This window comes from Buteo buteo, chromosome 1, assembly GCF_964188355.1.
Source record: "Buteo buteo chromosome 1, bButBut1.hap1.1, whole genome shotgun sequence".
In the NCBI taxonomy this organism is placed as follows: domain Eukaryota; kingdom Metazoa; phylum Chordata; class Aves; order Accipitriformes; family Accipitridae; genus Buteo; species Buteo buteo.
In genome coordinates, this window is record NC_134171.1 from 28,146,725 (window position 1) to 28,290,903 (window position 144,179).

Genomic DNA, 144,179 nt, shown 5'->3' on the forward strand with positions numbered 1-144,179 from the left:
TTCTGACTGCTTCTTCCATGCAGATTCTGGTATGTTCTGCGACTCCTCACCGCAAACTACAGCTGCTTGATCTGCATTTTGCCCCCAAAAGGGAGGATGTGCTTACTGCTAAGTTAAAAAGCATTAAATATGCTACTAGTATTTTTCCATGTTGGCAGTTACAGTAGTTGCCATGGGAATGCCACGTCACATAAATGGGTGAAGAGGCAGCTCACAAAACAGTATGGATTAGAGATGTGGCCCACAGTATTAAAAAAATGTACAAACCGTCTCCTGTACATAACCACACCAACTTCTGTCACTAAGAGGCTTCAGGGAAATAAATTGATACTTCTCCAGGCCTGTTTTATAAATGAGCATCTTAAATAAATAAAGCATTTAACTGTGATGAGTAATCCCAGTTCTTTAATAAAGGATGGAGTTATGCTAATTGAACACCAAAGTTGTTTGTCAGGGCTGACAGATATCTGCATACTTCATTTGTTCCATTAATTCATTTTCTGCAGCATATAATTATGATCCCTTGCACAAGTGACAGAAGCACAGATAGAATATCAGTGCAGGGCTATATATCTATTTTGCTATGATCAGTGGAGTATAGCAGTTATATCATTTTTATCAGGAGCATGCTGAGAACAACCAAAGGAGAGTTCTAATGATGATGGACTTGTAAATCTTGCATTTATTCATTAAGCACCTCATGGACAGACATAGAATTTATTTTAAATGAATGTGTGTTTTCTTCTTTTGCTGGTTCTCAGGAATTAAAAGTTAGAGAGAGACTGGCACTAGGAACTGTTAAAGGCATTAAACTGAATAATCCTTAAGCAGTAAGAGAGAAAGAAAGAACATCATTGTAAAGAATATAATTATGGATAAGGGAATAGCTGATATTTCAGCTTGTACCATGGCAAAAATAAATTAAATTCCATCCACGTTGACTAGCCTTTTTAGTTGTTTCTTTTTTCTCTCTAAAAAGTTGATTATTTCATACTGAAACTGTTCCCTTATGTATGAATCATCTAAATTAGAGCAGCTGGATAGATGTCCCACCTCTCTGGTGAAATGCCCTAATCACCAAATGTTCTTTTTCTCCCATTCTGTAAATAAACTCTGTCTTTCAATATTTTTCATCATTTAGTATAAAATGGAACTTTGTTCCAGGTAGGACTGAATTTGTTCCTTACCATAGTATCCGAACATGATCTCTAGGTTTCTTTCTAGTAAATCTGCATGCAAGTCCACTCTGAAAGAAGAAAGAATTTAAAAATGGACCTTTCGGTTTATATCCGTTAATTGATTGGTAAAAGGAGGCTATCATCTCCTTTACCTATGCATTTTGTTTTCAGTTAAAGTGTTCCGTGAATTTAGCCTGAATTTGCATGTGTTGTTGGTATGATCAGAACCATATAGGTATATTACATGTAAAATTCATCAGCCTCAGGGGTAAGCCCTTCTAATAATTAGAATCAGTTATTGTGTCCTGGTTAACATAAAAATCTAATTTTCACCAGATAAATATTTACTAGAATTGCTCAACAGAACAACTCAGTTCAGACCGAAAAATCCATTGAATTCTGAATATAATCATAATTGGCACCAATTTTTACTAGGTGTCTAAAAATCTGTAGTTAAATTGAAGTGATACCTTCAGGTTAAAATATACTTTTAAAAAAACAAATATGTTTTCTTATGATACAAACCACACACTGTGTTATGACTGCCCAATCATTTCCTCGATATGAACCACTTATAAATGTCAGAGAAAAATGTGTACCATATTTTCTACATATTTAATATGATAATAAGTGACTTCATTGGTGTATTTGGATAAGAATGCTAGTGCAGCCAAGTAAGCATCTTTGGTCTGCATAGAAAATATCCTCTGTGTCAAGACTTAGATTAGTTTTACTTTAGAACCAGTGCAGGAATTTCCAATACCAGGTTACAAAAGTGGCTTATATTTTTGGTGACCTCTCACGAAGAATGTCAAACTGCTTCTGAACTCATATATGGTATGAGCTGGCCTCTTCTGGGTCAGATTATAAGACAGGAAAGGTGTTCCTTGCTGGTTGTTCTCCTCAGAGTATCAGTAAAGTGACTTTCAGATTCTGCATGTGGAGGTCAAAGGCTGAACTGTGGATGGTTTTTTAATACAAACTGGCCAAATGTACTGCATTGCTGAAGCAGTTCTGCTTTTTTTCATATTTTGGAGATATTTTTGTACAAAATTTTAATTTGTGAGCAGCATTTAAATTGCGAGTAGGTGCTCAAGTGCTGCCAACGCTTCCATCTTAAACATGACAGTCTTAAAGGTAAAAGGCAAAAAATTCCAACCAACTGAACACGCTCAAACAATCCCCCAAAATGTCCTACCAAGTGAGCTACCAGAATTTAAAGATTTCCTTTCTGAATCACAACTAGAAAAAATCTGTATCAAATGCAGATATCCTGACTGTCTCTTATAACTGAAGAAAAACCAGAGCTGTGTACTAAATTCATCATCATCTGGTTAATGAAATGTGCATCAATCCTGTCAAATTCACATACGTGTGATGCCTTAGATTACCTTTGAATATATGAAGTCTTTTATGATGGAGCATGAACTAAAGAACAGAAAATTGGAGGTTATGACCACTGACTCTGTTTTATGACCATGAGTAAATCACTTACTTTCTTTGTGGTTTAGTTTATTGAACAATAAAATGAATACATAACACTGAGCTGTAGCATATTATGAAGTTTATATAGCATATTATGAAGTATTACGAAGATTTACAAGGATTCCAGAACTTTTTCCAGCACTTAATGATCCTTGGAAAAAGTTACTGAGGTGGGGCAGGTCTTTTCTCATTTTGTAATGAAGTAAATAAGGAAACCTCAGTGTTTATCATGACACATGGTATTATCAATCATTAGGAAATGAAGAATCATACAATATTGCAGCTTGTGCTATCAGCCTCCTACAAGGTCATTTTACTCTTTCAATCTGAGTGACTTACAAGAGGCTGTTGTGGGTACTCTTCAGCAGAAATAGTCTAATGGTTTGCTGCCCTGCATGGTACACAGGTGTGAAATAAATTCTCAGCCATATCTTTCTGGGTTGTGCCTTAACGTGGGAAAGAATACCTTCTGAGGAAACCTTCACAGATGAATAGCTCGACAGAACCTTCTACTTTCTTTGAAACAATGCAATTATGATTAGAAAATCCTCCTTGATAAATTATCAAATGAAAAAATATATGACTTGGAGATTGCTCTGGCAGACTTAATTTTTGTGTATTTTTTGTGTCTTATAAGTAGTGTTGATCTGATATAGCAATAACGTGTCTTGAGTTAACACTATTTCAAATGCTATGAATAGCACACGAAAAACCTTGCCAAGTTCATTATATTTAGTTATGTACATATTACATTATGTACTGACTAAAAATGCAATAAATGGCATCAATAAACATTTTGCACTTTGCACAGATGTTCTTGTCATTATAAAAGTTGTGTTACTAATTACATTTACACTTGGGTACCAATTCAATGAACTTTGTTCTAGAATAAGAGTTCTCAATTATACAGGCAAAATAACATTCATGCTTCAGTGGAACTGAAAGGCTGGGGAGAAATGTAAAATATACACAGGATAAACAGCAAAAATTATTTTGCATAGTTAAATTAAATTGATTTTACTGTAATATATTAGGCTATTTTCTGGTGGCTAATATCAAAGGGAATAGATAACCACAATGACAAGCAATGGGACCTTAGTTACTGCTTTTTTTTCATACTAGCATGTGGCACAGATGCCTTGAGGAGCACCAGTTGTTCATAAACACTGTAATTTTTTAATTTTTCTTTTTTTTTTTTAATTTACTAAAGAAATAGGAAGCTTCTGAAATTTGCAGATAATGAGCAAGCTATATTCTTTTTAGTGACCCTCTCTGGATACATTTTGGGTGAGACTAAGAAGCAAAGCGCTTTTGAAATTTTAAGCATGTGTGCAGCTTCCTCTGTTGTGATATGATAATTCATAAAATTAGACATGTGCTTAAATTCTCTAGTGACTTGGGCCTGCATGTTGCGATCTTCTCTGGTGAAAAGCTTAAGGCTACAGAAAATCATCAAAGAAATTACAAAATGAGCAGAATTTCTATTACTTTGATCAGGGAATAATAGGAGAAACCAGAAAGAGAGCTGTAACGTTTATTTGGAGTATTGGGAAGACAACTGTAGATAATGTGTATTACATATTTATCACTCATGTTTTTCTCAGCTATATCTATTTGCATCTTCATTTTACATTAATTTTTGTTATTCACAGGAACTGCAGGAAAAAAGATTTGTGTGACACAATATATCCTCAGATTTAAATGTCATGTATTTTAAAAAGTTACATTTTCAACTGCATTTCTGAATTAAGCCTTTGTATGTAACTTTATATCATAGAAAACACATTCACTATGTGTTTGAAACTTTTTAAAACAGACAAATTCCTTGCTTATATTTATCATATTTGGTGAATTGTTAGCTTTCAATATTGATTAAATATTTAATAAGAACATTTAAACATTGATTAGAAAAAATGAGACCAGATGGTCAGGAGGGAAGGGGAGTGGACGGGACCCTTCAACAGCACCCTCCACTCACATTGGCATAGATCAGTTAAACTGATGAAACTGCTTCCTCCCTGCCTGCCCGCACAGGCACAGCTGCCCGATCCAGCAGAAAGCTCATCAGATCTTCTGTAGGGCTGATGCCAGCTGGACCAAGTGACACCTCTCCGCCCCCAGTGACGCCTAGGCCCAGACCAAGGAAAGGGGCAGGAATACACAGCGAGGCAGTGAATCTGATGGCAACCTGCCCTTTAGACCAGCTAGAGCTGATCTGGAAGCAGCAGCCTCAGCTATTACCATGGGTGCTGTGGTGGCCCCAGCTGGCAGCCAAACTCCCACCCAGCCGCTCACTCACTCTCCCCCTCCCAGGGGAGTGGGAGAGGGAAGGGAGAAAATAGGAAGATCAGGAGCAAGAAAACTCATGCGAAACCCCAATCCTTCACTACAGACCCCTCTCCTTGCCCTTTGCTGTCACTACAGGTTACACTTTGTCCTTTCAACGAGGCCACGACTGACACAGGGGGGTGGTGGTGGTGGGGTTGCCAAGAGGACACAGAGGTTCCTCTCTGCCACTCCTTCCTCATGCTTTTCCTCTGCTCCAGCATGGGCTCTCCACAGGCTGCAGAGAGCACCCGCTCTGCCATGGAGCACCTTCTTCTCCTCCCAGATGTGCCACCAGCTTGGCTGAGGGGCTCAACCGTGCCCTGCAGTAGGTCCCTTGGAGCAGGCTGGAACAGCTGTGTCTGGCACAGGGCAGCCCTGTCCTCTCCTCACAGAGGCCACCCCTGCAGCCCATATTCTGCTGCTGCTGTCTTGAAATAAGCCTCAGGTATTACAGGTGCAAGCCGAATAGTCAGGATCTCAGTAGCTTTTAATCACAAAAAAGGCTAAAATGCTTCGCAGAAGTAAATTCTTGATTCATTTGCTGACTCAAATCCTGTGGCATTAATCATGATATCCACCTCTCAAAACAGATTAGGTGTTTGGTGTGTTGTAGATTATACATTGCATGTGGATAAGATTTTCATGGTTTCTTAACGGTGACTCATACCAGGAGGCTTTTTCCCCCTCCCTTCTTCATGCAGCTTCATCACACAGTGTGTCTGACTGGTAAGGCTTCCCTGCCCATGCCCCTTGTCTTCTCTTGGACTTTGGCTGTCACAGAGCAGTGAGGAATCAGAGGCACAGCTGCAGGAGGTTTAGGAAAGGTTGATTTACAACCACCATTGTTGCAGTTCTTTCAGGGAGCCCGAACATATTCCAGGACATTACATAAATGTGATTTTTGACATTCGAAGCATCAAAAACTACTGAAGAATTTAGATGCATTAATAACTGGTGTACTACCAGCTCTACCATTGCTTATTAATCTGTGCTATAACATGTAGTCTTTGAACATAATCTGATAAAAAGTGGTGAATAGGAGACCTGGGAGAGGTGGTGCCATTTTGCAGGTGCTTTTGATGACAATGAGTACTGCGCAATTTTTGTCACTTACGAAAGTGAATCCTACAACTGTAAATATATACCCATGAAAAGAGTAACATTGAAAAATAGAGGTTCATTTAAGTGCAATAGTGAGTTGCTGGCTGTAAGTTAATAGTGAGTTGTTTACTAAGTCTTGAGGCACAGCCATTTAATCCATACAGTACCTATCCTGTCTGATTTTGAGCTGTTCGAACACTGACCCTGTAAACATCTTGCCTGGGCTGGGATATTTGCTGATCCCACTGAAGTTGCTAAGGGGCACCAAAGTCTCCTTTGATAAAGGAGTTTCGAAGATTTGACTTTGGGAATTAAGGAACAGCTGTTTAGTACTACTGCAGGGAAAAGCTGACTTGTCTTCATAAACATCAGAATGCGAGTAATAAACCAACATATAGATTAATGGATGTCACAGGCATGAGAAGAGCAGCTAATTTCATGCCCTATGTATTAGCATAATTAGTTATGATTTATTACAGGAGTCAAGCCCTAAGCTCCTTCACTGTGCAGTAAAATAGTGTTCAGTGTCTAAAAGAGAGTTTGCCTAAGGTGCTGATGTTAAATATCCACAGTAGCAGTAGGTGCTCTCTTCGTTGGTTGTGTAGTGTTGATTGGTTTGTAACCTTAGGCTTTGGCCTCAGTGTTTAAGATAATGTAAAATGCAGTGGAAAGTGATGCAGGCTTTTGAAAATATAAGAAAACCATAACTGCCTGGTTTTTTCCTTGAAATCATTTAGGCTAAGGAAATAGAAAGAAACTTCTAGTAAACAAAAAAATAAGACAAAAGTGAGAAAAAAACAAAAGGGAAAGGTGAACTGGGACTTCCAAGGGGCACAGCTGGGGAAGTAAGTTTGACTGCAGGTAACACAATAAGCCTATCTATTTTCTCTTTCACAATTACAGGTTCACATCAACCAATAAGGTACAAAATGAGTAGTTCTGCTCTGAGGTGGGGTCCTTTTCTTCTTCTGAACTGGTGTGCATTTGGAGCTTCCTATTTGCAGATGCTCTGAAATCTTGACTGCTTCTGGAAAAGGTAACTAAGGCTGGATTTCTTCCCTAGTGGGCTGGCCATCTGTTAGTGATTCCTAGTGTAGAATTATCTTGCGATTACTTATTTTCGGGTATGAACAAAATATGTATTTGTTTCATAGATAAATTCTTTATGCCTTATTTGTAACACATTATTCTTTATTACTTCATTGTGTCATGCATTTACAATTTTACATGAGGTACCTTTTGATCTGCTACTGTAAAGTCTGTTTTCTCTGAAGCTCTCCTTAAAATCTCTTGGTTCTGAGCTCACGTCTGGGTACCAACAATGAAGAGTCAGTTTTTGGCAGTTCTAGATGATGCCTTGTCTGAACCACTCAACCACCACCTACACAGGTGACCTAGTAGTCATGCTGACTAAATAGAGCATCAAACTGTGGGTGTTGTCAGCGTGGCTCAGAATAACTGTTGATATCTGGGTGTAGTTCAGCCTATTGTGTTTTAATCTTGAATTATTCATACACTTGATCTGTAGCAAGACTCAGAAATGTCTGCAGCTCACAAAGCAGAAGCAACAATCTCAAACTCCCGAACACAAAGACTTGTGCCTTTTTTCATTTCTAGGTTTTTGGGCGACTGTTTGTATTAAATCAGAACTAGCCTGATGTAAGTTCTTTTTTTGGGGAAGCACATGTCATTTTTTGTAAATTTCTAAAGGCAAAAATGCCAAGAAATGTACTCAAAACCTTGTCACAAACTAAATGGCATTTTCAGAAACAACTGTTACTGAAAATTCAGGGGTAAGATGGTAAGTCTGCTGTCAGCTCTTTACTATTTAGAAATTTGTACAAAAGGATATCTTGCCTGATGGAATGAAAGCAGCAAGGCTAAGAGTGAAGGAATAGCACAGATGATATATGTGTAGTAGTATTTTTCAGTAGAAAGGTTTTACCTGCTTTGTTGTTCAAAAAGTCGTTGGGTTTATGTTAGGAAGATTGCTTCTTACTGCAGAGGAGCCCAGTCTTCACATTACGGAAAGCCTCCTGGATTGCCTCTAATCCATATGCTGGCATTCTTCAGGTTTTTGACCAAATCCTCAGACACACACACTGCACATGGGATGGACACTGCTCTGAAAATCATAAAGCACTACCTAGCAGAGCTCTTGAAGACAACACAGAGGTAGCCATTGCCTACCTTCCTGAACTCAACCATATGCACATGTGGAGTATTGCCAGTCTGTACATATGCAGTTAATCCACTGCCAAGTGTCTAACATAGATATCACAACTACTTCTTCCTAAAGACTGTATAAGAAGCCAGAACCTGGCAGACTGCATAGCAGCTGGTTCAAATCATGCAAGCTGCCTTCAACTTCATTGCTGAAATGGTTGTAATGCCTAACTTACCTATAATAGACCGCCCATTCAAAGAGTGTTGTCTGCCTCTGTAAGCAGTGAGAATGTTTTAGTCAAAATACAGCTCAGTATAAAAGCATTAATTCCCTCAGCAGCAGCCTGCATTGCAAACTTGTTGAATGCATAGAAGTTCTTGTAGCTGCTCACCTGCCACCATACAGCATTTGTGGTTAGCTCTTGATTTAGCGCTGAGCTGTTTTGTGAGCACTGCTTCACTTGCACCAGTCACTGAAATAACTGGGAGAATAATTCATTGTGTCATGCATTCAGCGAGGAGTCTTTTTTCTGTTTTCCTGTTTGTCAATTTTTCTAAGCTGGCAATTTTTCTAAGCTTTGTGACACTATTTGCCCATAACTCCTACAAATGATGCCTAGTTTGTTATATCTTTGTTATTTATGCATTTTTTGTGTACCAAATTCATGCTGTTTTACTTGGTGGTATATTATATGCTAAACCAGATGAGCATAACTAGTAGAATGACGTTTCGCATACAAATATGCTGCAGTTCAGTTGATCTGAAAGCATTCCTGACAACAAGCTCATTTCCTAGAACAAGTATAGAGAACGAACACAATGAGAAAAAGTAGTTAAAATGTTTTTTTTCCCTAAATGTTAAATATTAGTAGAAAATGTGTTTCAGAAGAAAACTTCCAGCCCACCACTCCACCACTTCATTTTTCTGGTTTTCATTTCCTCTCCAGTCCCTCTTCTAGGCTTTGTCTCTCTCTAAACCCTAACCCTGAAGCTAACCGTAAGTATCAAGTGAGCATCATCTGTGGCCCGCTAAAAACGATGAGATGCTTCTCAGGGGACAAATCCTTTTTCAGATAATCCTTCCTTTTGGCGGTGCCTTTCAAACTCTGCTGAAGTTTAAACTCCAGGCTTTGCTTCTCTCAGCCCTAACCCTCACCCAGATCCTAAGCCTTCAGCTGAGCTTTAACCTGAGACATTGTACCACCCAACCACATGAAAAAGTTCTCAAGGCAGAAAACATTTTGCAACTCACTCCTTCCCCTGGCAGCTCCTCTACAATCCCACTCCTGCTAAAGCTCTAGGCTTTGGCTCCCTCCTAACTTTATCCCTAATCCTAACCCTAGGCGCTCGGCTAAGCCTTAGCCAAGAGCCCCAGCCTTGGTCCAGGTGACAAAGTTTTCAGGGGAGAAAACCCTATCCAGCGCACCACTTCATTTGGCAGCCCCTGCCCAGCGGAGCCCTACATCTTGTGGGTTTCTGAACCCTAACCCTAAAATGAGGCCTCTGCTGAGTCCTAAACTAAGATCCAGAACTCTTGCCCAAATGACAAAATCGTCAGGGGAGAAATTTTTACAGCTCACCCCTCCCTCTGGTATCCCCTATCCAGCCCCACTTCAACTGCAGCTCTAACCTTTCTGTCTCTCCTAACCCTAGGTCTAAGCTTAACCTTATCCCTAACCTTAAGCTTCAGCTCACTTTTTACCCAACACCTCCAGTGATGGCCCACTTAAAAAATTTCTCACAGTAGACATGTCCCAGCATTCACAAGAGCTCCTCAAGCTGATTTGTTTGTACGGTGTTAGGTCCAGCCATCTCTGCTCCGACAATCACCTCTGAGACACTGGCCATCTGCTAGAGGAACTGTATAGTGACCTCCGGTAACTCACAGCCTATTTGAAGCAAAGAGAATACATGCAACTTTTAATTAATATCTGATCAAAACTTCGATAATTGGGGAAGGTTGAGAAGGACCAAGAGGAGCTGGAGGAGTTGAAAAAGTCAAGCCCTCAAGAGCTATAAACACCTTAGTTTGACCATAAAGTATCTATCTGACCAGTTATGAGGAAAACCCACAAAGAGTTAAAATAATACAATCTAATCTAAAATAAGAAAAAGTTGAGGAGATAATATTATCTTTCACTATAATCTCTGTAAGCCTTTCTTGAACTAATTGGACTTGGACTATAGGGACATAACAAATATACCAACATTTTATAAAGATCCGGATTAGATTTTCTGTTATTTTATTCCAGTTTTGTTTTCTTCCCAAGGATAACTGAAGCAAAAAGGAGAACTTGTTTACTAGAGGCATGACAAGGCTTGAGGCAGAGCCCCTGTGGCTCCTGAGTGATCAGGGAAAGATTTCAATTGCTGATGCTCTTTTTAGGCATATAAAGGATGTTTCTTCTTACTAACAGAGCACTCCTTACTCAGAGAACTGCCCTTTTTCTTTTTTAGCCCAGAAACAAGCTATAAAAAATTAGTTTGGAAATTAACAATAGTTCTTAAAATTTAAGGGCAAGATGAATTTCCTTTTGCTCATGCCCATCTACTAGTTTACTGATATATCTTACAAAAATATGGTGTCCTGCAGTGACTGTCAAAAGCTCTTAGATATACCTAGTCACATGCAAGACAGAGATAAAATCAGTTCAATTTCCTAAATGTGAGTAACATTTCTCTAAGAATGGGTCACGCATGTATTAACCAATGTATTGCTGGGTTCCATAATGGGGTGTGTGTGTGTGTGTGTGTGCTATTCTGTGTTATCTCACTGCTTGTATCTTTTCGTGCTGAAAGTTGAGAGCCTGCATGGAAGATTTTTACCCTCCTCCCTGAAATGAATCAGTTGACATTTGGTAATGACATATATTTCTAATGACCAGGCCTGTTCCCCAGACTTCCAGATTTCCTTTTGTTGCCAGAGTAGCAATGTATCTGCTCACTTTTGAAAAGTATTTTTTAAATATAGATGAGGAGGTTAAATAGCTATTTTTAATAAATACATATTAAAATGAAATTAGCAGATCACGGGGAAAAAAAGACAATGGATGATCCTAATTTGCAATTTCCTTTATCTGTACGAAGTGCCTACAGAAGACATTTTGTCTCAAAAAGAAGTGCATTGACACTATTTTCATGGAAATGCCCTTTTTTTTTTTTTAAATTACTGCTTTTTTTACAGAACAGTTTTTGATGATTACACCCTCACTGACTTATGCAATCATTTTGCTAGTTATGATGAGGGATACTCATCATATCTATCTCAGAGATAATTCTCAACATATTTTTTGTCTTAAGTTACAAAAAATCAAATTAATATTTCCTGTTTTAACTTAATTAGTTTCTGTCATTGTTATATTTTTGGAAATTAATATAAGCACTAAGAAAGCAGCTATGGAGTTTTAAGTTTAAGACCACATTAGAGATCTGATGGAAACCTGCTTGAAAGAATGTGTATTGGTTTTATGTGGCAAGGTTTTGGTAGCGGGGGAGGGTTACAGGGGTGGCTTCTGTAAGAAGCTGCTGGAAGCTTCCCCTGTGTTCGAGAGAGAGCGAGCCCATACCAGTCGGCTCTGAGACGGACCCGCCGCCGGCCAAGGCCGAGCCAATCAGTGATAGTGGTAACGCCTCTGTGATAACATTTTTAAGAAGTTAAAAAAGTTGGGAGAGTGAGAAACAGCCGCGGGAGAGAGGAGTGAGAACATGTAAGAGAAACAAGCCTGCGAACACCAAGGTCAGTGAAGAAGGAGGGGGAGGAGATGCTCCAGGCGCCGGAGCGAAGATTCCCCTGCAGCCCATGGTGAAGACCCTGGTGAGGCAGGCTGTCCCCCTGCAGTCCAGGGAGGTCCACGGTGGAGCAGATATCCACCTGCAGCCCGTGGAGGACCCCACACCGGAGCAGGTGGGTTCCTGAAGGAGGCTGTGACCCCGTGGGAACCCCGCGCTGGAGCAGGTTCCTGGCAGGACCTGCGGATCTGCGGAGAGAGGAGCCCGTGGAGCAGGTTTTCTGGCAGGACTTGTGACCCCGTGGGGGACCCGCACTGGAGCAGTCTGCTCCTGAAGGACTGCACACCGTGGAAAGGACCCATGATGGAGCAGTTCGTGAAGAGCTGCAGCCCGTGGGAATGGCCCACGTTGGAGAAGTTCGTGGAGGACTGACCCCGTGGGTGGGACCCCATGCTGGAGCGGGGGAAGAGTGTGATCAGCCCTCACCCTGAGGAGGTGAAGCAGCAGAAAATAACGTGTGATGACCGTAAACCCCATCCCTGTCCCCCTTGTGCCGCTGGGGGGGCTTGGTGGAGAAATCCGGGAGTGAAGTTGTGCCCGGGAAGAAGGGAGGGGTGGTGGGAAGGTGTTCTGAGATTTCGTTTTATTTCTCATTACCTTACTCTGGCTGATTTGTAATAAATTGAGTTAATTGTCCCTAAGCTGAGTCTGTTTTGCCCGTGACGGTAATTAGTGAATGATCTCTCCTGTCCTTATCTAGACCCACAAGTTTTTGTTATATTTTTCTCTCCCCTGTCCAGCTGAGGATGGGGGAGTGATAGAACGGCTTTGGTGGGCACCTGGCGTCCAGCCAGAGTCAACCCATCACAGAATGTTGTTATCTTGTTGAAAATGAAGGTGTAACAATACATATCTTCACCTGTTCATTAACATATTTTCTTTAGACGATTAACCTGAAGTTTCTTTTCTTCTTTTCTACTACAAACTTTTACTGAATCTGTCTCTTCTTTTTCTAAGATTTTGACTGTAACCTCAAATATCAATATGCATGACTAATGCCAGGTGATTAGTTAGGTGATTGAATTTTAGACTTGTGGCTTTACAACTGAGAAGATCCTGCCTCCAAACCCATGATGCTCCATGTAAGGCATTTAAGTGCCTCTATTATTCTCATCTACAGTAGCAGAACTGCCAAAACACAAGATTTAGAAACTATAGCAAACTTCCTGAAATGTTTCAGAGGCTGTAAGGAAGCCAGTGTTAGTGCTGGATCTTACATTGCCTGTGTATTAGTAACTGACAGTATTATATTGTTATTACTGCATACTGGTGCCACTCAGTCTTGCTAACTTTGCAGTTTCTTGCATGAACTGTAAGGATAACATCTTCAGTTTATAGCCTGAAGGTCTCCCAGTACCTAGCAGCCTCAGAGAAAAACATTTGCTGGTATCTATCCAAAGCTGGTGCTGTTCATGTCCTACTTACTATTGTTCTGAGCATGATTCCATATATTCTGCATTCTAGTTTTCACTGCCTCAACTTATTTCTCATAGGGAATTGGGTTATATGTTTAAGAGATGAGTTATGTGAACAGCAAATAAGCATATTTTTTGGCAGACATAATATGGATGAATATACTGTAATATTAATATCCTGCCCAAACTTTATTAGAGTAGACCAACCATGGCAGAATAATGCTTTCTCCACAAAGTACTGAATTCCACAGAAGAAAAAAATCAATGGGAAAAAAAAAGCAAACTGATTTTTGGCATACAAAGAAGTTATGCACTGTAGTTGCAAACTTAGCCCATTTCCTTCAGTAGCACATTCTTTAATAAAAAGGACAAACTGTTTCTTTTTGGTTAAGAACTGAGGCAGTTATTAGCACATTCTTGTTACTGCCTAGAAAGGCATTATATTCTGCTATAAAATGCCCAAAGGACTTCATCATTTGTAAAATTAGTCACAGGTGAAGAGGTCCTCTTGGACAACGGTTACAAATCGATACCCTGATAACAGATCAAGTTTATGAACTATGGGAAATCCCCAAGGAAAAGGCTGACACCGAACAGAATAGCAAGGAGAGTTTGGGAATGTAAAGATGCACATATACTCAAATCACAATAACTTTTGATGCAATGAAGTGCCAATGATTAGGGTTTTGCCTAAAGACTGATTGCCAGTTTCTGAGTGGGGTGTGTGTGTGTTCTAGTGCCTTTGGACTGCTGGAAACATAGACAACCTCATAGAATAAATAGATCTGAAGCATAGGTAGATATCAGCTTTGGGGTTTATTTTATTACTATTTTAAAATACCTTCCTCTAAACCTATAAACCCCAGGTGTTACCAATAATCGATACATGATTTCCTTTACTTTTACCTTACCAGTAGTTTAGTGTTAAGGATGATGCAGAGTAGCTAGCAAACCAAATACATCCCTGTTAGCATGGTAATTCTTAAAACAGGGTGACAGGTCCATTCTTGCAATGCCTCAAACTTCAGAGGTTCAGAGGTGCCAAGATACCAATATATTGTTTGTCTACAAATGGTATGGGAAGGCATGGTCACATAGGATGCCAGTTGGGAAAAGCCATCTTCCAGTACTTTCTGTTAGCCAGAAATACTAATTCTAGCTTGGGAGCATATCTAAATCACAATGATTTTGAGTGTGCTTGCAAGAGATACTGGTTTTAATGTGATTTTCCTGATTTTCTTCAATTTAATCAGTGAACAGAAAAAACAATTTTGTTAGAGTGAGAATAGACAGTTTTAATTAAGTGCAAAGATAATAAGTCTAGTTTCACCTATAGAAATGCAACTTTACTTGGTACTTTAAAGATCCCTTAGATGTATTTGTTATTGGAAAAAAATAATCCTCATTGTAATTGAAAATAAAATCCATCCTTGCATTATAATTTTTTTTATTTCAGTTTATAAATTCTCAAAAAGCACCCTCTTAAAAAACTGCTATTGCTCCCTTCTGGGGATTCACAGCTATTTAAATTTTTTTTCTTTCTAGCTTCCCACTAATATGCTAATAGTAAATCTGAACCATCTGCCATGTAAACAGAGAAGTGGGTAATATGAAAAACCTTGACAGCATAGTCTCTCATTTAACCAATTTACATAAGTTATTATTCATATAAATAAAAGTGTCCTTGAGTTACTTACAAATTTTGTGGTCATTACAGTTTTTTCCCTAATCATCTACTAATTGCAATAAGGAGACAAAACTGCAGTAGAACAGAGTGTGTTTGTTATGAATAGCAGAATGATATTTACAATTTCAGTACAATGAGTAAATAGGTTACTTGCATGACGCTGGGGATACTAATTTCTTAGGATATGGAATGTACATATGGCTAGCCTGTAAATTCTGTTTATCTATCTGGACTACTGTGTATCTTCTGTATGACTCACTAGCCAAATGATGGGCATCCATTAAGCAATGGACCTTCTGGACTCATACAAAATCTGTGCACCTTTAAGAGAACAACCTCACTGTTATCTTTAGAGTAGCAAACAAAATACTTGTAAAATGCAGCAAGACAAAATTAATAGCAAGCAACATTTTTCTTCAGCCTTGAAGTGAATTGCAATAAAAGTAAAACCATAATTTCTGTGTAGATTCACTACATGCTCATTATACTTGGCTAATATTAAGCTTGTTCTGTTTCAGATTTGCTCTACAGTTATGTTTATAAGAACAAACCTTTGCAACATTGTGACCTATGATCTGTAATAGTGGCAATAAGATGGGTCAAAATCTTTCTAGAATGAAGGAAAATAATGAAGATTGATTTTAAAATGAAAGAGAACTCCCTGTGCAAATATAAGAGGAGCAATACAGTGTAACTGATTATTTTGAACTAACCAATAGTGTCTGGCTGTCTACAGGGACCTCTCGTTGTCAGTTTTTATACTGACAGCTAAAATCACATTACATTCTTAAAATACTGACATGTTTTATGTGCTGTTAGTCTCTTTTCAGTCACAAGAGTGAAAAAGAGTGGGCTAGAATATTTTGAATGGAAGTAAGAATTAGAAAGTCCTTATGAAGAAAAAACTGAAAAAAATGCTGAACCACAATATTTTAAAGCAATATTGGAGATGAGGGAAAGAAGAAGTGCCATTTTTGTATGAAACTAATGACTTCGTAAAATATACTCTATTTGAAGCCAACTGATTTACCTAATGCTATTTCTTCTTAAAATTACAAAGAAGTTATATACTAGGGAGTTCAGAGAATAGCTTTCCCAGTCACAGATTAGTGTTTCTATTCATTTCACATTTTACTGACACCCCTGTCATCTTCTTCAGTTTATATATGTATCTGTCTCTCAGAGTCTTTTTTTTCTTGTACACCAACCCTATAGTGGACTGTTAATTATATTTCTAGCCTTCTTTTGCTTCTCAATAGTCTCACAAATAGATCCTTTACAGGATCAGGTAAACTGAGACAAGTGTTGCACATCTAAGGTCTCCAATTTGAAAATATTTGATTGTTAATTACACTTAACTGAACAAAGTGTCTTGGTTATATTCCCTTGCAAAGGAAGTACATGAGGACAGAATTTCCATGTGTGCCAGGTACTGACATAGGTATGTGTTGTGAAGGCTGCAGGTAGAGGATGCTTAAGGAGGATGTTGAGCTGTGTGGAGGTGATTGGCCACAGTCCTGTGATCACAGGGTGTGATGAGGAGCAGCTTCAAGGTCAGCTACTATCAACGCAAAAGAATGGATAAAATACAGTCTTTTCTCCAATAGCTAAGGGTTTACTTATTCACTCAAATAATCCCAATGATTATCCTGAAAAATCTTCATTTTAAAACTGAGAAATGTCCACTTTTATGAAGCATTTGTTTTGCATTTTCACTGTGATGGAGGAATGTGATTTGCGATCAATAATTTTATAGAGCTTAGAACAGAATGCTGTGAAGTAGCTTGATTTCTTCAAGTTCAGAAAATATCTTGAATGGATCTTCAACTTGTTTCATTCTGAGAAGCACACTTAGAGTGATCAGAATATAAGGTATTTTCAAATATCTTTAGAAGTGGATGAAGATGTTGTAAGTGTGATTCCCCTCTTGTGCTGATTCTCTATTAGTCACCTCTTTCTGTTTAAGTTTTCTTCACCCTGTTTCTCAACCTTTAGAACAACATTTCAGACCTTCTACTACAGTTATTTTGCATGTATATAGCTTTGTTAAACAAGTAAAACATAACTGTTGACAATCACAGATGAAAGGATGTGGAATCTCTGTGAAAAAACTTAGTGAAAATGTTAAGTGATTGTCAGGAGGGTGGCTGTGCTGTGATTTCCTCGCTCCCTCCCCCCTTTAATTTTCTGTTCCTAATTGTTTTGTAAATTGTCCATTAAACTGCCCAAATAAGTTACAGTATATGTCCTCCTACTGGTGAGCACAGAAACAATACGCTGTTCCACAGCTAATCACATTTACTTGCATATAAATCTATTTAATCAGTCCATTAAAAATCACACAGGCTTTTTGGTCCTCCTCTGCCAGATGTAAATACTTAAAATTCATACAGGGCCAGGATCCAGAAACGTGTTGCTCAGCACAAAATGCAAAGTGCTAACCTCAGTGTTGGAGCTAAAACTCTAACAGATGCATTCATTAGCCAGCTGAAGTACATCGCTATGTTTGATTTTTTTTTTTTCTCTATGCAGTACAAGAAGGAAACATACCCCAGGGTCTGTATATGAGATTTAAATAAGACTCCAGCACAGTCAGGATGCCTTGCCTAATATTGAATACTTCTAGCTGAAATCACTAGCTGCATAATGGGCTACCACCCATTAGTCTTCCTGACAAAGATGGAGAGAATCAGCACCCTGGCCCACCCGTGCTGTGTGTATTCCTACTATCTCACTCAGAAAATGGGCAAAGGACAAAAGACTTTATTGAAAAAAAAAGAGAGAATCGTAGCAATACACACAGCTGGGCTGGGCTAGGGGGCTGACTTCGTAATTCTATGAATCAAATGTTCAAAGAACACAATTCTGAAAAAAACGTGAGTAGTGCCGAGCCTTCCTGTTATTTCTAGCAGTCATGGAGCAGCTGCTAGAGGTTACTCCGAGATTATGTTCTCACTGAAATTATTACCAGAACATACCCTTTTTTTTCTCTGTAACTCCACAAACTCGTGTACTCTGTGAGTTAATGATTTCCGTTTATTTCATGCATATTCTTTAAAATTTATCTCACTTTTCCTTTTTTTTTTTGTGGGTTTTTGAGACTAAGATATAGCAGTATTTCATTTGCTGGTCTCCTTCTGCCAATGCCATAGTGCAGCTTTGACCGGTCTCTAGAAATCCATCTTTAAGAGTAGTGTCTTGTTGTCCAGCAGTACCTTTTCCTATCTCTACATCTTCACATTCACATCAACTGCCCAGTAACTGCAAACATTTGTAACAACCTTATGATATTTTTAAAAGAATTTTGTCAACAGCACATTCCACCCTGCTCTCTTGTCAGATCAGTTTTTAAAGACCATTCCGGAGAAGTGATTTCAGTTCAATTCTGTGCTGGTTAAGATTCAATTTCACAGAATGAACCGCACCGTTGTAACCAGTCTGGGCAGTGTGAGGAGGACAAGGTGTGAGCTCCTCCCCATTCAATCAGCAGGATCCTCAAAGGCAGGGTAATCTTAGGAAAAAAGGAACTGTTGTCAGCACCACACTCACTTGTGAGCCAATTGAATGATATTCTGGAACCTTTAGAAGAGAAGGTCATTGATTAAACACATACTAAAGTATGCAGGTATGCTTTTCATTTGATGTGTCATTAAATTAAATTAGGAGGAAGGAAGATCAAGACAAACAAAAGGAGGTTGCTTTTGATATAGCATATAAATAAGTTGTGTAGCTTCTTGCTGCAGGATGTATAAATTAAAAGTGACTCTACAAGTTCATAGAAGAAAATCTATTAAAAATGCATGCAATTACACAATCTTGAGAAGTCCCTGAGTCACTTACTGATGGAAACAGGAATAGTGTTTAAGGAAGTTTCAGCATGTCCTTCTACTCTTGTGCTATTCCCTAGGGAAGTGCTACTTGACATGTTTTGGAGGCATGTATTGGATGATAGACCTTTGGTCTGACCTAATACAGCTGTTTTTTCAGTCTTAAGATCTTAGAAGACCTGAAAGAATAGTTGCTTAAATCAAGATAATACTTTAATTCATTAATTTAGCTCAACGTTATTAAATAATTGGCACTAAGATTTTATTGTTATAGAGTTTCTCTCTGAGAATATTAAAAAAAGCTATAAAAAATTTTGGAAAAAAATTCTTAGTCAAGAATTTGAAAATTAATTCAAGTATGTGCACTTACTAGAATTAGTGTCTCCAAGTCAAAGTAATTTGTCATTAATTTGCAAATATATTTTATGGAGGGATTTGCATACAATTCAGATACTGAATAAAAATCTAGGTATTTGCTATTTCAATGGAATATGTCTGGGACAACTCTCTTTTTTTGTATGTTCAGTCCCCCACCCATTTCCTGAGAAACAATTACCGCTCAGTAACATTTAAGATGTACATATGAATGAAAAACCCCAGTTAAATTAGTCAGTAAACCAAGGAGAAGCAGGTTTTGGTTTTTTTTTCTTAGAATGATCTTAATCTGTTCACATATTGATTAAAAAAAAGTTTACTGAAGGAATGCCGGATTTTTCATCATCAACTGAGCAGAGAGAAAGTGAACATGGAAACTGCCAAGTGTAGTAAGCCAACAGCACTGTGCTTTTCCTATAGACTAAAAGTGTCTCCATCAAGCTGGTTCAAGACATATTTCATGTTATCTCATAGACAACCTTATATTCCTCTTCCCTGTGGACCTCAAGAACTGAATGCATTTTTCCGTAGTTGCTCAGTATCCTGGAGGCTCGTACCTGAAACGTTTGTGCACTTTCCCTGCTCGCAGATTGTAGTGCCTGTGTTAAGGTGAAAAGATCAGTTTTGGGGGTCCTAAACTGAGCAGGCAGCTTGGGCAGTAGTTTGGGGTATGTCAGCATGTGTTGAAGGTTTTGTCTCATGCAGGTGGAGAAAGGGAGCTTGTGAAACCCTGGGTTCCCTGTGGATTTGTTAGAAAGCCTGAGGATGTGGAAGGAACCTGTCTTCCTCAGTCTTGGGCTTTGAATGCACCATGGCTATTCAAAGCTGCTGAAGGCCACGGCAGGATACACTGGAGTTTAAGCAGATATCATCACCAGGGCAGTAATTGTTAATTGCAGACAGAGACTCTGTGTTTAGCCATATTCTGGAACCTTTCTGTGTCTTTGTTCACATCAGTCATACCTGTCTCTTCTAGAAGAAACTTGTTTCAGTTTTGCATCAAAATGACATGAAACCAGAGGGAGACTCTTTTCAGTTAACAGGGTTGAAAAGCTGTAGCACTCTAAAATAAGTGGTATTTGGAAGCCAAAACGCAACGTGAACTCCCTACCGGTCTATTAAATTTTTATGTTACACAGGCACAGTCATAACCCAAAGTGGGTGTGAGTCTTAGTGACACTGGTATATTACTTAATCCCTTCATTATTACATAATTACATATTGTCACATGTACTTATTATACGCAAACCAAAATGAATGTGCTGGAACTGTTCTGTCACACATCTGGGTGTTCGACATGGTTGTTACTTGGGGTAGTTCATTCTGCACAGGGGTGAGTAAAGCTTCTCTCTCTAACTGAAAGGGAATGTTTGTTTGCTTTTGCCTTGTGGCCCTATAAGTGTCTTTCGGCAGTGCAATCAAACCAGTTAGCCATTAAAATGTTGTCAGATACAGTAACTGAAATTATTCTTTTAAACTGACTGAGGAGAGGTTTAGCTTTATTATGACTATAGACAAAGACTCACCTCATCCGTCTTTGTCTGTAAAGCATATGACACCTCGAAAAGGATCTAACTGCAATCTTCCTACCCGTTCATTCAAAACAGTTTCTGGCTTGCTTAATGCTTTAGGGGTTATTTTGACAGCAGGTTGTATGAACCTTATACTGTGGTTTCTTTTGTGTTGTGTTGCTTCCCCACTGATCCAAACACTTACCTCTGTCTGTCTGCCAGTGCCATCAAATGCCTGTTGCAAATGAAACAATTGCCCAGGAGCCAGTGAATTTTCAGACCTGTGAAGGAACAGTAAGAGCTTGATATGGCATCTAATGGGAATGCAATAGGAAAGGAAAATTACGCCTTCAGAGCGAGCTCTGCAGTTCCCAGAATAGAACAAAAGCACTGTTCCCTGCTACCCAGTCAGATATCACAGCTTTACAGAGAGCAGACTCTCTAGGAGAGTTTTTCTGTAGGCTCAGCAGGCAACCCCTAAACCAAACAAAAACTTTATTGAGATGTCAAGAGGTACATATGCATACCCAGAATTGATCCATTCCTTCTTTTCTGCCTCCTAAATTTTAAGGACTGCTTCTGCCACTGTGAGGTACTTTCCCTGTTGTTTCTGAAATAACCGCAATCTGAGACACCACAAAATGTAAAAGTTAAAAACGGTAACTATCTTCAAACAGTATGACAAATATAGATGTATTCTATATTGGCGTCCTTTCTGGAGGCAAAACAAAGTCCTAAAGCATTTGATTTTTTCTCCATCTTTTCTCAAGCAGGAGTCACTGTAATTTAATCTTGCTTGGGGCACTGACTTAGCTGTGTCCTTCCCCAGATGTTAGCTATTAATAAAAATACTTTCTCCAGAGCTACTATGCTACCTTTCAGCCGTGGCAATGTATTTGCTATGTCTTCGCAAGCTCTGTTGATTTCTAGTGATTTCTTTCCTTGGCAGTGCTTTATGGCAGGATCATGAAGAATGGGCCTGAGGTGTCTGACAGATCTGAATGTCGTACCTTAGGAGTCGAGAGACTGTCCTGAGGCCATCAGGGCTGTGTACAAATGGGTCAGGACCGTACCTTCTGCCCTCATACCTCGGTGAAGAAACTGAAACAACAAAAGCTAGTGGTAACAAAACAACAGAAAAACAGACAACTGGACCGAGAAAGCCATTCACTGCACATCTCATGCTTGCTATTGCTCACGGGTTAGGGAAAAGAATAGAACTGTGAAAAAAAGGCTCTAGACTGTATCCCAGCTATTTAATTCTATTTCTGTATGCCACAAGTTGTTAAATTCCTCTTTTTAAATAACACTAGCAAAAGGCACAGTAATAAGTGTACTTACCTTTACAGATATCTGCACAGATGACAAAACCACGCCTAGCAATCAGAGGGAAAACCTGCGGTGGAGAAATATTTTTTTCTTCAACTTAGATCAGGGGAAGTAAGACCATATTATTAAAGCAGCCTCATAGACATTATTCTCAGAACAGAGCATAAATAATGGATAATACAGGAGTTAATGCAGCTGCAGAGCAGGCCAGGAACCACAGATTCAGCCCAGGTACTGCATACAGCACTCCCTCTGTGGTATGTGCTCGTTTTGTCATGTGAAGAGGTTACTGAAGAGGCAGGCTATTGAAGTCCCTCTCCAATGCGCCCCCTCACCTGGCCATCTCATGGTGGTGAGACCTTACTGCCTGTGTGTCACAGAGGTCTGCCAGTGGACTTGAAGAGAAGATAAACACTTCTCACTGCCTTTTTCTGTCAACGGGACCTGAGGATTTAATTCCCTGAGAGTCATATAAGCTATGTTCTCCCCAACCCTTTTTCTCTTCGTTAATACGGTCAAATATTGCAGGTTGCTGTGGCTATCCAAAGCCCAAGAGATCATTGACTCTGCTAAATTAGTAAATACAGGACTTGTTAATGCTGACCTAAAGCAGCATGTTATTAGCTTGTAGCTGGAAAAAAACAGGGTTTAGTCTGAAGCAAGCACTAAATTTGCCCTCCTGCTCCTGTTTCCAGAGTGGCAGGTCAGGGTTTTCCATATCACACCTATAGCCATATGTCGACTTGTGCACAGGGTTTCATATGTTCAAAACACGGGTAAAATGTTTCCAATTAAATAGCAACTACATAGGAAGTGGCTACACAAATATTGGAGTATAATTATGCCATAAACATAAAAATTGAATAAAAAAGATTCAGTTGCAGTCCAGTCTACATTGTTTTATCTAAGTATAAAAAAAGAGCCATAATATTCAGATATACGGTCAATATTTACAGAAGAAACAAAAGAAGAAAAGAACCTTTTTTTTCCCCTTTGATGATACTGAATGTAAATGCATTTTCAAACAACAGTTCTGCAGTCCTTGCTAAAATTCAACACATCTGGAGTTTAGACCGAGTCATATATTGTTGTGTAAGAACATATAAAGAGTAAGTCAGAACAGCAATATGTAATGTACTAGTGAAATAATATTAATAAACCAAAAAGGTTAGGATCAACATCATTAAAAAGTAACGTAGAACACTATAGGACTGGTGGAGTAATGTCTTTGTTTATTATGCTGTCAGAGAGACATCCATCTGGCAAAGTACAGCTAAAATATTCCCCAAAGTATCAAAACAATATATGGTCAAAAGGGCATCAGGAGACGTGTGTGTGGGGGCATAAACAGGCCTTCTCATTGACAAAGCTGCTCTCTTCTGGGTAGTTGTTTGTAGTGGATGGATCACAAACTCTCCTTCCCTGAAGAATAATGAGTCTGTCACAGCATGTGAAACTTCTTTTCTAGTGGGAACAAAACAGTTATCTCTCTTCATACCTAAACCCTGTCTTAGAACGAGATAAAAATATATGTTTTTCTTTTTGTAGGAGTAGTTTTCTCAAAACAATTTTGTCCTAATTCTGAACACCAAAAATATTTTCTGCATGTTCTGTCTAATTTAATATATGCTATATTTTCAAAGAAGATTAATTTTTTCTTGTACATTGTAGGATTCATGCGTATCTCCCACACAAATGTAGGGATTTAGTCTTCTCTTTTGTAGAGTCTGAACGTATACTTTTGTAAATATTTTGTTCAATCTACGGTTTTCTGAAATAGAACCTGCTCTATTAATGAAGCTCAGTGATGCATGAGTGCAAGCTACCCACAAGACATCATGTATCAATAATTATTGTGACAGAAATGTTTAAATGAAGTGCAACTTTCAGCATACTTCACTCAGAGTGTATTTCAGATTTTCAAATAGAAACCTTGATGGATCAAACCACCACATAGCTGGAGAGCAGTTCACAAGTCCCATGTGTAAAAGCATTGTTCATATTACTATAGATACAGGTCACGGTTGCAGCTAGCAAATTGTTTATGTTTCATTGTATCTAGCTATTTTCTGGGGGAAACCTGTTCTTTCCTGAGGGTCTTGCAATAGATGTCAATAAAACTTAGAAAAGTACACTGAGTTAAAAAAAGAAGTGTAAGCTAAGCATAGGGGTGTACAGTAATAATAACTTAAGCATGTTGCCACACATAAGCTTTTCTACCCATTGCAGCATGACAAAAATGCACGTTGGGGGGGACTAAAAATATTTGACCATTAAATGCTCTAGCTTATTTTCCTATGAAAAAATCTGAGTGTGGTGTACTTCTCCCCTATATGTATATATCTGTGTATGTATAGTTTATGTAGCGATACTTTTCCATTAAATAAGATGTTTGGTCTTCAGACATTTAGATTTAATTGTCTATGTAATACTCACATCTCAGCAGGAATCAGAAAAAAGGCAGAGATTTAACACTGAAGTCAAGGAGATATTGAACACTTGCGAGTATCATGAAATTCAGTCAAGTAGAAAATCCAAATGACTATGAATTGGGTCATCTCTGTGATCATAATGAAATATCATTGTTAAAGAAAAGAGGCATCAGATTATTCTTGCAACTTCATTTCTGATGGCTTTTTAAAGCACTCTTTTGAGATACGGTTAGCTTGAAATGTCTTTTTGAGAAAAAAAGATAATTAGCATAGAAAAAGGCTTACAGAGGCTTATGCTTCAACTGTTGAGACTGATGAAACAAACGTTTAGTCATTTTATAAGTTGGCCCAACAGAATATGAAGTATTGGATTGAAAATTTGGAGTAGATCTGAAAGATAATCAACAGTGTTTTGATTACTCAGTAATTCTCTCAAAGAAATAATGGCAATAGAAACAATCATTCATACATGGTAATTCCCTTGAATGGCCCTTGTGCTGTTTTCAGCTCCTCACTTTCTTTTCAGAGTTGTGATATATGATGTCCACATTTATTTTTAGTTTTCCCTAAGCATTTTCTAGTGCTTAGAGTGTTGGCAAAACACCGCGATTCTGACCAGTTTGGCTGCAGTCTGTAATCTCAGCTCAGACCAGATGGTGAGCCTCAGATGCTGTGTGAAACAGGTAAAAGAAAAAAAAAACCCCAAACCTATGAACACTTAAAATATTGTTGGCCGTTTTACCAAAGATACTTTCCAGACAACAGGTGTTCTTTTTTTTTTTAATATTTATGAAACTGCATATCATTTAGAGCTAGAGGAATTTGATTGCTGAGTGATCAATGTTGTTATCCTTTTAGTCTTCTATGGATTTTTCTTCCTTTTTTTTTGTAATATAGCCACTGCAGCATTACTCCATCAGGCATACTGTACAATGCATACATACCTTTTTGTAACTTGGAGGAGTACAGGGGAGGACTGGAGTTTGATTTTATAAATAGATTAACAGATTAAATTTACATGTCCTATTGTGCTTTGTTACTATATGGTGCTTGCAAGACTGCAACCAATGCAAGGCACAGGTAAGGTGAAGGGTTACCCAGAGCAGCAGATATAGGTTTACGAGGTTTGTAAGTGAAACATGGGTGTTGGGTGAGTGACATGTTTACCCTTGGGTGCAATAGAAGCTCTTGGCTGTGTTGTTTGAAGGAAAGCAGATTTATTGTTTTCCAGTCAGTGTTAATGAGATTAAGTTGCTATATTTTTTGTTCCTTGGTGATGTGGAAAAGAAATTCAAACCTCAATTGCTCTGATACTAGTTAGATAGCTGAAGGAGGTATGACTAATTATAAAGGAGTAGAATATCTGCAGTGGGTGCACAGACAGCTGCAGTTGGAGGTTTTTCACCCCTCCTAGGTATTACAGCATGGGCACTGCCTCTGGACCTTCTATTTTGTTCTTCTTTCTGCATGGTCTTGTTTTTGCTTCCCATGCCCTTCCTTCTGCTCCTTCCACAAAGCTTCAGAACCTAGAAGGCAGATAAAAAAATGCCCAAATGGACTATCACAGATAACTCCCTATTTTTTTTTTTTAAAGGTAGCCTTAGGACTTTGAATCCTGTTAATTCTGAAAGTGTAGAGCTAGAAAAACTTGACTGTAAGCAGTCAACTAGGATATATTTCATATCTGTCTTTTTTTTTTTCTTTATGCCAGAAAGGGGTGTTACCTTTAAATATACCATCATGTATGAAAGCTTTTAGCTGGTTCATTTAATGGAGGCCCCTCAGGAAAATTTGCATCATGTTTGGGAGCACAGGATGAGAAAAGTGTGAATATGTATTAACAGTTCCAAAGCAGAAGCTTTGTCCAGAAGCTGAAGTGGAGACAAGTGAAGCAGAAAGCTCAGGGTTAACCCTGAGGTTAACAGGAGATGCAAACAGTTACAGTTTCAATAGGCCCTTTAAAAGAGGGAATGAAATCTTCTCAGCAAAACTGTGTTACCAAATAAATCACTGAAGTTCGAAAATAGAATTATTCTGGTTTTCTGTCCAAACTTTCTATAAGGTTCTTTGTTGACAGTCTTAAAATGTAACTGAAGGGCTAAGAATTCTGTTAATGAAAACAAATTTTCACTAAATTTATGACTGTAGTAGAGCAACTGCACCTGCTTTTTGGGACTGAAGCAGCACTATGCAGTCTAAAAGCAAATAATGTTGAGTTAGTTAAAAAAAACCAAACAACAAAAAAGACTTTGGTCCTCTTCCATGAAAAGGCTGCTAACTGGTAACAGTTGCATCAATCATTCCCTTGTGGGTAGCGATGAGTGGATGGTGTTATATTCCTTGCTGAAAGCAAATTCTAGATAATAATATGTTCCTTAGAAACATACCCAACCTGTCTCACTGAAAACATGGTAATGCCAAGCAGTGGATATTTGGATAGGTCCTTCATTAGTGTCCTGGTTTCAGCTGGGATAGAGTTAATTTTCCTCCTAGTAGCTGGTACAGTGCTGTGTTTTGGATTTAGGATGAGAATAAGGTTGATAACACACTGATGTTTTAGTTGTTGCTGAGCAGTGCTTCCACTAAGTCAAAGAGTTTTCAGCTTCTCATGCTGCCCTGCCAGTGAGTAGGCTGGGGGTGCACAAGAATTTGGGAGGGGGCACAGCCAGGACAGCTGACTCCAACAAACCAAAGGGATATTCCATACCATGTGACATCATGCTCAGTATATAAACCAGGGGGAAAGCTGGCTGGAGGCTACTGCTCAGGAACAGGCTGGGCATTGGTCAGTTGGTGGTGAGCAATTTTGTTTTAATTTGCATCACTTGTTTTTCTTGGGTTTTATTTCTCTCTTTTTGTTATTTTCCTTTTCATTACAATTCTTATTTTATTTCATTTTATTTTATTTCAATTATTAATCTGTTCTTACCTCAACCCATGAGTTTTCTTACTTTTAACCTTCCAATTCTCTCCCCCGCCCCACTGGAGGGGAGTGAGCAAGTGGCTGGGTGGTGCTTAGTTGCTGGCTGGGGTTAAACCATGACAGTTAGCTTCCTAACGGTTTTCATTTCAATGACTGTAATCATAATTTAGTAAAATGATACTTAAACCAACCTGAATAGCAAAAGAACATACCAAATAAAATCACCATTCTACAACTGGCAGGGGGTGTGACTTATACAAATGCTGAGCTCAAAAGAGTGTCAGACTGACCAAAGCTCATAAAGCTAGTTCTGCTTTGACCAATGTCTGCATGCACAGGCCAGGGGCATATCCATCTGGCTAGGCAATTCTGTGTCACAAGAACCAACAGCTGTATGCATTGAAAGTCATACACAGAAGTACCTGCTGTTGGCATGGCTATACCTAACTCAGCAGCTTCTACATAACATGACACGACGTGACATGACATGACATGACATAGCCATGAACATACACACCAGTTGTTATTGAAACCATTCCCTGCTGTTGTTTGTAAGTGGGGCAACATCATCTTGCTCTGCTATAATCACTATTGCAGTTGTTGTGTAGGGTTTTTGTAACAGCACTATGGAAAAAAGACCAGCTACTGCCATTTTATTGGAATATAATGAAACAGAGTGAACAGACCAAGTCTAGAATGAACTAACACACTCACAGTGAATCTATTTCTGATGCAGAAGGATCTGAAAGTGAATGTAGCCTTTAGGAACTACATAAAATATTTATAGTATCTTGTTCTTTATTTATCAATGCCACCAGCAACACTGCTTCATTTTACAGAGGCTCCATTTATATAGCACTGCATAAGAGAACCAAGTAAAAGTAAATGGACAGAGAAATAACCCTGCCTTTTTAAATGGAATTTAAATTAAAAGGTAGACAAATACAGCCCTGAAAAAAATCCCAATCTTTGAGCTCTAATTACCTTTACATTACATATGTATAAGTATGCATATGCCACATATATCATGCTCTCAGCTGTTAGACTCAAATCTGTGTGTGGTACTCTTCATTTGATCCCTTCTGACTGCTTGTGTCAAATGGATGACTTCAGTTTGGATAAATTATTTCTGTATAAATGCTTTATATAAAAAAAGAAAATACTTAGAGTTTCTATTGGATCATGGTGGCCATCTGCAATTGCACATATCCAATCCCTATGGCTGGCAATAATTAACTCATTTAAAAGCATGAGGAGAAGGAAAAATGCTCACTGCCTTTTTTTGCCTTTTGTGACAAATTCAGCGTTCAGAGGTTTGTGCACGTGAGCAACTTTATACATAACCTTTGCATTTCAGTTTATTCATTTAAGTGAACAACACACAAAATTAAGGAAAATGAGAACACTTTTTGTGCACCACTTATGTCTTTGTCATTTTGGCCTGTCAAAATCCTTGTCCAACAGAGTGGTCACAGCACTTTGCTTTTTCTCAATAATCTTCTGTTCATTTGTCTGCAGATTCGTGCTGGCTGAATGTAAGCCAAATTGTGATTCACAGTCACTTGAAAAAGTGAAGTTCCTGTGACCAGTCTCCTCATTTCCCTTACTTTAATGCTTGCTTTAACTATTTAAAAAGCAAGATAAGACTGCAAGTGAAATGAAGTTCAACTACCGAATAACTGTTGTGGATGGCCTTTCACGTTCTTGCTCCGCAGAGAAAGGATTCCCTTTCGATTCCTTTGTAGCTTTGCAGCACTGACCACACCAGTCGCAGGCAGGCAGAGCGCCCATTACCATCTATCGTGCATCTTTACCGTGCATCATTTATAAGATGGAGCACTGAGAGGAAATAGTGTTCTGAATGTGACATCATAAAACTGAAATGTGGGTATGACATCAGCCTCTCACATCAGTGCCGTGTTTTGCAAGCTGGCTGGTCAAGCCAGAGCTTGTGGAGACTATTTGCATTGCACATTTTTTGAAAGTTTACTCATGGGGTGAGGAGTGTGGTGTTAGGAGGCGATGAGGAGCATACTGGCATGAAGAGCCTTTCTGTTTCCCTGGACGGCATGCTAGATCAGCTGTCAAACATTAAACCTAAGTGAAGTGGTCTTACAAATATGCTCCATACTTGAACACTATAGCACCCCTGAAGTCAAGGACAGGAATGGTAGAGGTCTCACAGAACGTTAACATGTACCTTTTTGCCTGGGTGTTACTCTTTCTGAGGTGGACAGGAAGTAACATTTCATATCAGACTGGACTCTGTTAGATTGTACAGGACAGCCAACATTTCTTCAGCTATTTATTTTACTTCAAAAGGACAACAGACAGGTTTACAAAAGGAAAGGGAAGCAAAATCTCTTTATATTGTCATTTATGAATGTTTCAAAATGCCTAGCAGTATCTTAAATCTTTGTGTATATCTGTTTTTGTCTGGCTAAACAACATTAATTTCCTGTTTTGGTGGAAAATTATTGATCAGTTAGAGATACAAGTGCATTAATGGATAAGAAAACTTTCTGGGGACTCCTCCCATGATGAAGAATTGAAGGATTAAGCTGCTGACTACTGTTTTGTAGAATGGCTTATTTAAAATAGAGCAAAAATCCTGACATAGCTAAAACTTTACTCAGTTCCCTGAGCTGCCTTTATGCAGTCAGTGTCTTTGAAATACTGTTATATAAGTTAGCTCTCATCCTATTTTAATAGTTAAAGCTTTTGAAACAAGCTCTTTTGACAGTGCAAGAAACGTTACAAAAAGTCAGATCTTAGGAGGGAGTTTCTGCTAGCAGGATATGTGTGTTCAGTGGTCCTTTTTTTCTTTATGACCCACTATCTTTCACCAATGTTATTAGTCCCAGAGAGGAAACCTAAGTTATTCATATTCTGCAGTGAGTAACAATGATTTTATTCTTTTGTAGATTATATGTTCATCCGGCCTTTTCTAAGGTAGGAAAAAAAGCTGCAGAAGAGAAATGAAAGGGACTCTTGCTCCAGTTATGAAGGAGAAAACAACAACAACAAAAAACCTCAAGAGAAAATGAAAAGAAGGCAAAGGCTTACATTATCGTGTGGGGGGTTTTTTTGGTGGGTTTTTTTGGGTTTTTTTGTTTGTTTGTTTGTTTTTGTGGGGGGTGTGTGTGTGTCTTTTTTTGTCTGGAAAGAGCTTGTGGTCTTCCCCTCCTATCATCATGAGGAGAGATGAGAGGAAGAGGTTCCTCATCTCTTTTGAGAACAGTAGTGATACAGTTTAAACTTAGCAGCTCTCTAGGTAACACTGTCAATTCTGCTTTGACAATTAGTGATGAAGGAAAGTGTCCTGAAGCAAGTGATTAATATTTTAGTAGGTGGCATCCTCTCTGCTAAGTCAGTATTGCTAGAGGGCATTTTGATGATGGTGTTTTAAAATGTAAAGCTGACATCCTGCTCCCTTGCAGCTGTTGAGACACAATTCAGTGATATTTTTACAAAGATGTATAATAATAGGGAAATCTCCTTGTGATTTTCTTCATTTTTACTTAATGTAAAATGAGCCAAACTCATGCTCCTAAAGACCTTTACTCTTTCAAATACATTTGAATGTGATCTATGCACTGACAGTGCATAACTACACTTAGTTAATGTTAATATTGGATTTATACACTTAGGCTAATGGAGAACAATTCATATGAATCAGGAATTTTATTGAGATTTAAGTAAACAAAGTTATAGACTGCAAAGACAGTTCTTTGGGAAGAAAAACAGTCTGCACAAATGGATGTTACTCAGCTCTTACAAGACTTCCTTCTCAAAACCTTTAAACAGATCTCTCCTTCTGTAACTCCTGCACTCTGAACTTCTTTATCTGATGAGCAGTTCGGCTCCTGAGCAGTTTGTCAGTCTGAGTTGAGATAATAGGCATTACCTTTACATTTACCCTCTCTTGCGAAAATTGATTTGTATGTTCTGTGTTTTGGGGGAAAAAGTCACACTCAGATTGTCATTCTGCAAATGCAGCCTGAGTTTTTAAAAATCCCATCTATTCCCGTGTACAAAGCAGCAACTGACTGTACTGTAACCATGGAGACCTGCCACAGATTCAGGAGTTGATTTTAACTCTCATGCTTCAGACCAGAAAATGTTAGATACTCTGCATCAGAGAGGTGACAGAGTCAGCATCAGGGAAAGGCCACTGGAGATGCAGCACACGGGAGGCCCTCCAGAATCACCAGGTCTGGGTCTGTTCTCTGAGAAGACTTTCACTGGGTCAACCTCACTGCATCTCAGGCAAAAACTGGGAACACCCGTAGAGTTTGGAGAGTGAAAAATCTCTTATGCTGTTATTTGATTTTCGAAAATACTTAGAATCATGGCTGTGATCTGGAAATCCATGGTATTTTAGCTTCCCTTACAAGAGACCTACTCCTTCCCAGCCTTTCTAGTGAATATAAAGCTTATAGTAAAACTATAGAATTATATCTCAAAGTTATGTTGCCATGAAAACTTTCCTTATTAATAGCATTTGTCAGGAGTGAATTCATCAGTTGGTGTGAACTACTGATTTCAGTGTTGCATTACAGGTATATTTGATCCTATGTAAATATTTTTTACATTATGGCTCCATATCTTTTCCTCCACAATTTTTATCAGAGAAACCCTACTTAGATCAGATCATAAATAGCAGCTTTAAGTAATAGCTCCATTAGGATCTCTAAACTGTGTTACATTGCGATGGAAATAGCTTCTGGATGTTCCTTGCTGGTTATGATCAGAGATAGGGATCAAACAGCTTTAAACATTGATTTAGCATGAGAAGCTATGCAAAATCAAGGCTATTTAAACAGCAGGACATCAGAGAAGCAAGTTGGGGATTGAAAAAAGAATAATGACTAACGGGGGAGAATAAAATAAAAGTATTTTGGTAAGGGAAATAGAGGGGATGGAACATTATAGGATCTTTTCTTTGCCAAAACTGACCCACAGTACATATCAATCTTATTTTTCAATTAAGACAGCAGGGCTTTCAGCATTTGGCTTGGCTTAGTCAGTATCATCAGCTCTGATATTCCAGTAAGTGATGTATGGCTGTGTCCCTCAGAATAAAGGAGATATATTGATACTTGTGGCTAATATTTCTTCTGGATATAAGATAGCTGTATTAATGAACAGGGCAAAAGATTCTTTAGAACATCATTGCCTAATTGAGTACAGAACAACCGATGTCAGGAAGAAAAGGTTAGACTTGAAGAGTCTTTTCTATGCAGCCACATTTAAGGTTTTATTCCGTGAACTATAAGACTACTCAGAGGGTGTACAATATCTTATTTTGCCCTTCCTCTTTCATGTTTAGATCATTCTCAAGCGGTGTCCTATCAAACATTTACTTGCTCTGTACTCCTGTCTATGCACAGGGAATTCTGTCTTTTGTTTTGTGTGGGTGGGCAAAAGCGTCTGCGGGGTGAATTCTGCACCCACTATTTTTCCCTGATTCTGCTCGTTGCAATACATTGTGCATGGAGGGAAGGGAGTGTTACTGTTCTTGTTTAACAGAAGAGAGTGATATTGAGCATTAAATGCTTTCTTTAGTAATGGGCTGTGGGCATTTTTGAGTACAACAAATAAGTAGGAATCTGAACGGAGGCTATTGTGGCCTTCACTGAAGTAACAGCTTCTCCCTGCTTACAGCCAGCCCACCTCTTAAGATGCGTGTCCAGGATGTTGATGCAACAGTTGTCCTCTCTGAGGATGAGGCACTCTCAGACATTGTTCCTGCCCTGTGATACATAATGGCCAGAGACTTTGTCCTGGCCATGGGTCCTATACACACTAGATCCTTTTCTGAAAAACCACTTTCTCTCTAATAATCCTCTGGCATCAGTTGTTGCACGGGATTCTTACATCCCAGGTGCAAAACTTTGGGGTTTGCCCTTGTTGAACTTCAGCAGAAGTGTCAGAGTGGACATTCAGAGGAAGATGAGAAAAAAAATGTGCAAAAATCAAAGCTGGAGAAAGAATAAAAAGAAGAGATAAAAGAAAATATTTTGGAAGGCAAAAGTCAAGGAAGATAATAAAAATATGGATGAAAAGGAAATGAAAAAACCCATACATTTTTGTGGCTGTTGTGCTTTTATATTGCATTTTCATTTTAGGAACATATCAGATCTAGGCAACAGGGAAAAAAAGCAGTTTCCATGTTATATTTCAACTCCCACATTTTTTTCATGCAATGGTTGGATAAAACAATGTGGAAAGGTTCGTATGATGCCACAGGAGTCTGAAGCTACTGCAAGTTCTCTGATGGAATCTGTCAAATGTAAAAGCATATTCATTAAGGTCATGCACTTTTCTGCTTCCAGCTCTGTGCAGCTGTGGCATTTTTCCATCTGTATTTCTTGTTAAAGATCTGAATGACTCATCCCTGAATTTGCCTTTGAGGTAGGCAGTTTTCCTATGGCAAAGAAATCCAGCTGGTACACGAAAAATGTGTCTCTGTCAAGGAAGGATCATTCTTAAAAGAGTTCAACTCAGTCTTAAAGTTGGAATTTTATCATTCATTTTTCAGTCAGATTTTATTGCTTTGCAGGCTTTTTTGTATAATACCATTTTAAAGTAACAGACCAGATATTAAAAAACCCTCTATATTATTAAACTCTTCCTAGGGATTTTCAAGTAAGCATTAGAAAGAAGAACCTATATCTTACTGAATCTCCATTTTCATCTCTGAAAATTTTAGTATTTTCTAATCATGACTAGTTCTTATAAACAAATCAAACAAAATTCAAAGTTTTGGAATACTTTTAATGTCATTATTTAGCAATTAAAAGGAAAAATCATTTATGCACAACTTTAGTTGACTAATTGCACTTCACAGACTCCCACATACTCTTTTCCATTAGGAAATGCTTTTATTTTAGCTAAGTTTTTTAAAGTTTGATGTTTATTCATGCCTTCCTAAATGTCTGTGGATTATTAAGCTCTTTTATCTCAGTTTTCTTAGGCTCACCAGTTAACTGATTTCTTTGCAAATGAAGAAGAGACCTTGAAACATTCAGCTGTTGTAAAACAGAAAACTTCAATACTGTTAAAATACAGATAGTACTCATAAACAATAGCAAAACAGGAAAAATGTTTGCTGTTTCTATTGCAACTTCAGCATTACAACCTCAAAGCACTTGAAGTGCATTTATGAATTAAGACTTATGAAATTATAGCATACTAATGAAATATATCCTCAATATAAATAAGCATCTAAGGAAATTGCAAGTTTTCTCTGATTTTGAATTTTTTTTTTGCATTAAGAAGATAAAGTACGTCACTGCTTGGAGGCATTTTGAAAATATTTGAAGTCAAGAATGACATGTAGTTCATGGAGTCTTCTTTAATTGATTCACATATGCTAAAGAAATAGACTGTCTTGGGACAAGTTTGAAAATCCTAACTACAGAGTTCACAACTTGATAGTTAATAAAGCTACACCATTTGAAATTGTTTGAGTGATACAATAAATGTCCCAAACTGTGTTGGGTCTTTTTTTCTTGCAAACTCTATCTGGACAGGTGAGGCATCATAAAACTAGTTTCATTGAGTGCTTGGCTGGTGCATGCTAGGTTCATGTTTGCAAAGCATAATATAGGCTTCCTCTGAGAATCAGGCCTGAAGCGTCTGAAAAACCATAGGAGAACATGAACAAGTAGACTCTACACACTGAATTGTCTGTCTGTGCAATTCCGGATCTAATCCATGGTACAATGATTATCTATGGAAGCTGCCAGTGAACCAGGAACCACCTGTCTGTCTCCTGATATGTTTACATCTTGCTGTGTCATTTTGGTAGCTAGCTGCAGTGGGTTTATTGACTTTTTCTGGGGAGCAATTTCAAGGTAAAAGCATCACCACTGAGTCTAGGATTATTACTGATAGTCTGATGAAAAATTAGTACCATATTTAGAATGTGCTGTGAAGCTGTTCAAGAGATCTTATTGTCTAGCAGGTATTTGATAACTAAATAGAATGTTTAAAAAATTTCATTTGCCCACAAATTTTACAATACTGGCATTAAAATGTGAGTGTGTGCCACTAGCCATCACACAATGGTTTGTTTCTGAATGTAATTGCAAAGGAACCCTGTGCTACTCCATATGGTACTACGGAGTGATGTTTTCAACAGCAATACAACCATATGTATAAATAGCCTGTATTCAGATCAGAAGCAGAAGATTTAAAAGGAGTAACTGAATTGATTCACAGGGGAACTGACAGAGTATGCAACATGGCACTGACTGTTATGCGAATTCTGGAAGACTTAATCACAGTGAGGACTGTAATATATATTATACTGCATTTAAGCAGTTTGAGAAATTCGTTCTATTCACAATAGGAAAACTGGGTGTCTTGGTCTGGTCATTAATGTTTTACAAAGATAAAGCTAGTATAGAAATTCTATGCATCTCTCCTAATAAAGAATCACAAGACAGTGCGCACCACACTTCTGCACTCAGTATCATTGTTTATCCAAATATGTCATGGAGGTGTTCAGACAGAATGAAAGCAGAATCTGCTGAGAAAAGGTTAGGGCACAATGCCTTTACTCAAAACAAGATACTACTACATTTATCACAAACATAGCATACCTGACGAAAGATTCCTTCTGATAGCAACTACAATAATCACAAATACCCAGAAGAAAATAATTGCAAGATGATCAAACTGAACACATGGGCAAACATACTGACCAGTGTGAAACATACACAAAGCATGCAAACAAAACATATAGTTGTATTTGAATATTGAAAGGAAAAGCTACAAATCAATATCTTGCATTTTAACATAATAGAAAAATCAATGCTTCAGGACACAAACTCACTGTCAACTCCATTTTTCTAGGATATTTCTGCCAGTTAGTACAAAAAGACATGCATATTCACTTGAAGTGGGTTTAACAAAAAATAGTTTAGAAAGTGAATTTAATATTAGAATTAATACTTAAACACTTGGGACTATCTCTAATAATAAACCTAGTAGAATTATCCCTCATGGCTGTCCTGGCACTTGAGTGAGTTCCTCTGATCTATGATACGAATTTCTGCAGCTGCTGTCACCTCGTAGTCAGCCCTGATCCTCCTGAACTGTGACAATTACTAACAAAATGCTGAAGCTAATGCTACAAACAATAATTACACAGATGAGACTAAATCCACACTGTTATCACCTGTTCAGTGATCTTATGTAGTGCATTTAGATGAGGCATTGGTGAAATATGCTGAGTTACCAGAATAACGTAGGTAGCTTTGCATGCTGTTTCTACATAAAAGAGATATTTCCCTACATATCTAAGAGTTACAGAGCAATTATCCCTAAAGGCCTTTTGTTGTGTCTTTCAAACAATGAAAAAATAGTCTAAATTAAGTAACGTATGTAGTTTGCTGTGCTAGGTAGAAATGAAAATGGGGCTCAACTTAAGACATGAATATTTACAAAATGTATGTATGCGTGTAGGTGTATATTAAAGCAATTTTTTAAAGTGTACACCTGCAGCAGATGGTATATGTTGTTGTTACTTTGTTACAAGTGTGTTAAGTCCCAGATGTCTGACTATAAGCATTGACCGTGAATGTTAAAACACACGTTTACCATTGCCAATAGCATAGACATTCTTCCCATAGTATAGTCTTGTGGCAAGAAGGAAGACTGAGCTTAACCCTTTGCCCTCTTTTATTTAAAAAATGTCATCACTAGTCAGAAAACATGATATACTTTCCAGAACATCTGTTATTAACAGAGTCACTGGTGTGCCTAGAATTTTTCATGGATTCGGCAGATTTTTGTACAAGCCACAGGCAGGAACAATGCAAAACAACCTAATTTTCATTCAAACTTCTTTGTGCTTTTGTTTTCTTGTTTACCTTTAGGCTTGATTTATAATATATGTTGATGGTATGAAGTATGAATTAAAATGCACTTTGTACACGCAGTAAACCATGAAATTGTAGCTGCACCCAAGTAAGAGACTCTGGGAGATACTGCAACTCTGTTACTGGATACGTTCTTTCTTGCCTCTCAACAGCTTTCACAAAAATTTGCAAAAAGTGTGATAAATGCAGGTCTTCCGATGAACTGAGGCAGGTTTCTCCTGAATGCAGACCTATCCTCAAAATGGCACCTGCTTTGTGCCAGTTTACTCATTAGCTTCTGATGTTGTGGCCCATGTGTGATTTTGCTGATGAGACAGGGGCAACAGAACAACTCATCATCCTCTCTCTGAATCTGTGGGATCTTCAATAACACAGAAATATAGCAAAACTTTTTTGTTTGTTTCTTTGTTTGCTTATTTGTTTCCCAATTACACTTGGAACGCATAAGGAGGATGGGCCAGCAAAAGCAGCAGTAATCAAGATGATCCTGCAAGATGCAACACAACATCTACAGCCCAGGAGGAGGTGCAGACAAAGCAGTTTTCTTCCACTTTGAGACACCTGAATTTCTGGTAGTAACAGGACAAAAGCAAGCCTGTTTTTTTTTTTCATTCAGACAGAATGAAAGCAGAATCTGCTGAGAAAAGGTTAGGGCAAAGGAAACGGGAGTAAGGTTACTTTATGATATGGTAATACAAGCATCATTCTCAAAGGTGGTGAAAACCAGCATATTTGTACTTAATTCAAGATGTCATTTACATTTACATAAACTTTATTTTTCGGCAAGTGACCCTTGTTTGAAAACTTTATAATATAATGAGTCTAAAAATATTCTTCTTGGTATTGTTCACAGAGGTGAATAATAGTAGTAATAAAGATTAGTCAGGAATTATTTGATGACTTTTTATTGCTGGGAAGTTGTAATTCACTTTTACCATGTTTAGAGCCATGGATGACCTTTATGTCTTTATTGAACATGGGTTTGAAATGTTCACTTTGACCATGATTAAAAACAAAATGTGGCAAATCCTTTAAACTACCACATAGTTCCTCAGTTTGCCACCTTTATGAAGAGGTGGGTGAAAGGAACTAGGAAAAAACCATGCAAGTATGTATATTTGCCAAATCCTCTTAGAGCTATAATAATAAAGTTGAGCCATATATTACATAACTGTACAAAAGCTGTAATAATAAAGTTGAGCCATATATTACATAACTGCACAAAGTATTGTATGCATGCAGAAATTGTTTAGTTTATCCTCGCAACACAAATACAAGAGAACATTACCCTCATTACCATAAACTACTGGCTACATAAGGTAGTGTAACAAGTCTTGATATTTAACAGTTCCCTTTAACAGAAAAAATTAATTAGACCTGATCTCACATTTTACCAAGACTGTGTGTCCTATACTTACTTTAAACTCATTAGAGAATATTTAGAGAACATGAGAATTAAAATGAGATTGAATTGCAAAGTTGAGATTCTAATTTTAATTTATATGTAATTGAGGTTTAGTTTTATCCTAGTAAGTGCTGGAGTTCTTAAGTGGAATGGGCTAGACTCATCAAACTTTTAAATATATATTTTCTTTTTAAATGTGTTAAAACCTTAGAGAGTTTTGCTTTTAGAGTGATTTTTGGTGGTGGAGAAGTGAAAACTACATTTCCGTAATGCTTTTATTAGAAGACTCATGTAAAAACTTGAAGGAAAATTTGTTTACCAGAATGTATGTTATTTAGATACATTAAAATGCCTGTTTCATTCTGATGATCATTTTGTTACCTTAATGCATATTTTCATTGCATATGCTTTGCATATTGTTTGAAAAGAAAAGAACTAGGGGAGAGAGAGAGAATGTTATTGATCTGCCATAGTACTGTGGGAAGAAACATTCTAGCCTGCTCAGGAAAATTTTACTTTTCTGAATTTTTTCAGAAGTGAGCTTGATGGAGTTAATGTCTTCAACAGGCAGAAAATTATACCAACCCAGGGGCTTTCCTTCCTTGGTTTCATATTGTAATACAAGGAATATTTATTTGTCAATGCACATGGCTAATAATGACCACCTTGATACAAGAGGCAATGATTACAACCAACTCCATGGAAATCTGATTGACTTATCATCTGTCTCTGCATTGAAAAGAGGAATTAAATATTCTTTTCCATGCCCCTCCTTAATTTCAGAGAAGCAAGAGGTCTAATTAAGGTGTTCTGAATCACCTCCAACTTCATATATTTATTACTGAGACAGTCTGAGGATTGGCTTTCTGGTGTCTGATATTTGTGTGGCTCCTAGCCTTGAAATGCTTTCAACACCAAGCAGATTTTCATGGGCTGGAGGTGGGAAATAAGATTTCATTTGGAAATATGATTAATTTTTGTATAACAATGGTTAATTTACTATGTGTGCATTATTGTGTGTATAAAAAAATCTTTCATTTTCCTTGTGTATAAGTCCAGTAAGTCATTACATTACTCAAATATGGAAATATAGAACAAAAATGTGGGATGCAAAACTTGAGAAAGATCTTAAAAAGACATTGAGAATTTAGTTAAAAGATCCTAATTCTGCATAAAAGTTAAAGCTGCTTTTGCACACCTCCAGTGACCTGGTGCAGTAGTCCCTCACCAGTGCAATAAAATCTGAAGTTCTGTAACAACATATGCATCATGTCAACCACCAAAAAAGCCCAGATATCAATACACTTAGGAAACACAGTTGCTTGTGGCTTAGTTTATGTATGTACTGTTTATGAGAGGCCAGTGTTTGCTGATACTGACTCATAACCTCTTGTGACCATTGCTAAAAGTCTCATGGGAAATGCAAAATACAGCGACTATTACTTTTTTTGGTTACAAAAAATGATGCTTTGCAGACCAGAATAATTATTGGATAGACTCTTTAAAACACTTGTGAGAAGCATAAAGGATTGAAGTCCATAATGAAATATGAAAGGCAAAGAAAAAAAAGTCTAAAAGCACATAGAACATGAAGCATGAGAGTATTAATAACCTCAAAAGAAGTGTTATGTAACTTAAAGTTCTTGGTTTGGCTGGTGGCACATTCTTGACCTCAGTTGTTAATTCATAATTAGTTTTTAACCCATCATGGAATCCTCTTCAAAAGACTGCAATATTGTGATCTGCATGACACTAATTGCTCAACTAATATCTGAGAAGTAGGTTTTCTCTCATTTTAGAAACATGATAGTCCTGCAGTTTTGTGGAGTACAATGAGACATATAAGTCTTTAAAAATGTGAATTGGGGTCCTGAGAGCTGCGATCAGGTCAAGAATAGACACAGTATGCATTTGTGATGAAAATCAGTAGTTGCAAATATGAATGATGACAAATGAAAGTATATTATAGTCACAGCAGTTTGTCACCCTGGGTGGGCATCCACTGTGAGAGAACAGGCAATCTTTTCTTCAGTTTCCAGAGGGGATGAAATATAAAAGATTTTAATGTTTTTCCCTGAGCTTTCTTTCAGTGAGGAACCATAAAAATATGACAGAATTCTGAGACACAATAGTGCTGGAATAAATGGACATTCAGCCCAGCCCATGGAGCACCAATATTTCATAGAAGACCTGCAAGCCCAGTTGGCAGTACCTCAGAGGTGATTGAAAATAGTTGATTATATCTCAGTTCTTGGTATTTGTCATTGTGTATAGTATCAATATTTCCTGTGACGATGGAAGACATGGTAATAGGAAATGTATTTTTTGGTGATTGAGCTTGACACAGAGAAAGTTTGAGTTGCAGCTGCAAATTTTTGCACTCTGTCATGCAGTTAGAACTGGCCACCAAATAAAGAGTATCTCTTTCAAGTATGTTGTCCTCAAAGTGTATGCTGAATTCTACAATGGCAGGCCAAAGTGGTCTTCAGGGAGGACAAGGAGCCTATTAAGATCATAGTAGAAATGGTAGACAGCAATTTCTCTGCAGTTCCTTCCTTGCTATTGCCACAATGCCTAGTATCCATAAGGTAAGCTCTGTTAAGAGACTGAGTGTGATGCTTACCAATGCAATGAGTCAAGTGTCTGCCGAAGGGAGTCACAAAGCTGCAGATGGCTCGAGGAAGCAGTAGAGCTCTTGCCAAAGAAGTCTTTTGAAAGAGGAAGATCATTCAGATGAAAATGTATGAAGTCTGTATGTTGTCAAGTATGCCAAACTGATTAGGATCATTCAGTAACTCTTATGCAGGTGATAAGTACCTAAGACCCTTCCTTGATGATGTAAATGTGTCATTTATTTAAATGAGTATTACATTCTCTCTGTTTCTCTCATAGACAAACACTGTAGACTGCATATGCCTTACAATATTGCAAGTAATATTTCATTTTTAAATTAATTATATCTAACTTTCCTCTTTAGCATCAGAACATAGTCAGATCAGTCCAGACTCTGCTTCCCATTGAATGTTTACCCTAGAAGAGTTCTGCTTTTGAAATAACACGTTCTGCTAAGAACACGTCAGTGAGTGTATCCTCATGGCTTCTGCATATACCTTTAAATGTTTGTCTCAGAAATTGCGCATCAATACAAAAAGATCTTTTGACGACAGCTATGTAAAATAAATCGTGGTTCTTGTTACTTCATTGAAGGAAAGAAAACGTGATGGAATTGTTCACAACTGGAGTCAGGGTTGCCTGGAGACCCACTTGAATGCATTTTTCTCTGTGCTGTTTCATCTCCTCTGTTCTCTGTCTGCCTTTAAACTACTTTGTTGTTACATGTAACTTTTCAACACAGGTCTTTTGTAAAGAAGGTTAGAAGGTAAGTATTATTGTACTTATTTTTATATGAGGAAACAGTACCATGAATTACAAAAAATAACTTGGCACCCAACGGTACAGCTATCAAGCTTTTAATGGTATCCTGGCTCTTTGGAATCTTATCCTGGGCCTTATCCATCATGACACACTAAATTTGAAAGTGTAGAAATACAGATACTTGTTATTCTCTTGTTGTACATGATTCTGGCACTCAACTAATATATGTAAATATATAACTATAAATATCAAATTAGGAATACATATTCAAATTCCCTTAGGACATGCTGTTGTGATGTATATAAGACTTGCACCATCAATAACAAGCATCTCTGGTAGAGCTGAGATGTTTTTTCTGATCCATGTAAAACGAGTAGTTTTGCCTACTGAATCTAGTGTACTTGTTTTAATTGGGGGGAGGGAATGTTTTAGTTAATGGTTTTAAAGTACATTTATAGAATATTAGTTATTACTTAAAAAATGCGTAAAGCCAGAAACTGTAGTTTTAATTTCTTGACTTTTTCCTGACATGATTGACTTTTCTTCTGACATGTTTGTATAGTTGTCTAAATTCTTGTCAGAATATAATGGTGTCATTGACATTGTTATGAAATTTTCACAAATTTCATATGTAGCTAGCTGCCCCTTTCCCCGAAGAAGTGTTAGATGTTGATGGTGTCATTGCCAACCATGACTTCAGGAGCAAATATGGCATTCCCAAAGATTTTTTTGAAATTTCAAAATTACATTCTACATCCCCATTGCATAAATCTAGAAATCTCTAAGTAATGCTGCAGATTAAAATAATGATGGGTATTCATTTAGGATATAACTATCATGAGGTGATCATCACATCAGTTATAGTCTTAACAAAGAAATGCTATTTGCTAGCAGAGAAATCAAGGTACTCAGTGTTACTCTTAATCTTAACTATGGAATTAGCTGGAATATGAAATGTACTGCAATTAACTGGACTGTGTTGTGTGCATTTGTCTGCTCCTGTATGTTTATGACACACTTGAAAATAATGGTAAAATTGTCTAAAAACCCATGCCCCAACTATTTGCAGACAAATAAAGCAAAATTATCCCCACACGATTGTGCAAATACCCTGATGGCATAAGATGCCGGGGTCTGTCTCCTTTATCACACTTCAACTGAGAGACTGCAGGGCCACCTTGGTCTGAACATAATCACTGATCTCTTCTTGGTATCCAGTGACAGGACACATGGGAATGGTTCAAAGCTGCTCCAGGGGAGGTTTAGACTTGACATTAGGAAGCATTTCTTTACAGAGAGGGTGGTCAAGCACTGGAACAGGTTTCCTAGAGAGGTGGTCGATGCCCCAAGCCTATCAGTGTTTAAGAGGCATTTGGACAATGCCCTTAATAATATAATTAACTTTTGCTCAGCCCTGAAGTGGTTAGGCAGTTGGACTAGATGATCATTGTAGGTCCCTTCCAACTGAAATATTCTGTGCTATGCTGTGCTATGCTATAGTTACTGGTCCTGAGGTACCATTCAAACACCCCAAAGTGCTTTAGGGGAATCTCCAGCCTTTGATTAGCTGCATTCCCATAAAATGCATGGGCATAATTACTCACATGATGAAGGGGTTATCAAAATGATTGAATAGGAACCTTGTGCTGATGATTCCCCAAATAGGGATTACTGCTAGCAGTTTTGAAAAAAATAACACTAATTTAAAAAAATCTAAAGTGTCCAAGGGCAGTGGCCCACTGATAGAGATAAGAATCTCTTTTAGCTTGTGGTCCTGTGGAAAGAAACTTCTCATACAATTAGATGTTTAATTCTGTATCTGAATAAAAATAAAAAAAGAAAGCCTCTCTTCTCCTAGAAATGCATTATCTTAGTAATTAGCGCATTGGCTTGAATTCAAATCCCCGTTCTGCTGAATTCAGTTCAGGAACTGCTATCTATATCCTCCAGGAATACCCATCATTAAATGATTGAGCATTTTAGATTGAGCACCTGTTTTCTCTCCTATTGGAACTCTTCGACTTTATATAAATAATTAATCAAGCATTGAAAGAGTGATGTGAACCTGCAGCTCTTATATCCCAGTTGAACCTCTACCCACTGGCCTGTCAGCTGCAGGCAACTCATGCCTCTTTGCATTAGGTATTCTCTATATGGAGAAAAATGTACTTATGAAACAATTTTCACCTGAGTGAAACAGGGCAGTGGAGAAGAGGTCTATTTTAAGAATCCGATCACCCACTGTATCTAGTGATTCAAATAGGATCAAAACCCTTGGCAAGATAGGTGACAGCCCCAGGGCTTTGCACTCAGTAAGTAAGTAGTTGAATCTGAGTTACTTAAGAAACTATAACACCAGCAGTGTTGGATAGCAACAAAGCATCATTGACTGAGGAGTGTAGTGCCCATCTCAGTCTAAGGGAGAAAGCTTGCCTTCACTAGATAAACTTGGCTGGACAGGTAATGTTAATGATATAATTCAGATGATTTTATAAAAGGAGTAACTGCCTGGTTAGTAGGCAGGGATTTTTGGCAAGCGAAGCTGATGGGTAGAAACCAGATTAATATTCCAAATTTAATGTATATCATTGACTGATCAAAAAGCAATCCCAGAAGTTAGAATATGGTTGAGAACTTTAAAATCCTATATTGGTAACTGGAGTCATTATAACAGATGAGTACATTCGAGATTCTAGAATTGGCTCAAATGAGTAGTCTATATGACCTAGACTGTAAATTCAAATTTGTAAGGTTGTTTGGGTTTTTTTTTTTCATTTGTTTTAAACATCCTGAGAAGCTTTTTTTCTACAAAGCTCTGCCTTTCCTCTTGTGATATGTTATGTGTCTTACAGCATTGTCAGACTTCAGTCTGAAAACCATTGAGTAAATCAAAACAAAAAGATTTTAGTTGCTCATTTTAGCTGTCATTGATTTGTTGGTACTGTCTTCAACATACAGCTTTTAGAAATTTCTTATTTCCCTTTTACTTTTGTGACACTTCCAAGGTAATTTGGAGTTCATGTTTGACACTTGTTTTGTAGTCAATGGATGCAAGTCACATTATTTTGAAGGACTGAATTTTAAAGAAAAGCTGGTAAAGAAAGGAACCAATATAATTTTAAAAATCTCATCTTGTCAGGCACCTTAGCTATAAATAAATGCTGTGGAAACACATACACACAAATGTTTTCTTGGCTACAAGATCTCAGAGGTTAAACATGCTTCATTTAGATTACTATTCTGTTTTCTTTCCTTTTTTATTTCAAAGTCTATGGATCTCTGTTTCAAACAGAAGTGTAAAGATATTATTTGACTGAGGTAATCTCAAAAAAACTTCATGTTAAATATGTGGTGTTGTATGGTTATGTCCAGCAGAGCACTCCATAGTAAAGTGGTAAATGCAGTTGAAATTTGCATTTGCTGGGGATGCTTTACAAGACTGTTATTCTCAGTGTGACTCTACTCAGGAAGAGATGAAGCACTAGTGATTACTGAAGATCCCTGAAATAAGTCCTTTTTCATCTGCCTGGTTTAGGTTGTACCCATGTTCTCTTCACTCTTCTGTCTAGTTTAATCTACTTCTTTGTGTATGTGATGGAAGTCTGCCAAAACAGAGGCATTTTAACAGTCAGGAATACCAAAATGTCCTCTTTTTATACAGCTAAATCTTAAAATACCATTACAGCAATATTTGAGTAGTCTAATGTCTTTAAAAGCTGAAACATACAGAGCATGAGGAGCCAAGTAAGAAGGTATCATCAGTGGGAAGGAGTAGAAAGCAATAAAGAGAAAATAAAAAAGCTACAAGTTATGGAGGAAAATTATTAAAAATACCTGTAGAGAGCTGCTCTAAACAGAAATCAGGCATCAACATTACTATGTCAAGAAATATTTAGCATGCAAAAACCTCTTAACATCTTTATGCTACCATTTTTAAAGGGCATCAGCTGAGAAAAACTGTCACAGAAGCTGAGGTTCACCACAGAGTTTCACTTAGCAGTCGCTCCTAAGTGCAGTTGCCTAGGAAGTGGCAAAATGCATGTTTCAGATTGTATTTGTATAACAAAGAAGATGGTGTTGCTTCTTTCTGCAAGGACCAGCTGGGGCTGATTCTCATGTCAGACCAGTAGAAGTCAAAATTTTCTTAGCTGGAATCTCCATGGTGGCACTGCTGTGAGGGGAAATCAGGCCTCTTGTTTACTTAATGTATTAGAATAGTGGTGGTTTTTTTTTTTTCTTTTATCTCTAAATATGATAGTTTTTCTTCATTTGCATTAGCTATAGTGAAGTATATTCAAGTTGAAGTATGCAGACCTCTCATACAAGTCAGCATATATTCATTATTCTGAATATCTCACCAAGCACATAAACTGTGTTTGCTTGAAGCGCACAGTGATTTTTCACTGCTCTCTTTTGTTGGAATATCATCAAATTATTTTAATTTAATTTTTTCAGAATTCCTTGCTTTATGTAGAGCTAATATTGAACTGTTTCCTTCTTCAACAAGATTTAAAGAAAGAAGAAATTTAAATATCTATAATTATAGAACTTAGGACTGTTAAGCAGGTAAAGTAAATTTACTGTTGATGCATATTTACTCTCTGTGGGGATATTGACTGTATCATTTAATGGTTTAGTCCTGCAGTTATTAAAACATTAACTGTTTTCCCAATAGCCATTATAACAACTGCTTTTGCATTTGAATGCTAAATAAATCTGATGTGGTTCAGCCTGAAGTGACAGCTTTATACTGAAACTCTGTTCTAGCTCACTCTTCTCCTGACTGCCCCTTCTTTTCTATTTCATTTTATGCCATTGTTACTGCTCCTTGATCTTATTCTTCTTTCCTCTACAATTTCTCAGAAACAGCCCACAGAAATCATGGGAAAAGAGAGCTGGAAGAGACCTCGAGAGGCCACGTTATGTGTCTTCCTTTTCCTATTCTTTTCATCATGTGGATTCTACAGAAAGGACACAGGTATGAGGAACTTAAATTACATGCTTAGTTCACTTGGATATTCATGATTAAGAAAGCTCTGCTTTCCTCCTTTTCACTCCAGGAGTTTCACTGTGAATACTCTAAGACAAAACTCCTCTGTTTCTTCCAAGGAAGAAAAACACACAGCCAAATAAAGACAACTGTGCAGTCTTCATCCTGAGGCAGATAAAAGAATTGTCAGGATGAACTAATTTCTAATAATCAATTTACACCTGTTGAGATATATTACGTACTTTAAGGTTGATTTGCCAGAGTGGTTTTCATTATTTGTCAATTATCTGTAGACATGAAAAGACATCATTTTTCCCCTCTGGAATCTACAAGCACCTGATTTTGAGCCCAGCCAGATCTTCTTGTCCTCGTCCAGCCATCTGGATTACTCAGCACTCATTTTTCTCTGTTGAGGTTCATGCCATTTTTTTTGTATTTTTTGTGGTTTTGTATAACGCAATGGAGAATGGTTCCCTTAGAAACATCAAATGAGGTGTTGTTTCAAATTAGTGGCAAACTGTAATTTTACTACCAAGTATTGAGATAGTATTAACACATTCAGGCAAAGGGTCAGGTGATGCTGAGATGTTGTGAATGGGCATAGGAATGTGTGGGTGTCTCCTCCCTTCCATCCTCCTAATCCCTCTACACTGATCTGTATCTCCAAGAGCTTGGACTAAACTCCTGGATAAGGAGCGAGAAGGCAAGACAAGGACTGAAACTCCTCCTTCCTCATCATAGGGGAGTGGGGCTGGAAAGAAGTACAAAAGACAGTCCAGTGCGGCACAAAATAAGCGTTGCGAACACCATGATGCAGTGGTAACATCAGTACCAATAATTTTGGTAGCAGTTGATATGCCATTTATTGAAAAGCGTGGTGCTATTGTGACATGGATATATTATGCCTCTACTTCAAATCAATATGCAATGAGCAAATAAACTAGAAAATATATTAAAACTCACATATATTCTGGATTCTAAGATTAAAATTCAGGTTTGACAATAGTACAACAGATTTGAGGAAAGCAGATTGGTACTTTGGAAGTCATGCAGGCCTGGTTATGTGTTGTAAAGCCAAAATACTGGTATGAATACTATTGGTATGAACAGAAGCAAGAGTTACAAGAAAGTTTATTCTTTAGCGGATTTTTGGTCCGTATTTAATTTGCTAAAATACTTCATAATGACCATAGTCTAAACAACAATTTTTCCGTGGACTAAGTTCTGAAATCCTGTTTCCTATTGGGTAGTCATCCCCCTGATGCCATTGGGACTACTCATCAAATTACAATGCATCTGGAGCAAATGTGACAGAACTATATGAAAGCCAAGAGAAAAAAAAAAAAAGAAAGTAACTCTGCATGATTGATGCAAAAGAGTGGAAAATTATATCAGACTTTTAATGAGCCTTGACCTAGCGACGATAATCAAGTACTGGAGGTGGTCATGACATCCATCAGTCATGGCCCTCTCTCTATGAAGGAATATTTTCAAATCAGTCAAATATGATTATATTTTATGAGTATATAAGTGCAGTAAAATGTCATAATTCAAAACCAGTATCTTTCTCATTAACGCTGTTATTCTGACTAATATCAGATGTGACTGCTGTGATTTGACCATTTCTGGTCAATAATTTTAACAACTTTTCCAAATTTACATCTGAATATAACCACAGTAGTTCCTCATTATTTATGCTCTTGCTGTGATTAATTTGCCAAGGCTTTTCAAATATGAAGTAACCTTCATTTGCTAGACTAGGTTTGCATTTCTTAAATTTATTTGAAGATTTAAACGTACTAGTATCTGTTTAAATAAAATATTAGAGTGTTAATTTATACTTAAGGAACCATGCATTTGTTTTCATCTGACACTAATGTAATAGCACTGAGCTAAACTTGAGAAAAGTTTCTTTTTGGGATATGTATTGTAGGCTTTTTTATATTATAGAACCATACAGCATACTGTGAGTGTAATCTCCTAAAAAATCCTATTAAAGTCAGCTAAAAAGCTGTAAGAATAACACCTGTGTTATTTGGGATGAGATTAGAAACGATGCAGTATGAATAACCCTAAGGAGGGTGTTTAACTTGAAACTGGCCACTGCCAGCTGCAGATGCTGAAAAGCACTATATAAGACGTAGACTAGAGAAGGAAAGTCTGGTGGCCAGCGGAACGTGCAGAAGGATGATGCAGAAAGACGACGGCTTTAGGCCCGGAGGCATAGGATCAAGCAATGCAGCAGGCTAAATGGCAGAAGTTGGACACTTGTTGGGAGAAAAAGGCATGAACAAAAGCAAGGTATTTGAGGAGAACTGAGGGGTGGAGTCCAGATAAGCAAAGCTAGACTGTTCCTAGGAGGTACTGGCCCTTACAACACTTTGTGACCCCGCCTGCAAGGGCTGTAGTACAGACAAAATGTACTTGTACTGTCCTTTAGATATCTGGAAGCTATGTGGACTTTCTGTAATCACTCACTGCCACGGTGACTTCACATAGCTGCCTAATACCTCCCAGCCTGCACAGATATATATTATTGAATAATATTTATGCCTTCTAATAAGCTTTTAGCCTAGGGTGCCACACCATAAACCGTGATATTATCGCATAATGGTGATATGTCACAAAATGAAAGAGAGAACTGCTCTGCACAGGTGTTGGGGGTGGTGAGAAGATTCTTTATGGATCTCTATGAGAAAGGCCCAGCAACAAATGGCTTAATAAAATAGCTGTTTTAATAAAACAGAATAAAAAGAGGAATACAGATAGAGTGTAAATCTTCCATCTCTTCAGATGGTAGGAACCTTGCTTTCATGCAGCATCAGACAGGTCCTGGATGGATTTTCCCACAGCACGCTGCTCAGGTGCCAACCATGGAGGGGTTCCTTCTCCCTCCCATGCTGTGTTGCCTTTTATCTTGTGTAAAAATCAGACCCATATATCTTCTCCTGACAGACTGGATGTTCTCTCTCCCATAACACCTGCTAGCACGCAGCATGGGCTGACACGGGGCATTCCAGCAGGTTCCCTTACAGTGGCTACTCATGCTAACACATGGGCTTCTTAAACCCTAAGTACAAGGCCCAATAGAGCAGACGTGGCTTGTCTAAGATCACTAACTCCTCAAACACGTCATCTTCCACAAGGCTCCCAATAGAATAACCAATTGCCCAGCCATCAAGAGTGCAATCCTTTGCAATGGATTTTTGTGTGTATTTAAGCCTTAGTTATTTCCTGTGATGTCACTTTCTGCAACACTCAGCAAACAAGCTATCCCAAAGAGTGCAAGAATGGGTCATACATATTGTAGGGGTTTGTTGGTATTGAACTGACTTTTACTAATTTAGTGTGAGCCACTAAAGAGTAATTTGAATGTAATCCAAGCTGCTTCACTAAAACTTGCTGTGAAACATTTAATGCTTCTGTGATGATGGCATTGCATTTGGTAGGAAATGAAGTGCCACAGAAATTAAGAGTGAAGCTTTCTATCTTCAGCTGATGATGCAACATAAAAGCAAGATACTTGCTGCTCCATTTTCATTTAAAGACATCAGTAAGACCACATCATCGTTGTGTTCAGATATTTCAATAATAGTTTGGTTCACACAAATACCTCGAATGCAACATATTAAGGGTATAAATACTAGACTTGTTTGAAAATTAGTAAGAGTTAGAACCTTATCCTCACTGAATCAAAGTTTAAAGAAAAAATAAACAAAGCAAAATATTTTGCTTCCAAACAAACATCCTGTTTCCCAACTAACTGATGACTTCAGCCAGAAACTGAACAACCTTCTTTACTGTCAGTAGTTGATCTGTGAGTGTGTCCTCCCACTTCTAGGACCACATATGTTTAAGAACTGTCTCTGCATCTTGAATGTGTGCAGATTGGGGCTTTGTAAATTCCAAATACTTGTACTCAGTAATTTTCCTGAAAACCAGGCTTGAGGATTTATTGCTTTCTTATCTACTGCCTTTATTATAACATTGTGAATAATTCTTTCTGAGCAAGAAGATTCCATGTTTTTTAGCTCAAAATATAATGTTTTGTTTCATTATTCTTAATTAAAAAGATAAAGTTGAATTCAATGGCAAATGAAAATATCATTCTCAATGGAAAAATCAAGGAATTTAATTTTGAAAATATTGGAACATATTGTTCTCATGGTTTTCAGCCATATGTTTTCTTATTGAAAAATGTATGGTTTTAATTTTTTTAAAATCTTAGTAATATACATTTTTTTAATTGCATCTAGTTTCAGAAAGGTCCACAGATTAACAATTACATATGTCAGAACAAATATGTTCTCTTCTGTAATTTCAGAATTTTCCTATGTTTCAGGAAAGGATAAGGACCTATTTAACTTGATCTTATCTTAAATCACAGCTAAATAAATATAGACTTTATTGTTATTATTAAAAATTCTATGCTGTCCAAAGTTTTCTTGAAATTAATAATCAGGCTTATGTGCCCCAAATAGGAATTTTTCCTACAAATGCATTTCACGGTGCATGAAAAAAGAATTTGTGCAACATTGATTTTTGTAAAAATAAACTACACAAAAAATAGTGCACACACTCCCCCGCCCCCCGCCCTCCCCCCTTACAAAGTTCTTCATAGCAGCTATTTAGGAATACTTAGTGATAAAACTTCCCTGCAATCTTTTTTCCTTTCACAAATTGTATTTTTTTCTTTCCCCATTTCTCAAACAATTTTTGTGTGATAGCTTCCTTATGAGGCAGATTGGTACTGATTAAATGATTAAGTCAAGGAGCTGAGGTTATAATAATAAATAATCCATTGCACATAAATGGAGCTTTTAATCTTCCAAGTGGTTTCCAAACATTAACTAATTAATGAAGGAAAGAAGAAATTAATTTGAGGCGACCATAGACCTCTTGGTTAGCAGACATACTTAGGAATAGGACATTCCAGGCTCCCACCTAGCACTTAAGTTGTTTAGCAGAATAGTAGGCAAAGCTCACAAGGCCTGGGTTTATCAATATCTCTGGTTTTTTATACTGGTTACCCATAAAGTCTTTCAATCAGTGATCATTTCTGCATTCATGGATGTAAGGGTTAATTGACCTCTGCAAATGAGTCTTCTGGAGTAACCGGTGGGATAGTTCACCTCCAGTCACTAGGGGGCATATGTAGCTGTCCTATGGGGTTTATCCTGATCTTGCATCAAGTGGCTTATCCATATTGTTTTTGCATTTGTCTCAATTGGCTTCTCAAAGGAAAATATTAGCCGAGCACCTCTGAGAAGAAAGCTGGGCATGGATTTGTCCTTGTTCCTACATTCTGTCCCTGTGCATGCCTCTTGGCTTGAGAGCTACTGAAAACAACATTGTGAGTGAGCGGCTGCATGGTGCTTAGTTGCTGGCTGGGGTTAAACCACGACAATCATAGAATCACAGAATGGTTTGGGTTGGAAGGGACCTTAAAGATCATCTAGTTCCAACCCCCCCCCTGCCATGGGCAGGGACACCTTCCACTAGACCAGGTTGCTCAGACCCCCATCCAACCTGGCCTTGAACACTTCCAGGGATGGGGCATCCACAACTTCTCTGGGCAACCTGTGCCAGTGCCTCACTACCCCCACAGTGAAAAACTTCTTCCTTATATCTAATCTAAATCTACTTTCTTGCAGTTTAAAGCCACTACCCCTTGTCCTATCACTAAACGCCCTTGTAAAAAGCCCCCCTCCACCTTTTTTGGAGGCCCCTTTGGGTACTGGAAGGCTGCTATAATGTCTCCCAGGAGCCTTCTCTTCTCCATGCTGAACAACCCCAACTGTCTCAGCCTGCCCTCATAGGAGAAGGTGCTCCAGACCTCTATCAGCTTTGTGGCCCTCCTCTGGACTCACTCCAACAGGTCCATGTCCTTCTTATGTTGGGGGCTCCAGAGCTGAACGCAGTACTCCAGGTGGGGTCTCAAGAGAGCAGAGTAGAGGGGCAGAATCACCTCCCTTGACCTACTGGTCATGCTTCTTTTGATGTAGCCCAGGATATGGTTGGCTTTCTGGGCTGCAAGGGCACATTGCTGGGTCATGTTGAGCTGCTCGTCAACCAACACCCCCAAGTCCTTCTCCTCAGGGCTGCTCTCAACCCACTCATTGCCCAGCCTGTATTTGTGCTTGGGATTGCCCCGACCCATGTGCAGGACCTTGCACTTGGCCTTGTTGAACTTCATGAGGTTCACCCAGGCCCACCTCTCAAGCCTGTCAAGGTCCCTCTGGATGGCATCTCTTCCCTCCAGCGTGTAGACTGCACCACACAGCTTAGTGTCGTCAGCAAACTTGCTGAGGGTGCACTCAATGACACTGTCCATGTTGCTGACAAAGATGTTAAACACACAAAGATGTTAAACAGATGTCCATAAAGATGTTAAAGATGTCCATACATAGACAACAGTGGAATTTTTAAATAATGCTGTGTGCTTATTACAAACAACTAAACACCACTCTGTCAAAATTGCACCTGTACCTTCTTTGTGTGGCTGCAATGATGCAGTTTTTTTCATGAGGAGAAGTATCTGTGATTTTGTACTAATGGGGTCCACATGGTCTTCAAAGATCTCTTTATCTATGAAATTTTATAGCTGACATCAAAGGAATCAATCAGACTGGGGTGTGATGTTCTCTTGATTTTGTCTTCTTATTCCGCTATTGTAAGAAGACCATGAGGTGGTCTGGATGCTCCTTCTTTTGAGTGTGAGGGATCAGAAAAAGCACTTTCGGAGGTGAGATCTGCTATTTCCTTTTTTAAATGGTTTCCTTAGTGTGTTTCAATTGTTGTTCTTATAATCGAAATCTAATCTGTAACCTTTTCCTGAACATCTCCAATGGAATGTCAGAGAAGTAGCTATTATTATTGATAGTGTAGATATCATGGAATTTACATAAGCAGAAAGAAAAAGATCTTCATCTTGTCTTTGCAGGGAGGCAGAGAAATTACAAGCATCGTTCTGTTTATCCAGAATGTTGGAATCCTGATGACAACATAATCTCTGGATGGATAAGAGGCAATTTAAGTATAATTTGACAGGACAAAAACATTCCTGGTGGCCCTCACAAAATCTGATGATGAAATACAGAAGCATGGTGGCATCACTTGTATAGTAGCTCTTAGTTATATTCCGCTGCACTTTTTGCTCCTTCTATGTAAGAGTATACTAAGACATATATTAAGCTGTTTGAGATTTGATGTAACCAAGACTTTAATGGCATATGATTTTCTTTATTCTTAAGTCTGATGGACCTAAGGAGTTCTTAGATGATGTTCTTGCCTACCTGACATGCAATCTATCATGCACGCCTTGGGGGACAGTGAGGAGCTGTAGTGATGAAATATCATGGGGGTTTTGCAAGTGAGCAGGTATTGATGCCTAAGGTAAGTTGCAGAAGGTGATTATGTTTCCAAATATTGCAGGGGAAAGATGGGGTTATGAGGACATCATTGTCTCTTTCATCTCAGATGGGCAGGAGAGAAAGGAAGAGGGGAGAGACAGTGGAATTATTAATTTAATGACAAAATTATGGTTTTCATAATTTCATTATTTGTTCACACAGCAGCCTGACCTTTGGTGACACCTTTAATAAGATAAATAACATCCAAAACCACTGAAAAGGGTTTCAGGATCTCAAAAGTCTTTGAGCTAAGTTCTCTGTTTCACAAAGCACTTTATTTCACTAGAAAACATCAGGGGGAGACTTAATAAGAGGAATAGCAGCACATTGGTTGGAGAATGATTTCAGAAGCATACCCAGTAATGGAGGTGGAGGGTGAGTAATCTAAAAGGAGTTGATAAATCCTATAACTGGGTTTGGATTTATTTGTTGTTTTTCTCTCCTAATTCCACTCTTCATCAATACATGACTATTTCATAGGATAACAAGGAATGGAGATATGGGAAGGAGAGAAGATATAAGGAGTACAAGCCTGACTTTTTCATTCTTAAATACCAGATTTGACCATCTCAGCAGCTGGCATTTTTCATTAACAGAATGGACAATTATCACTACAGTTTAGCTGGGCTTTTTATCTGTTTATTTTCAGATTTTTTTTAGAAACATATTTAACACAGAAGAGTATATAGTATTTGATTACTTTTCTGGATACTGCCCAGTGAATGCACTTTTCAGCACATTGCCTCTGACCACTGCTGCTTCACAAAGTGCTCTGTTACTTCTATAGAGATTTTCCTTTTTCTTCTCAGGGGCTGAAAGAGACCTCATATATCCAGAAGATAGCAAAATATATGGCATTCGACTCTGTTGAAATGAGGGTATTTTTTGTCCTGTGCACAGTTAAGGCCAGAAAGCCCATTCTTTTACTGGGTTGTTTAGTCCTATTTTTTATTTGACCTTTCTTCATTTTCGTTCTTTCTCCTATTGCTTTGTTTTTTACCTCTCAGAAATCCCTGAAGGACTCTGTTCTCTGTTAGTTATAACATAATGTCATTGGCCAGGTTGAAAAGATTATTTCTTATATAACATGATATATTGTTGGTTTTCAAATAGATTTCTCACCACCACTTTTCAATGAACCCTCCATAAATCCAGCTGAGGGCAGGCAAGATCCATGTAGCTCTGAGAAAAAGAGTAAACCTAATTTACTAAAGATTCATGAGTGGTTTCCTCACACCCTGCCAGCTATTATACCCAAGTATAGTATATTTGATGGAATTACACTGAACACGAAACAGTGTTTCTGCAGCAACTGAATTTGTGAAAGATCACCACTAGTCTCAAAAGAAATAGAAACTCTTTCTCTTAATTTAGCATAAAATATAAATTCATTTTAGTGTATGAGTTTAAAATTAACTTAATGACAGTTTAATTTCTTCAAAGACCACATTGTACTCCTGCCTTGCATGATCTGTGTGAGTTTACATACAGCATAATGCATTCCCTGCATACTCAAAATACAGAGTGTGTGCAAAGCAGGTAGGATTCGAATAAACTTGGAACAACTGATACTGTTCCAGCGATTTTAGTCATTTAAATTTGCAAGTGTTTGCGTCTGTGTATCCAAGACTTGCTTGCCTTTTTTTTTTCTCCCCCCCCCCCCCCCCCCGCCCCGAATTGCCTTGGCTTTTAGGCCCCAGCAGAACAGCTACACAGGAGCAGCAGCAGCCATATTCACATGCATTAGGCATCTGGCTCTTGTTGCTCTCTTCATCCCTGCAGGGCAAAGCATGTCCATGTCCATACTCCTGTCAGTGGTAACCAGGTGCTTAAGAGGCACGCCTGTGCCCTCTTCCTTGCTCGGACCTATCCTGCTTGACAGTCATTGCATTAAGAACCATGTATAACAGACCATCCAGCCAGGAAAAGCTGCAGCATCCCTGGCAGTCAGGCAAGCAGGGGTAATTTCTTTCTCTTCCTGTACTATTGCAAATAGTGATAGAGGCAGGAGACACTTTGCTGAAGTTTCGTCCTCCCATGTTCTGCTATTTAGCCTGCTGCATTGCTCCAGTACTGAGGAACAAAGAAATTTTCCACACCTAGTCATTTGAAAATTAATAGTAAACTGTATTTAAAACTGAGGAGTAGAATTTCTTGTGTTGTAGTATGTTTGTTAGTTATACTACTGGAAATAATTTAAAACCTTTATATATGCATTTCAGAGGGTTGCCTCATGTATAATCTTAAAATGCCTGTTCTAAAAATCAAGTATGTAAATGCAGTTTATGCCTAGGGCAACTCTTCCTTGCCTACCCCCTGCCTCAGCAGGAAAGCTCAAACATACCATGTTTTCTAAAACTGAGAAGGGATTTAACTATCAGAAGTCTATTTTTCCATCTATAGTTGGGTTGGTCAGGCTGCTCAGAGAGGAAAAGCAGAGATACCTCTTCATATCTCCTCACTGTGCCATGAATACATCAAAGCAAGGGGATGCCCCACTCCTAAGTGATTTTAACAGTAGAAATACCCTGTGGATGATAAATACATTGAACACTGTATTAGAAAGTTGATCTCAAAGCTATTTATAAAGTAAAACTGAATCATTCATCCTGTTTTTACTTCTGAGTTTAGTACACCAAATATGTGTCTTCCCACTGTTTCTTACCATTACACTTCCCTTGGAATGTGCATTTCAAGGGAATCAGTTTTCAAGAAAATAGATGTTGAGAAATTACATTAAAACACATCAGTCTGGAAGAAAGATGGAGAAGCCTTGATGAGAACATAATTATGGATTTAAAACTGCATTACTTATGTGGGGGTTTGGACCAGGAACAGTGTTCTAAGAAATTGTGATCTCAGCATAACATAAAGCAAACAAGCCTTTTCAAGTGGATTAAGAGTACTCAAGTGGTCTGAGCAGAGAGCTATAACAAATATTGACTACCAAGCTGAAGAGAGGGACGTAGTGAGCTACATCAGAGGGGTTCATCCCTGTCTATATTTATTTTATGTATCCCTGGCAATTGAAAATGATGAAAGAAATGTGGCTTTATAAATAGGCCTCTTTGGAAACAGGAATATTAGCCTTGTAAATGGCTACCGAACAGCTCTGCTGTTACTTTATATCCTAGAATGGGAAAAGATTTCTCTTTTGTCCCCTGAGGAACCCTCTGCCCTGCTTTCTTATTCCAGTGCACAGCCCTGTGACTCAGGCTGTGCTGCAAGATAACTCCTTCACCCCACAAGGCTAGATAATGTTCCTTATATATGCTGCACTGTTTCAGTCCTCCTAACATGGAGTGATACCTCCTAAGGGGATAAAGGGTGTTGTTATCAAGTTAAGTTTCTTTAACAAGCCAATGGTCGAATCCAATATAAAAATCAATTTTTCAGAGCTTCACAATGAAGAAGCATAATGTATTTTTATTGGATCTAGCCCTGAACTATCTTGTCAAAAGTTAGCAAAATATTGTTCAAAACCTCTTATCAAATCAGGGGCTTCTGAGCTTTGCATGGTTTCCCAAACACAGAGGAACCTGAAGCATCATAAATCAGTGAAAGAATGAAAACAGTGAGTTGTGCTAGGAGACAGAAATTGGTTATGCATTTTCTAAGTTGGCAGCTTTCTGGAAGGGATAACTTAATAAGTTTTGTTTTGGTTAGTTTGTTTCTTTTTTTTTTTTAAAAGCTCCGTTGAAAATCCAGGTTCACTGACAGAGATGGACACAAATGAAACTAGAAACTAATAATATCAAGTAAATGACCTTATGCTTTCCACAAATCAGGACAGTTTCCCCAGTCAGCAGAGTTCTAGGTCACTAATTAATATAGAGCAGCACCATTTACTTTCTTTCTCTTCAGAAAACCGCACAAGAGAAACTTCTGAATTTTAATCAAGATTTACGCTGGAAGGAAGGAGGGAAAGATTTTTGAGTGTTTTAGCTTGGAGATAGTTTAATCATATTTATTATAATACATTATATTCATCACCCATTGTATGATTTTAACATCATCCTAATCAGGAGGGGAAAAAAAGGCTAACGTCACACTACCAAACCTCCTTCTCTCATTGTTATTTGTAAATTAGTCATTTGATCATGATCAATGCTTTAAACTTTCACCTATTTAAATTAAGATAAAATAACAAAGTTAATTGCTATCCAAAGCACAGGGCTTTTTTAGTGTGTTCTCTCAATTATGCTTACACGCATTCTTTTGCAAGAATGTGCATTAAATGAACATCACTGAAATGCAGATGAAGACCGGTGCTGGAGCCCTAGGACTCTTGTATCTCCTGAGTTTCCTGTGCTTGTCTTCCTATAACAGTGCAGTCTTATTTCCAGTTTGACACTTCCTTTTAATCGGCTGATTGGTCATTGAAATATTGACATAATTTAAAAGTGGGGAGTTTAATGGGATAACCTGAGATGATTGTCCTTGGAGAACACAGACATATTCTGGAGAACAGAGATATTCTGGACAGAATTAGATATGCACAAAGACATTCAGTCAGAGAACTAGCCAAAACCCAGGTGGAAATTCATTTCAAACCATTATTTTTTTCTCAAGCCAGAGAGGAGCTGAAATCATCACTCTGATCTTCTGTTGAACTCAAAGAGAAAGAGTTGAAACAACTTAAGTGGTGCCTAAACGTGACCAACTACTGGAACAAGAGATTTGCTGATTTGGATGCTACAGATATCCAGAAGAAACACTAAAGGAAAATCATACACAGACCTTTCTTCCCTAGTAGGATTTTTAAAACTGTTATAGCTTTGTTTAGATTAGTTTTTTACACACACAGTTTTTGTCTTCATCAGTTGGGAAAAAATAATATGTTATTTGGTGGATATTTTCTATCAAGTCTGACTTAGTAGTTCAAGACTGGCTTCTCATTGAGGTATTTTCCATACTCCTTATTCATTAGGACACAGTATCCTAAGATTTTCTGTCAATTAATTATTTTTAGCAGTTTGGGCATAGCTGTAGCTGTGAGGCACTCCATTGTCACTTTAGCCATTTAAGAAAACCTGACATGCCATCCAGTAAATATACTGGGTAATCAGAGCTGCAGAAGCAAATCTGCACCATTTTAGTTGCAAATCTATTACGAATTTTACAATGGTGCTGGTTTTGGCTAAATAACATCTTTTAAAGTTTTGTATAAATACATCTTGTCTTTATTTCCATTTTAGAGCAGCAAATATTGCATCTGAATCCCCAATTCATTTTTTTCCCAAATGTATCTTGGGTTTCAGAAATTATGCCTTTTTGCATATTTTTTTGAAAAAACTATGCAGTTTTAGGGTCTGGTTCCATGACCTGTCATTCAAACATGAAATCTGATTACCTTCAGTGAGATTCCTTATGTAAGCTGACAATATGGGGCAAGATGTGCTTAAATGTTTGAGGAGTATTTCCCCTTACAGATGTCTGTTTGTGAAGATACAGAAAACACAAATGTTTAACTGAAGGCTTTTCAGCGCTTGCTCCTAATATCTGTTAAACATATATATTCTTTGAGTCTAAACTCTTACTCTAAACTCTTCCTTCTTCATGATAGAAGAAATCAACAATGTATTAATGACATTTTTGTAACATTCAGACCTAATGGCCTACATAATGGTATCCCAAATGCAAATACATCCAATATCACAAGTTTCACAAATGATTTTGAAATGTATAAAAATACTTGAATTTGAGAATGTTAGTACCTGTGCCCATACTTTTTGCTGTGGAGATTACCACTTGTAATTTTTGTAGTGGATATTTCTTTTTTTTTTTTTTTTTTTTAAACAAGTAACATCTGAATATCTGCTTCACAGTATTTCCTGAGCCAAATAGGAATTGCAAGTACAAGCTGTATTTGGATTTTCCAGACTGCCTTAGAATGACAAAATCAAGGAATTTCTAGTTACCAGTAAAATAAACCTGTTCCAAAACTGAAGGAACAAAAAGTATTGCTTATTATGATAGGTTGCAAACACTAACTACCTGGCTACATGACATTTAAAATGCTCAGGTGTCAACTGAATTCAGTAAAGATTTTTAAAATACAGACATTTGTGTGGTTATCTCTTGGCTTCCACCTGCATTTTGAATTTGATATTAAATTCCCATCTTCTACTTTCAGAATCTGCTTTCCCATTTTATTATATGTTTTCTCAAAACATATTATTAATTCCTTGATTGACTGATAATGACTAAATCTTTTTTAAAAAAGTCATTAGTTGCACTTAAACACTTCAAGAGCATGTTAGGTATTTGAAATTATTATTTTTTTTTTTTTAAATATTTCTGCACTTGCAGAAATGTCAACAGTTTGGAATCTTCATATGGATTGCCTGAGTTTTAGGTCTCCATACATTTCTACTTTTAAAAATCAGGATTAATTGCTCAGCTTTTCAGGATTATTAGCTTTTCATGGTTATATATTCTCTCATTTATATGCAATACTGAAATGCAGTGTTTTTCCCAAGCTCTGCAGATTACTGATGAATGAACTTTTGTAGTGTCATACCAAGCTTATTAAAATAGCTAGGAGTTGTTGTAAGCAATGTCAAAGGTAAAATGCAAGTCACATACTTTCATGAATAACATTAGAAAATATCTTCTGCAGTCTGGGGAGATAGGTATGCGCATTTGGATATCTTTAAAATTATTAACTGGTCAAAATGAGAAAAAATGGTTTCAGGAACAAAGGACAATATAAAGAAGAAATTCTGCCTGGATTTCAGATACTCCTTACAACTATGTGCTGGCAATCATAAATACATAATAATTTGCCTCAGTCTGGCCTGGGTCCTCCGCCCAAATGCCATTCTTCAGCAGGTGAAGAGGCATGATGAAATGTTAGATTTTTTAACTTCTCATCTTGAGTATATGTATGAAGATTTTAGGATTAGCACCACTGCCTGCTTAATTATCAAACAGAGAACTGGTTTCACATGTAGTAATCAATCTCAAAGCAGTGATTTCCCAGTTTCTCTTGAGTAAGATAGTCTACCATTTCTGATATGATTTACCTTCTTAAAAAACAGACCATCCAGGAAAAAAGATTTTCTCACATACATGATTTTTCAGGGGTTTAAGAAATCTGTAGCTTTACCCGTTAGTCCTGTCTCTTAACAGGATATGGCAACATTTATTCAACCATAAACCTCTTTCTCTTTCTGGTCTTATTATTCCAACCTGAATACATTTCTTTTCTAGAACTTCTACTGTTTGATTCATTTCAGGTGTTGTGTTGATGTGATAAAGCTCAGTCAGACTAGAGCCCCACTGTGCTCTCCCTTCCCAGACTAGGACACACAGGGTGGTCAGTTGCCCCAGGAGACAGAGATCTGCAGCCCTGAAACTACATCGTGATCTTCACAGGCTGACTGCTGCCTTTGGATTCAGTCTCTCACCGTCAGGATGTTTCTGTGTAGGGACAGCAGATCTCTCTTCTGAGCTCAGTGAAGAGCTGTTGACCAGGAAGATATGGAAGAGATCTAGGCAAAGAGGGAGATGGAGAGGAAAAAACCTGGAGAGAAAGTACCTGGAGAGCAAGAAATGTACAGTCATTTTATTTTTACTTTCTTTTAGAGTTATTTGGTCACCCTTTGGCAACAGACTCTATTACTTAAGAAACAGAATTTCTTTGGGCTTTGTGAATCTAGATTTTTTAACTGTATAAAATATAATGCCAACATTTTCAATAACCTACCACTGAGTAAATTGAAGTACAGTTTTGATTAACTCTAGAAAGCATAATATTATCTTGTCTATTTTCATGTTCTGTAAAAGGCTGTAAAATGGCAGGATCAATTAGTTTTGATTTCCATACCAATCAGTCCAGATGGTTCCCATTATCTGCTGAAGATAGCTGCAAATTGAATTTTTGAACCCATAATTCACGTTTCATAAAAGGTGATACTGAACTATCTTTTTGCAGAATAATCAGAGCTAAAGCCTGCCTAAGCTTACCTTTCTCCAGACTTGGAAGCAAGTTTGAAAAGTACGATGTACTATTTCAGGAAAAGGGAAAACTAGGCAATGTTGCATTCTTTTCAGGAAATGGAAAAATGTTTGCTTAGATAATTTCTTAAGTGATTTACATTCTATCTTATTCCAAGGTATTAGAAATGATGATGGATTTTACAAAGTGTCTGTAACTTACTGTAACAATGATTTCTGGGCATAAGCCATTGCTAGCACTTCAAATATGTCTATAGCTGAACACAATCTACAGTCTGATTACTGTTATTTTATATCACAGCAAGACACTCAGAAAAAATGTTTATGGACAATGTTTACTTAGCAGTCAGTGCAAGCATCTTGCAAAGGGTCCCCCACAATCCACAATCATATAATTCATCTGAACAGCATTTAATAATACTCCGTCACACTTATAAATGAGAATTTAAGCAGTTCTGGTTCCGTAATACTTAGAGCATCTGAGTCCTAAATCCCTTTCTTATACCGTGTAATGTATCTTGGGTCCATAAATAATACAGATTTCAGCCCGCATATGATGCATAAGCCTGTATGCATCAGTTTGATCCAGGACTACCATTGCAATGTTGATTGCACATTCTACCATTGCCCTTGGGTAATAGGAATTGCAAAAAGATATATAAGTATGTAGACATGCAGACAAACTATATATAGATGCATATTATATCTTTTTATATATTATCTTTATATACATCTTTTATATATATGTATATACAATATCTTTAAAGGTACTGTTATATTAATCTCTTAAAAAGCCACCTGAAGTTTCTATCTTTAGCTATGTATGAACCGTCTGGAAGTTTTGATTTAAAATACCTGGAGGAATTGTGAAGTTTTTCATGATCAAATAGTCAAAGCAATCAACAATCTAAGAACATGACCTGTTATAGCTAAATTATTGTTAAATAACAGGATAATACCCACATGGAGACAGGTATCAGTCATTATTACCTGTATCTTTTTTTATCTATTTTATAAACTATTGGAGCATTAATCATATCATTTGCATAACTCAGGAGTGAGTTTGAAGCATCCTCAGCTGTCTTGCAGTAGACGAAAGGAATGGGAATTTCAAAGGCTAGGAATGCAGTTAGCACTGGGCTTTGTAGTATTTGGCTTCTGATAACAAATTCACCTTTGCATGCCAATTAACTATCAGGCACTTATTCCACTTTAACTAACACGTGCCTTTCCAGTTCCATGATTTTTCTTTAAGGTTTCTAACCTGATTGCCAATGAAAAAAAATGTTGCGTAATTACATTGTCAGCCTCTTTTTCTTACCCTTTGATAACATCTGAATTCACTGACAGATTGTGATTCAAATCTGAGAGGTGGACAGAGCTTTCAAAAATAATTAAATTCCTACAAGCTTTGTAAAAGTAAGCAGCCAAGGAGAGGAGGGACTATCTGTGAACACCTGCATGAAGGGAATGGCAACTGTAAGTGTGTAGCTAATTAGACACTGGCAAACCCACAGCAGTGACAAATATAAATGTCTCCACTGCTGGAAAAGCTTCAGCAGGATCTTTTACCTTCCCATACACCAAAATAATTGCAACCCTGCAAGTAGGGAATGAAGCTTCTTGTTTTCTTGGTACTTGGAAAAGGAGGCTGAACTGTCTAGCTATTATCAATAGAAGTGTTTGGGAACCAGATGCTGTTCTCATAGTTGATTTTTATATTTTTTTTCTGAAAAATCAACCCTACTACTTATTATGCCCTGAGAAGTTTTACATTTGGATGCTCCTGCTTAGAGAAGCTGTGAAGTAAATGAGATTGAGTAGAATGACTAATTGAGCCCTTCAGAGACTGTCAGACCTGAGGCCTAATAAGCACCTTGCAATGTCAGTAGAGGTAATTGGCCTGCAGCTGCTAAAGATGCAGGCTGAGTTTTAGGGGGCAAGAAAAAAAGAAGGAAAAAAAAAAGGTCAAAATGTCTTGAGCATGAACTACTGGGTCCAGGTCATGCCATCAAGTACCTGTGCTTGGAGAATAATTGATGACAGAGAACTTGCTAGCAGATGAAAAATGAAGGCTTATATGGAAACAATATATAATATGAAAAATGCATAGCTGTGTGTAGGGCACATAGAAATAACCTTGTTTTGCAAAACTTTACTTGTCTCTAATTGTTACCTGATAATCACAGTAGCAATGAGCTAGAGAACAGTTTTATTCTGATACTGTAGAATTAGGGTCATCCTTACAATAGCAACTCATTTTAAGCAACATATCCTGGAAAAATACCAGGGAACTGTGAAACAAAAAGCATTAAAAATTCCTGTCTCTCATGATAACTCTGCAGTAGCTGACACCTGCAGAGCTTCATGGCTCAGAGGTCACCAGGAGTAGAGCAGCCTGCAACCACCAGTGGCCATTAATTTATGCAGCACAGTGTGAAGAATCGCTCCAGACCCCAGCTGAACCAGACAGAGTCATCCTTAAAGGACTTTCATTCTCCAAGGTAACCTCTTTCTCACATTTTTGGGAGGATTCCTCTTTGATGCATATCATTTAAAGCACAAAGATATGAAGTGTCCTGTAACTTTAAGAGTGCCCATATATTTTTATTTAGTTCCTAAAGGTTGTTTTCCCTCTTTTGCATTAGGAAACAACACTTTACTTGAAAGTGAACGCATATTCAGGGTAATGAATTTTCTTCATACTTTACATATGTAAACCACAGCCAGGAGAATGTTTACAATAAATCAACTGCCTTTGCAGCAGACAGTCCAGCATGAACAGGACTTGCATGCCAGCACATCTCTGGTTTAAAATCAGTCAAGCTGTGCCCTGGAGCTGCAGAGGTTTCTCGAGCTGAGCTGTGCGGAGTGCAGCCTTACTTACATCAGAGCTGATGTTCCTGAGTGCGAGCACGCTCCTACAGCAGCTGAAGCGCAATCACAGCTTGTGGACCACTTCTTTAAATAGGGTCTTTGGAGAACCACTGCAATCATGGTCAATGTACTAGAGTGCCTGCTTTTAGGTGATATGTCACAGGGCTTTGAGTTGGTTTAAAAAGAGGTGAATCAATGTGTTTAGATACACACTTATGGCACAGTGAATTACAGAACACCTTCTATCTGCCGTAAATTTATTTTCTGGTACTCTGGGATAGACTTCCAGGTCATAGGCTGGTGCAGAGGACACACTATCTCCTGCTTTTTATGATATGATTCCCTTTTACAACTTCATAGCCAGCTGTGGGAGAGAGGACTGGGCTGAGGGTTTCTGGAGAGGGGAGAAGTCAGAGGTTCTTCCTGTGTGATGTTTGGGGTGACCAGTGTTTCCCACCATCCCCAGTCCCCTTTCTCCATGCACAGCCAGGCTTTTCCACCCTCACTAGGACAGATAGGAGAGGAACACGCTCTTTCCAAGATCCTCTCCGTTGATACTCTTTCATTAGGTATCTACCTTTTGTTTGTTTCTTCAAAGCCTCTGGGAGGACTGTGCCTTGCATCGGTAAGATAAATGTTTATTATGGCATAGTATGGTCAGGGCCTCTTTACAGCCCCTTACTGAGCAACTGGTTGAGCTTTTCACAGGTTGTCACAGCTAATCGCGTAAAGCTGCAAATGTCTGAAGGATCCCTACCTGTACATGTGTGTGTGTGTATGTGTGTGTGTGTGTGTGTGTGTGTGATAGACAGAGAGAGGAAGAGGAAGAAGCTGATGGGTCTGGAGGGGAAGATACAGAAGGAGACCAAAATCCTTAGCTGTTTTCTGGGGGTTGTACAGGTCAAAAAAAAAAAAAAAGCCAGTGAATTATAAAAGTAAGTGACATGATTAATCTGTCTTTATTGCCAATGTGCCTCATTGTCTCTTCAACATCATTTTGAAGTGAAGTTACTTCTCACAGAGCAATGTGAGGGTTGCTCTCTGGGAAGTAGTCCTATGTTTCACTGCACTGAGGCATCCTGTCCCCCAGTATGTGTTTCTGTGTGTTCTTCTTTCTGTATGCTCTTTCCATATCACCAATACCAACATTTCATATTTCATTATTTAAAAGAGCTAATAGCCATATGTGTGTATATAAGTACATATACATACATGCAAACAGAAATATATATATATATGGTATAATACCTTGTTTCCATTTTGTCAGTTTAATTATTTGGTAGGCCTGTGGTTTAATGAAGGTGGATCTTTAGCATAGAAACTAAATTTATTCCAACACAGTTGAGATTATATCTTCTCTACCCAGAGCTCATGTCTTAAAACATGGAGAGAAAATTTGAGACAAACTTTAAATTGGTCTTAGAAGTCCAATAAAATGTTAGAGATATAACTTTATCATAAATATTTTACAGCAGAGTCATATGAGCTCACAGTATTCCCATTTTAGCTTATAATTTATTCACTTTCTGTATGAGGCACTCCTATACATGATCCATCTTTATTGTGAGTTCACAGATGAATGGAATTCATTTTATCCTCACATATTGCAGTTTTATCATAAATATTTGTTCCCATTTGTACAACCTGTCCTTGAATACTGCTGAGGAAGAGAATATTTGAAAGTGTAACTTTCATCTCTACTTTATCAGGATGTTATAAGTGAATATAAACATGCACATTAGTGCATGATCTGTAATAAGTTCATTTTCATAAACCACAATGTTATGGTTTAGGTTAGTGAAACCTGTAAAAATGACAACCTATTCCCAGTTTTGCATTGTAAAAATTACCTTTAATATAAAAGCTCTTCATGATGTTTTTGACCTGATCACTTTCAAAGAAACACAAATGCACAAATCTTTGGTGTTGTATAGACAATAGTACAGATCTGAGTCACTAGAATAAGAAATTAAGAAAGAAGAAAACACTGCTGTGTTCTAAATCATAGAATCATAGAATCTTAGAATCTTAGAATAGTTTGGGTTGGAAGGGACCTTTGAAGGTCATGTAGTCCAACCCCCCTGCAATGAGCAGGGACATCTTCAACGAGATCAGGTTGCTCAGAGCCCCATCCAACCTGACCTTGAATGTTTCCAGCAATGGGGCATCTACCACCTCTCTGAGCAGCCTGTTCCAGTGTTTCAACACCATCATCATAAAAAAAATCTTCCTTATATCTAGCCTAAATCTACTCTCTTTTAGTTACCCCTTCTCCAGTCATTACAGGCCCTACTAAAAAGTCTGTCCCCATCTTTCGTATAAGGGCCCTTTAAGTATTGAAAGGCCAATAGAAGAACTCAAAATAATGCACACATGAATAGTAAATGAAAGGTACAATAGCACTCTTAAACTGTATTATATATTTTATAGTCTTTTACAAGCTATTCCATAGAATTTTGGCATGAATAGGTATTAAACAAATGTTTAACTGCCTCACCAAAGCAGCAATAAAATTATGCTACATTGCAAGCATAATTCACTATGCATTTTCTGAAAAGAGGCATCAACTGGCCCAGCAAACTGAATGTGCCAACTGGTTTAGCAGATACACATCCCTGTGGCCAAGGCAATAAATGCAATATGGAATGAATGTCTAATAGACAAATATAGTCAGTTTTTCAGTCCACAGATTTTACTTTTTTTTCCCCCCAATAAGCTTACAGGAGGAAAAGGATTTTATATTCTGATGAACTGTTTTATAATACCATTTTCAAAAAACGGAGTTATCACAATGTACACAGTGGTACTACAACTGATAGGCACCTGGAGGATTTACTCATGAATTTTTTGTTCAAAATTGATGAGTTCATGTTATTCTGTAAGTGGGATGGGGTCAAGTACAATACCCTCTGCTTAAAATAGGTGAAACTCACACCTCTCCCTACAGGCTGCAAATAAAACTGAGATCAGCTGTGGTACTTGAACAGCTCACAGATTCAAAGGTCAGGAAATTGGGAGCATTCTCTGCAAACTTTGAAATTTGTGTTCTCCACTGTCAGACTGAATTTGACCTTTAAAGGACTGAAAAAGCCCTGTTTCTCAAAAATAGTAAGACTCCTGATGCCCAAGCACTTCTAATCCTTACCAGAGTTAATGGAGCAAATATTTGCTCATGGATGTAATCTACCACTGATTTAGGATTGCTTCTGGTATATACCCTCAGATGAAAGTTAATCACATTATGGTAAATGCATATGGGTAGAATAAGAGTGAGTAGGTTTTAAAGGGTATAGGGGAGTGTCAGAAAGTCAGAGAAGGAGGAATACAAACTTGCTGCAAAGATGCCTGGTATGGCCCTTCACTGAATTTACCCCATAAGTGGTATTTGCCCCATAACGAGCGATATCGATATTTTGCCCAGAACTGTTTGAAAAGCTATACTTACTTTGCTTATAATACATATACTCATATTACAAAATGTAACCTCTTTAGCTGTTTGGGTAAATCCTATGGAGAACTTAACCCTGCATTATATAGAATTCAGTAAAATGATTTTGACCACCGAAAGCTTTGTAGGAGTTGCTTTGCCATCAGAACGTATATATTTCAACCCTGGCAGAGGCAAAGCCTGTCAGAATCGCCTCTTTCTCTTTGGAGTTTTCAGCTGCCCAGACTCTTCAAGTGCTCTTTGAATAGGGTCAATGCCATGCTCGGTGCAGGCTGTGAAAGGGTGACTTGGTGCCCGATTGCTGACTCTCATCACAATTTTGACTGAAGTTCATTATATGTGTTTAGGAAAAAACACAAGCTCCATTATTACTGTTTATCCTCCTTGTAGAGCTCCTATGTAGTAATTCTGTAAGAAGGACAAACTCCACATACAGATAAAGCACAAGTACTTGTGTACATAATAAGGTGTACTGAAGAATTTAATTTGATCAATACAAACACCAGTAGAGAAAATCATCATCTCTGACTTCACTGTTCAGTGAGAAAGTGTAAGATAATGCTAAGAAAACATTATCACTGGCTGGTCTTATTTAAAAAAATCACCTTGCTTGTTGGAATTCTCAATAGATAAAGGCCAGTTTATTTGGTTAGGAATGTTGCTTTAGAAGTAAGGAGTAATATTACATTATTTGCATTCAAACAGCTGAGCAATTTCATTTCATATTAGCATACTTTTTTTATGCAGACAACTACAACACTTCATTACTGAACTACAGCAGCTTAAGGAATTATGACTTCCACTGTATTGTGTACAATAAGTGGTTAGGGTTGGTTATTTTTTCAGAAATTAATTTACTTCCTTGATTTTTATTGGTGTTCTGAAACTAGAATATAGCTTTCTTCAGCATATGATTTCATTTTTGTTTGTGATCTCTGATCCTCTGAGCAGCAACAATCTTTATTTTTTCTAGACAAAAATCATGACTACCCTATCCAATTTAATTTTTCCCTATTTCTGTGAAAGGCTTAGAATTTGTAAAATGCATTTTTCTCACTGAAAACAATTACTTCGTAAAAGTGGTTTCAAATGGGGACTCAGGTAGCTGATAAAACAAAATGGATTAGTAAATCAAAGGAAAATATGACTTGAAGTGAAGAGGATAGCAATTTTCTTCCTATTTAGCTCAGGAGGTACTGTAAAGGGACCATTGCAGCTTGGTGCAACATTTTGAATATGAGAGTAGTGCTGTGATGGTATCTTTAAAGTAAAATGGAAATAATTACATTTTAAGTATTGAAGACCTGAACTGAAGTACGCAAACCTTACTCTGGGGAAGGACAAAGGGACTGAAAAGAGAAAACCGTTTTATATTATTACGTACTGTCACCGCAACCATTCTGACCGGAAAGCAATATAGCCTAACAAATTGGGACTGAGGCAGGGAATGAGAAAACCTGGTTTCTATTCTTGGCACTGCTGATGACTAATGGAGTGACCCTAGTGATTCCTTTCAAGTCACTGTTTTTCTTTTTTCAGGACTGGATTGGAAGTGCTTCTGGGGAGGGATTGCCTTTTTTTCTAAGGTTTGTACAGTGCCAAAACAGATCTGGGTCCTCTAAAACTGTGATAATATGAATATTCTTAGAGAAATCCTTTGCTGAAACTTGAGGTGACCCCGAAACAGATATTTTTGGAGCATTAAAAATAGTATGAAGAAATCTCTTTCCTTGTTCCATTGTGGTTTCTTATAACTTGTTATTCCTGCCTCCGTATATAGGAGCAGATAATCAGTCTTTAAAATACCTCAGTAAAGGCTGTCTTCCAGTGTTTCTCTGCAAATTTGCACCCCAGAGTATTTCAATCATCCAGACTTTTGGGTCTTTAATTACACATTGTCACTGAGGTGAACTTTTGAACCTTTTTATTTCAGGCTGAGAGAGAGGTTTTAAAAAAATTGAAGTAACTTTTATGTACAATGTTCCTGTGCTGAATTCACAGCATTTTCATGATTTTTTTCAGATTATTAAACACTGACTTCAAAAACCTGTTTCTTCAAAGGCTTGTCTGTCTTCAGAAATGATGAGAAGCATTTCTCACTTTAGAAACTTTCCCTCTCCAAATGTAAGATATTACACTATAAGCACACATAAAATTTAACTTTAAACAGTGTAAGGGTTTGACTGCCTTAAGTTTGCAAGAGATATAAATATGACAGGAAAAAAAGTGATGCTTATCTCATTTGATAACATTGCTACTGCTCTGTTAGTAGCTGGCACAGTCTTTTATAGTTAAATCCCTCACCAGAGGAGAGGGAGAAAATAAAAGCCTTTAATCACCTCAAAGTTAAAGTCAGTCACACATAGCAGTGAATTCAGGACAAGAACACTACCATTAGCAAAACCAGTCATTCTTAAAACCCCAAAAAGTTAAATTTATTTGAAATCCATATATTCGTGGCTTGCTAATTTGGGGGGGAAAAAGGAAAGCTGCTACAGCCCTTTTTCCATAGATCTTAACAGTTACACAAGGCTATAAAATGTATACTCCCCAGCAGCATGTTGGAGATCTCCTCAATCCTTGCAAAACTCAGGAGACTTACTAAGCTTCTCCCTGAAACCCTATGTGCTTGCTCAGGAATCTGATGGCCCACAACCCTTACACAACCTTTACAAGGCTGCTTGGGAACTTCTGAAACATCCACCCCCTCCTGCAATCCTTTGGAGGAGGTGGCTCATGATCTCATTCCACTGCTGGGTCAGGAGTTCTGTCAATGCATCTTTTCTGCATCTTTAAAAGCCTTCCTAGTTTTACCACGTTCCATCTCCAACTGTGGTAAGTTGCTGGGGATGCTCATGCACTCTTTGATTAAACTCACTATTTTTAAGCAAACAACACCTCCTCTTTGTACAACTCAAAATGGTCATATGAGAAACTAAAATAAATGGATTGTACTTAGGTCTTTTAGCATCTGTCAAACCTTAAGACCATGGTGATCATGATGCCAGGCTTATCTAAATCGATGAAACTGTGACTATGTCTTTCCAGAAACTCTTGTTGCCAGAAATTAGTGTTTTGGCTGGACTCACAATATGTATCATTAGGTTTTACCTATTATCAGGTGATTATAATTTCAATTTCTGACGGAGCTAGTTATCCAAGGCTTCATTTGTAATCAGTGCGAATATATGCAGAAGAGTCAGTGAATTTTAAACTGTGATTTATCTTACCAGATGTTTAATTTTCTTTATGGTAAGAAGAACTGTGTTTTTGGACTCTTAAATCTGCATTGATTTTGGCAGGAATCCAGGTGATCCAATGAAGTGCAGGTGTTTTTAAATGGAGTCCAAAATTCTTGTGTCATTCCCAGCTTACCCTGCAGTGGTAGAAGCCTATTGGGAAGTGCCTAATTTTGGGACTGCCTGCTGTTTCTTCAGTAGCAGTCTGGGATGTTCTGGCACTACTAGGACATTCAGGGAGATCCACATAAATCTTGCAGACAAATAAGACATTTCCAGAAGAGCTGATACATATCCATTACCCAGTTGAGTGAATTGAAGTTGTGTTTTCTATCAGTAAACCTAAGAACCATCTTATACTTGGAATTTGCCTGAGAAAAGGTATCAAGACTTTTGTGTCTTAATGATATATCAAATATCAAGGATTTCATGCAAATATTTTGGATTCAAAGTAATTTTAAGAGTATTATCAAAGGTATTAATTTAACAACTTTTACTCAAGTGTTAATCATTACCACATGCACTGCAGCTTGGCTCTATCAGTGCTGCAAATTAAAACTTATTCCACCCTGTCATGTTTTGCTTCAGATTAAAAATAAATCTTTTTCATCTTTAGTAAACATCTCTATATTTAGGTTGCCATGATCTCAGAATCGCTTTTTAAATGCAGTCAAATCAAGTACAAAAGTCCTAATACAAATCATGCTTTACTTTGTTTCTTATAACAATAAAGCACAAACACATGCATTCTTATTTTCTCTTTTTCCCTCTCACATACTCACTCAGCCATGTATAAGGCTGACTAGCTATTCTGATTCTATGCTCTTTAGCTCATTTCTATCATTACTTAGCCCCTTCTTTTCGAGAAGAACAGCTGTAGAGAGTAAGAAAATTTAGCAGTTTAGTCCGCCAAACAAAATAAAACAGATTTCTTCATGCAGAGGTATAGAATATATGACATTGCATGTTTTCCCATCTGGTGACTTACAAAGAAAAGTCTTTCTGCTTTATAATCAAGAATTGATTAACTCATTTATCTTGATTTTTAAATGCATCCGAATTACAGAGATCCGAAACAAAAGTGAATGTTAAGTAATTGGCATTTGATGGTTTCTAAAATAGTCCTGAATTTCTTGTTTATTTGCAATGTTTGCCCAGGTGTTTATTCTCTGTTTTTGTCACTGCATTTCAGTCATGAACTTTCAGATACAGTTTTTACAGACATACCAGTACACTGGCAACACAGCTATATGACTTCCAGTTTTTCAAAATAGGTTTTTCAAATTGAATTGTCTTTTTTCTCTTGAAAATTCTGTCTTCAGTAAATAAATAGTGTGTCATTAGAAAGAAGAATATGTTGTGTTTTCGTTTAGAGTTTTGTTTTTGGTTTAGTCTTTGTCATACAATGCCCAAGACATTCATTTTTGCTTAACTATGTTCTACTTATATTTTCACAGGAAGACTTTTGACAGCACCATTTATAAGAACAGGAGAAGAACTAAACATATAGGGTAACCCTCTGCAGGTCTGTGAACACCACTTATGTTTCTCTAGTACATCCACCATCTTAGAGAGATTGAAACAGAGAAAAAGTTCTTTCTAAGACAAATGTTTCCATTTTGCAAGTTGTTTTTTCACTGAGAGCTCTGTATCATCAGCACTTTAGGGCTACATGGCACAGGAAAATTTTTTTTCTTTTTTTCCAAATGTAATTTAGTACCTCTAGCTATGTGCTTCAAAAACTCTGAAGATAAGTAGGTTCATGAAGAACTGATGGAGCTGAAAAGTACGTAGAATCACCTGACTGGAGTGTGGGTATCCTTTCAGAGTTTAGATCTCAAAGTAGCAAAGCAATCTATGGAGAAGCTGAGAGAAACAGCAATTATGTGTTTTCAGGGTGGTGATTTAGTGTACCTAATTCCAGAAAAGCCCTGTGTCTCCATACTTTTCTGAGTGTACGCCTACCTGCTATGGGCACTCTGACCCTGCAGAGATGGTTTCTGTGTTTTGTGTTGATATTTCTCCCACCTCCGCTGTAGATTTTATTTTTACTCTCACTTGTATCCATATTATCCTACAAACTCCTTCTTAAAAATTGTTCCTTTCTAGGTCTTCACTGGAGATTTCTGCTTCTTTTTGTCTTGCTGTAAATTGGTTTCATTTTTTAACACAATATTTGCTAGGAACTCCACAATAGAAACTTATATTAGCTCTGTTTCCCCCTTTTTGCTAACTTTGACTTAGTTTCCTTGTTGCCTCATGTATTCTACTTATTTTGGATTAGATATTGCTCTTTTTATGTTTCCTGTTAGCCATGGCCCTTTACTAGTACTATTCCTTCAAAACTATCTTACAATTCGAGCAGAAGAACCATGGATTTGCATTAGCATGATATGTACAGCTTCCAGTCACTGAAATGATGCTGGAAGGGGGCTGGCCATAAATACAGGTAACTTACATGCAGCCATTGCCAAAAACCTTATAAAGTCTCCCAAAATTCCTGGAGTCCATGTTCCTCTATCATTTTGCTCTTTTATTTGTATATAAAAGCCAAGAAACAAACAAAGAGGAAAAACACTCTCCAAGAACTCCATACTGCTATCACTGATCTGGAAGCGAGAATTTGTTTTTAAATGAAGAATGTTTCCCACCATATAAGCCTTGCCTAGTCTCTTATGGGTCAACAAACTCATTTTAGTCCCCCACTTATCCTTTCTCTGATGAATTATAATAATTAAACCTGTCTAAAAGACTGTGCTTTCTGCATTTTGGGAATAATTTATTTATACCTTGAAGCTATTTTACACAGTTTGATATTCACCATTGAGAACTTGTTGTTCTGAATGTTCATAATTGGTTACTCAGTCCTGCTATTAGTATGGCCTATCACTCTGCTGCAATTATCTTTATTTAATTCATTTTATTTTGAAATATTTTTAAAGGTTGAGATTTATTTTGCCTTCTTTTCGGTCTTGCTTCCAAGAGATTATTGTGTTATCCCAGAAGGAGGACAAGATTTAACGGAGACAGTTAAACTTGGCCATAGCTTTTCTGGGCACTAGCTGGGACTACAGCACCTGGGACAAGTTATCACTCCTTCTTGAGCTGTGTCTGCCTCGGGACATCTCCCTGCCTGGTCATGGCAGGTCTCCAGCCCTGCTCTTCCATTTGGGGCCGAGGGTCTTAAGGGAAAACGAGAGGGCCTCTTTGCTGTGCTAGGTACTAAATTTACTCTGCCCCTAAGTGCTTTGGAAAACTTGCAGTTAGTTTGTTTACTAACTACAGACTCATCTATAGGATTATTTATATTACTTTAAGTGGGCCCATCTATATGGCGTTTGTTTGACTTTGTGGTTACATGCCAGAGAGTCCAGCAGCGCCTGTGACTCTGTTGGTCCAGGTGACACTGCTGGTGGGGTGGGAAGAAGTGTGAGAGGAGTGGGTGAGTCCTTCTGCCCTGCTGAGCTCTGCCCTGCAAGGACCATGGGGAGCAGAGTGAGCTGGGAAGGGGATTACCCCCCGTCTCACCCAGACCTGCAGTCAGGGCAAGGCCACAGGACATACAGAGCTTCAATGTATGAAGGAATGATCTGGTGATTAACTATGAATAAAAGCTATAAGAAATCTAACAGGGATTTCGCCACAATAAATTTGTCCCAAAGTTGCTTTTCAGGAATTGCTTGCAAGAGATGTTTATTTACAAACAATAAATGCTTGTGTGTTTGGACTTGATACGTGAAACCATACACCAGTTTACTCCTTGGTAAATTAATAATACTGCTTTTTTGTTATTATCAATAACAAAGTGTTCTGATCCAAGATATTGTTCCTCAGGTAAAGCTAGAAGCTAGTGATAAAATGAGTAAGATAACATTCCGTGTGTTCAATAAAACATTATATTCCACCCAAACAGAGCATTAATCAAACTAGTAATTTTATTTTGCTAGTTTGCAGTTAAAAAATTAACTAAAAAACAGCCTGGCAAATGCATAACATTAGCTTCCCATTCAGCAATTACAAAATTTTATCAGATGATGCATCCTCTATTCTCTGCCCTAACCCCAAAGATGGAGAAGGACCCAACTCTATTTTCCACATGGCTATGAAAAGACATTACACCCTTTCTGGTCATTTCTTTTTCAGTCAATTCATTCAATTATTTATTAAAAGTTACAGTGGCTGACCAAAACCTTCTTTGGACCTTATTACCTCCTTCTTGCTTGGCTAGGTTGAACTATCCATAGGTGCCTTGGTTTTAATACTTATAAGAATTTCTTACAGAGTACAGAATCAAGTACTGCGTTGGGTAACATGGTTTATTAATGGATATTTTTAAAAGATCTGAACAGAGGAAGGACGTGGTTTATTCATGGATATTTAAAAATGACCTGAACAGGGGAAGGAGTAAAACACTGAAGAAAAAACATTGAGGTGTTACTACTTAAATACTTGATGTTACTGAAAAAAACCCTTCTCACACACACACTAGTACAGAACTAAAAGAAGGCTATTGTAATGTAGCATTCAGTTTACTTTATATCTAAAAAAAGAAAAAACATACCTTCATAATATATACTATGTGTAACCTGATCTTAGGTATATATTGCAGTGTATGACCCTATTTCCCTGGGAATCTAGAGAAAAAAACCTTTTTAAAAACCAGCTGTAGTTTCAGGCTTGGTCATGTGATCATTTCTTTTCTGGGGAAACCAAGGCATGTGAGTGATATATATGCCCTAATATGTAAGCTGGACACGGTCAGGGCTCAGAAGCATATGCAGAAAAGACTGGAGGATTTATTTTATCTTTGAAATTGAAAAGCCTATTGCACTTCCTTTTTTTTTTTTTTAAAGCAATGATTGATCTGGGACCTGATCCACAATGCTGTAAATCAGTTAGGTGCCTTAGGATTGATTTCAACCCCCTTTGAACAGCTTACCAATACTGCCTGAGTTAATCTCGCACAAGAGGTGATGCACTGAAATGGGCAGAATAAATTTATACACAGTTTAATAAACAGTGAATAGTAAAGAGAGTATCAGTACATGTACTTATATTACAATTGAAATAATGTTCATGTCTGGAACTAAAAAGAAAAGCTGGCACAATAGTTAAATGGACTCACTACCTCACTACCAACAACCTTGCAAACTTGCAGGAAAACCTCAAGATTTCAATGTCCTTACTCCACTGGAAAACATTAGGTACCAGTGGTTGATAGCCCAAGATATTATATAGAAAGTACTTTATCCACTTAACATATTGGGCTCATTTACTATTTAGTCTGTCTTAGTATTCATAGGCTTATATCATGTCTGGGCACTAGAGAAGCTAGCTTGGACTTAGGTTGTGTGATGACAGGGTTTGGACAATACATTTCTTGGTGCAACTTCTCAGTAGTATACCCTGAAACTCCTTTGTTGTTGTTTTTTTTTTCTTCTAAAATTTCCTCCTTAGCCCACTTTGGAATTTAGAAAAATTACTTTCATGTCCTTTAAAAATGGATCTCCTTTTGTTCCCTGCCAAGAGCTGTAGTATGACTTATTTCACTGTGGGTTTTCCCTCCTTTTTGTTAAATGTCAAAAAGGTACATGGATAGGTGACTCTCCATGGCTTATAATGTTATATATGGGATATAGGCACATTTACTCATTTGTGGGTTTCATTTAGGCACTGGGACTATTTCAATTTTGTAACATTGCTTGTATAAGTTTACCTTTATGGACTTGTAATGCTTCCCTTGGCATTAAGGTCTCTCATTACACTGAGACATCAATTATTTCAGGCCTATACAAACCCATGGCAAATCTTGTTCTTCCCTTGCATCCTGTTCTTCTCCTTGATTGTTTCACATATCTATCTATCCCCCACAAAACTCACAGTTCTGCACTCCAGAACTTCTTGTAAACTAGTATGCACAATTACCATACTGTCCTATGTTATTTTTCTTTCAGCTCTCTTTTGCTTTCTGTATTCCACTGGCCCAGGTATGAACTGTTTTCTTTTTCCATCCACCATTTCCTTCTTCCCTCCACCATTTCCTTCTTCCCTCCATACTTCCCTCTCTTTCCTCTCCTTTCCTTCTTTCCCTTCATTCACTCAGCTTTACAAGTATTTGAAAATAACTGATAATCTTAGTGTGTGACTTTTCACTTTCCCTTTGCACACAGAGCCATGTGTATAGGTAGAGAGAGGAAAAAATAATGTAGGTACTTGTTCAAGAGTCCCTGTGTAGCTCTATTGCTTCCTATTTTGGAATAATTGTATTAGGAAATCTATTTTTTTCTGTTGTTTTGAGTGGATTAATCAAGAGTTCAAGTCAGATCTGCTTGCAATTTGACACTGAGACCAAGGGTTACCTAAAGCTTGGTAAGCATCTGCTCATAGCAGCATCTGTAAAAAATTGCTTGCTTTCTGTTGTGACAAACAATTTTCTGGCCTGCAGCATATATCTGGGGCAGCAATAAGTCTAGCAGAACACAAGTAGAAAGATCTTTTAAAAATTATTTTGTAGGTCATGTACTGTACTATAGCTGTGGCTATACAAAACTGTTAGCACTTTAATGGGTTTAATAGGATAAGATTTGGATAGAGTGATAGAGATTTTACAATCTTTTGGAAGAATAAAGGTAAAAGACACTCAAAGGTGATGATCCCAAACACCTTTATCTGAATTTTCTCTAGTGCTTTTAGTTTATTGTGCAGGACAGCCAGGTAAAGACCAGCTATACTAAAATGGAAACTCGCTCTTCACAGCTTTGTTGGGACTTCTTTTGTTGAATTCTTCTACATAACATCATTACTTTGACTTCATAGGGAGGATGAGGAAATATTTTAGTGAGAGGCTTTAGGAGAGAAAAGAAAACATGTCAAGCATACTTGTTACTGATGTTTTCAGTCCTCTTTTCTGCTTCCAAAAAAATTGTTTACATGCACTAATTGCACATATGTGTCTTTCTGTATAAAGAGAAAAAAAAAATTCACACTACATTTAATAGCTATCAGACTATAACTTAATTTGCATTGTATAAAGCTAGTCACAAGTAGCTGCGTATTAGTCAGATTTACAAGTGCTCTATTTGTCTATCCTGCAGCATTGCACAAGTTCCTTGCCACCTGTGCAGCATCTTGCAGTACTCTGGGACTGGGTGAGGGTCTACAGCAAAGGAATGTGTATCTGATTCCCTGCACCTTCCTTGGACATGCCCTGGCCCCCAGCAGCATACTTGTAGGGAACCAGGAACCTCTGAATAGTGAAGCATGTGCACTATGTTCACCATGTAGTAGAATGGCATGAGCCCAAAGAAGCATCCTAGATGTGCTTCATTTGCCATTTTTTGGTCATTCCTCTTTTTATGGGCTTTTTGTTATTATTTTTGACCATAAGTGTCAATGATTCTGGGAACTTTTGAATTCTTTCTCTGTTCTCTAACATCTTTTTTATGTGCAAAAAGCCAGTGCATGTTAATGGGCACACAAGGAAGAATTTCTACCTTCACAAGAACAAGTACCCTCGCTTGAGCCTTTTCAGTGAGTGTGTCTGCAAGTCTAATGCTGATCAGTAAAGGTACAATAGAGTTCGGACTGTAGGGGTGGTTTAGTGCAGGCATGTACTCTTTGTAGCAATGCTCTCTTACTCACTTATAATGTTGGTGTTAAAAAAGTCTGGTATTTTGTTGTGGTTTTTGTTTTCTAGCCTCTGGTGCATGATTAGAAATATTTATCCTCCCCAAGTCGCAATTAAATTTGTCTTCAGAACTGGGGGAAAAAGAAATGTTACTGGTTGCAAATATCTTCAAAATGTGAGCTGGTAAAACATGAAATGTTCTTCAATGTTTCCCTTTCACAGCTGTTACCAGCTGTATTACTGACTTGTGTAGCCTATCATATCAGGAATGACTTACAGGCCGTTGCGTTTATGAAGTACTTTTTCTTAAATGGGCCAGATCATCTCCTGTCAAAGGAGCCTCTGTGACTGACACTTCTGTTGGCCATTTGAAAGACAGCTGCCAGCCAGTGTTGTCGTCCCAAGGGAGCATCTTCTCTTCTCCTCTGCTGCAGAGAGCAACAGTAGCACTGACAGGACTGAGAGCAGAATCTGTGCCTGTCTCTGCATTTTTTAGTATCTTTCATGACTTAAAATGGATTGGTACACATGATGGTGGGTATTTTAGTTGAGTTCTTACTCATTTTGCTCAGCAATGAAACAAAAAAAACCAGAATTAAGATCTTTGCATTATTCTGTGTTGCACTGATGGAGCCTGCATAATTTCCAGTTACACTGGTTTAACAGTACCTTCATTAATGAGTGACAGTATAGTGGAGTAAATAAGGTGTTTTAAAGGAAAGAAGCACAACTCTCACTCCCTAATGGTTTACATATGTGTTGGAGAACCTCTGAAAATCAGTTACAATACAGCATAACATTTTCTGGTACTGTAAATTACTTGCAAAATAGTTCAGTGCACCTCCTTGGTGACTTAATTTTCTAATAAATATTAAATATATTTATGTGAGTAACTTGATGAAGAATTTCTATTAAGTTTGTCAGTGGCAAAATTATTGCACCTCCAACTTTACTTGGCCCAAGAGAAAGATATCATCCTCTTTAGGGTCTTCTCAGAAGAACAGACCTGACAAACAGGGATTCATCTGAGAAATTTCTGATAACTGTGCCTTCAGGACATGTCTATGTCACAATATAGAATTTAGCTGAAATTAATTATTCAGTGTGGTTGAACTCAGTTGACATATAAGCTGGCCAGAGGTAAAATAAATTGTTGAAAAATGTGTCCATGTAATTAAATTTCTGCACAGAAAATATGAGGATTTTGTGAAACAAAATATTGAGTGATGATGGGATGTGGAGTTTTTCAGCACTGACCCTAATACAATTCAAATTAGTTTAAAAAACTCTGTTATACAATGATGTTGTAGTGTTATATGAAATAATCTTAGCCCTCAGTTCACTTTCTGGTGAACAAATGTCTGTTTTGGATTGAAAGGGAAAGGAAAAGGGAAATGGAAAGGGAAAGGAAAAGGGAAATGGAAAGGGAAAAGGGAGAAGGGAAAAACAAAGACAGGAAGAAAAGATAGAAAAGAGCAAAACTGAGAGGAATATATAAAAATTAACTGGGAAATCAGTTAAAGGCATCAAATTATCATGAAGGGACAGTGTACAGCAAATATATATATATAAAAATATCTGCAAATTTTAACAGACATTATTTTCTGCAGAGCTAAGCATAGATTAGCATTTGAAATAGGAAATTACAATTTTTTTTTTGACGGATTTCTTCATGGGAAATTTCACAGTATCTGATGGTACTGCTTTTACCCAGAAAGGAGTGTAACTCTACAGCAACTGAAGCCAAACATTTTGCTACCCCTATGAGCTAAGTTCCTGCTGGCCACCTTTTTTCTAGTTGGTTTCTGAGAAACAGCTCAGAGCCAAAAGAACCCAGCGGTGGAAATCTAAATGAAAAATATTTGACTGAACCAATTTAGCTAAAGACACTGCTAGTATTTCTGCTGGTTTTAAAGTTTTCTTGAAACCAACCAGTTTATTGAAACTTAACCCTCTATATGCTGAATATGAGCTGTGTGCCCTAGAAGGAATGAAAGCCAAGAGACTCCTGGACTGCTTGAAAAGGTTGAGCTCAAGAGGCAATAGGTCGAGGGAAGTGATGATTAGACCACAGCAAGATACCGCATCTAGTGCTGGGTCCCAGAATGCAAGAAAGATGTAGCTAAGCTGGAGCATACTCAGCAGAGGGTCACCTAGCTGGTCTGGGCAGGAACACTTGCCCTGTGTGAAGAAGTTGAGGGACAGAAGCTTGTTCAGCCTGAAGATGGGCTTTGGGCATCCAACAGCATCCTCCTATAACTATGGTGGTGTGATCAAGATGACAGAGCCAGGCTCCTTGCAGTGGTGCATAGTGGGGGAATGAGACAAGGGTCATAAACTGAAACAGAAAAGGTTTGGGCTGGATGTAAAGAAAAGCTTTTACTCCATGAGGACAGTCCAGCAGAGGAGCAGGATGCCCAGGGAGGTTGAGCAGTCTCCATCCTTGGAGATCAGCAAGACCCAACTAGATCAAGCCCTAAACAACTTGGCCTGACCTCAAAGCTGTCCCTGCTTTGAACAGGAGGCTGTATTAGACACACGCTATGATCCCTTTCAACCTGAATTATCCCATGATCCTGTAAGCCCACTTGTCTTTACTAGAAACGTAAAACTGGAAATTTTTTTAGCTCACCTGTCAATTCCCTTTAAATGAAAGTCTACAAACCTCTCAGATCTTGGAAGCTGGAAAGACCAATAGGTCCTGTGTTCATCAATGGTGATGTTTGCTGGAAGGCCTCTGAGATGTCTCATGTAAAGTTATAGCCTAAGACTCTGTAACAGCTTGATAGATACATGTCATTTTCTACCTTTGATTGCTGAAGGCACACAAGGCTGAAAATACAGTTTGTACCCCTAAAGGGATATGAAAGTACCTTGGAGCTAAATATATCACACCCAGCAGTTTAATACAGAGTTTTTTCTGCCAGCTGAGCTTGAAGCAATGATACGAATTTCTGAACTGGATACTGTTAGTATTTGTATCATTTTGTATTGGAGTATGGTTCATGGCAGATGATCTATCTGAATGGTCTCCCAGCTCTTTAATCTGAAGGCATGAAGCTCATCCTACAGCATGAAAACCAGCTCCCTCCTTCTAAGATAAATTGAATGTCTAAGAGAAAAAATGAAGAAAGCTTTCAATTTTTTCGACATGCACCAGTCCCCAAGATGGATCCACACTTTGAACCATGGCTTTTTGAAAATGGCTAAAAAATTACGGGTCACAGATTAAGCACTTAATTATACCTCTGGAACTTTTTCTTTCACAGATAAAAAGTTATATATTATTTGCTCTCCAGTGTTGTTTTTTTTTTTATACCTGTCCATATAAAAGCTACTAAAGCCTTGATTTGGAAATCATCACCAGAAATGTATTTCTAGGTTAATTCAATTGGCTGAAATTGTCATTATTTCCCACATGCTGTATCCATAGACAGTGTTCAGCCTGAACAATAAACAAAGCAATTATTAGATAAAGTGTTAGACAGCAAGGAAACTCATTTGGTTAAGAAAAGTAAGATTCAGGGGAACTGGAGTCAAACTCACTATATGACCTCAGGCATGCTGTTTCATCTCTTTGTGTTTCAATTATCTGGCAGTAAACTGAGGATCATAGCAATATCTGCTTTCCTGTATATTCAGTCTTTGCTCTGACAAGTTTATCAGCTAAATAAAGAAGATAAAGATTTCTTTAACATGTGCACGTACAAGATATGTGATGAAATACCATTGCTGGACTGCTAGATATTACTGTGATCATCAGTGCAAATAACCAAATAACATCTGAGTTGAACACTACCATCTAATTCTGCAGCTGGGCTTATTTCTCATAATTGTTTAATATCACATAGACATGCACCCCATTGAGAGTATGTGTGGAGGTTCAGTCTTTAAAACCTCTGCAGTCATGAGAAATTACACATCAAGTAATCTTCTCTACTTGCTAGCTGAATGAAACTTCTTTTGCATAGTTACAGTAATTAAAATGAAAAAAGGTGTTTCTTTCTTTCCAAGAGTTTGAGTAATAAGGTGATTTCCTAATTGATCTATGTAAGTTGATGCAGATTTTAAATTTCAGCTACCTATGTGCATGTGAAGAGCATATAAACTCAGTAGATGAACCTTACAACATATATCACTCTTTTGCAGTATGAATACCTAAGCTGTTAACTGGTTTATTATAGTTTCTTAGAGAAAGGATTCTGAATACTCCAGTACTTTTTTAGATTAGTTATTTGCCACCAGCAACCAGTGGTTCCAGAGATTAGACATGCAGATTGAATTTTCAATTAAAATTAGTCTGTCTCAAAAACATTCTTGTCTGCAGTCAAAAGCTATGGGTACAAAGGTTTCTCAAAAGTCAGTGATTTTCAATATCAAATCCACCTTTTGGTACACCTCAAATAAACAGCATTATATTAATGGTTATAAAAAAGCAATGAGATTTTGAATCCTTTACTTTGTTTCTGAGCTTAGGATAAAAAAGTGGTATTAATAGAAGTTATTTCCTTTACACCTATCAATTTACTCTTATTTATGTTCAGAGGATAACTGTCTAATTTTTAAAGGGAATTTGCTGCTCCCACAAAGCTTTTAATTGACACCTTTGGAGGCTGAACTCCTTTATATAGCCACAGAGTATATGTGAAATGAGCAACAGCTGCACAAGGCTTGCAATACTGCCCTCCCAATGTGGTGCACATCTGACCAAAGGGAAAACCACTTCTAAACTCCATTTGATGAACATCATGAACAGAAGGGATTTGCTATAAGATACAGGTGTCTGAAAGGGAATCTGGTTCTGTGCTCCATTTTGGACACGAGCCACCGCTTACGACAGTCCTTGATGTTGTGAACGTTTCCCAGGAAAGAGGAGAGAAGTAAATATCTTTGTGCTATACCTTTTCTCCCTCTGTCCGTGTCAGGTGTTGATCAGATCTTAAGGACAAGCTCATGTAAAACAATTTCTTTTTATGATTTTGCATATGTGCTCTAAAATACTTAAACAAATGTTATGTAAATGCTAGTCCTCTTTCTGCACAGAGTCTCGAATATCAGGCATATTAGAGTGATACAGAAACTAGATTGCTCTGAAAATGTAAAAAAAGGGTGGGTTTTTTTCTTCTTGTAAAGCAGAACGATAGGATAACTGAAAATATTCAAAAAGTATTTTCTTTGAGATGACACTAGGCGTGAGATATTTCAGTTCAAAGGCTACAACTGGCTGAGAATAGAAGTACCTTCTCAACTTCTGAACAATTATTCTGGGGCTAATTGTCTATGTATCTATATCTACACATAAAAACCCTGTGCAATATAAATCTACCAAAAGACATCTTAAACATCTTCTCCGCCCTTTGTATAATAATGTGGTTTATGTCTAAAAATACTTCATGGCACATTTTATTTTCAGAAAGGATCAAAATGCCAAATCTAGGAACAGTTTTAGTACAGATACTATTGTTTCTCTTAAATTAAAAAAATGCAAAGGTCTCTGAATAAATTAGCACCGTTGTCATGGAAACATAGTGGGCAAGAAATATTTATAGTTGCTGCAAGCAATAATTTTGCAGTTTAATACTTTAAAATGTCAAGCAACACATAATCTCTAAAAAAAAAAATAAAATGGTTTTTTTGTTTGTTTGTCAGTGTGTATATTCACAAATTTCTGTTAAAATATATTGTCACTTTTGCCTCCCCAAAAAAACCTACAAACCCTCACAAAAAATCAAACCCCAATATATTCTCTGGTTGGCTAAAAACATTTTTCAGCTATAAAGACAAATAACATCTTGTCAGACTTAGGTATGCTGTTTTACATGTGTGATCACTAAAGTCAACAACTGCAGATTTTTCAAAGCTAATTAAGTTAAGAATCTTTTTAAAGTGTCTAAGCTCTAACATTAATTGTAACTACCAAAACTGTACATGCCTTATTCATAAATGCCAGGCAGCAAGTGTCTGATATTCCTATTAAAACGAGTGCTATTCCTAATTTGTTAATTGAAATAGTACATTATAATAACATACAGGGAAACACTGGGAAATTATCTCAGTTTATATTGCATATAAAAGGACAATTTTCCTTATACCTCCTATATCCATTCTCAGCTCACCCCAGTAATCTTGCCAGCGAAACAACACAATTAGCTTCATTATGTTGGTACATTGACATGAACATTGGGCTTCATAACAAAGATGGACTAGGTCTAACCTTGTCCATAGTGCTACCCAGCCACAGCATTTGAAAATGCTTTGTCTCAGTTCTGCATTCACTCAACACCGATGTAGAAAGGATTCTGCATGGTGCAGAGAAGTGTGTGTTGTTGTGATGTACGAGCACACAGGAGGAAGGGGAAAAGTGTGTTGTGAGGGGTGAGAAGGTGGCATAGTGGCACACTTGAGTGTCCTTATGTCGTGGTTTAACCCCAACCAGCAACTAAGCACCACGCAGCCGGTCACTCACTCACCCCCATCCAGTGGGATGGGGGAGAAAATTGGGAAAAGAAGTAAAACTCCTGGGTTGAGATAAGAACGGTTTAATAGAACAGAAAAGAAGAAACTAATAATTATAATGATAACACTAATAAAATGACAACAGTAGTAATAAAAGGATTGGAATGTACAAATGATGCGCAGGGCAATTGCTCACCACCCGCCGACCGACACCCAGCCAGTCCCCGAGCGGCGAATCCCTGCCCCCACTTCCCAGTTCCTATACTACATGGGACGTCCCATGGTATGGAATACACCGTTGGCCAGTTTGGGTCAGGTGCCCTGGCTGTGTCCTGTGCCCTGGCTGGGCATGAGAAGCTGAAAAATCCTTGACTTTAGACTAAACACTACTGAGCAACAACTGAAAACATCAGTGTTATCAACATTCTTCGCATACTGAACTCAAAACATAGCACTGTACCAGCTACTAGGAAGACAGTTAACTCTATTCCAGCTGAAACCAGGACACCTTAAAACGTGCTTTTAGAAGACGGTAAGAACAAAATCAGACTTGAGATCGAAGTACTAATAGCAATCCTTCTGGCATTTGTCCTGCAATTCTCTCTCACAGATGTTTTGTGACATGCTGCACCCAACCATGATTTTGAAATGCTCCCTCTTCTCATCATACCTAGCCTTATTTGATTATAAGTACTTTGTAACAATGGGAGAAAGCATCAGCATTATTAACTGTCCGGCTTTTGGAAAGTATGTGCTGCTCCAAGTCTCAGGAATACAGATGAGCACTATGATAGTTAAGACCTTCCTCGGTGGGCCTGAGCATCTGAAGGTACAGCTGGTAGCCACCTAAATGGTGTAGTGAAGTTGAAGGCTGTGTCCTTCTCCTCTCACTAATGGGATTAAGGTAGAAAAATTCTGATGTACTTCAAAGTAACACAGACTGTTGCAAACATTAGAATATTTCCTTAAACTAAAAAATTCAGTTCCTAACTTATGTACAACTTCAACACAGTTTACTAGATGGAAATGTTTTTTTTTAAATTCTGACTTATTTAAGCATTTGAGGAACATCCCTATAGGCTCTGCAATCAAGTGGATCCTAAGCACATCACTAAACATGGACACACTTGCACATGTACAGTTATCTCTAAGGAAATCAGAAGGGGTCAAGAAAATAGAGAAGAAAAACTACAAAATAAAAACAAATAGCTTCTACTAAATTCCCTAAGGAAACCATCCCTTTTAAAGCTAGAGAGATGCTTCCTGTATAGTTCTTCTGCCTGAATAAGGAGTAAGAGCAGAATTAATCTCACCTCTCATAGATCGTGTGAAAGAACAGAAATAAGTAAGAAAGACATTCACTTCTGATGTACACTCATTCATTTTTGGGATTTTACACTGCAAATAACTGCAAAATGCTGTCAGTTGTAACAGCAAGTCAGTTCTAAGTAAGATGAAAGTATTACATACATTATTGCATTGGATAGAACCATATGCATTTAAGGAAAACCACACCTTCTAAAAGTTCATCTCCTCCCATTCAGCAATGCAGATCCTGAAGCATTAAGAACATTATTCAGAAACAGAGGCAAAATACTGAACAGAAGGAAGAAGAGCTCAGGTTTTCTTCTCGGGAAAATTTCAGACGACCGAGGCCTATGTATGATTATACCATCAATCACAAGAGCAACTGCTAACTGTCTGCTTTGTTTACCAAATTGGAAATTATAATTTCATGATTTATATAACATTGAAGGAGAAAAATGGAGGTGGCATTTCTGCTTGCATATTGAAAGTGAAATTTCTGAGTGCTAAGTTTGTAAATAACAGGAAGGCTTCATGTTAAAAGATTTGGATTTCTTGATGATTTTTTTTAACTATGTGCTAAGTTGCCTTAGAACATGTTTTCTTATTTTTGTCATGTTCCTCATCCTGAAAACTATTGGTTTGCTCTGTCATTTCTTTGTTAGAGAATTGTTTGATTCCCTATATTTTTGAAGATGTGCCTGTAGCATGATTTCTTTTGCTTTTTCAGTTTTAATAACATATTTAATTAAAGGTTTCTAGAAATAAACAGACCTTGCCAGCACTTTGCTAGTTTGTTAAGTTCATGTTGTTACTCATGGTGAAACACATTGGGATTTTAATTGCCATACACCATATTCTTAAAAGAGCATTTGGGTTTTTTTGTTGTTGTTTTAATGGATAAAATTATTTTAATGTATATGTAATGGATAACTTAATGTGCTACATGTCAGCAGTATATTCAAGGTATACAGAATCATTGGTGATTCAGTGAACCGAAACATTTTTCATTGCAGCAGCAGTTAGAAACAACAATGTATATTCAAGGAACATCACAGATATTTTCAAAAAATAAATTGCATGTTAAGTAATGTACTATGAAGCAAAGGACAGAAGAGAGTGTGTAGCATTGCTTCTGATCTTCCAAAGAATCTAGATTAGGAAACACTGTCTCATATTTATTTACATGTCAGCCTCCAGCAGGATGCAGCTTGACCTCAGGTTGACTCCAGAGTCACAAGCTAAAAGGAATGGTTATGCAACTAGAGAGTGGCTAAAATTAACCACGCGAAACCCCAGAAGGCTGGGGTGAGGGTACCCAGAAACTGTGTAACTTTAAGAAATAGCGTTCACTTATTTCACTGAAAGAACTGGATTGCATTATTGCAGTGTCCATCTTTATTGTGCTTACAGATCATTATCTTTCAATTTCTTGGCATAATTTTCTATTTGCCAGCTCATTTATTGAAAAATACAATATTCTTCCCATTAGATATAAGCTGTTTAGTGAATGCCCAGGAGCCCTGCTTCAATTTAAAAAAAAAGAGAGAGAGACAGGAAGGAATAAAAAGACATTAAAATGTAGCTGGGGTTTTTCTTTGAAAGAAAACTTCAACTTCTTTTTATCCGTGTTCTACTCTACTATTTCTCCAGTGAGAAAAGCATAATTCCTCAGCAGAAGAGCATACTCAGAAACTGGTGGGAGAATGCAGATGGGAGGAGGAGCAGATCCTCCCTTTCACATTTTTGCCCTTTCTGTGACCAGTGCAAGTTTACCTGCAGGCGGGGTATGGCAGAGCTATCATTCCCCAGCACCACTTAGGAAAGGAGGAGGTACTCCACATAATAACCTTCTTGTCCAGAATCAAGATTTTGGAAATTTCCAGTGGGTGGGTTGAGGGCCCATAGCATCTACTGAGAGCCCTTCTGAGGACTTGCAGGATGACAGAAGGACAGACATCATCACAGGTCACTCCTCTGAAACCTGTGCTGCTATGTCAATGAGTAGCTTAGGAGTAACAGCAGTTACTGATTGCCCACCGAATAGCCCTTTCTTTTCTGAATAATGATTCTGAGATTCATCACATGTTTATGCAGGTGCTGCACTCCCGCAACCAGTAGCTGTGGCTTCTGGACTGAGACATGTATTTCCAGTTTTGCCCTCAGAAACAGAAGCACCCAGCATAGCTTATTACATGGTAATAGCATGGACTAATCAGAAAAACTGAAAGGTGGAAAAATAAAATATTACAAACAAAAATGCCTCTTCATGCAATCTAAGGACAATGCCATAAAAAAAAAAAAGTAGTATGACATTAGAAAACAGTAGATCAGAGCTGTTATATTAGAAACTAGGCCTAACTAGCAATTAATCTAGGGGAAGGAAAGGCTACTCTGTCCACTGCTACTTTTAGATACCATTGCAGGAAGGTTAAGCAACAGGATTTAGCAAGGTTTGTTATGATTACAGACATCATTCCTAACTTTTAGACCCAGACCTCATGTCCCAGCTTCAACACTGAGATCTGTCCTGAGTGCCCTGGGGCTTTGCTAGTGTGGGAAAGTAAAAGCCTTATGAAAAGGCTAGGCGAGAGAGATAGACAGAAAAGGCAACATTAGTGCTACGTGCTTCCTTGTAGTCTTAAACAGCACCTAGAACATGAGGATTCTGTTATTTCAGTTCGATCTTCCTTACCTCTCCTTTCCTTTCACCACCAATTTATTTTCTTTCTTCTTTTTTCTTCTTTCACCTTCAGTTTAATGAAAGTCAGGCTTATCAAAGTCAGTCATTATCTTTTGCACACTTCTCTGCACTGATGACCAGAGAGACTAAAGAAAACAAAGTTTAAAATAGTTCACTGCTAGTACAGGTCTCAGCTGACAGAATCTGTTATGTAGAAAGATGATGCCTTCACATTAACCCAGATGCAGAACAATACAGTACAGTACAGCACAGCCCCGGTTGTGGGGCACAGGAGTAGAAACTGCAGCTACACGTGGTCTGTCCCCAACTCCCTCATCCGTGGAAACTTTACTGCAGTAAAGTTACCACTACTTCACTGTAGCACACAGCTAGTGTTCCACAGGAGATGTTGTGTTAAGGCTGGTAAAGACCTGTGTGGGGTTCACTTTTCTCCAGCAGTGAGGTTGCAAGTCAGCTTTAGAAAAAGAAACCATGTTTTCTATCTTTGCAATACTTCTGTTTGTATTGTATGTGCTAATGGGTTGTTGTCAACTCTGACAATAAGAGAGAGAACAGACATTCCAGCTCATTTTAGGCTGGGGTTTTTTTTCCCACTCCAAAGGAGTAGCTAGTATTTTCAGGGTCATGAACAAGTCTTTCAACCAGGACACTAAAAGCTGTGGAGAGAGGGAAGCAATGTTAAAATGGAAAGCTTAAATCTTCACATTTCAAATGTTTAACTGTATTTTTGGTTTGGGATTTTTTTTTTTCTTAGCATTTTGCTTCTTTCCAAGAAGCCTAAAAGATTTGTAATGGTCGTTACCTGACAAGACGCTTAAAAAGCCTATCTCTATAGTCAAAACTTCAAATCTCTAATATTGTAGAGTGAAAGGTTCACATAGACTGTTGTGTGAAATGCAAACACTTCCTGGAAAATGAGTATGATCCAGGGATATTAGTAAGCTGAAATTCAGAAAATCCCTGACAGCAAGACATTTGTTCTGGTGCAGAGAATGATTACTTTACTGAAGTTCTGACAGCATATTAATGTTTTGTATAAAACACAGGGTACATCTGAAACCCAAGGAGTATACAAATTATAAAGGTAGATGGGAAAAATTTCAATGACATACTCTACAACACAATTAGGATATAGGGTTTAACATAAGTATATCAAGAATTTGAGCATACTCTTTTCCTTTTTCCCTGAATAATGTAGCTACATTTAAAACTTCTCAAGCTCTCAGTTTTAAGCTACCGAGTATACCTAAGAAAGAAAGAGGAGACTAGTTCAAAATGAAATCATGACCAGTTTTTATACTGCAAGACAACAGATGGTAAAATCTACTTCACACTATGAATTTCTTGTTCTGGGCCAGTAGCAGACTTTATTATACTGCTGTCTGTCTAAAAGTGCAATCTACAGTATCATAGCTAAAAAGGAAAATTACCAATGCCACAATGCCACAATAGCATGCTCAGAAGTACCACCTATAAAGAGAAAACACCAGGAGCTTATTTTTCCCTGACTGAGATTCCTGTGTCATTTCTAGAGCTAATAAATAGGACTCCACGACATTTTGCAGGAAGGAAAACACTGAATTGAAGACTCTTTAGAGCTGCATTTTGTGGAAAGCTCTTTAATTCACACGACCTTTGTCTCCTTGGTATTGTACTTCCTTGGAATATCAGAATGAATCCATATTGGCATTTATGACGGATATTGGGTAACTTGATGAAAGGGATAATGTGACTTGATGCATCTTGTAACGAGAGCCTGAACTCAGCGATGTAGGAAGTCCATACGACCAAGTGTCTGTATACGTATGCATTCACTCAAGTCAGGCTTTCTTCTGTCACCTAGGAAAAGGCTGAAGTATATGCTCGATTCAAAGAATGCAAGCTGAGAGGTGGGAAAAACAAGAAGAAGGATAAATTGTTATGGTTTTTTTTCCAATTAATGCATATTTATGTCAAAAGAAATATCTGAGTGCAGTACAATAAATCCTACACACATTCCTGTTTAGAAAAAGAAAATCTCAGAGAAGTATGTCATTAAAGATTAATATTAAATAGAAATTATTAGTAATAATTTTAATTTCTTGATCCATTTAGGAAAAACAGTCACACACATCTTCCTAGATAAATGTTCAAACTTCTTATTTCTTATGTTTTATTTCCTACTTTTTGTGATTGTAAAGTAATGGTAAAGGTATATTCAAATATTTTTTTTTTTAATCAAGGTAGAATAATGTACTGCTAAAATATGCAGAGCACTTCAGAAAAAAATTGCTATGTAAAAATAATTTCATTCTTCTTTGAGCTTAGAATGAAGGTGGGTGATAGCTCTAAGTATATTATTTTGCAATAAAAGAAGTAAATTAAAAGCTATTAAGGGAATTTTATAAACTTGCATGATTAATAGAAAATATTTGATAGAATACACTTTAGTTTTCTATTAGAAGAAAGTAATCTTTTTTGACTGAAAATTTGCCTTTTTATTTTTCATGCCTTTTTCCATCACTGTCAAGGCTTTGCAAACCAGTGAAGTTCACATTTTGCAATCTTAACAGTTATCAGTTTTTAATGATTTGGGGGAAAAAATGCAACACAGGATCCCAACAAGATCTGCTTTTTCCTGGGTGGCTATGTATATGTTTGTATATATATACATGTCTGTGTATGTGGGTGGTGGGTGTGATTGTAGCTTTGAGCTGACAACATCCCCTATAAAGTTAAAGATGTCTGGCGTTCTTTTAAATTGCTTATGACTTGGCCAAAACTGAAATGTTTGGACTGAAGTTTTCCACAGTAGGTTTATGCATCAGACAGAATCTTATTCAAAACATTCAGACAAAATAGTTCAGCTATTTCAGAGAATGAGATTAGGCAAAGTATGTTGTTTTAACAGTGTTAAAGAACATTAGAGAACAGTGTCTTGCAAAAGCTGGAACAGAACCCAGAAGCTGTTCGTTATGCGATCTCCCTCTGGCAGCAAGTAGCAGTAAAGCCAGCTGCTGAGTGAATGTCTCCTTTGCTTTCTGTTCCACATAGAGGAAAGTGAAATTTTTTTGCTCCCAGAGCAGGACTGATGGTGCTGCAGGTTAGTTATATAAATGTTGCGGCTGTGCCCCACAATTATGACATTTCATTTTAAATGCAAGTTATGAGAAGGTGTAGAGAAGATGAAACCAACACATCCCTGCTAAACTGTAGTTAAAATCACAAGTCAAGTGACTTCTTTTTTTTTTCCTTTCCAGAAGACCCTTGTTTCATCCAATGATTAGTTGTTCAGTTACTGAATACTTGTTCTTTTCACTATGTAATGTAACATTGTTGGATGATGTAACTCAGATCTTTATTTTATTAGACCAACTTTGAAAACTGTCCAAGGATTATATATGAAGTTGAAAGTTATTTGTATTCATAACGCAGGTCCTTATTGAATATAAAAGTGCAGATGTTTGGGGCATGTTCATTCTGGATACCTTCCGGCATGCTCCTGAGCTTGACATCTCTCCCTTAAGCCCTTGGAGCACTCTTGGCCCTTCCAGTCCCCCATACGTATTATTTATACTGTCTCAGTTTCTTGTAAAAGAGGAAACCTGTCAGGAAAACCTTATACAGGGGCCAGACTCATACGCTTGAACTTTTCAGTTGGCAAGGTTTGTCAGTTCCCGTACCTGAGAATACACACAGGACAAGAGGATGAGTCCATAGCTCATTGGCTCAGGCTGTGGGGATGGTCTGATGGAGTGGAAAGGTTACTTCCCCACCTTAACCTCCTAAGCCACAAAATACTAGTTACCTCTGTCATTTTGTCTGACAAATGGATCCCCTCTTTGAAGGAGTCCTGGCAGGTCTGAAATCACCAGGACTCACCAGGGACAAGGGCAGGCAGCAGCCACAAAGAGGGAGCAGAAGGAAGGGACCATGCTCAAATCTGTGTTTGGGGGTAATGTAAGAGCAAGACAGGAAACAAAAAACAGTAGAGTACCTAAAAGCAATTGTTGTTATAAGTGCCATACATGTTATTCCTAGCAAGGTCCTGGGAAAGGCATCTGGTTGCCTCTCACAAAAGTTTTAGGCAAGAAAATACACTCCATAACTATGTGGACACCTAGAAACTGCTCAAAAATATACTGAAAACAGGTGCCTTATGGGGACCCAAATGACAGAGGAGGTCACAGCTCACTCTGTCTTTAACGTAAAAACCCAATCTGTCTCCCTAAAAATTGTTCCTGGTGTAAGATATGGGTGCACAGCCTGAGACAGGTCCAGGCAGGACTCAGGTGCAGGATAGTCCAACCTGCCTCAAGGGTGGAATGGCCATCATCAGTGTCATCTTCCCTTGCTGTGCCAAACATGCTGCTCTCATGGCATCCAGACTGCATATCAGGAGCTGGACTGTGGCTGATCAGAGACTTTGGCCCAAAGGACATAGCAGAGCTCCACAACAGGACAGGGTTATGCCATTTTGCCATCATCTTAGTTACTGCAGTCCCAGTAGCTTGATTTGGCCCAGGATTTTTTTTTCTGTTATTTATCAGATAACTGTTCAGAATGCATTCCTGTAATATGGAAGGTATTAATATCTCAAGTAAAGAAATATTAGTGTAAAGACATTTTAGCCATATTCTGCACCTTAATACTACCCTTCAACCTTCTTGGGCTGAGCCCATTCTCTAGTGCCTGGTAAAACTCTCACTAAATTCAGTCAAACCCCAGAAGCAAATGGCTGTGGGAGAAAGACTGCTTGTCTTTCAGGGCAGTGAGACATGATTATTCCCTTCCAGATGTGTTTCCATCAGTCATCATGACTAAGTCTGGAGCTGGCTTCTGGCTGACAAATTCATACGTAACTCACCACAGAGACACTGGGATGCAACAGAAGCCATGTGCACTGCTGCCTCTGTTTGCAAAAAGTTGTGTCCTAATTAAACACCACAAAATCCACCAAGGGTTTTGTTGAGCAATCTGTCAATTACCAAAAAGTAGGTGTAGCTCTGTTTCAGACTATATTGCCTCTTTTAATAGCTCTGCCTCCAACCAGGTGAGGCAGCAGTGCCCAATAAAGCCACATTTATCATAGAATCATAGAATCTTAGAATCATAGAATCACAGAATCAGAGAATCATAGAATAGTTTGGGTTGAAAGGGACCTTTAAAGGTCATCTAGTCCAATGCCCCTGCAATGAGCAGGGTCATCTTCAACTAGATCAGGTTGCTCAGAGCCCCAGCCAACCTGACCTTGAATGTTTCCAGTGATGGGGCATCTACCACCTCTCTGGGCAACCTGTTCCAGTATTTCACCACCCTCATTGTAAAAAATTTCTTCCTTATATCTAGTCTAAATCTGCCCTCTTTTAGTTTAAAACCATTACTCCTTGTCCTATCACAACAGGCCCCGTTAAAGTTTGTCTCCATCTTATGAGCCCCCTTTAAGTACTGAAAAGCTTCAATAAGGTCTCCCTGGAACCTTCTCTTCTCCAGGCTGAACAACCCCAGTTCTCTCAGCCTTTCTTCATAGAAGAGGTGTTCCATCCCTCTGATCATTTTTGTGGCCCTCCTCTGGACTTGCTCCAACAGGTCCTTGGTCTTTCCTGTGCTGAGGACCCCAGAGCTGGACGCAGTACTCTAGGTGGGGTCTCACCAGAGCAGAGTAGAGGGGCAGAACCACCGCTTCGTTTGATGCAGCCCAGGAAAGCAAAGTATTTTTGAAATCTATTTGTCAAATTATGAGGCAGGTGTGATTTCACTGGAAAGCATTTTAATACTAAGAAAACAGGCATTATAAAAGGTTATCAGCCAAACTGATAATCAGTACTTGCAACTGCCACAGTAAGTCTGTCAGTGTTTACATTTTTATCTTGCATTAAAGAGTGCTTCTTTTGAACTAAAAATATAATTAGTGGCTAATAAAAGAGCATATTAGATTCTTCACAGCATAAATTGATATGGTACAATTTAACTGAACTGTGTCAACTGAGGTTCAGGCTTGAGTTTAATGGGATAGTGAGGGAATTTGCAGACCACATCAAAAGAAATTGATAATATCAAAATAACTGAAAATTCATAAGCAAATCTTGTAAATTCTTTTGCTCTCTATACAGTTCTTTTAAAATTCAGATGGAAAGATAATTAAGATAAAGTATCTAAATATAGAGAACATTTATGACTGGAAGCAGAACTGGTGATTTATTTTATTATTATATGTTATTCAGATTGCTTAATTGGATTCAAATTCTTTTCTATTAAATCTATTATATTTGATATATTCCACATGTATAACAAATCTTTTCCCACGGAATTTTTATTCATTGACATTATGAATTGTCTTGCATTTGTTAATAAGATTACTCTTAAAATATAGCTTTGGATGTGTGCAATATTATTCCTATTTGCATCCTGTATTCAATCCAGTTTGTATGTACTAGAGACTTATACAGTCGTGCAGTGCCGGTGAACCATGGAATCATAGAATCATTCAGGTTGGAAAAGACTTTTAAGATCATCAAGTCCAACCATAAACCTAACACTGCCAAGTCCACCACTAAACCATGTCACTAAGTGCCACATCTACACGTCTTTTAAATACCTCCAGGGATGGTGACTCAACCACTTCCCTGGGCAGCCTGTTCCAATGCCTGACAACCCTTTCAGTGAAGAAATTTTTCCTAATATCCAGTCAAAACCTCCCCTGGCCCAACTTGAGCCTGTTTCTTCTCATCCTATTGCTTGTTGGGAGAAGAGACTGACCCCCACCTCGCTACAACCCCCTTTCAGGTAGTTGTACAGAGCGATAAGGTCTCCCCTCAGCCTCCTTTTCTCCAGACTAAACAACCCCAGTTGCCTCAGCTGCTCCTCATAACACTGGGTCTCTAGACCCTTCACCAGCTTTGTTGCTTTTCTTTGGATTTGAAGAGAAGTTTGTTAGTATCTACTAACGTTTGACAATGATAAAGGGCTAAATGTTTCTTTCAGCTTATGAAAACAAAAAGGTGGCCAAACCAGAAATATTCAGTCCACAGTATTGGTCTCATGGTTTCAGCCTGGTGGAAAGACAAATACTATTGAAATTAGAGCGTAACAGACTACCTATTTACCTATTATTAGAAATAATTAACACCATCTCAAATCACAGTTGGAAATCAATGGAACTTAACACGCTCATGGTACTTCAGGACCCAACCTGCCCAGGGTGAGGACTGTGCAAGATCTCAGGTTTATAACATATGTGGTCCTGACCTTTCATCATCTACCAGAGTTCTGCAAAACCTGAAAGCTGAATAATTTTCTTGTTGAGTGGAAGGCAGCAAACTGTGCCACATAGAAATTACAGACATCATCAGAATGGAGAGCAGACAAGCCATGAAAAAGAGCACTTCTGCAAAAACCTGCCCCAGAAAAAGCACTTGAGGACTAAGGTTGAATGAGGAAAGGGGGAGAACAGGTTTTCTGGATTATTATGTGTATGCATGTACCTATGTCTGTCTCTGGGTACAGTCAATTGGAAGATCAGAATTTATTTGGTTTTCCTTGAGGCATAGAATTAGAAGAAAAAAATTGTACATGATAAATGCAAAAAATTTCATTTTTGTCAAGTGTAAAATACTCTTTTTTACTCTACTCTAGTGAACAACACTTCTGAAAGGGACCAAAGGTGCTAACACTGACCTGGAAAACACCTAAGAGATGTAGCATAGACAATTCTGATTTGGGTACAGCTTAAGAAACTGTTCCAAAATGTGTCACTTACCAATGACCCAGGGCTCAGATAATTGGGCATAAAAGCCAAAAACTCAGAGAAAATCAAGGAATGCAGAAAGATGCCTCCAAACTGGCCTACAAGCTAACAGTACCTCAAACACTGTAGCATTTGTCCCTTATAAGGTCAGCATCCCACAGCATGAGGAGTGCAGCTCTTACCCTGACTCATTGCACTTCAGTGACCTGTTTCAAATCAACGGAGAATGTACTCATGCCTTTTACCAACTAAAAAACTTGCACTGTGTTTTCAAACAGCTCATCTTTCTATATTACATTTTTGGAATTCAGAAAGCTTAGATTACTGTTTTCTCCGGTGTTGGTTTTTGTTGTTTTGGTGGTTTTTTTTTTACGTCTCCTTATTGCTTGGGTAAGGGAAAAGAACATAGTGAAGTGTTATGAAGACTGGTCTTTTTAATGTTTTCACCTAACCAGAAAGCAGAGATCGAAGAGCGTGACTGAGTTATACCTAAGCCACTATGGATCTTTTGAAGTCTTATCCTCCAGATCCTCAGATGCTCTAAAAGTTCTGCCACAGGTAGCTTGACAGCTCTGTCCTGATTTAGGTATGGGGGCTAGTAAGAAGCAAGATCCATTCAATCAAGTGTGATAGCAACACGTTTGCCAAAAGGCTTGCCATCTTGTTGAGGAGGCCTTTAACTGTGTCATGCTGGGGCCTGGTGATAGCATCTTGTAATTAAGTGAGCGAACGGAGGTCAGAGGTGGTATATACATGAGGTGGGATAATGGGAGTTAGAGATCCCTCAGGATGAACAAGATGGGTCAAAAAGGGACCCACATTGAGTGCCTATGCACAAACACTCACAACCTGGGAAACAAACATGAGGAGCTGGGGCTCTGCATGCGGACACAGGACTCTGACACCAGTGAAATAACTCAGAAGTAGTGAGATAGCTTATCTGACATGAGGTCTGTGATGGATGCTATGGGCTTTGTAGGAAATATGGATAGGGAAAAGAAGGGTGTGGGTTGCCATCTACATGAAAGAGCAGCTCGAAGGTATAGAGTTGAGTCATGAGAAATAGGAACTGGCCCTATCCATGCTTCTTCTGTTACTTACTGATTTCCTTATGCTTTATTCCATAAGATCTTTCCTCAGGTTTTTGAAGCTATGTCAATGTGCTGTTCACTAACAGCCTGCAGTGCAAAATTATACACAGTAAGATAAGAAATAAATTAACACAGATGTGCTTCTGAGGGTGATGTCATTATCCCATCATAAAAACTCCATGTGGTAATTGTATGGTGTTTGGAATTGCATTCTGACATAGTATAAAAAATCAGATTGCAGCAATAAACTTTTACTTGTTATCTGCTTCTACATTTTAAAGATACATTTTAAAATATATAATCTTTTTCTTTTCTTTGTGTTTGTGCTGCTCAAGACAGTTTATGACCTAGGTATGAGCAGAATTGGATCCATTTGCTCCAGGGTGAATGAACTCTTTCTCTTTTACTTCTATTTTTATTCTTGATTTCTTTTTTTTTTTTTTTCCCTTCCCAGGGGTTTACTTAACAACTTAATCCAGCAGGTTTTAGTTTGTGAGACAGAGACCTCTGAGGGGAGGTTAGCTAATAAACTATTTATATAAAAAATGAGATTATTGTCAATAAGCTTAAATTTACTGCATAGTAGTCCCATATCTTCAGTGGAGCATGTGTAGAATTTTATGAACTGAAATATGCTTTAATTTGGTACCTTAATTAGTACTTTTCTTAGCAGCACTTACAATCTGATTTTAGAACAAGACAATAATAAGAGTAGTAGTAATAGGAATAGTAATAGAGACAGTAGTTGCTACATCTACTACTATTACTGCCACTACAACTAATAATATTATATTGGCTTTCATGTTTTCCTGAAGTCAGAAATCAGGATTTGAACTGGCAGGTTTCCATTGATTTCAGAACTACTCTGATTTATACAAGCTGGGGATCTGTCCCAAAACTTCTCAGTCAACTCCAAGTTCTTCACTCATTGCTCATTTATACGGTACTTTGCACTGAAGTGAGCAGGACTGCTCAGCAAATATAAATGCTGTGGAGTTTGTCTCTCATCATGTTGCTGTTAATCACAATAAGCAAAACAAACTTCTGACATGCTTTTACCTTTAGACAAGTGCCTGTGACCTCACACCAAGTGAACATAAAATATATCTGCTGTTTGTTTTTGAAGTCAGTCATAATGTCTCCTTCTTGTATTTTAAAAAAGATAGTATACATACTAAATTAGGCAAATGTTTTATATTAGAACAATAATGTTGTCATGGTATAGTACTGCATTATGAGGCCTTTGATTCTCCTGTCATTCATTTGAATGAAAAAGCATCTAATGAATTAAATAGAATGACACTATGTTATCATAAATATAACTAAAAATAGAATCATGCTGCATGAACATAAAAGTGTCATGAGTTACCATGAAGTATAAAAACTATGGCACCTTTTCATTGTGTAAATGTGAAAAGACACAGAATGTTCTTATATTGATCTTAGAAAATGCAAGCAAACTACACTTAGACAAATACAATATAAGTGTACAAGAAAACAAGACAGGGAAAAAAGGAGATTTTCCTAAACCAGTTAAATATTGTTTTATATCTCTCCCAATAACCTGAAGCAAAATTGCTCCCTGTGCTTAAATTTAGACCAATGTGAGCCACATATTCATAATAGGGAATGAAAGCATGTGTTTTTTAAAAGCTTGAAGATTTTTGACACAATGGCCTTTGCATATAAAGATTTTTTTATGAATTTCTACATTACACATACTCTCTGGAAGTCTAGTGTTAATATAGTGATATTAATGTTACATTGCAGATGAACAGTATGTAACATTCTGGATGTCATTCTGGAGTGTTTTCCTCAAGGTTTTACCGCATGATGTGAAACCGGGTTAAACTCACCTACCTTCTACTGAAGTAATTGAAACAGTGGCACGATCAGCAAAATACTGTGAGAAAAGCCAGAAGAAGTTCCTCTCCCAGGATGTGACAACTCTGAGTCATGACCATAAGTAGTACAATCAAAGTGTCTGGGTTGGAAAACACATGCATGTCAATAATCTTGTTGTGAGCTATCCTAAGACAACTCTGTGTGTACATAAGCTATATAGATACATGCACAGCAGTCTGGAGAACAAGCTGTGGCAACCTTGTAGTGTCCTCTGAACCAATTATAGATATTTAGGGAACTGCAAGCAGAAATAAATACTATTGATCCATTACCCTTACTATTTAAGTCAAAATTTAAGCTAATTCAATCAATGGTTTTTGATAGAATATGACAGTCTTAAAGTTGTGATGTGAGTTTAGCACAGTCTTGGGTCTTTTTTACACTTGCAATTTGACTACGTAACACATAATATGTTCTAATGAAGAGATGTAAGTGTTCCTGCAGACCCTGAATGACACCGGCTCCTTCCCTTCTCCCACAGAAGAAGTTTTCTGTTCACCAGCTAGCGGTTGTGCTCAAGTACAAGAATCTCTATCCCTTTCCCAGATCCTGTGTTTTGATATTTGTTATTGCAACTCATAGATTTCACGTTGTGCATATACATGCTAGTTGCTGACCTTGATAAGATCTTAGTCTCCATAGTACTTTGTGGCAGAGCTTCACTGCTAATTGTGTAGGAAATGTTTTCACTTCTCAGCATTGATTTTCCTGCCTTTCCATTTCACTGAGGTCTCTTTATTTCTCTATTATGGAAAAAAGATGAATTCAAGTTCCTTAGCTGCCTTCTCTCTCACAGCCCATTTTGTCTTTCTTTTCTCTGAATTAAACAGTCTGTCTTCAGTCTCTATTGCTAGGAGAGCCTTCCCATGCCCCTATCTTCTCATAATTCTATGTCAAAAAGAAAGTCAGTGGTCTGAATGTGTCCCTTGGGGTGATCAGCCCAATGGACCAGCATTAGCTAAGGAGAAGAATTAATGAACTGAGTCACAGGGTTACATATTTAAAACAAGTTTTATATTTCCATCTCTTTTCTATTTTTTAACTATAAATTTTAAATATCATTGCAGTATAGTATAACTAACAAAAACTAATTCTTTTTTAAACTGAAAAAGACCCTGCTTAAGGCAAGTGAAGTTCTTGAATTGAATAAGTGCTTTGGGCTATAACAACATTTATTTGTATGTTTAACCCAACATGAAATTTTCTAACCCTTTACAACAGAAACAAAATGAGAGAGTTTATTGTGATTACTTCATGTGTGGCTTTAAACCTGAAAATAGTAGATGATAAGACTGAGTATTTTATTAAGTAAGTGACTAAAAATTCGATATTTTAAAACAGTGATTAAAAATCCTTCAATTTTAAGCACAAAATAAATCTTATATAGCTTTTAAAATTTTCAAATACCCCAGAGATATACTAGATAAATGTGTGAATTGGCCTGAATTTCTCTTTGTGACTAGAATATATTCATCCTTCACTCAATTATCCATCAAATCACATATCTCCAATACTGAGTCACTTTTCTTATCAAATTACTTACCTCACCTATGAAATCAAATTATTTATATCTTGAATCTACTACAAACTCCCTATCATTATTTAGAACACCAGCTATGAAATGATATTGTGTATCACTCAGTAAATGATTAGATTAGAAAAGGTATATGGCATACTTGATAGCAGTATAATTCAATACAGTTTTTATAACGTAATATGTGGTTTGCCAAAGCAGAACTTCCTTGACACTTTCAGGAATTGTAGATTTTTAAGCCATCTGATTATCTCATTAAAGGATTATGGTTCCTGGCAGTTCCTGATGGATACTAGGAACTGCATACTGCTAAAAGAGTCATGATTCATGAGATACTTTGTGCAATTGTTGGTGTTCTGCAGGTCAAACTAGATGACCATAGTTGTCCCTTTTCAATTTAAAAAATATGACTGTTTAAAAAACAATTTTAAAATATCAATTCAAATAAAAGCCATCAATTGCCCTGGACAGTACTTGCAGTGATTTCCACTTTTATTTCTTTCTATAATCACGTATAAGGATTCTTCCTCACTTAATCAAAAATGTTGTGAAGAGGAAATATGAATACTTTTATGGGAAAGAAGTGTTCATGCAAATACATTTTTGTATAAATGTTTATACCATTGATATCTTTCAAGGTCTGCTCCTATTCATAAACATTCAGTAAGGAAGCAGCACACAGAGTCCTTCAGAAAGAGTAAATACTTGAAATAGCTACTGCAATGAGGAATTCATGAAAACTGTAATGCACGTCCATGAAAGAGTTGCAGAATAAATTTCTGTAAAGAAGAATCCTAAAGATAAAAACTGTCAATTGCTTCCCCAAATGGAGGACTGCAATGGATACATTTGTTAAATTATCAAAATGTTTTTTCTGAGGAAATGTAAAGAAGTACAAGAAGAAATAAGGGACAGTACTATAGCTTTCCTATGGAGGTTGAAATTGCACCATCAATACATATGCTAATGATTTGGCAACATCAGTCAGTGGGATGAGAGATCTGATTACTTTTACCTCTTCATATCTGGATTTGTAACTCAGGTAGCTAGAAGCGTAAGTTCTTGGTTGTTTTCAGATTGCAGACCTAATTTTCACCTACGATCAGACAAGCAGAATTTAACTCAGGTGAAAAAAACCTACTTCTTTCTTTTTTCAAAGTCATACTGCAGCTGCAAGGCCAAAATTTATTCACTAGGAGTTTTAACTTCTACCTTCCCTTCCATATTGGAAAGAGATACTCAGTCCACAATGCTTCCTTCCTCTGTTTAGTATGTCATAGTTTAAAAGATAGATAATGACATCATTTCATCTTCCAGTTTCTCCTGATTTAATGAATGTGTGAGATTAGAAAGGATGATTTTGAAATTTGTCAATTTGTCCAGGTCAGTTTGTCCAGACAAAGCAGGAAAAATGGTTAGGCAGGACCACCTGCCTGTGGAAGAAGTGGTTCAGCTTCTTCAGAGCTCATTTTTACTGATTTTCAAGACCTAAAGTATCCCAGACTCCTATCTGTTTCACTTACTCCTTTTCACTCCATTTTAAGTGAAAAAAAGTTCACTCCTTTTAAGCCTGCTGAGATGATCAGTCAGCAGCCATTGCCTGGAATCACAGTTTTATTTAAATAAAACACTCTCTAAGACACATTAAAAAGGATCGTGAATGTCTGGCTAGACATGGATGAAGAAAAGCTGATCTAATAAATCGTTACAGACATTAAAGCCAAACATTTCTATGTTGGAAGCAATTCACATGCTAATTTTCTAGAGATGCACATTGATTCTTGAACTAATCAGGTGTTTCTTTCAGTTGCAGCCTTCTCCATTTTTCTAACTCCTGACCTGTTAACAGAGTATTTTAACACTGTCAGATGAGCTAGCTCTCCAATGCATTTTTGGGTCCTGATCTCCCAGTGTTAGAGTAACAGCTAATTAACTCTGAGGTTTTCTCTTACAGTGAGTCGGCTATTTCCTTCGCAGGCAAACCCTCTCAGGTGAGGCTATGGAGATTGCTAACTCCAATAAAAACAAGATGGTTTTATGTATACATGTATGGTATAGATGTGCAGGTAAACCCGCACCAGATTTGGCTCCCTTGAACCTCCGCTGGTTTTGCACCCTTTAACGTTTGCACACTTACTGCACCCTAAGGCATGCAACACTTCAAAAAACCCCACCAGCCTCAGTGTTTCAAGCTGTCACACTGAAGGACTGAAGAGAAAGAAACATTCAAGAGGTAACTAGCATGTCTGCCAGACACAAAAGTCCCAGAGGAGTCCCAAGGCAAGGGTTATACAGTGCGGCTGCAATCGGTCAGTGCTAGACATAGCCTTCAGCAGCACAGACATAATTATCCTGTAACAGCCTGTCTGATTGCTAAAGCAGCCTTCTTGCAGGGCATGGTTGTTAGCAGTGGAGGTATAGCTTCAGAGACCAGTTTTCTCTTTCATTCTTTCTCTTCTTTTCTCCAACTTCCTTAGCTTCTTATGCAAACTTTGCCTTGAGATATTACCAGTACTACAGGTGTTGATTCTTCATTTTGGTTAATCACTGTTACTTCCTCCTTTTTCTATTTTACACTTAGCACAAAACACCCATGGTCCTTTGTAGCTGTAAGATAATAATAGATTTATTTAATAAAAAAACCTCCTGGCTTACTGCCAGTTTTCTAGCATGTTCCAAAGATCTCTTTTGGGCTTTCATTATTTTAAATGAGCATCAAATTCCCCCATGGTCACCTGAGCAAGTGTCCGTGCTAGAACCTACCTTATTAAATTTTTAATGATTTTCTTATCCCAGGAAGAACTCTTCTGATGGCATTTCCAGAAGTGATGACTCATCTCATTTCCTTAAATCCACGGGGTAAATTGCAATAGTGAGTAGATGCAAACACCTCATAGATTTTATCAAAAGCATACAGGTGTCACAAAATGTTTTTGTGTGTTATGTAGCCTATTTTCTATGGAGATTTAAAGTTGAGAACAGTTTAGTGAAACTCCTATATTGTTTGCTAATCATTCATGACTTATGGTAAGTCTTAATCAGCAAAATTCATACAAATTAATTCTTGCTCAAATATTTATCTGTTTTGATGCACTAATATGTTCAGCTGCTGATTACTCTGTTCACTTTTGCAATAATTTTGTGCTATTTATCTTTAGTTATCCTTAGCAGGATGTGATACAGCAGCCTCTTTTGAAGCTGAAACTCAATATCTATAAAAGGCATGTTTTGAAAGAACTGTTTCCTTCTATTACAGTGAGAATGATAAGGTTAAGTTTGCCTTTTCAAAGATGAGCTTAGTCTAGATTTTAATTACATCAAAAAATCAATCTTTTGAAAAATATGAAATACTCTAAAAAGTCAGATGCTACAAACACTGTGATAGAATTGACTATTTCTTAGATCAATGTGTTTTTTTAATGTTATCTAGGTATAATGACATTAAAGACCAAGTAATACAGTTTTATTTTGATCAGTCAATGGATACTATATACTAGTTAGGTAACAAGGTGATTGATATTGATATAAGACAGCCTGGGTATTGCAGTCTTGCGTGTTCAAGAATTCATCCCATCCCCTCCGGTTCTAAGCACAGCCACAGAAAACACCTGCAAGTGCAGATTTACCAGTAATAACTGTGGGTAGGATTTAGTCAACCTGATTTAGGAGCTCTTCCATAAGAAATATGAAGTTCCTGCATATACATGGGATCCAGTCTTGTCCTCTTTTGAGGACTGCAGCTAAATGAACAAAACCACCACCCTTCTTTTGTAAAATAGGGACACTATTGGGACATTTGGGCTTTAAACTTTTAAAATTTTAAAATTAATTCCTGTCCACTAAAAACAAACATTTCTGAGACTGCAGACAGTTGACGTGAACAATAAGGAAAGTTTCAGGTGATGTAATTAATGAGTTTAGATACCTACAGTGCGAGGTAGGCTCAAAAAGGAGCAGGTCTGGATCATATGTTAGGACAGAGTGCATTTTGTCACTGGCAGGTCTGATCCCACACTACCCCACACATTCATACCAAAACATGTTAATACATACACATATTTAATATCTATTAATTCTTAAACTTTTTTCCCTGCAGTTCCTATTCCAGGGTTAACACTTCATTTGTCTTGACCCTGTAACGCTCACTCCTATGTGCCCTTCTGCACTGTTGCATATGAAGTCATGACTCAGGAGGACTGCAGCTTCCAGTGGAAAACGTACTTCTAGCTGTTAGAGGAAAAAATCCATGTTGATTGCTTCTGTGCAGTTAGAGATTTGAGAAACAAAGACAAAATTCTAAGTTCCTTCCATGTGGAGAAATTCTGGGCTGTTATTCTCATCCTGAAAAAGCTGGAAGACCAGGGGAATCAATATGTGCTTCCTTTCATAAGACCTCCATGAAGCCTGCAAAAATTTCCATGGGGAGTCTGGAAGCTATTGATGTCCAAACAATGAATAACCTTATCCGTTAGTTATCACCACTTCCTCTCAAGTTTTACCCTACGATACATCTTACGTTAGAAGATTTGGAGGTCAAGTGTAAAGTCTAGTGTCCCAGTATATCTTGGGCAATAGTTCTCATGTGATGACATTTCTGACCTCATATACAAAGATGATAGCTTGGGTCTGACTTTTGCAAAAGCACCAAGTAGTCCTGTAGATAGTGTTGTATTAATAAATAATTTTGTTTATCTCATATCATGGCATATATAAAGTGCTGTAGGGGATGTCGTGAGGTTGCTTGTAGCTTCTGTCAGCCTTCCCTTGAGATGATGATCATGTTTTGGGATTTACGTATAAAGCAGAGAACAGACTAGAATTCCCATGGAGGATGATCCCTTTGATAATGGCACAGCTAGTGACAAACATCCCGCTACTGAGATTATGGCAAGGAATTTCAAATATATGCCAATAAAAATCAGAATGCAGCTGCCTGTTGGAGTATTTTCTAACATTTATTCATGTTTTACTTACTTATTTCTGGGTGGAAAAGGTGGGGTTTTTTGTTGTTGGGTTTTTTTTCCCCTGCTCTGAGGGAATTGTGGCCAACTTATGTTATTTGCAGAGCAGAAGAAAAACAAGAATAATATATGGAACATATGTCAATGCTTATTTCATTCAACCTACAATGTGCATGAGATTCTTCTGTAGATTCATTAAATTCTTTTATCCTCGACAAACAGTATGCAAAAGAAGTTGCATGTTTCAGCTGAAGTCCCTCAAGAAGTTTATATTTGTTCATATTTCTAGCATAACATCAATTCAGGATCAATGATTTAATCTATTGTTTGTGGTAGCTAGAGTGCAGGGGCTGCACTGACAGATCACTCCAGGTATAACTCCAGCAGTTGAAATACAAGCAACACTCAAACTCTGACAGCTGTGTCAGTGGCAACAACAGCAAGGAGAGAGTGCTGTGGAAGCAGCCTCTCCTGCCAGGAGCAGAATGACACCTCCTTTCCTCCCAAGGTTTTGGATATCTGTTCTTATTGTCATTTGATAAGATTATGTCATGACCTTGCTGCAAGTGTCTGTGAATAGTGCTGCCTCACTGGATTTTTCCTACCTTCTGTTCAGGTTTTCTATGTAATAAAAGCAGCACAGTTGCATTAGTTTGCATGGCCAATAGTAAAATGTCTCTGTATAGTGGAAAGTACAAGATATTTTTGACTGGCTGAGGAAAACATTTTGAAGTAGTACTCATAAGGCTGCTATGCTTGGAAAATTATTGAAGTGTGTTACGCAATGGTTTAGGAAGGAGAAGACATCCAAAGGGCAGGAGGGAACAACAGGTTAGGGGCTAGGCAGAAGCTGTACATACACAAATACAGTTCCACCAAGGGAAGTCACCATGGGTGCTAAAAGAGATAGCACAAACAGTGTCTATCATCTAATGAAAAACTGTGGCACTCAAGGTCCCCAGTGACTGGAAAAAAGTGAATATTACTTCCATCTAAAGAACAGCAAGAAGGAACCAGAGAAGTGCAGGCTTCACCTCAATCCGTGATCAGGAAACATGTCCTCTTAGAATTCATTTCCAAGCAAGAAAGAAATCAAATTAATCACTGTGGGTTTACCAGGGCAAATCTTACCTGACCCAGCTGCTTGCCTTCTCTCTGAAGAAAAGACAAGATATGTGGCTGAGAGGAGAATGGGTTAATGCACCTTGACTCTAGCAATGCTTTTGACGTCGGTTCACAGGCATTCTTACTTGGAAATGGAGGAACTGTGGGCTGTGCAAATGGACTGTTATACAGGTTGAACACCAGCTGGACTGCCAACCTGCCAAGCTCACAGTGCAGTAATCAATAGCTTGATGTTCATTTGGCAGAGATAACAGAGCTACCCTAGGGTCAATACTGGAGCTGATATTATTCAATGTCTTCATCAGCAGCCTGGATGATGTGACAGAATATACTCTCAGCAAATTTATGGGTGATGCTACATCGGGGAGAAAATTGACTGACATGCCAAATGGCAGAATTTCAATCCAGAAGGACCAGAGTAAAATACAAAAATAGACCAGCTGAAGCCTCATGATGTTCGATACGAAAAGTATAAATGTCTCAACCCAGAGACAAATAACCATGTAAATCTGCACAGGCTGGGAACTGACTGGCTGAGTAGCAAACCTGCTGAAGAGGACCTGAGCAGTCAGAGTGGATGCCAGTTTGAATATCGACCAACATGGTGCTCTCATTTCAGATAAGACAAACCTCACAAAGCAAATAAGATGAAATACAGAGGTACATTAGGAGGAGCATGGCCAGTGAATCAAAGAAAATTGTTGTAGTTTTTATTTCCCTCCGCTTGTCACTGGTGAGGCTGCAGCTGAAATTCATCCAATTTTAGGCCCACATTTCAAGTAGGTTTTCGAGAAAATGGGAGAGTGTCCAGTGGAGCGCTGCCAAGATGGTCAGGGACCTAGGAAAAAAAAAGTCAGGGACTGTCATGACTGTCAGTAAACGTGTAGCTCGATATAATGTTGATACTCCATGCACCTGGTTTCATTATCTCATGCTTACCATGTATATTTGAAGATCTTTTTTGTATTACTGACCTGATTTTCAGAGATGACCATTTTCAGAATCAGATTATTACACAGAAATTCAACAGGTATGACCTTTCATACCTTTCCCAGATGATCCCAGCTGGAGAACAGTAGGCTTCAAAGATAAGATGAATAGGGATGTTCGTTCCTGAAAATGTTTGAAGATGTCAACAGACTCATACAAAGATTGCTTAAGTTATGTTTTGAGGCTTTACTTTGCATTGCATATAGTGAAGATATCTTTTTAAAATAAAATAATTGATTTTGAGGTAGTGACAAATGATACCAGCAACTGGGACCTTTAGCGCTTGTCTTAATTTAGTTTTTTCTGTATCTGCAGGTATAATTTTTCATCTGTAATGATGTGCTACTAGGATATGCAGATGGCTGCTTCTAGAAAAACGTGTAATAAGGTATCTGACATTACAGTTAGTGCCTTCAATTCAGTGCAAGGAATTTTTTTTCATAAGCACGAAATTGCATCAACAAAACAGTGACCTCGTTTAGTTAAAAAACCAAGTCTAGCTGTACAGAGCTCTTTGCAAAATCTGGGTCTTATTTTTACCATATGGATAGTGTATATAAAAGAAAATAGCCTAGTCATGCTGAGAGTGGCCTACTTTGCAGTGTGCCTGGACACTGAAAGGGCTGAGCAGTGCCACTTAGGTATTGTGATTCTCTTCTCATTGAAGTGAATGATCTTGGCATGCGATGTGTAGATGATGACTGTAGACTCTATAGTCATGGCAGTCACATTTGGACCACTAATTGTGTTACTGCCAGAGCAGGCACTGAATTCAGCTGTAAGTGGTCTGCAAGGCAAGTTAGGACTCACTGCACATCTTGCACGTAGCTCTATAGATTTATTCTTCCCTTATTGTTGGTCATTATGTATTCAGTTGTTATTAGGGACATAATGCTCTTCTCTCCAATTCTTGTCTGAACATCTTGTTCTCTCTATAAGGTTCCAAACCTGTTGGGAAATCAGCCAGGGATGCAGAAGCTCTCCCCTTTGGAATTTAATGTGCAGTGTTAAGTCTGTGCAGGCTGCAGGCAGCCCCACTAGGGACTTCAGTGTTTTAGATGCTTATAAAAATAGGGTGGATGGTTTTCCTTCACAAGTCATGACGACAAAGTGGCAGTGTAATCTCAGGGAGGTGGTTTCTCACTCCTACAGAAGCCTGAAGTGTACCTGACAATGGCCTTTGGCACAGAGCACCCACTTTCTATCCTTTCTTTCTATTATATTGATGAGTCTGACAGTACTCTAGCAAGCAGCCTGGTGCCAGGGAGTTAACAATTTACTGGACCTCTTCACCCAGAGGCATATCTTGATGCTGCTCTGCTTGGTTACTTGGACACACTCCTGCCATGGCCGTCTGTAAGACACTTGCCTATATATGTGAAAAAGCACGTTGATTATTCTTCTGCAGCAATTTGCCTCTGGTTAATTTTAAGATAAATTTAGCTTAAGATCTGGGGAAAATATAATCACATCAGTGATTCTGGAAAAGAAGGTAGCTTTAAAATCTGAAAGGCAAATTTTGGTTTAAATGGCTTGAAACCAGATCTTCATAACAAGGGATTAGAAATACATCTATTAGTTCCTTGGTTTTGATGTTGTCCTCTCTGTATTCTAAAAAGCTAGAAGAAATGACATTGAGTGTGGATGAGAGGAAAGAGTATAGATTATTATTTAAACTACAAAGTAATGATTTTAAGGAGAACTACATGACTCAAACAATAGAGACTGACTGATTGAATCACCCTGTGCTGCTTTGAAAATGTACTTAAAAATTGACAAACACCTAGGAGTGTAATTCTAAGAAGAGAAGAGACCTTTAAACAGTTTCTTTCTTTCAAGTTCTTAAATAATAAATAAAATACAAAATTTATTAAGCAGAATACATTATGAAGTCTGCCTGCTGATTTTGTCTTATACTACTCAAAAACATAATCAAATAAAGAAAGAATAGGGAGACCTTATACCCAAACAGATTAGATCCTTTATTTAGTCCGTAACGTGTAATTTGTTCTGTTGGAAACTAGTGCTAGTAAAGCCAATACTATCAAGATACTGGTCATACAGTTTAAAAGCCAACAAGAACTGACTTGGAACATGCTTGTAAAATAAATAGCATTTTAATATACATATTAAAAATATATAAAATTGTCTAGAATAGGACAGATTTTGAGACAGGAACGTCTGATAGGGTTGTCACAGTACCTAAATCTAGGTCTCTATATGTCTCGCAATTTAGAACAGCTAAACATTTTCCACACTGACAGGATCCGCTTCCCTGCCTTTGGCAGACAGCTCTAGTCTCACCACCAGTCCTATGGAATGCAGAGGCTGTATCCCCCATCACGGGGAGACCTGTTTCATGAGAGGTCATTGATGTCCACTGATTTCACCAAAAAGGATTGTCTTCAGTTTAGGAAAAGAACTCCAAAATGTAATCTGGTTAACTTTGCCAATGTGTTTACTGTCAGATAACCTCAGCTCTGCCTCATTTCCAGTTCCTGGTGCCCTGCTCATCTGCCCTGTATGTATATTGTTTGCTCCTCTGTTCTCTTTCAGGGTGAGCCAACTGGACTCCATGAGATAAAATCTGCCTGCAGTTCTGGGGATAGTTTGCTCCTGTGATTTCTCACAACCAGAGGTACAACTGAGACTGCAGCTGGCTATCCCAGCAGACTTATGTCCTCAATTTCTCCTACACACATCCTCCAGCCATACCACGGGGCGCATAACAGAGACCCAGTGGCCATCCTACTGAAGAGAGGAGATGTTGTGAAGGCCTGCCCTGTTCTGGGTGGGTATGGGTCAAGGGGGGGGGCATGTGGACAAACTTTGAGAACTTTTAAAGACAGGAACATTAGAAGGTCTGGGAGGCTGGATACAAACATCAAACTACTCATTGACATTGCACCTCTGAAAGGGAAGTGAAATGTATACTCAGAAGTGCTTATCTTCCCATCCATGGAAATTTTGTCCCTAGAATCATAACTACAAAAATGAGCTCAATACAGCTACTGAAGTCATGATGGGTAAAGCGAGAATGTTATGCTTCTGGAGGCAATAATTACAATTATTGTATATCTTACTTCTGGGGTTATGATCTTGTCACGTACGTAGAATCACTTTAGTTATCTACTGGGAACTGGAGCCTCAAGGAAGAAGTCAATACAGGTCCAATTCTATAATTGTAGCTGAACATCTTTCCTCTGCATCGCTACTGAGCAAATGATTGTCAGTGAGGCTTTGAGCATTGGTGGAGTTTCCTTAAATATATAGCTACTATTTATTCCTGGACAACTTGTGAAAAAGTGAATTGCACTCTTATAAATCAGGTTCACTGGTATAGATTCATTTGAAGGAAGTTGTCATATGTACAGTCCTGCTAGTGGAATAGCAGCTCCAAAATACAGATCATGAAGAGGAATTCCAAAGAAAACAGGAAAGAATAGGAAAGAAGAGAAAATAGAGGGACAAAAGGTGCAAACTTTTGTTTATAAGGAAAAAGTGAAGTTCTCAGTAAAGAAGACAGTGTGGCAGAGTGTGGTGATCAGAGCTGAAGATGAAGGTGAGAGCCATGACCAGTGTGGAGAGGGTATTGTGCAGAAGTTCCAAAGCAAGGACATGGAGTTAGAACTTGAATCAGAATATAGCAAGGAACTACAAAAAAATTGGAGAAGATTCTTGTGCTATGGAACTATTACAAAAGTCAATTAAGAGTTAAATATAAGTAGACTAGTGCACAGAAGAGAATGCTGAGAAAGAAAGAAGGGCCAGTTTGGAAAATGCAAAGAAAAGTAAAGGGAAGGAAGAGTTGGATTCCTAAAAGAAGAATAAATTTGTGACGATGGAAGTGAAAGCATGAATGTGAGGGGAAAGGAACAAGAAGGAATAATTTTGACTTTGCAGTTTAGTTTCAGTGACTGGTGAAAGGAAGGAAGAAATGCTGAAAAATATATAGAGGTATGTCTTCTGAAGTTCAATTTTAGAGTTTCTATTTTAATGATTTGAAAAAGTTAGAAAGGTAATCTGAGGAAAGACAATAATGTGAATCCTGATTAAAGGCAGAGTGATGACAGAGTCAAGTTGACAGAAGACAGTGGCTGAATGCAAAACTCATTATATTCTGAGTTCCCCCTCCCTCAGCTTTGCATATACAAAATATAAAGGTAGTGTTAACTGCAAGGCCAGGTAGTCTGAGGAGTTTGTCTTATCTCTGCTGTGAATCTAGAGTATCAGATATAATCATCGAGTTTATATATAAATTTAAAGTGGTTTTGAAACGCCCATTCCTCCTAGATGTAACAACTGCTATGCATGTATATATTTATTTTTTTCTAACTAATCAAGAAATAAATAGCATGGTATCATTGCAGAGGAAGGCTTTGGCAACTAGTCCACTGTTTAGTCAGGTTCAGATTATGTCAATGTAGCTTCTGAAAATGACTGACATAAATAGGGAAATGTCATCCTGGGAGAAAGAAAAAATAAAGCCTAATTCTTGCTGCTGCTGCTGCTCCAGCTGCTGGAGGGAGACAAAGCGGTTCTGCAATGTGTGTCCTCTCCAGCCACTGTGAGGTTGTTCTCATCTACCTCTCTGTTATTGCCCTGTTTTATTTCAGGGATGAGCTTCAGTAGTGGAAAAATTGATTCCTACATGGACTGTGAATGTAGTGCCTTGGGCAACATCAAAAAAATGGAAACATACAAATAAAAATAATTGTAATTTTTGCTATTGAAAGAAAAATTATAAGGGTGTGTTCCACCAGCTGGGAATGCCTTCCGCTGAATTACTCATGACCACCTTCACCAGACAGTCAGAAAGCCTATTCCCGGCTTCTGCTCTCTTTCTGATTGGTCCCTACCAGTACCTATTTCTGGCTCATAAATTCTTCAGAAGGCAAAATGAAGCCACTTAAAAATCTTGATGCTTCTCCTCCACAACAGCCATTCAGCTAAAACTGCTGAGAGACAGATCAGGACAAATGGTTGCTTTTTCAGGGGGAGTTCTGCCCTGTAGATGACTGCTTTATGTCTATGGTTTTACATCAGGACTTTGGTAGTGATCAGAGAAAACTACCGATTTGCCTTGGGCATATATCACAATCCAAAATAATTTGAGAGGGATATTTTCACAGTACAAACTCCTCAGAGAGCAGAGCACTTGAAGGGCTGTGTTTTCATTGTCATTCCATTAGTGCAAAGAGAAGCTGTACTTGTAACTCCCTGTGTAATTCGAGAAACTTCAGTAAGAACTGTAAACAACCTGTCAAGTCTTCCTGACTTTTAAGAAATCTTTTATTCAACTCAGTGAGGTTATACCTCACGATCTCAGCTGCTGATTTTTCTTTTTGCTAAAAGTGTATGTGGTTATTTTTCTGTAAACAAAATTGAAAAGGCCAATTTTCTTCTGACTAAGCTTGATTAACTTTTTGTCTCTACCCTAGTAAAATTGATTTTCTGTACAGAAAGGTTTAACAAATTATATTAATTTAAATACACTCAAAGCCATGATGTTTATTAAAGGTACAGCGAATGTGCCTCTCAGCTTGCAAGATGTAACTACTTAATCTCTCAGTTCTCTGCTGGACTGCATGCCAAAAGCAAGTATATGCTCTGTGAATTCTATAAAATATATAATAGTTATTTCCCATTACTCATTATGACTGTAGTTAATGTCAAAATGGAAGTTCAGAGGCATTTGTAGGAAGATGTAGAAATCCTGGTGAGAAGCCAATGTGTGCTACAGCCTGTGCCTAGAAGGCATCAGCAGAGCTGACAGGAGTGAGGGGATAATCATGGGCTGGTACAGGTCTCAGCTGGGGACCTCTTCCTTCCCCAAATGTCCGTCTGCTCTCCAAATCTCCCTGAGAATACCTGATCCAGGCTTGTCCAACCCTTTGCAGATATTTTTAAATGGTAAGAGCAGACATACTGTCATGAACAGGTGCTGCTGAAAAGGAGATATACCTGGGCGAGGCAAGGAGGAATGAAGGTTTTCTTTGTGCCAAAGCAACAACCCTTGTGACTCAGAGAAGAAGGTATTGGTGTTTGAGGCAGAGCTGAAAGATGGAAAAGGCGCTTTTATTACAAGATGAGGTTACTCTTTCCATTAGTGGCTGCAAAATTATTATCAAACCAATGTTCATGCCTTGGCACTATTAGGCACTTGGCATTGCCATCTTGGAGAGAATGTTTAGGCTTAATTTGCCCATTTTTGGTTATTTAAGGCCTTAAACAATTTCACAGTGTCTTCTTTGTTCAGGGTGAGGGGAGTCTTTTTCTTTTTGAAAGGGTGGCTAGGGCTTGCAAACTGAAACCTGAACTGCTTGTGTATTAGCTTGCTAAAGAGATTACAGTTTCTTATGCAGAGGAATGAATACCTGACTAGGAAAAAAAAAAAGAAACAAACATAATGGAAATTTCAATTAAGTGCTCAGCCAAAGCAGTACCTGTGACTGTAACTTGACTCAGTCATGTTTCCATTTGTTCTCTCATTTTAGCAAGATTCAGTCTGATGGGATTTCAATACCACCTAGTTGTGAGGCCAAAACTGTAAGCTTTCCTTTATCTGTGAAAACTGACATTTTTCATTTTCTTCTTAAAATAGCAGTTTGAAGCTCTACTGTATGTAATAAAGGGCTTCTGCTTTCTTTTCCAGAGATAGCTAGAGCCCACTACCCTAGGGAGTGACCTCTATGTTTACTTTTTAAAGTACTTTAGTATCCTGAAATACAACTTGCTGTGTAAGAATGTCAGTTTCTGTTACCATTAAGTCAGAAGCTTGACAGGTTCACACTTCTACTACTTCTGCTTGCTGTTGCTGCTAAAAAAAAAAATAGGTGAAACGTCGTAAATTTCACACTCAGAGCAGGCTGGACAAAGCCTCTGGATTTGTAAATGCTCATATAGAACTGACAACATATCTTAAATGCTTCCATTGCAGAGGCTTTGCTTCTGGTCTGCCACAGTCAGAAACTGAATCATGTTGTACATGAATGTTTTTCACCTAGTGGAAACACAGGAAGCTCACCAAAATCAGGAGTGACTGTGATTTTATCCATTAAAGAAGATTAGCTCACCAGGGCAGAAACTGTTGTTTAATGCAAAGCGGTATGATATGCACCTGGAGGTAGGTATTGCTACTGATTAACCATACTTAGGTGAGAGATGGTTAATGAAAGGAATCTCCTTTGAATCAATGGCCTTTCAGGAGACATTTAGACAAAAACAATGAGATCCTGTGCAATCTCCAGAATCTACTTGGTCCTAAAAAGATTTCAGAAGCAATCCTGAATACAACTGTAATAGCATTTATATACTGCTGAAATTTAGCTCAGCTCAGTAACTTCAATTGTTACTGTTTATATTATATCAGTGGCCAGAGACCCCAGTTGCAGATCACAACTGCAGTGGGATGAAAAGGTGCTAACCAGGGCCGATTTTACATACATGTAACATAGGGTATCAGAGTGAAAGGGCTAACTTACAGCCTGCTTTCCTATATTATGAAACATCCTGCTCTGGCCTTCAGACCCCTGCTACCAAAGCAGCTCTGTTACTGCTAGTACTGCTACCAATGGAGAGGTCAGGTTGGAAGTGACAATCCTGTATTTCATGAAAGTTAAAGGCAGGATCTCAGTAGAGTATTGAAATCTCAGAGTATTGAAGAACGGAGAAATAGTTAAAAACACATGTCCTTGTCTACATCCTACATCAAAGCTCTGTAGGGCACAAAACTTCGTGACTTCAGAACTCCTTGAACTCCCACTTGCCACTCCAAGGCACTCTGTCCTCACACATTGGTGTGCAAAATTATCTTTCTTTCCTACACAAAGAGACCCTAAGCTTTATCCTATACCAGCATACACAAGTCCCTGACAGAATACACCTTATTAATGAAAGAGCAACCATCATTTCCACACTCAGAAACTCAGGACACGGTATTGAATGAATATAATCATACCACATAACTCTTTTCATTAAATGGTACTTTTAGCTTTTTCTTATCTATGAAGACTTTAGACTTTAATTATCATGACTGTCATATTTTTCCTCTCTATGAGAAAGAACATAGAATAAAGGAGAACAATATTCTTTAAAGAATAGGAAGCTGTAATGAAACTTCTTATAATTCAAGTAACTTATTTGAGTTTTTATATATGTATAACTCCAATTAAAAGAATTCTCATGTGGAAAAAGCGTAAGCAATTTTGTTTTCACAGCCTGCAACTTCTATTTAGTAGGTTTTCATTTCATATATATACTAACATATATGTTCATACATGCATATATATTCCACTCTATAAGGACACATTGAATTTAGTCACATGAATAAAGAGCTAAAATGGGAAGAAATGAAAACTAGGAAAAGAAAAGAAAAAAAAGAAGTAAAGAGGAACTTTATGCGTGACTTTCCCAAATTGCAAGCCTTTACTTCCAAACTGCAGATTAAACAAGCATTCAATGATGGAGCAGAGTGATAGTCTGTATTTGAGGAGAAACAGTGCAGGTCGAAAAAGAAATTGTGCTCATCTATATATGCAACACAATTTGTATGAAGCTATACACATTTTGTAGAAAAGGGCATTTTGATGAATCTGTGCATGAAGCTGCTCACATTTGGCAAATGTAGAGAAAGATTTAATCTCCAGACTAAACCATTCCTGCAGAGAATAGTCTGGTACTCAAAAATGATACTTATCTCTAAATGTGGACTCACATGTATTTTACCCAACAAAATGAAGGTTGTGCCACTTCTGCTCACATTTAGGGTTTGTCCTGCAACACTACTGTCCATGTCAACTATCAAGAATACTGCAGTTGTTTCCCTCAGTATTAATTACCTGCACAACTATTAACACTGTAGTTTGTGAGGAAAAAAAAGCATGTTTCAAGTCCAGTGTTCCAGTTCCCAAATATAACACTTTGCAACTGTGGCAAATCAGGAAATTCTATGATATTAATAAGTTACTTACTCCAGTTTTAAAAATTGCATCATCCTGGATTACTCCAGCAGGTGAAGCCAACAGTAAGGTGTCAGGCCTGCCCCCCCCAAGGTTAGGGAGATGAATAAAGAACAGCTTGCCAGGAGAGAAGTTCAAAGTGCTGGCATTCCTTCACCCAACCCTTTACCTCTGGTGGTAGCAGCTGGACAGATGCAGAAGGTTCACAGAAGTAGAGAAAGGTCAGGCAGGGGTATATTTTCATAATAGATTAATCTTATTTAATTGTGGGAACAGTGTAGGGAGAAGGAAACTGATTCCACAGAGAAGCTGTGCTCCTGTGATGAAGACATATGCATAGCTGTAGGAGGGCCATATGGTCCTTTTTAAACAGGGGTCATAAACTTCAGACCCTGAGTATGTTGTTGGTTGTTGCAGTGGCAACTGCTGGAAGAGTGGCTGTTCCTCACTGTGCATATAGAGGGAGGAACTACACATTTTTTGACAGTATTCATGCACCGCTCTGTAGCAGCTGCTAAGAAAAAGACTGTGTGGTATCCTCTGGGAATACATACCCTGGAAAAATGTCACTTAATTTTGAAGACCTTGATCAAGAAACCACATTTGCAAAAATGCACACAGTTGTTATTTTCAGTCTTTGTGTTTCTTAATGTTTTCTGATCTGAAAGGGTTGTTTTCAGAACCTTTGTAAAGTCTTTATACTATGTCTCTGAAGAGGTGAACTGTAAAACCAAAGTACTTCCAAGAATTCAGCTCTAGAAAAGAATATTTAAACTAAGAATTTGGGAAGGGGCTTGAGCCACCTGACTCTGTTGGTTAGATCTCTCCTTAGCAGATTGTGAACCAAATATATGGAGTCAGAACCGGACAGGGATGGAGAAAAAACGATTTCCCATATGTGATACTCCATTTTATATTCATGTGCACAACTGGTATTTGCACAGTACTCTGTTCATTTAAATTTTAATAGCATATTGTAAATGGTATCATTAATATTAAACCTGGTATTAATATTAATGATCTGCTGCTTTCAAAAACTGCTGCACCAAAACCACTCCAGCAATAGCCCCTTAACACTTCTATCACTTTAGAAGACGGAATGCCATGAGGGTTTCAAACACATAACAAAGGCCCTTACTTTAAAACCTGAATTATGAGTTCTTGTATGCAGACAAAGTAGAGTGTGTGTGATGGACAGCCAGCAAGTCAAAATTTTTTGCACTTTAGAGATTTTCAATACGAATCTCAAGTATTAATTCACTATTAGAAATTGTAAATATTGGTAATTATTTTATAAAAGGACTAAGCATTTTCTTTCAGGATGCTGTGATGATTGTTCTTAGCTGAGTCTGGATCTCTAAAGTTATGAGATGTTTTATATTCCTCATGACAAGGTTGCTAAGTTTGGTGATCTAATGGTGCTCCATAAACAATGCCTGTTATCCATTAAGCTATATTAATTCCTCTGTGTATTTCTGACATGACTAGGATATGCCTACGTGGAGAATTTAATCTCTTCTGAACTCCAAAGAGGCTATTCAAGTGCCTTGCATCCACACGAAAATGTCTCTAGTTTGGTTTAAGGTCTTTAGTGCTCCCTCTCATTTTCATTGCTAAATTCATCCTTGGAGACCTGACCAGGCAGAGAGGTAAACTGCTTTTAAACATGTACTAATAAAAGTTTTGCTGCTGTGAGCCTTATCTAGCAGTCTTCTGAAGTCATTGGGAGCCTTATCAGAAGATTTAATGAGAAGAGGCTTCATATATTCTGTATTGTCAAGTTCACTTTCATTGGCATGGAATTTTGCTAAAGCTAACCCTTGAAAATCCCTGAGAGAAATGACAAACAAAATTGCTTTCAGATTTACTTTGCAGAGTTAAGTCAGAGACCTCTGGTGTTGTGATACATCAGCTCCTTTTTAGCACACCAAAGAGAAATTTTTCTAGACATTATACTACATTATAAACATTGTTAAGACAGATTTAGTTGTAAATAAATATCTATAAGATATTCAGGGTTACAAGTGGAAAGTTACAGAGAGAAATGAGGCCTTGGCTGTAAGACAAAATACAGACATGAATCCATATGAAAAGCAGTAGGATGGTTCTTACATGGTCATGTGAGACACTTAAAAGACTTTATAAACCAGGAAATGGATAATTAATTTTTCATTAAGCAGATGGAAACATCATATTTTTCCATCAATCTTTTTCCTCTCAGCTAAAGCACAGACTGAAAAATTGTTATAAGCAAGAAGTTAGCAGTCAGCATACTTTTCAAAGCATGGTTAAAGTAACAGAAACAATGAAGATATTTACAAATCTTAATTGAAGAATATTAATATTTACATTTAAAATAATATAGGTATTTATATGTTTTCAAAAAGATTCTATTTACATCTAAAAAACGTAAAAAAAGTGTTTTGAGTTAAGACTTATCTTCACACAGTTACCTTCAAGGATTCAGGAAAAAAACCAGTATAATGGAAGGCTGTGCTTTACCGCATTTGAGGTCACAAGCTCAATTTGCTCAGTCCCTTCTTCTCGTTGCCAGTTCATTCGAGAGAAAGCATGACATTTTGAAATCTATTTGCAGGAGGAAACCTGACATTGAAAAGCACAACGTTTAGCAAGCCTTACAGCAGGATGTTACCCTACCGGCTGTGGAGGCCTACCCTGCCCTCAGCTGGAGAGGCGTCCCAGGGAGAGGGTTGGAGGCAAGGCCGGCTCATCCCCGCGCAGTTCCCCGGCACATCCACGCACCCACACGAGTAGTTGAACTCCCAGAGCGCTACGCAGAAGCTTTCCTGCCAGGTTAGTCCCCGTCACAGTGTTTGTCCCTTCTAGATACTGCCGTAATTTTAGCTTCCTATAGGAAGACATGCCTTCCTAAAATTCAGCGTTAATGATCCAGAAACAGCTTTGAAGTTGGAGGATACGAATTACCTTGACCTGTGTGTTTTAATACATTCTCCTTGTCCACTCTTGAAGCTCCTGTTCCTTGTAGCAGTGGAAGAAACTCCCTCAAAAAACAGATTGCCAGCTCTTCACAAGCAGCTGGTTGATTCCTTTCCTTATAAATTTTGCGTGTCAGTATGCTTCACATGGAAGGAATAGTCAGCTGTTAAAAAATGAAACAGCAAACGAATAGATGAAGCTATAACATTCACTGTTTGTTTCTTACTTTAAGAGGAACAGAAAATCTTTATTGTCAGGCATGCATGACTTTAGTTATTTATCAAGCCAATTCAGAAATGCTGAAAGTACTCCTACGAAATGTCTATACAGTGGTTCTCTGAGAAGGAACTGTTGCGTAGGACTAATTAGAAAGGAAGAATCTCATTTTGCAAAATGTTTTCCAGGTCTTTGATTTTGTTAAATATGGGAATGGAACTGATGCTTTTTTAATTATTTCACGGAATATGAGAGAGAGAGAGACCTCACTGTCCGATAAGTCAAATCTTTTGTAGACTAGCATGGGCTTACCTGCTTATTTAAGATATGAAATCCCCAAGACAACTCTTCAGGGGAATAAGTTGCTTTTGAGATTGGGAGGGATACCAGAATCTGGTCTACATGAATCAGAAACTAAAATGTTTGCTATCCATAAACTGTGTAAAATTTCTGTACTTCAAACAACTTCAAAAGAATGTACAAATTAGGTTTTTCTCATTGTTCCTCAAGAAAAGCTGTTGTGCTGATTTCTCTCCCAAGTTCAAACTGATGAATCTTTTGCAAGTATGAATAGTGTTACACATTTGTCACATATTGATATATATTTCCAAAATTCCTATAGTGTGTATATATATATGTATATACACTATATATATATATATTCCTCTAACCATTTCCTGAATTGACTTCCTTTGAAGAATCTGTTAGTATTAGCTTGAAAAGCTGAACCTAAAATCATAAAAGAGTTTTTTAAGATGACATCCTAACAATCTGGAGATTAACTACTCTGTAGATGGAGGTCCTTCTCTATATGATCCACTGTTTTAATCTTCATGAAACAACCAAAGGAGATTGAGCAAGTATAATCTTGGCATGTGCTTTATAGAGCAAATATAAAGTATTCATGTCTGAAATTGAAATAGTTATGATTAAGAATGAGGTATCTCTGTCCCTTGATATTAGCATGAAAAGAGATTTTCTAAAGCAAAGATTAGGCTGTATTATAAATTATTTTGATAGTATCAGACATATGGCTGTTAGAATCTTGTAATAAACATTTTTAAACCATAATTCAACTATATAGCCTAGGAGTACAAATTCCAAGGATTTTTCCAGTGTGCAATATTATATACTCATTTACATAAAGTATCAATATTTATATACACTGATGGAACAACAACATGACTTGGTTTTCTAAATAAAGATGGCACATCTCAGTTTGACAGACACAGCTGAGACAGCTGGGTTTATGTTTCTAAAAAAGTATTTGTTTTGTACTTTTTTATAGAAAACTGACAAGGGAATTGCTAATGAAGATAAAAATGATAAGGGTGGGATGTGTAACAGGTGGTTCTGTAGAAATTAGAAAAAGATATAAAGCACTGTTTTGCTTTCCAGTACTATGCTGAACATTGTCAGTGTTACTATTTTAAAAGAAATGAGATGCACAGTGTGCTGTAAGAAAGCAAATTTAGTTTTTATTTCTACAAGTTACAAACCATACCGCAGAATTTTCTAGTTTGTGGATTGTAATTAGAATACAGACCTGATCTAATAAAATACCTTTGATATAGCTATTAAAGCTATGTCTTTGATTCCTTCATGAAGCCATTACTGTAAATCATTACATTTTGATGATTTTATTTTGATAAAGGCTTATTTTTAAAAAAACAAAGATACAAATATTTTAAAATTTTGACCTTAGCTTGCGTTGCTATAATTCACGCTATTAAAAGCACTGCAGAAATATAGTGGAGAATTACATGGTGGTTTCTCCACTTCTGTGGATGTAAAATTTTGTAACAGTGTGTAACTAACTGTAGGAATTTTCTCTGTCATGGATCAGTTACCTCATTTGTGCTAGTGTGAATCCAGACATCTAAAGTCTTTCATTGGTTTATATTGGATTGATAATAAACAACAATGAAATTGCAATCTTTCCTGTTGACACCAGTGAGGGCTTCAATATAACATCAATTTAAAAGAAGAAATCTTGCTTCAATTCATAAAGTAATGTGTAGTTAAAAATAATGAACTTTCTGATACTGCATCACGTTCCATGTCATGTTGGATTACCTCACCCAGGCTGCTTAAGACTGCATGAATCAGGCATGATTCAAGCAATTTGACATTCTTTGGTACAACTTGACACTGTCACCGTACCCTAATGAGTCACATAAGTCATTAGAAAATGACTTGCATAGTTCCAGAAGATTGTAACTATTTATTTTAGTGGATATGTTTGCTTTGTAACTGTCAAAGGACACATAAACAAGTTGAAAACCTGAATGAATACACCAATTCATCTTATTTGAATTGATTCTATATATTAAATTATGCACACAGCAACATCAACAGCCTCTAGTCAGCAGCAGGGGGAAAAGATTCTGTGTTATGTCCTAGTTGGCTATTAAATTATAATTTCAAATGTTCCTGTGTGCCTTCCATGCCTAAATTAATAAAAGTTTAGTTCCCTCTTCTCTTAAATACTCTTGAAACTTTATCCATTGTCTTCAAACAGCAGCAATTTTTTTTTTGAGAAAATGAGAAATTTTTTTTTTTTTCCTCTGGTATTTATCTCAAAAGGCAATAAATCAATCATCTGAATAATTTAAAATAAGATTTCTTTTAAATGGTCTACTCCAGTTGAATTAAAGCTCAGGAACTGCAGGATGACAATCTATCACTTCCTCTGCTTTGCATCAGAGGAGATAATCTTAATAACAATTCTGGTCCTAACATCTGTGGTTGAAACCTTGTCTCAAATCAAAGTGGTGAAAGTGGTGTCAGGCAGGCAGGCAAGGGTTTCAGCCTGTCAAACTATGAACTCTGCCAAGACTGCATTTCTTAGTCTTTCATTTAGCACATTGCCATGTTCTTTATGGAAGCAATTCTTTACCAGTTTGAATGTGTGCAGACTGATTACAAAGTTGAGTGACCAGCAGAAAAATAAAATACCATTGCTCACACCTTTGTCCTGTGGGTGCAAATACTTACACCACAGGTAAAACAGTGCAGAGTCAGAACTTCTATTCTTTTCCTAAGCAAGTTTTTGTGTCACATACTCTGTATACATGTTTTGGAACTAGATCTTTCCCTCTTTTGCATCACCATTGAGGACATCTTTCAGGAACACTGCATCATTAGAAACAAAGGGAGTTTTAGCTCAGCATTTTCTTTGTCATTCTAGAAACATATCCAAAGACACACAAACCAGCTGCTTTATTCCATAGCAATCTGATGCCTTTCAAATGCATTAATTGCCCTCTAAAATGTAGGGACAATGCTATGGGTGTATGTGTATGTGTAACAAGTGATAGGACAAGAGGAAATGCCCTCAAGTTGCATGAGAGGAGGTTTCAATTGTATATTAGGAAAAATTTCTTCACTGAAAGTGTTGTCAGGCATTGGAACAGGCTGCCCAGGGAAGTGGTTGAGTCCCCATCCCTGGAGGTATGTAAAAGCCATGTAGATGTGGTGCTTAGGGACAAGGTTTAGTGGTGAACTTAGCAGTGTTAGGTTAATGGTGGGACTTGATGATCTTAAGGATCTTTTCCAACTTAATTCCATGATTCTATGATTCTATTATTGTAACAAAAAAAAGCTATTTAATTTATAATGAATAGTTAGATTTATTAGCACATCAACTATTTATTATGGGCACTTACCTATTTCTATACCTTTTTAATAACAACCTCCACCAACATTTAGTGTGTTCTCTCAGAAAATGTATTAAAATGTTAATTTAAGTATCCCCTTAATTTGCAGGGAAGAAAAAGTCCCTAGCTCTGATGTTGTCTTCACATATTTAACAAGAATTCACACTTTTTAAAGAACGTGTTGTCACAGCAATTCCATTTTTCCGAGCCATGTAATGGTGAATAAGATTTCATTAACTACCTCAGGTACTATCACTCTGCTGTGTGTGGGAACTGTATTTCTTGCCATTTGTTCACAGGTGAACATATTTGGAACCATACTATATTCCAGGTCCTCAAGTTGAAGTCCCAACTTTTTTTTCTCTGTGAATCTCATTACGACATGTTAGAGGTGGTCTTGTTATTTTACTGGGGTCCTCCACTTCTCCACCACACACCCCATTATTTTACACCTTAACTCCACTTTGGAGCAACGCTTTTCCTGGAAGAACTGAGATGTGATCTCAAGTACTGTTTATGTCTATACTTCTTCATAGCCTGCATGTATTAGACACTAAGTTAAGTAATTCAAGGCACAGTACCTCCAGATTAGAGACAGAAACTGGCACTTACTGGCAAATGAGCTGGAGGTCCAAGCAGCGTAAGAGGTTTTGGGAGAAAGGGAACTTCATTTGCTGCCAAACACTACAGTCTGGTCCTGGTTTCCATAGTAGACCCCTGAAACCTGGAGCTATACGTGCATCTACCTCAGCATCCAAGACATTGAAGCAGCTGAGGAAAAGGGTGAAAGGGTCCCTATTTGTAGCCACTTGTCCCTTCCTTCCCAAAATCAAGTAAATAATGGTTGATGAAGAAGTCATCTTTGACTGAATCCTGAATTCTAACTCCAATACATGTTTTTGACATGGATACTCGTGTTTGTGTTGGTAATTGGTTGAGAAAGCACAGGAAACATGGTGTCAGAATAGGGACTAACATTTTTCAGGTAGTGGGCAGCCCTTGAATGATAAGAGATGTGTTGCTACCAGGATAGACAACATAAGGCAGGGAATACTTTGGCAAGCTCATCGTCTGTCTGGGTCCTACATTAGTCACACAGAAACGAAACACATGTTATTTACAGGAAATGGGCAGATGTCTTCTTGGTCCAGCGGTCACCTTCCAGGTCTGTAGTGGACATCTGCTTCTCAAAGTTAATATTCAAGTAATGCCTAGAGACACGGCCTGGAATTAAAATTCTCTTTAGTAAAGAAATCTATAGACAATAGTAAAAGCCTAGCCCTGCAACAAATGCTTGTAATCTAAATCAACAAGACAGTCAAAGAGGAAATGGAAACAAAAAGAAGTGAAATCACTTGCCCAGGACTGTAAAGCACGTTAACGGAAGAGCTGAGAATATCACCCAGTTCTCTTGAGAGCTGAACGCATGTCCCTCACTTTTCATCAATCCATGTTGCAACACCTCCTCATGGTTCTTGTTGGGATGCATATGCCAATAAAAAATCCAGTCTTTGAGCTTTCCTGAGTGCAGGGAGACTTGATAAACTTCACCTTTGCCCAGAGAAAAGCAAATAAAGTGGGGATCATCTTTCAGCATCCTTTCTTCATGATTTCTCGCTATTTTTAGACACTGATAAAAGGCCTAAGAGTGTAAATATACATACTAGTCAAACTGCTGCTTTGTTGCTTCCTTGTATTTCAGTAGTAGTCTTCCGGAGAGTGAGACTTCTGAACATGCTTTAGAAATACTTTATGCAGAGATATGGCTTTTCAGCAATTTAAGTTATCAAGAGAAATCTTTCAACATCCCTTTGAAATGCTTGCAGCCTTACATGAAAGACCGGCGCTCTGTGTTGTAGTTTATGCTTCATCTTATTGTGTCATTACTTATGCCTGGGTTTATTTACATTTAATTGTGTTGTGAAGTTGACAGTCACAGTGAAAATTTTGCCCTGTCATAGAATGAAGAAAAATATTCCAGCTATTATTTTTCTTGTCTGCACTACACTAAAACATGGGCCTTCTCTCTTAACATCAGTTAGGAGAGTTCAAAAAAGCCCACTCCTCGAAGCAGACGTAGATGCATTGGTAAATGCCCTAATGGCCGTTCAGGCACATGGTCAGAATAAGTCTCTTGCCGGCTGGTTTTGCTCCTGTTGGTGCAATAATGTCAAAAGCTGTGTTTTCTCAGGAGAAGATCTGTCTTCATTGCAGAGATGTCTTCACATACCTATGTGAGCATGCTGAGGAAACAGTGTAGCTTTACCATCAAACCTTTTCCAATTTGAAAAGGTGCCCACTTCTGCTCTTGCACTTGACTCATCAGTGACAATGAGGCTTCAGTGTAGCAATTGCAGTGAGCAGAGTCACATTTTAGGCAATGTAATTTTCAGAAAATTTCCTCTAACAAGTCTTGCACTGATTTCCTGTTCTCTAATAAGGAACTGTGCACGGTAAAGTGTGTATTTCCTTAGCTTTTATTTTTCACAGTGAGTTCTAATTCTGGGTTGAACAAAGCATTTTTCAACTAGACTAATTTTCATATGAAAATTCTGATTTCTTAATTGAGTATTTTCATATGAATACGTAAGTTTTGAAAAATTTTCAAAAAACTCACATTTTTTAAAAAGTCTTTTCAGTTTTCTATATTGATATTTTGGGTCTTAAAAATACACATAAGATACACTGTTGAAATCTCAGCATGCATTTTTAAATGTGAAATGGTTAACCTTGTCAAAAGGAGGTACAACTAGAGCTAATACATATTCAAGATTTCCAGTTAGCTCCATTCCCTTCCTCCAAATGCCTGTGAGTTAATTGCACATTAAAAAGATTTTCAGACCTTTGAAATATTTTCAAACCTAGAGTTTGAAAAACTTTGGTATTTAGTTCTATCCCACTTCTTGCTGCTCTACTGAAAGATGGAATGTTTGAGAGAGAAGTTGATTATCCCATATCACCGCACCTTTCCTTGTGTCCTAATTAAAGAATAGTGAGTCCAGTGTTCTGGAGGCCCAGCTTCAGCAACCTGCATTTTTATTATGAAACTGCTGTAGAAACCTGGGGAAAAATCCTGTGCATCTCCCATAAAAGACAGAGTGGGCAATGCAAGAAATTAGCTACAATGAATTTATAACTGCAATATTATTCTTGCTGGTAATGATACCAATGCACATAAGAATACTTAGAACACATATTCCTAAATCTAGATTAAAACCACATGTGTAGAAAGGAGGTTATGTCCTATGTCCTTTGAATGCCTGAGTCTTTTCCTGCAGCAGACATTTTGGGCTAAACTCTAGCTCAGACTATAAGGGAAAAATAAGGCCAGGTATTCTGGCAGTACGAGTAACTTGTTCCTTAAAAGAAATTCTTCAGGGGAAGCATCGCTGGCACTGAACACATTAATAGCTCTGACAGTTACCAGAGAGCAATTGGAAAAATCCACAGGCAGCATGTTACTTACTCTTACTAATAGCTGCACTGGTGACCATTTTTATTGAGCATTAGACTGAACGAGGTGTCTGGGGATCCCAGACTCAGGGTATTTGTAATTTCAGATTAGTCAGGACTGCATAGTGTGGCACAGAAAAGTAAATCCAAGAAACAGAAATGATAGCCTCCCTAGAGTTGCCAGCACACTTGCTCATAGATTCTTTACTTTTTACTTCTTTTTTTATTATTTTTTAGTTTAGTGCTGTGTTTCCCTGGCACACGTTACTCCTGTCTCAGGTGAAACCTGCCATTCAGCTTGCTCAGCTTTGGCTCAGGGCCTTTCCATTGCTATACAGAGAACAGATACCTGCAGCCTTTTTCCCATCCCTTTCAGAAAATGGGATTACAGTCTCAATCCAAGACACATCTCAGTTAAGAAAACTGTAAAGATCAGAATGGAAAAAGGTTCAGATGATGCAGATAAGTCTTAGGAGGCTGTGGATCATCTAAACGCATCCTCTGGGCTATTGCTGTTCACCATTACTACTGATGGCTGCAGGAAAACCCAATGTCCTGAGTGCTAAATAACTACTAAATTCTGTGTGAGAATGCAATTAAAAATCCAGGCCAAAGGCTTTCCTAAACAAGGTAGCAAATGGGGATGATGTGCAGAGAGCTCACTGCTGAATTCACCAAAGGCGAACCTCCCAGTGACATGACTATCCTTGGATCAGCCACTTTCTCTTCCTTGGACTGGGGGACTGATGAGGATTGCACCAGTGCACAGACACTGGCTGGAACACTCACTGTGAGACATTCAAAATCAGGCCTCCAGTTCTGTACCAAATGTAATGACACTCTGCTGCCATGCCACAGTGATAAATTTTTAGAAGCGGCTTATTTTCTGTAGCAATTTTATCTCAGCTTTGTCTAACGCACAGTATATTGTGGCACTTAACAGATACTTGTTCTGAGGCCTTCCTGCATTTCTCATCCTGCTTCCTTCTCTTCTTGTAATGTTGTGTAATTTCAGCTTTGGTAAGTGCCTCACTGACTGCAGGCTGCTTACAGCTTCAGCTTTTTCTTTGGTAGCAATTATATGAATATTTAAACAAAAGAAAGTGTTCTATCACCAAACTCTTTTGAAAGCACGTTCGCTTTTCTTGATTTCCTTGAGACAGGACTACCTACACTAGTGTAGAACAGTGGTAGGGTGCATATAAGTATATTTTACAAAACTTGTTTTCTAACTCAATTTTGAAGTTTTATCTGGAACTAAGCATATTCTAGCTACACAATGCACCATCAGGACTGCCTGGGAAGTTGACCTGGTGCTCTGCAAGACCTGGACCTTTAAGAGTAGCACGGATGGGTCTTAAACATGCCTTAACAGGTGTGCTTGGAGGTTTTTTCATAATAGGGGTGGGAATAGTATCAGCTGGTTTCAAAATCTCTAGTTTGGAGGGTCGGTGGGGGCATCTAGATGGAGTTAAGCCTGGTGGATGTGAAGCTGTAACATGCATGGTGATTAACAACAAATCTGGTGAGTGCAAAGCAGTAGAGATGCAGAGGTGAAAGTCTGGTGTATTGTTTGGAGTGAGGCTTTAAAAGGAATGCTCAATGTTATGAGGTTTTGAGACTAAGAAAATGTAACTGAGGAAGTAATACATGCTAATAGGGGGCTGGATGAGTCCTCCTGAAGGAATGATTCCCTGAATGGTGAGGATGTGTTGGTTAAATCCCCTCCAAAAGATCAATTGAAGAAAAGCGGGGAGAGTTCTTCATTCAGTTTTGTGTAATAAAATTTTTGCCTATGTTTTTTCCTTTGAATTATTGTGTTAGGCTGTACCTAGCTATGTATTTTCTAAGGGTGCCCTTGACCCAAAGAGACTGAGGTTGTGTAGTCATAGCCCTTATACTCTGCACAAGTAAAATTTGGATAATATTGCACATTTTGTTTGAACTTAAATATTGTGCAATTAATGGCATTAGTGAAAAATGATAGTATAAGCTCGAACTCCTGGTATAGTGGGTTTGGGTCCTTCTAACTCCATACAGTTGATATGAAGCAGGTAGAGACCCGACTCTTAATTTCACAGATAGAGAGACTTAGATGCAGAGAGATACAAGCAAGCACTTTTAATTTAGACCAGTGGGAGTTGCATATATGTCTAAGTGGCTTTATTTTTGTGGTTGCAGTAAACCTACCAATAACTTTAAAGAGTCAGGTGCTAAATTGTTTCTTCTTTGGAATGATCTTATCATGGTGTTACTAGGTTAAGTTTCTTAATCAGGGCCACAGCAGATTTATATTGACAAAAGTGAGAGTAAAAACCCTCTGTGACACTAATTAATAATTTATGTTGCTCACAGACTGCTGGTATTCTATATTAAGTTCTTGACAAAAGGCCTAAGAATATTATGTATTGAAAGAGCATTCTGATACATGAGTGTATGTTCCATAGCATAATATTCTGAGTCAGTTTTCATTCCCCAGCTCAGAGCTGTTTCAGTCTAATGCCTGAGTACCCAAACCAAGTTTTCCTCCTTCATATTTATCCTCTGCTTACCCTAGAGGATAGGACTGAATTAGTGATAGAATTACGCTATTTCCTTGTGTCCTCTGGGGACTGAACTATCAACAACTCACTGCTTTGAGAAATCTTTACAGCTGTGAGTCAGAGATGACCTTTTCTGAGACAGACTGAAGGCTTCAGCAGGGGCATGAAGTTGACCTTGAATTGTGAACTAAACTTTTTCACTTTGATCTCTTGTGACACTTATCGCTAGGATGTGGCTCTATTTGTGACATGCTGTGACAATGGGGTTTCATGCATCTTTTAAGCAAATATGATACCTTGGCTTCATAAGTCTTGGTTTCATCCTGTAATGAATGTCCTATGAAGGATATGTACAGACAGTTAATTGTTCCCTGTCCCTACTGAGCCAAAATCTTGAGCTTTTCAAGCAAACTTGATGTGTTTGAGAAAAAATATCATAACAAACAATATAAACAAGCAGAGCACATCCTTATAAGCTGTTGTGTTTGATCTTTCTTGTTCTGTACATGAAGAGATGCTCTTGGCACACAGTGGGGGTGGCTGCCATGAAGAAGCTTTTTTAAGTTCCCTTATTTTTAGGGCTGACTCCAGCTCGTGATCCGTATGGAAGGTTCATCATAAGATTGTAAAATCTGTCACTGATGTAGGCTGCAAGATGAACTGAATGTAATGGTAGGACTGCTTCACAGTCTTTCACTGCCAGCAGAGTGAAAGAAATTCACCACGTGTACATGATGTGAAAAAGTAGAGGTCTGCTTTTTATTGCTTGTCATGACATACAGTCTTAGTCATATGAGAACGGCCTTGGACAAGCAGTGCTCTTCAAGAACATACTGTAACTGCATTAAATGTTGGAATTTCCTAAGGAGAGGAATATTTCAAATCAGATTGTTGTAGTTTTCCTGATAGGAACAAAAGAGATGCATAACTTCTACCTTTGAACTATTTCCTCAAGGAAGGAATATCAATATTTATCCTCAGAGTATTCTTTTCAGAAGCTGCAGAAGCAGTAAATATGCTAGGGGCTGTACCGAAGAAGCCATTTTGTAGTCTGCAGCACACTTTACTGTTTCTGTGAAGTTCAGGAACTAAACTGTGTATCCCTCAGGAGCCATTAAATAATGCTTCTCTATTCTTTATTGTTGTTATTATTGAGTAGAATGGCTGTGATGCTTTTTTTTTAATGTCCCATTTGTAAATAACTCTTCTAATTAGATAGGTACATTATTCTATACGTATAACCCTGAGCTGTGGCTGTATGTTTACAACACAAAGGTGTTACACCACAGATAGCAACATAAAAGACTACTCAGCTGGAATGCTGTGCCCCATTAGGTCATCTCACTTCAACAAAGATTTGAATCAATTGGAAGTAGTCCAGATAAGAGAAGCAAGAATGGGCCAAAGTGGGGGTTTTTGTTGTTTAAAAAAAAACAACAAATCAACAACAACAAAAAAATCCTTTGCTGTAGGAGGACAGGTTGAACAAATTTATGATGTTTTTAAACTATAAAACAGAAAAGACATCCATTTTTAAATTTACAAAAGGCTGTTACAAAGAAGAAAGGAAGAATCCGTTTCTTGATTCGTGATGGGTATGACAAGAAGCAGTAGGCTTGAATTCCAGCATGAAGAATTCAGATTAGAGAGTAAAAGTGTTTCCAGTCAGGAAAAATGTCACTGCCTGGGAAGGCTGTAAATTTGCCATCACTTGAAAGAGACAGACACCTGTCAGGAACGGAGCAACTCATTTTACATTGGGGCAGACTGATAATCTCAATGAACCCTTGAGACCCCTTTCAGTCTGATTATGCAACATAGAATAGTAAATCTATGACAACAGAAATCTGGTATACCTAGCAAGTGTAAACCCCACAAGCATAATTTTATACATGCTTGCGTTTGAACTGTGACCTACATTGTACAGAAATGCCTGAGCTTTGTCCCACTTCACACTGGGCATCTTTCATAACCAAAAACTACAACGAATAGAGACTCCAGCCCCAGCCCCCCAATCAAACCAAACCGCACCACCCTTTTTGTAATTCATCAGTATCTAAGCTTGTCATTCACTGTGTATAAATGAGTAAATCATAGACATTCACCTGTAATACAGTTTCTTATCTGTGGAAGCTGTATTTTAAGCCTAATCCTCAAGACTGTATTCTTTTCCTCAGGTCTCACTGCTACTATAAAGTCTTTTCTTGCATATTTTGGGAGTCAATGAATCATTAAGCAAAGTTACTGTTTTGCCAGAATTCACTGGTGTTGAAAATTAAGGGTTTATTCCCTTAATTGGTCTACCCCAGTTATTCTCTTCAAAGTTTCAATGCAACAGCTTGAACACAATGACAAAAGTGAACTCCCTGAAGTACTTGGTGGAGTAACCAACAGTTGAGTTTTTACAATTTATATCCACAGGTGTTAAATGGTAATATTGTATCCTGGTTATCAGAAGCACTGGCAAGAATTTAATAAGCTAATACTAGGCACTGCACTATAAAAACAGTTTTGTAAAGATTTTTTTTAATGCTGGTAGAAAAAGGAGTTTAAGATGAGTTATTTATTCAAGCACTGAAGAAGATATTTCCAATTTTGCTTGTCTAAAATACTACCTTTTTGACTTTACGCCTAGAGGTGAAAAAGAATACAGTCATTGGAAAGAATGAACTTCACATTTTCAGAGGACTTTATGAAAGAAAACGTAGCTTCTGGCCACGGCCCTTCTTAAGAAAGGGTCATAATATTCACCCTCTTGCTGTATCTGCTCTTTTCTGTCCTGAAGCTGTCATTACTGATTATCAGAAGGTGGAGGAGATCAATAGCAAATTCTGTTTACAAATAGTAAATTTCTATCCTCGTTCTAGAAATAAGTTCTTTCTAGAACTGGTGCGGTAGAGTCTGAGCAGTGTTTTGTAAAGATACTTCTATAATAGCTAGTTTTCACATTTGGTTTCACATAGGATAACATAAACAATCCAAGTTTTATTTGATTTTCAAAGTTTACTGAAAAAGACAGGGGAAAAAACAGGGATGCAGAAGGCAAATTATCAGCAGCTTGTGAATTAATGGTAAGACAAAGCTGAACAAAGACTTCTTTTATACTTCCAAGTATGGAAGGACATTAATATAATTTTTATATTGGATTTCACTCATATATTTATAATGTTGATTAGAATAGTACCTGCTTTATTTTGTTAATAGTACCTGCTTTATTTTGTTAATATTTTATTTATTAAGAACTTTGGTTTATTGAAGCATTCACATAAAATCTTTATATGTTAGTAAGACAGAAATTCTAGTCAAAAGAATATGAGATGCATGGTGTTAAACCAAAGAGGTGTGAAATCTACTCGTTGGAGATTTGCTGTTTCTGCTTGGTGGACAATTCCTTCATTCTCCAGAGAAACTGGTCACCCAAACTGACATAGCAATTTTCTGAATGGCTAACTGAGGACACCTTACATTTCTGAGGACAGCATGACATTTTGATACTCATTAGTTTAAAATGTCATCTGGAAAGAAATCACCTAACATTTGGTACTTACAAACATTTGAGGGTTATTGCCAGTGAATACTCCTTGATTAGTTTTTATATCTTTTTCACTCTTGTTTAATTAATATGTAATTATGGCATTATGAAGAGTTTTTCTGTAAATGTATGCAACAAGTAATAAATGAGGATCACCTTAGTTCTTCCATGTGTTGTCTAAGAGGAAGTTTGGATCAGGATAAAATAGCACAGCTCACTTATGAGTTGTCCTCATCCTCCTTGGGACTTCTCAGTACGCTCTTTCAGTATCTGTCAGAGTGGGACTAAAGAGCATCTCTACCTCCTCCTCCTCCTATATGTCAGACATCAGAACTTGGACCAGTGCATGTTTGCTTGCTTGTTTTTAAATCTTGCATATATTATTTATTTAACTTTTCTATGATCAAAATGACTCCTTCCCACCCACCCCCCTTATTGCATGTTTTATGGGCCATGTTCAATAGTGAAAGAGAAATGTGCTCGTGTCATTTTGACTTGGACTAGGATGAGTGATGTGATGAGGAGGATACCTGTTTCCTAAGGAGTGGATAGCAAATGAGACTTTACCTACCAAATCACAGGTTTATCCCCTAAAGTACTGTTGGATGGAGCTGGACTGAGGCTTTCCAGAAAGAAAGTTCAGATTCCAAACCTTCCGAAAGTTGGATGGGTGCTTTAATAAAAGTCATATCAAGTGTGTGCATCTGTGTGCTGGAGAGGCTTTCAGGGAGAATATGGTCAGCTATTCACTCCTGATAGCACCTGGGGTGGTGAAAACATGCAAGAAGGCTTATTTCTGTGAACTGTCTCACTGCATGTTATCAATGCTCAGAAACAGAGAAATAGGCTAGCTGGCTGATTCTCTCATTAATTTAGGTGCAGAGATTGTTTAGCCAGCTGACAAAACAAGCTTAATGTTCGTGATATGTTGGCCTAGCTCCTTGTAGGAAAATAACAAGACTCTGAATGGAGAAAAAGATTAATTTTTTTTATTATTTTTTTTTAAGATCTTTAATGGTCCTGCATTAGTTTTTAAGCCATGCTTTCTGGTTTGGTTTTGGGCTTTTTTTCCCACAATATGGAGTATTGTGTATTATCACAGAAGTTCAGTATGCCCCTAAAGCCAAAATATGATTTGTTTTGTCTGAAATTTTACAGCTGACTGTGTTTGGTTTATTAGCACGATATTCCTTTAAGAAATCCATAATAAAACCAGAAGCCTGAAATAATTTTGTAATTACAGTTTAAAGCTTTAGGGCTAACCTGTATGTTAAACTCAGAGTAAAAAATAACTTTCAATGATGTGGATTGGTGTCCTGGCTCTGACTGGGGAGGCTGCTTTTACATCTTTGGAGGACCTTCAGGTTATTTCAAATTATATAATTATGAAACAGTCCGTATGAGGAAATGAAATTCCTAGAAATTGTCCATAGTCTGCCCATACCTCAGGCTTTTTACAAAAATCATAGAATCATAGAATGGTTTGGGCTGGAAAGGATCTTAAAGATCATGTAGTTCCACCCCCCCGCCATGGGCAGAAACACCTTCCACTAGACCAGGTGGCTCAAAGCCCCAGCCAACCTGATAAATATTTAAATTAAATACATTATCATATGGAATATTTATATGACTATAAAGGACCTTAAATAATCAGTCAACAGTAAGAAAATACCTGGATTAATATTGTCCACATAAACCTAGTCGGTTCCTGTTCCTTTGTAGCTATCCCTTAGTACATAGCTATAATGATATCAGCTATAAAATGTTTTCCAGAAGACAAACAATATATGGTGTTCACTGAAAGAACAACCATTCCATTTTATATCCTCATCAATGGCATATCTCTTGCTTTTTTTGCTGCATAGTGCGTAAATTCTGCATCCTCATAGGTGTTTCAACAGCTCACTTCACTAACATCAGGAATAGCAATGGAAGTGTCTTCCCTATGATCCCAAATTCTTCTTCACAGAAGATTTCAATCACACAGATGTCAGAAGAGATCAGTCCTTTCTTTGTATCACTTTGAAAAGACTATTTTCCCAAAAACATTGCTGATTTCTGGTCCTAGATTTCTCTAGAGAACAATCTCATTATGTTTTAACTTAAGTTGCAAATTTTCAGTGCCTCTGCAGATCAGACATCCCCAGTTATCTGAAGCTGGAAAACCAGGTATGAGTAATACAGAATCTATTGACAGCTGTGAGTGGTTTAGTTTAAATTACCTGGCCAGGGTCTTGTAAGTAGGATGGGGTTTAGCAGTGTGCAGCTGCCCAGGTCATAGGACTGTGCAACTTCTGCAAGAAATGAGACAAGAATATTCCAGACATCATACTTCACATCTCCCATTAATTCTCAGGGCACTGTTTACATCTTTTACTGAAACAGCCCTGGAGTGGATGTGTTTGGAGCTGGAATAAAGAATTACATGTGATCTTGCCCGTTCTCACCTCCACATTCCTTCGCTTCCAGGATGCTAAATTTAAAATGCTCTGTGATACTAAAGAGTCAAATACCACAGTGATATATTCATCATTTCTTGGAGGTTCTTAGTTTTATTTCTTTCTACAAATACATTTTTATTTTATGTAGAGCAGGTCTGTTGAGAAGAAGAATGATAGTTGTGAATAAGGTCTAGATTTTAGACCTCATTCTAATTTTAAGATTGAAGGCAACATTTCTTTAATACTTCAGCAAAATGTATGTTCTGAAATGCATGTACTATGAATTTGTTTACTAGTAGTTTTATTGTACCTGTATATTGCTTCCTGCTTATAAAAGCACTCCTGAGATAAGCTGCTTATATTAAAGCATTTTTAGATTGCTCCAAAGAAAGTCAAAATATTGGAAGGGTAAATATTGTCAGCAGTGATGGACTACTCCAATGAAGTGATTCATTATTTCACTTCCAGTACTTACGAACTTTGTTGAGAAAGTGACTTGCAGAATGGCCCCGCTAAGACATTAATATGCTGGTCTGTCTTCTAAGCTGATGAAAGTTGTGTTTTCATCAAGTATGCAAAATTCACAGCTCTCTGTAGGAGTAAAGATGCCACGGAATGGATGAATTTTAGGAAATAATGCCATTATATGGGTTAAAAGAGTTTCAAAGTTTGCTTACAAATCAACAGGGTTTTGTAATGAAATAGTTAGCATAGCTTTCATAATGAAGTGATTCTAAATCTTAAATGTTAACTTCTTGGGATTTGTAAACTCTTAGAGGGCAAAGTGTAAGGATAGAATTTTCAAAGGGGAATTACCTTGTCAATTTCTATTAACTAATCCTTTAGGCAGTATTGAAAATCTTAGCCTTACATTGCAAATGCCACTGAGGAATCAGCTAGTTAACATAACAAGTTCTGAGGTGGAGGGATGACACTCAGTGCGGTTTTACAAAGAATGTATCGGAAAAGAGGAGCAAGGCTGCGTGCTTCTACAACAATATGCACTGTGTTAATTGGGGATTTTATCTTCCTGTTTGCTCTCCTTTTATGTGCTTCTTTGTCTTAAGGATTGATTTTTGACATCATGGTGTACAGCAGTGGGCAGAGAAGAGCATCCTCCTTCCTTTGCTCTCATGATCGGTAGCTGACTCTATCCTGAGTTGTCCCTCTGTCCTGGAAGCTGGGGAGCAGAGGTCCCTTCATTTTCTACCTGCTTCTGCATACCCCTGTGAAAGAGCACAAATGCTAGTCACAGAGCTAATGTGTCTTTGCTATTTAGATATGAAGAGCTAAGGGTAAGGATCCTGACAGTTGTTAGGAGTAAATTAAGTTTATGCTGTTAAACTGGGTCCTGAATGAGACAGAATTATTTCACCTCTACCTTAGAGGCAGAGGTATTTGATCTTAAAAACAAACCAAATAAAAAATGTAAGCACTTAGGAAACTGTGCCTTTGGGAAACAAGCATGATCTAAACTTTGGTAGGGATGAAGTAACTAAATGCTGTAAAAGCCCTACCATGCAAAGGGCAGAGCCCTTGAAGGTATCTTAGGGCTCTCCTGGAATCCATGTAGTAAATGGGAACAACAAATCTTTACAGTAACATGTGACAGAAAGATAATATCTGAGTGGGTAGGAGAATGGATGCTTTTATCTCAGCATATTTAAAAATGTGCCATATATGGAAATTTCTTGCAGTCTTCAGTGGAAAACTCATGCCTGGTTTAAAGGAAATATTTAAAAAATAAATATTTAAGTATATTCAGATATTCATGTTTGAATTCAGTGGGCCCCAGGTTGACCTGAGATCGCAAGAAGATCTGCTCAGGATGTAGATTTAAAAAAAAAAAAAGAAAACCAAAAGCAAACATATTTAGTTTTGCTTTTCTGACAAGCTCTTCACCTTTATTTACTAAAGCTCAACCACAGGAAAGAGAGTGGAGAGAGAGATGCACCAACAAAGTCTTAAAGAAGATGAAAGAGGAGTTGTCATGCATGAATAGAAGTGGCAGAGCAAGAAATACTGACATTCAGTGTTGATTGGTAGTGAGACAAAGGCAAAAATGTATGAAGAAAAATGTGCAGAATGAACAACAGATAAGCATAGCGATGATGTGAGATGTGAATATTTAACATTATCTTTCTACTCTTATCTGGAAACCTTTTCATAGATAAATACAATTGCACAAACATAAGTGAATCAAATGAAAATGACATCCAGGTCAACAAGGCAGCACAGCCATCAGCAGTTTAACTATGTGACAGTCCCAAGATCCACTCTCACACTGCCAATGTGGCTGCCTATGGACCTTTCCAAGGAGCCTTATGCTGCTGGAAGATGAGGACCTTCCACAGTTGGCATTCAACTCTTGAGAGGGCGGTAATAACACTCAGGCTTTATATTAATGACTGAATTACATCTTGCTTCACTAGTTGAATTTAAATTGTCATATGCTGCTATAACTGTTTTAGTAGTGAATTTTATTTTGACATGTGTTATGTAGTACATCCTGATCTAATAAGAACATTGCTTTTTCTGTGAGAACATTAATACTGACATAACTCCATCCCAGCTCCATCACATACTACTTTAATTAAGACTGCATTCATTTTGGAAGGAAAAAGGGCAAAGGTTTGATTTTAATATAATTATAAAAACAAATATTCGTTAATTGTAGATGTAACATCTAATAAAGCATTATGAATTTATGGGACCTTAGAAACCTGACAGTACTCATCATCCCATGTCATAACTTCCTAAGCACAGTTTCTCATTGTAGTGTCAATATTCCCTTTTTGGTTATTTTTGAAATATTCTCTTTGTAGTAAGTATAAGAATCTGTTCTTACACAACCTATGTGATATTTTGTTTCAGAGTACTAGCGTATTAGATGCCCTTTTATCAGAGACCTTCCAAGGCATAGAAAACACCCAGCCTTTATCGAATCGGATTGACTGAAAATATCCCTTAAAGACTTCAATCTTTTCTTATGTGTTTGTAGAGAAGCCATTCAGACTCAAGACACACTATGAGAACCTCCAACTACTTTAGCACACTCTCAGTGCTTTCACTATGGGTGGGTTTTACTTAGGTGTAAATCTCTGTATTGCCACACTTCAAGTTTACAGGAACTGATTATAAGAAGATTTATTCTTATTTACAGGAAACGATGATAGGAAGATACCATATTTGTTACATGTAGAGGAACACTACATGTAGAGTTTTTGGTAGTTGGCATGTTGGGTACCCTGCTACGACAGAGAAGTGTCTAACTATCCTGGAAAATGAATGGCTATTTTACTCTAGTATGAATTGTATCAAAGATAGTATGCATAATACACAGTTGTTCCGCCAACATCAGCCAAGGAAAGTTGACATTCAAAAGACGCTCTTTTGATATAGTTCTATGGCAACCTGTTTTAGAACATTGGTTCCTGTAAAATAAGAAATAGAATGACTAAACATGGTAAATCAGGCAATATTCTGTTTCTAGCTTACTTGATAAATGCTATTGCAATAGAGTTTAAGGTTGGAGTGAGGAATAAGGGAGAAAATGAATTGTTTGGTCTCTCTTATGAGGCTAGTCATAAAAGTATTTGTGTGTGTTAGTTTATCTCTGCTGTCCTTGACCAATGTAAATCTACAAAGACTACAAGGCAGAATAGAGACAAGTGTACCCTTTTGTTATGCTGTTTGTACAGAGCTGGTGAAAAATACTGCCCCTCCCGCCCCCGCCCCCTTTTTTTTTTTTTTTTTTTTTTTTTTAGTAAACAGGAGCACATTTCTTTCAACAACATAAATTGAATGAAACATTTCCTCCTTGTTTTTCAATCCCCTCCATATCTCTACCTCCCTGTCTACAGGTACCTCAATCCCTTCCTCACAATCTCTCTACTTCAGTTGTATATCTAGCTGATAACTGCAGAATTTGTTGGCATCCATAGCAGAATGTTGTAAGAGATACAAATTGCCAGAGACTAGGAAATAGTCACTATTGCCTAAGAGCTGTAGATACGCAGAAGATGCCAGAGGTGATGCTTAGATTGTTCATCTAAGTTTCCTCTGATCCTTATGGGAACAGGAGACACAAATCAAGGAATTAAAGGGAGGCTGAACTGAGAAGAAATAAAACCTTGCACTAATTGTTTAACTTTCAACTTTTCTTTCATGGTATATCCAAACCAGAATTGTTACCATCCTCCACTGTGTGTGACCTCTGGAGATTTTTCTGTTATTGCAGTCATATGCAAAACCTAAATTAATCAAAATATTAAAAAGCGAGTATGCCTCAGGGTAAATATAGGGTGAATTTTGTACTGGATGTCTGTTTTGCAAGTTTCAAAAGACTAGGGAAAAAATATTATTTTAAATAAGCAGGAGACTTTTTGCTGAGCTATAAAAGCCTCCATGGTGCCAAACCTAGACTAAAAGTGTAAAGCCCTCTGCTATGGTGATGCTTATCAGAAGAATTTCTGATGCGTTCACTAGAGAAACTTCTCAGGAATCTTACCAATAATAAAATAGCTTAAGAAATCAAAATCTTGCTATGCAGCATTAGTTTATCACTCCCCAGGATGCTGACCTTGTAATGTTCAGGCAGTGATTCTTCAAACTCGCTCTCATCCCAAAGCAAGCAAGTAAAGGTATAGACAGGTGGCAATAGCTATGATAGAAGCCCCCAAAATGCACGCCTTAAAACTAAGCAGCTTTCAGCATGTCCTAGAGTCACCACCTGTAAATATGGATAGAGTTTTCTATGTTTCATTTTCAAAATGTGGGCATGTCAGCTACAGATAAGACTATGCAGAGTGAGCTCCAGGTTTCTGCCATCATAAATCATCTTTTGGTGGTTTGTTGTTTGTTGTTTTTTTGTGGGTTTTTTTGGGGGGGGGGCGGCGGTTACATTACTTTAGTTTATGAGTATATGTGTGAGAAGAATTCATTTTTCAAATGAAGGGGAAATGATTCAATTCTAATCTGAAAGCTACATATGATCTTTATGGCAACATGAGAATCTGTTGCAGCTTTACAGAAGTCTTATCAGTACTCAGAAGTTAAAGGGAAGCCTAAGACAATGTCAAAGGTAAATCCAAGTGGAAATAGCAATGTACATGATGAAATTTGACTGGCAGAACATGGTTTAAAAACAAAAAGTGAAAGTAGTAACCGATTGAAATACTGAGCATCCATGTACACTGAAAAGCTGTAACCTTCACTATAGCTGAAACTCCAGTACAAAGGACTTTATTTAATCAGAGTTTTGCAAATGTGCATCACTTTCATGAATCTTGGAGCACTAAAAATTGGACAACTTTTCCTCCTGTAATACAGTTGCTTTGTGCTGCCAGACTTGACTTTTTTTGACAAGTTAAAATCATAAGGTGGTACGGAGCCACTGTGGCAGCTCACTTTTGGTACAGCTTTGGCCAAATGGTGGAAGAGGAAGTATGGTCACAGTGCATTTAAACCTAGGGGATGGTTTTCTTGCTGTAATGGGATTTAGGCAGTGGAGAGTCAACTAATAGAAAGATCTGGTGTTAATTTCCAGCTTTAGCACTGGTGTGTGTGTCTGTCTGCCTAGGATGCTTTGCATAAACCCCCCTTAAATTCCCTTTTTAATTCCCCCTCCCTTCTCTGCACACAGCTTGAATTCAGAGCTTGATCCAGTAGCCCAGGATCTGGGCTTTCTTATATAAATATCTGACATTAAGAAGCTTGTGTGTACACATTAAGATGTAATCTAGAGATGAAAACAGTAAAGTGTTTTCCAAAATGCATTGAACATGCACTGAGAGTTGCAGGAAGTGCCTAGGAATAGGAAGAATTTACCCTAGCAGAGATGCTGAATTTGCTTCTCAATTTATATAAGTTAATTTTTTCAAAATGCTGCTCTAAATTGTATTATACACTGCATGATTTTTAATATTCTTATTTCAAATTGAACGTAAGGGTAGACATGAACTTCCATGAACTTCCACCAGAGTTTAATTCTATGCTTTGCCATATTGTCCTGTTTTGTTAAAAGTTAAGCCTTTGAAATACCACTACCTTTAAATTGCATGTAACTCATGAAATTGCTATGTAACAGGTGTAAATCAGCACACCTCCCATGACTTTGGTGCTGGTATGCTACTTTAATACTAACTGAGATTCTGGTTCACTTACTTTCCTTTGATGTTATAGAGTGGTGGGATTTTTTTCCCATCCTTTACAAATAAAACCTCATCAGCTGCTTTTTTGACCACAGTGTCAGCTTAGCATTTACAGAAATGTGGGATTCTTGCTTCTAATTACCAGTCTATTTCATTTATTAGAAACTGATGTATATACAATGCAAGAGAGACATGATGAAAAAAAGATCCCTGTGTAGAGAAAACAAAACCAAACAACCCCTAGACTAGTCCTGGCTGACTTGTTCAAATCAAACTCAATGTCACCTCTGAGGATGTAACAGAAGTCTGTATAGACTGGAAGCTGAAATTCCTTTTCTGATAGTATTCAAAAAATTCACTGTTTACTCCACAGAAAGTGATAGTGCATTTGCTGTCTACTAAGATGAATTTGTCTCCACTGGAATCAAGAGAAATTTTACATTTGACTATAGCAAGCCCCAGTTTCACCTCAGGACTCCAGTTGTTATTTTGCATGCAGAAAATATAAGAACTGGATCTTAAAAGGTCAGCTTTTTTTTTTTTTCTTTTCTTTTTTAAGATTTCCCTGTATTAGTTCAAGCAGTTCCTTTCCTTTCCTTTCTTTAATTTACTGTCTCATTAATAAGAAGGCCAAACTATTCAAGCAAATATTGTTATAATGAATGCTTGACTTGTACAGTGCCAGCTTTTGTAC

The 144,179-nt window shown here is 37.7% G+C and overlaps 1 long non-coding RNA gene across 1 annotated transcript; it reads right to left on the reverse strand.

Annotated features, from left to right (window-relative positions):
- Nucleotides 1–18,043: 18,043 nt before the first annotated feature.
- On the reverse strand, nucleotides 18,044–90,346 carry LOC142037203 (uncharacterized). Its single transcript, XR_012652307.1, has 5 exons — nucleotides 90,231–90,346; nucleotides 22,204–22,258; nucleotides 21,873–21,963; nucleotides 21,068–21,143; nucleotides 18,044–18,728 (listed from the first exon to the last, which is right to left on the reverse strand). It is a non-coding gene; the product is annotated as an uncharacterized LOC142037203 (long non-coding RNA).
- Nucleotides 90,347–144,179: the final 53,833 nt, after the last annotated feature.